The sequence below is a fragment of the Euleptes europaea genome, chromosome 3 (assembly GCF_029931775.1).
Source record: "Euleptes europaea isolate rEulEur1 chromosome 3, rEulEur1.hap1, whole genome shotgun sequence".
NCBI classification, from domain to species: Eukaryota; Metazoa; Chordata; class Lepidosauria; order Squamata; family Sphaerodactylidae; genus Euleptes; species Euleptes europaea.
The window spans coordinates 64,181,595-64,325,773 of NC_079314.1; positions in this window are offsets into that span (position 1 = coordinate 64,181,595).

The following is a 144,179-nucleotide window of genomic DNA, read 5'->3' on the forward strand; positions in this document are numbered from 1 at the left end:
GAGGAACCTGGAAACCCTAATCCTTAGACTGGTGGTGGATAGTGCCATTGTCCCAGCTGATTTATGGTGACCCTATAGCGTTTTCAAAGCAAGAGACATTCAGAGGTGGTTTGCCATTGCCTGCCTTCTTGTGAGCTGAGAGAGTTCTGAGAGGAACTTTTACTAGCCCAAGATCACTCAGCAGGCTTCTTGTGGAGGAATGGGGAATCAAACCTGGTTCTCCAGATTAGACTCTGCCACTCTTAACCACTACACACCATGCTGGTTCACTGTCCATACTCTTAACCACTACACACCATGCTGGTTCACTATTCATACACTACTTATGCCTTTTATATTTAGGGTGGTTTTGTAATCAAGTAATGGTTCAGAATTGAAATGAAAGCCTGAAAAATAAGCCTAATGCAGTAGATTTCCAATGTTTCCAGGATCCTCAGCAACAAAATGTATTTGGCTCCTAGAAACATGGATGGAAACCTAAAAGCAGAGAAACATTTCGTTTTTATTCCAATTTCTCAAGGGGAAAATCTAGGTACTGTGACCATTTTTCAACAGATATTTTAGTTTCTTAAACATGACTATGCCTGTTATTGCAACAGACTGATGTTATTCTTGCTCCTGTATTGGAAAAATCTGAACCTTTGAATTCACAAGGTGATGCCTTGTAAGATTTGGTAGGTAGTTTGCTCTAATCAGGTTGTAATTCTTCTTTGAAGGTTGTAGATATATGTCCACCTGAAGCTGACTTTCTTGATATTTTCTCAGAGCAATTATTAGAAAAACTCAAAACTTATCCAAGGTAAGAGATGTATTAGATGAATAACAACAGTACCAGTCTTCTGGGTGCTTGTACAGCCCAAATTGAGCAAATGTATGAAATAATCAAGATAACAATAAATTAACCTGATTCTCTAAGTTGAGGGCTGGGTCCCATCTGTGACCCAATACTGCCCAGATGAAGTGAGCCATGGACAACCAGGAGCTTAATTTACTCCATCTTGGAGAACTGGGGAAAAGAGATGGTCAGTACCCAGGCAGCGGGCTCTGACCTGGTAGCGGCATCTGAGGGGAGCCAGGAAGAGTAGAAGACAGAGGCCATGGCATTCGAGGCTGGGAAAAGGAGAGTCTCTAGAAAGAGGTTTGAAAAAATTAACTAATGTCTGCAAGAGCTGTGGATCAACAGTGTATTCTGTTCGGCAGTGAATAAAATCAGAACACACCAAAATACAATTGGTAGGGGCAATCAAAATCCCCGGAATCATTCAAGCTACCTTAGCTCTTGCTATAGTGAAGCTTCAGGCTGTTGACAATAACTCCACTATAAGGAGAATCGGCCATGGTAAATCTCTTTGGAATATGGCACTTCCCACCTGCTTCATAGGTAATAAATACTTCATTTGAAGAGGATAATCTCCTCCCTGTTCTCCTTTTTTTTCTGGAGGAACAAAGGAGGTGGGGAGCAGATAATCCCTTTAGAATAAAGCACTCTACACTGGCCAGGTAGGTAATAAATGCTGCCTTCTAAAGGATTAGCATCATTCAGCCTGCATGGTGCAGAATGGAATGAAATATTTCAACATGCAGAAAGACAGAAGTAGAGAATGAAGGCCCCATATTTGTGTAAAAAGAATGTATAACTTGGTTGTTATATTTACCAAATATCAGCTATGCTTAGATGTTTGGGGGCAATCACACACTCTTCCTTTGGGGGGGAAGCAATACTTCAGCATATATTTCATCACATTATATCTGTTTGAATAGGGAAAGTGCCATGACTTGGTGGCCATGCTTTGCATACAGAAGGTCCTGGAAGCTCCAATTGAGATATCAGGTGGGAGGTTTTGGGAGGGATCATTTTTTGCCTGAGATCCCATGGAAATACTTCTAATTAGAGGTGACTAGTCCATGGTTTGACTTGATATGTGGTAAGTCTCATGTGCTCAAATTCTTCTACATTGCCCACAGCCAGAACTCGTTAGGTATAAATCCACAATTGCACGTAATTCAAAGTATACTTGAACTATTAAAAAATTATCCTTAAGAGAAAATTCAAAATTAATACTAGCCTGGAAAAGCTAAATCAGTTAAGAATGCAAAGAACAGTAAAAAATTTAAAAACAAAACTTGTAAAGGCAGATTCATAATCCATATCAAAATATTGTGATATCAATAATGCCTGTCATTTATATCAAAATGATAATCATGAATGTACATTAACAGATTGTTATAAACCAAGGAACACACAAAGCAAAAGTGTGACATGAATGCATCACTGCCTAAATACAGTAACACTAGGTAACAGGTGGGGAGCAGATGTGGAGTCAGAACAAGCTATAAATCAAACATTTTGATAAGAATTGATCCCTAGACTTAAACCTCCTACTGAACCTCCTCCTAACTGAACTTCAATAAGAGGTGTCTGTGAATCAAGTTATATAAAATGTCCAGCCTCTTGCCACACAGTCTCCATGATAAAAAGAAGGAAAAATGTTGTACAGACACTTCATTGTTTGTACACTGCAACCAATTTGGCTTGCTTGTTCCCTACTGATAACTCCCGAGGCCTACTCAGAAAGGATGAGAATGACTGCACTTGTTTTTAAATAGATGCTCAAGAAAAAACCGAGCCTAAGAAGAACATTTAATGATGGGGGGAAAGGAGAAAGTAGCCTGGAGATCTAAAAGCTAGTGAGTTAGCTCCCTGGGTAAAGAATGACAGTGAACAACCAAGCTCTGAAAAGAAGCATTATATTAGATATTTCTGCCATTATTAGTGATTTCACTCAGAGTGGCGATAGGGATGAAGGAAGATTTTTCAAGACAGGGACAAACAGAATGAGAAGAAATAATGAAAACACAAAAAGACAGATGGAAGGAAAAGAGGAAGTTAGAAGAAAATGTGAAGGGACTGTGATGATTTGGGTAACTGCTGTAAGGGAAGAGGGTCATTATTTTAATAACATTTTTGATAAAGAGCTTGAGGTTTCTAGCACATAGCTGTCAGCATTACAAAATATTGATATTGATGAAGTAAATAATGTAAATAATGTAGCGTTTGGAGGACATTGATTCATAGGGTCGCCATGAGTCGGAAACGACTTGACGGCACTTAACACACACACACACACACACACACACACACACACACAAATGTAGGGTTGCCAGATGCATGCTTGGAACCCCCAGAAGACAATGGGGGGTGGGGCATAGTGGAAAGGAGGTCAGTGATGCACAGATGTCACTTGCGGCTAAAACCTGAAAGTGGCGTCACTGATGAAAGAATACAGTTTGGCAAAATGCTAGAGGGTTTGTGATGTCACTTTTACATTTTAGCTGGAAGTGACATCACTGCATCAACAGTGTCCCCCCCCCCCATTTTCTCCCACAGCTCATTTGAGTAGTCTGTAGTCATATTAGGGAAACTCTGATTACCCGCATAATTACCCTCCATCCCTGGTAAAAATAGAAGGACTCTTCTCTCAGTTATGCTAGCAGATGGGAATAAAGAGATCACTTTCAAAGTCGCCAAATTTGGATGGATCGCCTATAAGTAGGAAAACTTGGGTAAGCCATATATAGGCTTTTTAGCTATGATTTTTAAACATATTGTATAATTCTGTGAATTTATAATTTTTAAATGTTTCTTTTCTCAAAAGTTATTTGATACTGGAAGTCTGAATTATTATATGGATTTTATGTCATTGGTCTTCGACTGTATTAAATAAATTTACTTGTTTATTTACTGGTGGGGAATAGGGGTGCTTGGGTGGGGGTTTGCCTGCCGAAAGTGAGCAAAGGGGACCCCTAAAATAATGTAACACAATTATATAATATTAAAGGCAGGTAGACAGTATGATTTCTACAGATGATGTCAGGCTTTTGCCAACCCAACTGTCATTCTCCAGAGAAACACTGTTGCAGATAAATAAGTTGTCATGCACATCAGGGTCCTGATTCACACACGTGTAACTTCCCAGTGCTGTAAATAACACTCCCTGGGGCCATTTTATGTTGGGGAACAGGACAAGAGGGAAGGCTGATCCAAATGCCCTTAGCTTCCTGCAGCTGCCATGTATCTTAGGAGAATAAGAGTCAAACGGGGCAAATCTGACCTCACTCAGGGAAAAACATATTATCTAGTTTGACCCTTATTCACAAGACTAATTTTCACTACTTATCATGCTCATCTTTATACCTGGAAATTCTAACTTCATTTAAAATAATCACAAAACATATTTCGTGTTGATGTCCTGCTTTCATACCTCCATGGTAGGCATTTGACAAATCAGGCAGTTGACCAATAGTGCATGCTCAGATTTTTTTTATTTTAAGTCCTACTCAATCTAAGCAAGACCCTATTCTGTCTTCCTTATATCAAAACTGATTTGAGCTTGCTTTGTTTTTTAATGCATGAAATTTGCAGAATGATGGCCTGGTTCCATCTGGAGTCCAGCAATCTATTAATGTAATTGTCATGGAAGCCCACATCAAAGACATAGCATCCCTCATGTAACTGACCTTTACAAATGAAAATGCATGAGGGATGGGGAGAAGCTGTTTGACAAAACCTTTCCTCTTAAACAACCAGACAACCAATTTAAAATCTGGCCAAACACACCAAGTAATCAGCAATTTGGTATTCTATCAAAGGCAATTACAAGCAGCTCCCACAATCCCCACTTCTACTTGAAACTTACACTGCTACATAGTGTCAGTTTCCTTTTCCCCTTTAGAATGAGGACTCAGAAAGGTGGTGGATGCCTGTCTTGTAACTAGGGTTGCCAATATCCAGGTACTAGCTGGAGATCTCCTGCTATTACAACTGATCTCCAGCCAATTGGTATCAGTTCACCTGGAGAAAATGGCCGCTTTGGCAGTTGGACTCTATGGCTTTGAAGTCCCTCCCCAAACCCCACCCTCCTCAGGCTCTGCTTCCAAAACCTCCTGCCGGTGGTGGAGAGGGACCTGGCAACCCTACTCAGAACAACTGCATTTAGTGGGGGGTCAGCAGCTCTTTCTATGGAAGGCAAGGAGGCCACCAATGCCCAGCACAACAATGCCACCAGATCACATGGAGATAGATCACGGTGGGTGTTAGTCTTCTTGGAGCAGTAGAAAAGAGCAAGAGTCCAGTAGCACCTTAAAGACTAAGAAAACTTCTGGCAAGGTATGAGCTTTCGTGAGTCACAGTTCACTTCAGGTATCTGAAGGTAAGCTGTGACTCACGAAGCTCATATCCTGCCAGAAATTTTCTTAGTCTTTAAGGTGCTACTGGACTCTTGCTCTTTCCTACCAGATCACATGAAAACATACATGAAGCTGCCTTATACAGAGTCAGATCATTGATCTATCAGGGACAGTATTATTTACTATGACTGGCTGCAGCATTCCAGGGTCTCAGGCAGGGGTCTTTCATAGCCCCTACTTACTGATCTGTTTAGTTGGTGATGACAGAGATTGAACCTGGGCCCATCTGCATGCAAAGCAGATGTTCTACCTCTGAGCTATGGACTATCCCTCCTCCTCCATGAGTCATGTTTCCATGTACTACAATTTCCAAGCAGCACAGTGAGAATGCATATGCACCAAAACCTTGCAAGCCAATGCAGAACTCTCAGAAAGTGAGTCTTATTTTCAGTCATTCAAATAAAAGTTCCAAATACAGTTTAAGCAGAAGAATTTGCCCATCAGTAATTCTCATACAACACTGAAGAGTGTTGCTGTTTCTGGGAAAGAGGCAAATGAGTATAATTCATGATTATTATTTTTTTGCAAGTCTATCCTAATTATATTTTAGAAATCATGTTTATATAAAGTTTTTTTTTAACTTATTACACTAGTTTAGGACAGGCAGATGGAAGTCACTGGGCTGGGCAGAAAACAAAATGGGAATGGGCCAGCTTGAATGAAGAAAATCATAGTAATGTGAAAGAAGGTGGGAGGTGGAAAGAAAGGGAATCATCAGAGTAAAACTGGAGATAACAGAAAATTGTACTTGAAAGAGCCCATTTTACAGATATTTAGCAGCACCTCCAAGGCAGCTGCTCTCATAACCATTTAAAAACAGAGAATCAATCCAGGAAAGGCTAGTCACAATTTTAAAGGACTTAAGAATAATATTTTCTGTGTTACATCCAAAGTTCTTTATTTGGCCACCTGGCTAATTCTGTAAAACAGGTAGAAATCAAAGCCAGATTTTATTCTTTGTCTTTTCTGGACAATGTCTGCAACAGCAGTAGAAGTCCATCTGTGTGGCTAGTATAGTATGTAATACTGCAGAATGTGGATGTTATAGCCTCCATGTGACAGCTACTCCATAAAGCAATGTCGAGGTATTTGATGTGTACTGCTTTGGTATTCAGAGTGGCCCATAGTTTCTTTCAAGGCACAACATGATATATATTTCTAAATTCTGAACCAGGCCCTAGAGTGTGGTTCAAAAAATCCACATAACAGGGCCGGGAAGGAAATTAGATTTTTTAAAAAGTTGTAAAGTGCTGAGATTTCACAATATTTTGGTAATCCAAAATGGCTGTTGCAGTTTCACTCTGAAACAAGACAAAAAAAAAAGGAGTTTAAAGTCAGAATCATAGAGTTGTAAGGGACCACCAGGGCCATCAAGTCCAACCCCCCTCACAATGCAGGAAATTCACAACTACCTCCCCCCTCTACACCCCTAGTGACCAGAAGATGGCCAAGATGCCCTCCCTCTCATCATCTGCCTAAGGTCACAGAATCAGCATTGCTGACAGATGGCCATCTAACCTCTTCTTAAAAACCTCCAGGGAAGGAGAGCTTACCACCTCCTGAGGAAGCCTGTTCCACTGAGGAACTGCTCTAACTGTTAGAAAATTCTTCCTAATGTCTAGACGGAAACTCTTTTGATTTAATTTCAACCCGTTGGTTCTGGTCCGAACTTCTTGAGCAACAGACAACAACTCTGCACCCTCCTCTATATGACAGCCCTTCAAGTACATGATCATGGTTATCATATCCCCTCTCAGTCTTCTCCTCTTAAGGCTAAACATACCCAGCTCCTTCAACCTTTCCTCATAGGACTTGGTCTCCAGACCCCTCACCATCTTTGTTGCCCTTCTCTGGACCCATTCCAGCTTGTCTACATCTTTCTTAAATTGTGGTGCCCAAAACTGAACACAGTACTCTAGTTGAGGTCTAACCAGAGCAGAGTAAAGCGATACCATCACTTTGCGTGATCTGGACACTATACTTTTGTTAATGCAGCCCAAGACTGCATTTGCCTTTTGAGTTACAGCATCACACTGCTGACTCATGTTCAGTGTTTGGTCTACTAAGACCCCAAGATCCTTTTCACACACACTACTGTTCAAACAAGTCTCCCCCATCCTATAATTATGCATTTGATTTTTCCTACCTAAATTCAGAACTTTACATTTGTCTTTGTTGAAGTGCATTTTATTAGTTCTAGCCCATTTCTCCAGCCTGTCAAGATCATCCTGCATCTTGGCTCTGTCTTCTACCATATTTGCTACCCCTCCCAATTTAGTATCATCTGCAAATTTAATAAGCATCCCCTCTATTCCTTCATCCAAATCATTTATAAAGATGTTGAACAACACAGGGCCCAGCACAGATCCCTGAGGAACTCCACTAGTCACTTCTTTCCAAGTGGACGAGGAACCATTAATTAGCACTCTTTGGGTACGATCTGTCAACCAGTTGCAGATCCACCTAACAATAATAGGATCTAACCCACATTTTCCCAATTTGTCAACTCGAATACTATGTGGAACCTTATCAAAAGCCTTACTAAAATCTAGATAAACTATGTCTACAGCATTCCCCTGATCAAGCAAGGTAGTAACTTTCTCAAAAAAGGAGATAAGATTAGTCTGATGTGACTTATTCGTGAGAAACCCATGCTGGCTCTTAGTGATCAGATCCATCCTTTCTAAATGCTCAAGGACAGACTGTTTGATGATTTGTTCGAACACTTTTCCTGGTATAGAAGTCAAGCTGATGGGTCGGTAGTTACCTGGATCCTCCTTTTTCCCCTTCTTGAAGATGAGGACAACATTTGCCCGCCTCCAATCGTCTGGCACCTCACCTGTTTGCCAAGACTTTTCAAAAATAAATGGACAGAGGTTCCAAAATTACATCTGCAAGTTCTTTGAGTACCTTGGGTGCAATTCGTCTGGCCCAGAGGATTTTGTTTCATTTAAAGAAACCAGGTGTTTGTGCACTACCCCAATGCCAATTCTAGGCTGCAAATCCCTTCCCTCATCACATGTTCTGTTTATGCCATGTTGAGCACCACTTCCCTCACGAGAAAAAACTGAGGAAAAGTAGGAATTGAGGAGTTCTGCCCTCTCTTCATCTCCTGCTACAATTTCACTTTCCGGTCCACGCAATGGGCTTATCTTGTCCTTGTTCTTACTCTTACTCTGTACATAGGAAAAGAACCCTTTTTTGTTGTGTTTAGCATCTCTTCCTAGCCTAACTTCATACTGAGCTTTAGCTTTCCTAACACTCTCCCTACAAGCACTAGTTATTTGCTTATATTCCTCTTTGATTATAAGGCCCTCCTTCCACTTCCTAAATGAGTCTTTTTTATTTCTCAACTCTTTAAAAAGCTGTTTATGGAGCCACCCTGGCCTCTTTAGGCTCCTCCCATTTTTCCTTCTCATAGGAATGGTTTGGGATTGCGCCTTCAGTATTTTATTTTTAAGAAATGCCCACCCTACTTGAACTCCCTTCTCCTTAAGTATTTCTGACCATGGGATTCTACCTAGCATAAGTTTAAGTTTGTTAAAATTTGCTCTTTTGAAGTCCAACCTACATGTCTGACTACATACAGGTTTTCCTCTCCCCAAGATTGTAAATTCCAAGAGTATGTGGTCACTACTACCCAGGGTGCCTACTACTTTAACCTCATCGACCAGTTCTTCCCTGTTGGTGAGAATCAAGTCTAAGATAGCAGACCCCCTTGTTTCCCTGTTCACCTTCTGGAATAGGAAGTTGTCAGCAAGACAAGTCAAGAATTTATTGGATTTTGCATTTTTAGCAGCGTTGGACTTCCAACAGATATCCGAGTAATTAAAATCTCCCATGACTATCATGTCCCGTCTCTTTGAGAACTTTGTGATCTGGTCTAGGAGTATCCCATCCAAGTCCTCTGCCTGGTTTGGTGGTCGATAGCAGACCCCCACGAGAATATCATGATTATTTCTTATTCCTTTTATGTTTACCCATAGAGTCTCGACTGCACTACCATGCTCAGATTCATGTACTTCTTCACAAGTGTACACATCTTTGACATACAGTGCTACTTCTCCCCTCTTCCTTATCAATCTATCTCTTTTAAACAAGTTGTACCCCTCAATCTTAATATTCCAATCATGAGTGACATCCCACCAAGTTTCAGAAATGCCTATTAGGTCAAACTCCCCTTCCTGTATTAGGGCTTCGAGTTCTTCCTGCTTGTTTCCATCCTCTGCGCATTAGTGTACAGACATCTGAATCTGTGGTTTATGTGCCCCATGGTTTTCGTTTCTGTACTTACCTGTGAGTTTATGTTTCCTTGGATTCATGCCACTCCCTGCAAATCTTTATTGTTCTCATGACACTGGGGTAGAGAAAGGGAGGAAAGAAAAACTGAACAAATATGAGAGATGAACTGGCGGGCAAGAAGGAAGTCAGGAAAGAAGCTGTGAAGGGGAAGGGATGAAGGGCTGGACAGAAAGTAGCAGATAATGGGAAAACTGAAAAGGGAAGAAAGGAAGCAAGGAAAGGGGAGAAGCAGCAGGGGCTGTCAGGGGGATGGAAAAAGGGAAAGTGGAGATAGCATAAGGAGTAGGACCAACCAGTAGGGAATGAAATTTCCTCCCCACAAATTCTTGCAGGTTCCCTGCTTGTACATTCTTAATGGTGGCTTACAGCAGCATGGAATCAAAGTATGCAGTGGAGCCAAGTCCATAAGGTGAACTGGTACGCACAAAATTTGGCTAGACCAGGGATGACAAATCTCTCCTTGGATGAGATTATACTCCCTTTGAAAAGTCAGGTTCACAGCATGGGAATGCTGCTGGACATAGCAGTCACCTTAAAAATCGAAGTGGCTACGGTTGTCTGGAGTGAGCTGCACCCATTCCTGGTTCAGTCAGACCTAGCCATAGTGATGCATGTTTTAGTTACATCTAGACTGGACTATTGCAATGCACTGTACTTGGGGCTACCCTTGAAGAGTGTTTGGAGGCTGCAGCTAGTGCAGAACACTGCAGCTAGACTGCTGGTTGGGGCCAGCTGTCAGGAGGATGTGACCCCTATATTACCGCATTTACACTACCTACTGATCTGCTCCCAAGTCCAATTCAAGGTGTGGGTTTTGACCGTTAAAGCCCTACATGGCTTTAACCAGAGTATCTGAAGGATTGATTTTTCCTATATGTTCTTGCCTGGGAATTCAGATCACAGCTCTTCTGACTTCTGACTGTACCATCAATCAAAGAATCTCATTAAGTGGGTTCATGAAAGAAGGCCTTTTCAGTGGCAGCCCCACGATTATGGAACAACCTCCCCAGGGAAATGCGCCTGGCCACCTCACTTTCAATTTTAGGAGACAATTGAAAACGGTTTTATTTAGGACTGCATGTGATTAAAGCAGTCCTAAACTGTGATTTTAAATTTTGATTTTATGTTTTTTATGTAATTATTTTATATCATCTATATATTCAATAGCAAAGTCTGGCCATCATCCATGGATATCTAAATCCATGTGTTGGGTAGGAAGTAGAGACGGAAGCAGGAAAAGGGAGACACTATAGGGGCTTTTCAGGGTAGGGAAAGAGGAAATAGTAGGGGAGGGGGAAATGAGATGCCCCTTGCAACTCCTTGTGGGTTTTTGTTTGTATTTTATTAATATTGTAAGCTGCCTTGAGCACCATAAAGAAGAAAGGGAGCGAATAAATATTTAAAATAAATAAATTTTTGTCCCATTAGTAGATTCATTAACCATAATTCTCTATTAACCATAATATTCTAGGATAAATACATTGCAGACTGAAACTATTTTCTTTCCTTTTTTTTCCTGAAAGAGAAAGTCTGACATGTGAACTATTTTCCTTACAGTTTTGTATGCCCTATATATGAAAGAATCAACAAATTATGACAGTTGTCATTTTTTCCCTTCTAAGTTGAATAAACTCGTTACATTTTTCTGTTCTGTGCATTATTATAGATGACAGGGGATGTCCTCTGTGGCTATGACTAATAACTGAGTAGGCAACCAGGAACTGAAATAGGATGAAGAAATAATTGTGACCTTGTAAGAGCAAGTAAACAAGATCAAAATGTTATTCTTTCTCCTGTCAACTGAAATTTTCAGACACAGAATTCTCATTGAGTGTGCGAAAGCTTCTCATTCTTCTCTTCCCCTTCCCCCAACAATATAGCTTAGGTTGCACCACAATGCTGACAACAGGTTCAATAATCTTCCTAGTGAATAGGAACTTGAAAACCAACTGACACCTCATACGAGCTGTCGATGGCAGAGCTACATTCGAATCATACACATTCCTCTCTTATTAACTTGTACCCTGAGAGGCTGAATAGGGAAACTCCATTTATTTATTTATTTGTTTAGTTTACTTATAGGCTGCCTTTCTCTCTGAGACTCAGGGCAGATTGAAGATCACAGAACAAGAAAAAATGAACAATGCAATAGGACTAGGTGTACAAATATGAATGCCAATACAAGTGTACTAGGACTAGGAATATAAGATTAAAAGAATGTTAACAGCAGACTGCCCAGGCTGGTACAGTGTGAGCAAAGTAGAGTGTGGGACTACAAAGGTATAAACAATGCAGTATCCACGCCCCACACCCATGTGAAGGACCATTCTTCTGGACCATTCTGTCCCACTATAGATCAATTCCATTATAAGAAAGTCCTCTTGAACATTTCTGTTCTGCTCATTTTGCAGAATGATAGCACCGTGGGAGCTTTCTAACCTTCTCAGGCATGCCATTCCATTTAGGTGGTTTACATACATTCAGTCACAAGCATTCTTCAAGAACAATCTTCCAAAGAGCAGTCTCTGAGGAACAATTTATATTAAAAAAATTTCCCTTTGAAAAGAAAGCAGAATTTGACAAAAAAAAGTTTGTGGGTGAGCACGCTTACCAAAAATTTGATAAAGTGGATCTAGATCAAGACAAAAGTCAGGAGGAGTGTCTGAATGGGACTAGGACTGAGGAAAAGGAAGGCAGTATCATTAGTATCACAAATAGGCCATCCGCTCTGAATAGATGTGCCCTTTCCTAAAAGCTGAGGTCTCATCTTGCAAATGAAACATGATTAATATCCCAAGACTGGATGATGTGTTGGTGCACAATGAATTGTCTAGTAGGAGACAGAATGACAGCCAGGAGGAAGACAGACATTTGGCAATCTTACAGAGTTTAAATTTTTTCTCCAGTGAGATGGTCCATCACTCACAAACTATTGCAACAAAAAGAGCTAACAAAGAAGCCGATCAAGCTGTTGAGATATCAACAGAAAGATTAAGAATACCTGAACATACTTATTGAGAGGAGGTTCCTAGCATGTAATAAGAGAAAGATCAATTTCAGTAAGCCCCCATCCAAAAAAATAAACCTCTAACACAGGGGTGTTTAGGAGGGCCGAATATGACATAAATGTCACTTGGTCGGGCTGGGCCATGTGCACATAAATAAGGGAGGGAAAGAAAGAAAGAAAGAAAGAAAGAAAGAAAGAAAGAAAGAAAGAAAGAAAGAAAGAAAGAAAGAAAGAAAGAAAGAAAGAAAGAAAGAAGAAGAGAGGGAAGGAGGGAGGGAGGGAGGGAGGGAGGGAGGGAGAGAGAAAGAAAGAAAGAAAGAAAGAAAGAAAGAAAGAAAGAAAGAAAGAAAGAAAGAAAGAAAGAAAGAAAGAAAGAAAGAAAGAAAGAAAGGGAGAAAGAAAGGGAGAAAGAAAGGGAGAGAGGGACAGAAAATGAGGAATAAAAAAGAAAAGCCTCCCAGCAAACCCATGGCCCAGCACGGCCACGTCAAAATCCCCTCCACCCCCAGTGGCCCCACGCGGCTGCGGCAAATCTCCCCCGGCTTTCCCAGCAGCCCCACGCGGCCATGGCAAAGTCCCCCCACCCCCAGCTTCCCCAGCAGCCCCACGCAGCCATGGCAAATCTCCCCCCGCTTCCCCAGTGGCCCCACTTGGCCGTGGCAAATCCCCCCCACCCCCGGCTTCCCCAGTGGCCGCAGCAAATCTTCCCCTTCCCCAGAAGCCCCGCAGCCAAGTGCGGCTGCAGCAAAGCCTCCCTACTTCCTCCCTGGCCACGCACGGATCCCGGGAAGCCCAGAAAAAGCCAGGGGAGGGGGGGAAGGGGGACTGGATGCCTTGGCTCTGCAGGCCAGTTAAAAGCCCTCCGGGGGCCGGATCTGGCCCACGGGCCATATGTTTGACACCCCTGCTCTAACATCTTTCTCATTGTCTGAAAGGAGCCTTGCTCATTTAATGCACAGATAATGTTAGATGTATGAAAGCAGACAGGAAAATCATACTATATCTCATAACTTCCTGTGCAAGTGGATACAATGCCAACCTTTCCTCTATATTGGCAAATGAATTCTTACTGGTACCACTGAATTTAACAGAAATGAACGGTAATGCTTCCAGGGTAAACTCAGAAGCGACGTCATCATGCCATGCACCCCATACACATGCAGATCACCCCCCTTAAGCTGGCCTTCTTCCACCCACCGGCCAGCTGAGGGACGGTGGGCAGCCCCATTAATTGATGGGCAATTGCCCACCATAACCGGGCATTTGGCATCCCTACCAGCAACCCATGCTCCAAATACTTAAAATGTAGTATTTGCTGGTGGCTTTAGCAGTGCAAAAAGCATGACATCTACATTAGAAGCTCATTGCAAAAAATATTTTGCATTAGTCAGGAAGTCAGGCAACAACAATGTCACTATTAAAACCTAGTTTTACTGCTGGCTCATTTCTGCATAATTTCAAACTGTAGCTCAAGTGTGGGATATTCAAGCAGAGAAAGCTTGTCCAAATTCACAACACTGAGGAGAAACTGCCATTTCAACAAGATTTGTTAGAAACAAGCACGCATTTCATGCTGTCACTGGTACTGATAACCAACTCCTGCCTGGCAGAGCATAGCAAGAAATCATGCTTGAAAGTTTGCCAGAAGCTCCACATCTCCTGAAATGCTTAGGTGAAGGTGACCTGGCAAACCAAACTGCTAAGGGTGCAGAACTGTTCATCAGTGTGGTCTACAATGTATGAAACAAAAACACTGTGAATTATCATGTTTGCCAAATCCTAAGTACCGTAGATGCCTGTTCCATCCACAAGTGATTCATCCTCATCAAATGTTTACATTGATATAGCAGTGCGTTTATTGTGTGGCAGTGAGAGCCAAACTACAAGTGATGGCAGCCACAGGTCCATCCCATAGCCACTCCATTTTAGAAGCATTTGTAATTCTTTAAAAAATTGCCACAAGGCCACAATCTGGATCAAGCATGTGGTGTGGCAGACCCAGGAGCTCTTGCTCCCCCCATACCTTTTCAGGTGAAGAAACAGCTGTTTGGGCACTTGAAAAGGCACAGGAGGGGACCAAGATCTTCTGAGGCCAGTGCACCACATGCCTAATCCAGATCAGGGTTTCATGGCACTTTTGAAAGAACTACAGATGTTTTTAAAATGGTGTTGGTGGCCACAGGGTGGACAATTTAAGATTGATAATTTTCTGCAAGCTGGGGAAACAGAACTACTGTGCATGGCAGCCTACCTACACTCAGCAACTGGTGATGAAGTACTGGGTATCTAGATGTTGCTTGCAAATGGAAATATATTTTGCTATGCCTGCACAATATAGCACAGTTCTTCATCTTCTATTACACTGAAAATATTTCTATTTGCAAGCAACATACCTCATATACAATAGTTTAGGGAGCTGTTGTGCATTTTTATTGTAATAAAATATCTCACCTCTTGAATGGATGTATCTAACACATCTTTCTGACTGCAGCTCTCTTTGGATACCTTATGCAGTGATATACTTCCCTAAGAATCCAATTTCCATGGCAGCTGGATTCCACAAACCAAAGTCCTTTAGAAAACAGTATCCAACAATGTTATCTTCAGCACAGTTGCATCTTCCTATGTCCTTTAACTTCAACTTTGCTTAGGATGACAGTGCAAAGAGTTTACAATAAAAGTAGATTCTCCAGTTTGAATTGTGACTGTTTGGTTTTTGGGGGCATGTGAAGAGTTAATCATTAAAGATACAGCTTGTCAAATACCAGAAAAATCCTTTTGACTAATTGAGCTATTTCTTTTTCATTTGTAAAAAGGGAGGCAGAAATGTTGCTTGTTCTGTTTTTAAAATGCTAGAGAGGAACTCTGACATTACTACAATCTGACCATCTTAAGAAACTTCACAGAGAAAGATGATGAAATATTGTACAATCAATAAAAGTCCTAATTTTAAAAAAGGTCTGGAAAAATAAACCCTATACTTCAGCATCTGAGTTGTTGTAACTCAAATCAGGAGGTATGACTGCCTCCTTTTTTAAGTTTTCCAACAGTAAAAAAGTCCCCTCTTTGTTCTATGCATTTATAGCTGAGGGCCTTTAAATTCAATGACAGGGGTTGGTACTTTTGGGGATGGTGGTCCCTCCTGCTGGTCACTAAGGGTTACAGATTCATTACAATTGCTAGAAAAAAGAAACAAGGGGTGAAAACTAGGGCTGTTGAAAAAAAATTCGGTAAAGTTTGGCTTCAGCAAAATTTGGCCCTTTTAAATTTGGGACGTGACGAAGTCCAAACTCCCCCGCTTCAGATCCGCGAAATTCGGCACGAGATCCGGAGTTCGGGGGAAATTCAGGGGGGGAAAGAGCCCCCCGCGCGCTTTCAGGGAAGCCCCGTGAAGGCGCGCGGGGGGCTCTTTAAACAGATCTGCGCCTAACAGCTGTTAGGCGCAGATCTGTTTAAAGGGCCCCCCGTGTGCCTTCAGGGAAGCCCCATGAAGGTGCGGGGGGGGGAGCCTGGAGAAGGGGTGGGGGTGGTAAGTAACTGATGGTTATGCTGCTGCGCCGAAACCCAAATTTGATGAATTTATTTGCCAAACACCCCGAAGTCGGGGAATTCGACTCCCCCGTTTCCCACCTTTTTTTGAATTCGGTTCGTCCCGAACCGGAAACCGCCAACTTGGGGGAAATTCGGCAGTTTTTCGGTTCGGGACCAACCGAATCGACAGCCCTAGTGAAAACGCATGGTCACTTAACCCAGTTCCAGCCCCGTTCCAGCCCAGTTCCCTCCCAGTTTCACCCAGGATCAAATCTTCGCAAACGGACGATACCTTATTTACTCTTCTTTCAGCCCTGTATCGAAGCGAAATGAACCCGCCCTTTTCCATTCCTCTTCTGGGAGAAACAGAAACCGGTAAAACACAGATGATTGCCATCTCTCACAGCCAATCGCAAAGCAGTGTTTGAGGTGGCAGAGATTCAACTGTTTCCTGCCTGCTGCTACTTCGGAGAAAAAGAAAAAGAAAGTCTTTTTTAAAACGAGGCTTGAATTCCCCCCCCCTTCTTTCAGGTAGCTCCGTTTTTTGTTTTTTAGTTCTTAAAATGCTTTTAAAATTACAAGCGGGAGGGGGGAGCCTCCATTAGTCAATTCAAAAGGACCAATCACCAGGAGCTGGGGTGGCGGGGGAGGGCTTACTCAGCAGGAACCCGCATTTTCTGTTTATATGGATCCATTTGCACACAGTTTAGTCCCTGCTCATTCCAGGTAATGCGGGTTCATTTGATCCTGGGTGGAACGGGGCTGGAACTGGGCTGGAACTGGGCTAAGTGACCATGCGTTTTTGCCCAAGATCTTTAAAAAAATCTTTACAAATTGCAGCATCATTTTGTATTGTTTGTAACAACAGGAGCTCTTTGGTGTTTTTGATATATTTCTTGTGGCCCTTTCATTTTTAGCTATGGGTGTGCATATCAATTTACCAAAATAAAATAAAAAACTGAAAAAATATATTTTTGAAATTTTTTTTTGGGGGGGGGGGCTTACCGATATAAAATTTGGCAGTAATAAAGGGAGCCGAAAAAAGCAGGACAAGAATAATGCCGGAGAAGGCCAGCAGGGCAAATCTAAAAGATTGGGGGGGGGGTGGTATTTTTTGGCTTCATTAACCTGTACAGCCCTAATTTCAGCTCTGCTTCTGGGTGCTGGTAAAATCAGAGGGCTAATATTAAGATATTCAAAAGCATTGAAAGAAGACATGATAAAGCAGTGTCCATTTGGGAGTCAGTCATTTCTCAGATCACACGGCAGGGACAGACTGCAATATTAAATTATATAAGCTAAAGTTTTCACACAAAAGAAAAAATGACAGTCAATTTCTCTCTGCACAGTGGCCCCTCTATGAAGTTTACATTTCAAAGGACAAATCATACACTGAAAGTTCATTGTGCTTAGAGCTATCCTTGGCACTCAACACTCAACATTTCTAGTATATTTCCAAATTCATCTTTTGATGGAAGATGTAGGGAGTATTTAAAAAAAAAAACACATGCACAATTTGATCTACCCTTTTGACAGTGGTTTCTTATGAACACACCTGGCATATAACCCAAACTACAGAATAAAAGAGAGAATACATTTGTACTACTGAACAGTGATTGCAATTGAAACACATGCCTTCTCCACTCCCGGCTTCGCAGTGCAATGCCATCTAGAGCATATATGCCCGTATATATGCATCACACACACTCTTCTTCTGCAGAGATCATGTATGGTACAAAGAACTGAAAGCATCTCTCCCATGCTGTTCATTTATTGTTCTGGACTTCTGCTCTGTGCTGTGTGCTACTCATCTTTAATTCTGGTTTAACTAGGAGAATTTCTAATATTACTTCTGGGACTGAAGCATGTACAGCTTTGCTAGAGTTTTCAATTTCTTCAGTTTATTTGCATCTTCCCCCTTCTTTGTCACTAGTAAGAATGTGTGAATTAATGAAACAGTGCAAAAAAAAATCAGTGATAATTAGCACTCCAATGCTCGAATTATAATTTGATTGCAAATTGTGAGCAACATTCTCGAACACTGAAAAATGCTCACTTTTTTAGTGTTTAAAATTGTTCTAAAGTGAATTGGAAATACTTTACACAGATGCATTCTCACAATAGCAGTCTAGAGATGGTTTAGGGTCCTTTTGTTGTCTGTTTTGTTACACAGGTGTCAACTATCCTCAACAGTCTGTGGTCCTGGAATATACTCTTTTCTCAGTGGATGTTTCAGTGGGGTTGTTTTTTATATTTGTTTGTTTGTTTCATAACCCGGCCCCTCTCCAGCATTGCCGGGCTTGGGGCAGCTCACAACAACATAGTACACAATTTTAAAACATATAATTCCAATAAAAATTCTTTAACACCTTAAAATGTCTAATGATGCCCTTAATCATTCCAGTGGCAGGTGCCAGCCAAGTAGGGGTAAGAACGATCTCAACAAGGAAGGGATCAAGGTTAGGATAGGCATGACTGTTAATATAACTAGAGAGGCAGGGTAGGAAAAGGATAGGGAAGGGGGAAGGGAGGCCAGCCAATATGGAAAACTGTTGCTGTCCTCAACCCTAGGCCTAGTGGAACATCTCAGTCTTGCTGGTCCTGCAGAATTGCATTAAATCCCTCAGGGCCCTTGTCTAATTTGAAAAAGAGTCCCACCAGGCCAGGGCCAGAGCCAAAAAGGCTCTGGCTGTGGTCAAGGACTGCCAGACACTCTTTTGGCTGGGGACCACCAGCAAAGTTCTTTCCTGTTGAATGTAATGTTCTCGGGGGGGGGTATTTTGGGAGAGATGGTCCCGCAGATACAATGGCCCCAGACTTCATTTATAATATCATTTTTAGGCATATCTGGTGGGTAGGCAGAGAACCATACCTTGTGTGGGGATGACTTGGTTCTGCTGCTTCCATGATTAATTATAGTATTAAATGCTAAATAAACACACATATTGTGCTGGTGACACATAAACTGCAAAGTAGCAAATTACCTCACTGGTTAGGGAAGAAAATGGAACAAAGGAAAAAGTTTAAAAATGGTTCAGTGATATGGACTCTCTCTTCCTCTTCATTGTAGTCATTTATATGCACAGATCAAAAACTACAGAGTCTCGCGAAGATGAGTTCTTATTTGATTTTGTTTAAAAGAAACACTTGCAATAAGATTTGAAAAAGGAACTATATTTTTGGGGGGCAGGATCTGAATAAAGAGAAATTATAACAAAATGAAAGAAGTACATTAATATTACATTGCATTTAGTAATACTTGGACTTGATGAAATTTCTATATGAATTCATTTATTATCTTTAGCCTTCTGTTGGCACAACAGATTGCAGAACAAAACAGAAGTTTTATGCCCTCATTGTAGACATCATGATCTGCTGCACATACAAGTGTTTTTGGAAAATATGGGTGACATTCATTCTCCATTCATTTTGAAGAACTGGTTCATAGAAGCATTTCCCATCACCAACTGAAATGAATGGAGACCTAGTTATGAACAATTAAACAGTGCACACATCTCTCACAGCGCACATTGGAGCCATGCCTTCATTGATGGCAGTATAATTTAATTTCAGATCACAGAACTTAATCCCTCATGTTTCTTTTTAAAATACTGGGCATGAAAAAATACAACAAGAGCCAAGCTGAAATGGGGAAGCGCTTTGCATCAAACATTTCACCCCATAAAAAAGGTGCACCTTTTGGTGATTTTTCAGAGAAGCCCATACAAAACAGTTAAAGTATTTCCCCAATGTGTGGAGTGCATGAGGAAGGGAGCACAAATCCACATTTCAGAGTCAATCCTAGATCCCCTTACCCTGCTGCCAGTACCATAGCATTGCCAACCTCCAGGTACTAGCTGGAGATCTCTTGCTAATGTTATGACTGTGAAATGGTTTGATGAACCAAATGACCATAACACAGGAAGAGGTTGATAATTTAGAACAGTTTGTTTATTAAGCTTAATAATACATACCGGGTGGGAGCTTCCCAAAAGCGGAGGACAGCTCGCACACCAGAACAAAGGATTGCCACAACATATATAACCTCTGGTCAGGGGTGTTACAAAATACGTAGACTTACTAGACATTGGTTATCTATCTTACTTTAATTAACATAGTGTATAGAGATTGGTAGAAGCTGTCTCTAAGCAAACACTTGGTCTTGTGATTCACATTCCTAACAGTGAAGGTAAGACACTGTTTGTCTCTACAGGGGAAAGCCTGTACCAGGCAACGTGTTCTATTGGCCTCTTATAGTTATGGATGCCAACGTTCCCAAAGTTTCCATGTGTGCGGTATGAATACACAGTATTCCAAACCTGCTTTTACACTTTAGGCCTAGCTTTTCCAGAAGAGCAATTATGCAAACTGAACACATAAGCATACGATAATGATTACAGACATTACATTCCCCTCTTTTACTTGTTACCTTTAAATTCTTTTAAAGTGCGGGAGTGTGAGGGGGCTAGGGGTCCAGAAGGCGCACAAGCTCCTTTGGGACAGCAGGTTAAACTGAACAATTTGTGCTGAGAGCAACTGTAGGCATGAGAGTTTGAGCTAGAGTGTTAGTCTATGTAGAACCTGAGGGGAGGTGATGTAGGTAGTAGCAGACAATAAAACAAAAAGGATTAACAAGCAACCTGTTATACAGACATATTAAGAACTTTTCATAAATTTTTAGCTTGTACTTGGCATACATTATGACAGACTTGCATTTGTAATATTATTTATTGTCCCTTTAGAGTATTAACTGAATGTCACGGGCAAAATGTCTTTTAAGTCCACATTTGTCCTGGTTACGATGAGTAGAGAACTTCATGCCGTTGATATTTCCACAATTTCTTTAGTGCATCTGTGTTGATGGGTTTAAGTCAATAGTTAGTTTTTGTTACCACAGGGTTGACCGGCATAGGACTTTGTCATGTATATAGTTAATGTCTTGATGTATAGTCTGAAAGATGAAGATGTTAGGCGAATAATCATATTAAAAGCAAACACGATTGTTGTTGTGGTTTCACAAACCTGTTGAACATTAAAACTGGATCCCTTTGTAACTGTTGGAGTCAGTGTCGATTGATTTTTGCAGGAAACGATGGTTTTAGGGCCTGAGATGCTTATTGTTGATTCCACATCAGGCATCTGGGGTACTTTTTCCAGTGATTAGCATGTGTTTACGCCATCTTTTCTGGACTTTTGACCGCTGTAAAAGGTAATTGAGCAGTACTGGACACATGTGCTTTACCTCCATTGCTGGCCATTAGCTCCACAGAATTTTGGATAAGTATCCATCTGCCTGGAAGGACATCACATCTGGCAAAGGCCCTCAAGTGTTTGTTTAGGCGTTGTAATTACTTGACCTATATTAAGAGAGATAGTCCAAAGAAACATTTTTGTTCAACGGTAAGAAATTTCAAGCCTTACTTTGAAAGGGAGTCCGTCGCTGTGAATGCTGGACAAAAGTCAGAGCAATAATGAAGAGGCTGGAGAGAGAGAGAGTCAGGGCTGGAAACCACGTTTTCTGACTTAGGAAAAACATCTTTTCACAGGGTCTTTGATGGAGATCCTGCAATAAACTTAAAAGTACCTGGATGTCATACTTCTGGCATTCAAGGTTAGATGAAGGTTATTTTAAGCCGGTGTTATTTAGTCCACTTGTGGGGGTTAATGTCCAAAAAACAAACTTGCTTTTCTGTCTTCTGTCCACGAGTTATTCTTCTTCCTAGAAATAAAAATCTTCCAACAACTTAAAAACTGTAGCAGTGAGTAATTGTCTAATTGCTCACGTGTTAAACCCAGACAGAGATTGTAACGAAATAATGAGCTTAATGCCGGTATTTGTGACTTATTGCAGTTAGAGAAATGTGTGGTGCTTTATGCAGACTTAAGTGAATAGAATTAAATAGAAAGGGAGAAGGAGGGGATGTTTTTGACACGCATTTATGTACATGGGTGTCGCATTTAAAAAAGGATTTTTGGCCTCTGCTTATATACACAGAGCCAGTGTATGGTGCCACAGGTAAAGGACCTTTCTTCCCCCCCTTTTTTTTTTGTTAATTGACATTCTTGTCAAGGTTAGGGTGATTTTTGGAGATTTTTGGAGATTCCAGGAGATTCCTGGAGATTCCAGGAGATTCCTGGAGATTCCCAAAAACTGCTTTATTAAGAGTCCAAAAGGTGGACAAACTGAGGAGAGACAGTTGGAAGAAGCACAGACGAAACAGGCAATGCAGATAAACAAGAAACATTAATAAAATAACATATACAGGTCATAAGACATGATAGCACAAACAATTTAGAAATTACAGATGTTAAAAAAGAACTTGTTGCACATTGCCTTGTTAAACACTGTATTATCTTAAAAAAAACAAAAAACAAAAAAACAAAACTGAGAATAAAAAAAAAACCATAGTGCTAACTGGGAATAGGAATATGTAAAACTACATTGTTTAAAGTATTAACCTGTAAACCATGATTGCAGAAATAAAAAGAAGGATGTGCCTTGCTCCCCACCCCTTTGTGTGGAAGAAAGGGAGAGGCAAGTACAGTTTTGTTTTGAGGGAGTTTGAGTTAAAATAGTGTGTTTAAAGAAAATGGAAAACAAATACACACCAAAAATTAAGACTTTGAACAAACACATATAAAAATAACAATATAACACGGTTTATAAAGTGCTGGAGTTACAATACCATGTGCAAAACTTTGAGGCATTTGAAGTGCTCAACTTTAAAAAATAAAACACAGTATAGAATATATTACCAAAGAAAGAAGTATGGATTGCAGCTTTAAAGGATACAGGACATAATTGGTGCCATTATTATAATATTTGAAATAACACACCTATTAAAACAGAGTGTTGCGTTATTAAAAAATGAAGAGGTCATTTTACATATGGTAACCCTACAAAATTAAAGGAGGGAAACAAAGAATTAATGACTGTTGGTTGAAAACAGCAAAAGGTTAGGGAATAGGAGAGCTGTAACATCATAGACAACAAAATGCAGAAGGAATACAGAGCAGCAATTATTAAAAAAAAACATACATGGAAGTTTGGAGAAATTAAAAAATAGCCAAGATTACCAGTTGTATACAATGTTGGAATGAAGATGGCTTTTAAAATTTGTAGGCAGTTTGATTTTCAACTGAAATAATATTATGGGTACCTGCTTGAAAGACTGAAGACACCATTTTTAGTAGAACTGTTAACATGAACATGACTATGAGAACAATGGGAATATTTTGGCGTCACTATATATAAGAACATTGAAATAAGTTTAACACTAACATTGCATTGTGCCAGGCTGAGTCTTGTGTAACGCAAACAAACATTTTGCCAAAACTTTCTTTTGACAGTCTTTATACAATATACAACTTGCCTGTTAACTTTTTGATTTCCTTTGTTGTTATATTGCTACACTTTTTGAATATTATTTTCAATAAATATATTTTTCATATTGTCTTGTACCCCAAAACACCTTTATTTAGCAACCAGCCTATTTTTTTTCGTCATCACATACAGAATTCCTTCATGAGCTTCACATCACTGCACCAAGGCAATCAATTACTTACACCACCTTTTTTAAACACTTATCAAACCAAGATCCATCAATTACAACAGTCTGTCATGAATACATCCTTAACTCTTGTCATATACACATACAGCCACCTTTTTAAAACTTTACTTGTAACATTCTTGTATTTCATCTTTTTTTTTTCCTCTCACTGCACACATTTTAAACATAAATAGGCTTTTTCTGTTTAGCATCAGAACAGAAGCGCTTCGAAGCAGCTTAAAACTGACACCTTTGAAAACTTCAGCTTGTTATTAGAAGCCTGCGTTCTTTTATTTATTTATTGAAGCAGTTACTTAATTGAAGCTCCCCTGTGAAGGCGAACTGTTAGCAAAAGACAATAACAAGACACACACCCACTCACACACACAACAATTAACAGAAAAGGACAGGACAACACTAAACAATTGTATTTACCCCAAAGCAGAAAGATTATCAGGTTTCCGGACAAAGAAGAAAGGGGAAGGGGGGGGAGAAAGATGGAGGCTGTGTAATACGATTTTTGGAGAAACAGAACTTTATTTGAAAACACACAGCCATGTACAGGAGGGAAAGAGGTTTAAGTGGCAAGTAGATAAGAAGGAAAAAATTTATGAGGAGGGAAGTTCTTCCTTCAGGAGTTTACAATGGGCTTAATTGGCCCTGCAATAAACATTACACACACACACCAAAAAAAACCAAAACCTAGGAGCTTGTAAAAACTCCTCTGCAACCTTAGAGACTTTTTTAAAGTGATACATATACATTTCAATGGATCGGAGAGCACTCTCCTTGCTTTAACTAAAGGGGCTCGTCAGCCGTGCATGAGTCACCTCTCTTTTATCCCTTGAAAGAGCAGAACATGCTTGCCTTATTCTTGTTAAAGCTTCCTTTTACGGGGGGGGGGGGGGGTTTGGAGGCAGTGCACTCACACAAAACAGAAGGGGGGAAAAAAGGAATGAGAAGTGGGCTTTTTATCCCAGTCAAAGGGGAGTTTCAAACAGCACTTTCTGTTTTTCACATACACACACTGCCTTTCCCATACAACATGCACACATACTCACACCCATGCAGAGGTGCTTTTCTCTGGTAGCCAGCGCGTCTCAACCTCTTTTACGAGCGTTCGTGATAGGCTTTTCAGAGTCTCCCGTCCCCAGGGAAGCAAGCTGAACCTCCTCCCACCACAATGGGGGGGGGGTGCGCACTAAGGATGTTCAGACGCTCCAGGGGAAAGTTTTCTCTGTGCCCACTGCCGAAGGCCAGGATATGCTAAATGCGCATTTCCTTTTACACCTGTTGGTGTTTTTTTAAAAAATATATAGCCTTTCGGCTTCGCCCCACGTTGGGCGCCAAATGTTATGACTGTGAAATGGTTTGATGAACCAAATGACCATAACACAGGAAGAGGTTGATAATTTAGAACAGTTTGTTTATTAAGCTTAATAATACATACCGGGTGGGAGCTTCCCAAAAGCGGAGGACAGCTCGCACACCAGAACAAAGGATTGCCACAACATATATAACCTCTGGTCAGGGGTGTTACAAAATACGTAGACTTACTAGACATTGGTTATCTATCTTACTTTAATTAACATAGTGTATAGAGATTGGTAGAAGCTGTCTCTAAGCAAACACTTGGTCTTGTGATTCACATTCCTAACAGTGAAGGTAAGACACTGTTTGTCTCTACAGGGGAAAGCCTGTACCAGGCAACGTGTTCTATTGGCCTCTTATAGTTATGGATGCCAACGTTCCCAAAGTTTCCATGTGTGCGGTATGAATACACAGTATTCCAAACCTGCTTTTACACTTTAGGCCTAGCTTTTCCAGAAGAGCAATTATGCAAACTGAACACATAAGCATACGATAATGATTACAGACATTACACTATTACAACTGATCTCCAGCTGATAGAGATCAGTTCACCTGGAGAAAATGGTAGTTGACAATTGGACTCTATGGCATTGAAGTCCCTCCCCTCCCCAAACCCTGCCCTTCTCAGGCTCCACCCCAAAAAACTCCAGGTATTTTCCAACTCAGAGCTGGCAACCTATGCAGTACCAGCATACCATGGAGTGGGGGGAGGAGTTGTTTTGCCATTTTCAATAGGGAACATGTCCTTATATTTTCAATATGTTTGTGGTGTTTGTGATATCTCTGTTCCTTTAATTCAGGCCAGTGTTTTACACTGTTGTAGTCCACTCCAGCACTTAGTTTGTGCAGGAATACAGAAAAAGGAAGTTATTGTTATTGCTGCTCCACCCAGGGAAAGTAGCTTGTGTTATTAAACTGTTCTCCCATTTAAAACTATGCTGCTTCTGATGCCTAGCATTAAGGACACAATACATTCAGGAATAATAATAACTGCTGATTCAGAAATAATGATGATGATGATGATAATAATAATAATAATATCACTGGTTATTCAGGAATAATAATAAAAAACCCATCAACATTCTTGCTTACATCGATTGCATGTTAGTGTAATCATTCCAAGTTCTGCAGCAGCCAGTTTGAAAATTTTCTATCCTAACAGCTTCACTCAGGGCTACTGAAAATCTTTCCACTACTATCTGGAAAAAAAATTCAAAAAAGAAGAGCTCCCCCCCACCATTCTACTGCTCTTCAAGTAGCAATTATGTTTTTAATATCTTCCCACATTTCTTGAATTTCCAGTCCATGAGTCTAATAGTACATTGGAGCCCAGATGGGAGCATTGCCTTGAAAGGTTGAAAAATGTATTTCTTGCAATAAAAGAAGATGACAGTACCACCAAAAGGGCAATGTTATTACATTTTGCAGGAGGTGAAGTACACCAGATTTTCAAAACATTACCCAATATAGGAGACAGCAATGATGATAAAAAAGCAGAATTCTTGCTTAATAATTTAAATCTCAAAAAGTACAGACTTTGAACAATATTTTTTGACAAGCACACCAAAAAGGAGAGAGTACAGCTAAGTATTACACCAGGTTACGTCACCTTGCTCATTCATATGAATTTGCAAACACTGGCCATGAGATAAAGCAAAGTAGAAAGAAAAATAGGGCTACACCAAGCGACTTGCCAGCAAGCCAAAAAAGGAAAAGAGGGGCTAGGTGACAGCTTTATTTTTATTTTACAAAGGTTCTGCATATTTCTTTGTTAAACCTTCATTGGGGGGATATATAAAAACATTAGATACAAATAATAGAAGGATCCCACAATAAAATTATTACATATTATTAAAATTATTATTGAATTAAAAAGACAGGATAAAATTAAATCCCAAAGCAGACATTAATTAGAATACGGAATTAAATGTATAGTTTATACATTGGACATGAACCAAGCCAACACAAACATATAAATACAAGTGGGAACCTGCTAGGACTTGTAGGAGGATTCTCATTTCCCCCTTCCCCACTATCTCCTCTTTTCCTTTCGTGAAAGCCCCCATAGTTTCTCTCCTTTTCCTGCTTCCTTCTCTTCTTCTATGGTTGCCAACCTCCTGGTGGGGCCTGGAGATCTCCTGGAATCACAACAAATCTCCCAACTACAAAGATCTGTTGCCCCTTAGGGTTGCCAGGGAAATTCCTGGAGATTTGGGAGTGGAGCTTTGGGAGGGCAAGGTTTGGGGAGGAGATGACTTCATCAGGGTATAATGCCATAGAGTCCACCCTTCAAAGCAGCCATTTTCTTCAGGGAAAATGATCTTATCTAGAAAGCAGTTGTAATTTCTTGTGATCTCCAGATACCACATGGAGGTTGGCAACCCATGTTTTCCTGGAGGAAATGGCTGCTTTGAAGGGTGGAGTCTATGGCATTATACCCCTCTGAGGTCCTCCCCTCAAACCCCATCCATTCCAGGGGGTAAACCCCCCCCCCAGATCATAGGGTATTTCCTAACCTGGAGTTGGCAATCCTACCTCCTCCCCACCCAACACCCAACCCACCTTTATCTGCCCCTCTGTCTACAGCTTTCCCTCTCCTCCCTCTTCTTGGCAGCCTCTACCTAGGAAAACAGTGGCCCAGTTGTGTGGTGCCATCTGTTCTGCCAGGCCCACTTGCAGGGTAGGGAACCCTGAAGGACTTGGGCGTGGCACCTCACATTGCCCTCTATCCCCCTCCCACCACTATTTCCTTTTTCCGCCCTCCTAGCCACCACCATATCCTCTCCCCTTTCCCTGCCTCATTCTCTCCTTCTCGGCCATTCACCAACCTACCTTTGAGCCAAACTTTTCAGTGGGGAACAGAGAAATAGGAAGCAGTTATTAGTGCAGCTCCATGCAGGGAAAGAAACTGAGTTATGAAACTGTTCTCCTGTTTAAAACTTGCTGCCTCCTTATTCTGATGCCCAGCATTAAGGACACAACAGCATTGTCAGCTAACAAGCAGTGTCTTGCAGCACTGTACTGTAAAAGCAACAAAAGAAACTGCCTTGTAATGCAATGTGAGAAGACAGGGAACATTTCCCTGATCCCTCAGCAAAATGGAGGATGTATTCTTGGCCCCTTGTTCCAGTGAGGGCACTGTTGCTTTGGGACACTTGGTGGCATCGCCACTAAACAAATCTCTGGTTATGTAGTACAAAGGTGGCATTACACTCATTTTGTGGCCTGTGATTGACAGGGATCATGTAGTGAGTGAGTGAAACAGAAGAAAATAGTTCTAGATAAACAAGACATAAGACAACCAAGCAACCATGAAAAAGTGATCAAAAGGAAGTGATCAAAAGGAATCATTTGCAGGACACCGCTCCTTCAAAAAATGTTATCAGACCTTTTTCATAGTGTTTCACCAACTGCAATTAATGTCAGAATATGTTTTATCTTTCAATGGGGACAAAGAAACAACACTGGCCTTCCAAAATGAAGTAGCAATTATGTGATGATTTCCTGGCACAAGGGCCATCAAACTTCAATGGACAAAACATACTAAAGTGCCAAACAAGAAAGCATAATAAGATCCCCACAGTGATCACAAGCCAGTGATTAAATTGAATAAAATATGTGCTAGGTTATACTCAAATCTTTAAAACCAGTACAGCAAGCCCAACAATCAAACAGTTAAAATTGTCACAACAGGAGGAGCAGACAGCCGTCCTACAACACCAAGCTATTGACCGTGAACTGTGTACACAGAGTTATTCCAGTCTGAACCCAGTGAAATCAGTGGGTGTAGACTAGAGTAACAGTCCAGGGTTGGAGTGGAAGTCATGAAGAAAAGAGGGCTCTTCTGTGGTGCTTGTAACAACCATGCCAGAAACCCCAGAAAAAGATTTTCAGTGACCCCTCCACACAAGCCAGGCATAACTCAAACATTGTAGAAAAACAAATCACATGACTGGCTCATGAGCACCGATGGTGCCCTGCTGGCAATCCTGCCTATCTTTATCAAAGCATCATAAGATATTATCATGCCATTTCATGTGCATATTAATTTGAAGATCAGACAGCAGCAGAGAGAGAAGCCATCAACAAAGATCTATCAGCTTTCCGAGTCAAGCGGTTGATAGGTACAAAAATACTATCAACAAATGCAATAGTAAAAGATGCATAAGGTTGAACCTATCATCCACTTCCACTATGTTGTGGCTACACTGGACTCCCTTAAATGAGCTCATTCTTCCTTTGACAGAGGAAGAATTCCTCCAATAGACAAAGGTTTTCCTTAATTAATCCTAATGAAAAAAGCCTTTCTTCATTGGATGAAGATGGTGGAAGGAAGGGTCCTACTTAGATCTAACCCTTTAGCAACAAACCCAGAAACAAACCCAGATTGGTTTTCACATTGCTGTACTTCTGGAAGCAAAGCTATCTTTTGCGTTATTTATTGCCCTTGCATAGGAACTTGTGGTGACAAGTACAATTTGAAAATGCCAGAGCTGTGTGAAAAAGCATCTGCAACCTGAAAATTAGGAATTAATGAGGGTTTTGAGAGTTAAAGCTCTCTGATGAAGGGGTCTGACAGAGGGAACTTTGACTTGCAAAAGCTTATACCATGAAAATCTTGTTGGTTTCTAAAGTAATACTGGACTTCAGTGTAGTTGGTTAGTGGAGGTGCTTTCCTCCAAAGAAAGAAGCCTTCCCCTGATGCAAAAGGTGCTTCCATCAGCAGAAAAACCTCATGTATCAGGGAAAAGCTGCTTCCATCTGAGGAAATCAACTCTTCTAGCAAAATGGGTCTGTGGGATCTAGCCCCATAGATAGCAGCTCTGATTCAGTTACAGTTGCGGGCAAGTATTAGGAATTAGGATTTTGAATGTGGATCCCATTGCATCATAATATACAACCAATTCCAAAGTGTCTGGGTAAGCACTGTGATGCAGTTGCCAATGTGCACACAGATACACAACCAAGTCTGCACTGATAATTGTAGAGTCAGGACATTTTACTTCATTCAAAATACAGGTGCCAATAATATCTAGCATAATTAAGGGGATGTAAAAATACACATTAGGGTATTGATAGAAATTAAGGTACTGATAACTGTGTGAGTCTACAGGTTTTAACATAAAAATGTGGGAAGAAATAATAAAGAAAGGGGATATGACAGCAAAAAGGTAAAGGTAAAGGTCCCCTGTGCAAGCACCGGGCCATTCCTGACCCATGGGGTGACATCACATCCTGACATTTCCAAGGCAGACTTTGTTTATGGGGTGGTTTGCCAGTGCCTTCCCCAGTCATCTTTCCCTTTACCCCCAGCAAGCTGGGTACTCATTTGACCGACCTCGGAAGGATGGAAGGCTGAGTCAACCTTGAGCCGGCTACCTGAAACTGACTTCCGTCGGGATCGAACTCAGGTCGTGAGCAGAGCTTTTGCCTGCAGTACTGCATCTTAACACTCTGCGCCACGGGGCTCCTTATGACAGCAAACATATTTTTAAATGTTCTGGCTTTGATTTAATGTGTCCTATGGAGGTGAACACTGATGAAATATGTTTATTTTTACAGCATCACAGATAGATATTTTAACATCCCTAAGATTCCTATAATTTTCATGTTAATAGATTCCATGACAAAGTTTTGCCTTCCATTATTTAATGAAGAGTTTTTGCAGTCCTACAGGAAATTAATTTCTCATGATCTATACACCTTTTGTATCTGCAACTAGTACTTAGGGTTGCCATCCTTTGGCTGGCCACCCCTGGGAGCAATGTGGGGAAGGGACTGTAAAAAACAGCATCAGGTGACACCGTGACATCAGTTCCAGTTTTATACCCAGAAATGATGTCACTGCATCGGGAGACACTCTAGGACTTTCCCACATCTTTATGGTTTTTATCTTAGGAATTTGAGGGATCTCTAAAGCGTCATCCAATGCCATAGTGTCACTTGCAGTTGCTTCACAGCTATGCCCAATGCTAGTTTCCCCCATCCCATAATAGGCAACCTGGCAAGCCTACTGGTACTACATTGCAGTTTATGATCTGAGGACCAACTCTAAGCATTCAGTTTAAAAATTCTGCATCTCAAACCAATAACAGTTGCTTCTGAGGATAGTAGTTATTTTCCTTTTTTAAAAAAAAAATGCACAATTTGCTCCTCCTTTACTGTGCTTTCAGCAGTTGTTTTCTGGCAATGTTTGCTTTCTGGCAGCAGTTGCTTTCTAGCAGCAATTTGCAACACTGCAAATCAGCAGATACACATTAGTTGAAGACTGAAATTAAAAGGAATTTGCTACAATCCTTTGCTGTACTTAGGAGTGTGTTTCTATGCCCCAAATCAAGCTGGACATTGGTAATTGTGTTATACATTCTAAGTTTTGTCTGGTTCTTTTTATACCTAACCATAGAAATGTCTGTTGTTGAGCTGTCCTTTACTTTGCATGCTAACATATCTATTTCAGCTATGTCCAGGGTTGCTAAACTCCAGGTAGTACTGGTGGAGAAAAGAGGCACTTGGTACTAATGGAATTGGGAGAAAATAAGTACCAACACAACGTATATGCAACCTAAGTTTAGTACAGTGAAAAAGTGCACAGTGAACAAACAACAAACATTACAAGCAGAAAAAATACATGGCTCTCAAAGAGTCTCACGGAATCTTCAACAATCTTCACTGAAGTTCTTACACAAGTCCAAAAGGCTTCAACTAACAAAGTCCATAAGAAGGACGGTGGAAAAAACGGATTGTGTGAAACGCAGTCCGGATTAACTTTAACGTTTTCACCGCCGCACAAGCGGCTTCATCAGCACACCGTTCTAATATCGGGAGACAAGGCTCCTAGATAAATACAACAATAATCATATATAAAATCTTCCAGATACATTTTAAATACATTTTAAATTATAAATATTTTAAATACATTTAAATATTTTTTATCATTATTTTTTATATAATTTAAATTGATTGTTACTGTTGCTAAAATACATATTTGCTATTAAAACAATGACCTGACATACCTTTATAATAGGGTTTACAAAAATCTCAGGACAATTTAACAGCGCTGCAAAGCTGCTCCGTTCGAAGTCGGATACTGAGGTTACAGGTGAAGTTAATTTATACAATGCTCCACAGTAGAAACGTTATTAAAGGAGACAGCCAACTAAAGACAATTATAAGAAGTTTATAAGAAGTTATAAAAAACAAGACAAGTCCATTTCATTATTGAGCCCATACGGAAAATAAGATTTGAATAAATATGTAAAACGCATTTCTTGCTGTAATAAAATTTTTTGTCTATAAAGTGCATAGTGAGATAAACAATAAGACAATAAACACAGCGAGAATGATATCCGGTTTTTTGTTATTTGGACTTATAAGGGTAATTTATTTGATCTTGAAAATGTACAAAAATTTTATTACAGCAAGAAATGCGTTTTATATATTTATTCAAATCTTATTTTCCGTATGGGCTCAATAATGAAATGGACTTGTCTTGTTTTTTATAACTTCTTATAAACTTCTTATAATTGTCTTTAGTTGGCTGTCTCCTTTAATAACGTTTCTACTGTGGAGCATTGTATAAATTAACTTCACCTGTAACCTCAGTATCCGACTTCGAACGGAGCAGCTTTGCAACGCTGTTAAATTGTCCTGAGATTTTTGTAAACCCTATTATAAAGGTATGTCAGGTCATTGTTTTAATAGCAAATATGTATTTTAGCAACAGTAACAATCAATTTAAATTATATAAAAAATAATGATAAAAATATTTAAATGTATTTAAAATTTAAAATGTATTTAAAATGTATCTGGAAGATTTTATATATGATTATTGTTGTATTTATCTAGGAGCCTTGTCTCCCGATATTAGAATGGTGTGCTGATGAAGCCGCTTGCGCGGCGGTGAAAACGTTAAAGTTAATCCGGACTGCGTTTCACACAATCCGTTTTTTCCACCGTCCTTCTTATGGACTTTGTTAGTTGAAGCCTTTTGGACTTGAGTAAGAACTTCAGTGAAGATTGTTGAAGATTCCGTGAGACTCTTTGAGAGCCATGTATTTTTTCTGCTTGTAATGTTTGTTGTTTGTTCACTGTGCACTTTTTCACTGTACTAAACTTAGGTTCCAAACTCCAGGTAGTGGCTGGAGATCTCCCACTATCACAACTGATCTCCAGGCAGCAAAGATCATTTCATTTGGAGAAAGGTCACAATTTAAAAACTCCAATTAGGATTTCCAATAAATGCAGTCAAATGTAGTCCTAAATAAAACTGTTGTCATCTGCTTCCTGAAAATTAACAGTGAGAAGGCCATTCACACCTCCCTTGTTCCATATAATCATGGGGCTGCCACTAAAACAACTCTCTCGTGTGCCCACCAAACGAGATTCTTTGATTGGCTGGACAGTCAGAAGGATGTTTCCCTGAGATCTTAATTCTGAGGCGCGAATGTATAGGAGAAGGTGGTCCTTCAGATACCCCAGTCCCAAGCCATGTAGTGCTTTAAAGGCCAAACCAACACCATGAATTGGGCTCAGGAGCAGATCGGTAACTAGAGTAATTGCTGTAGTACTGCTGACCCCGACCAGTAGCCTAGCTACAGCACTCTGCACTAGCTGCAGCTTCCAAACAATCTTCAAGGGTAGCCCCAAGTAGAACACATTGAGACAGTTCAATCTAGATGTAACTTAGGCATTTGTTCACTCCTCCCTTCCCATTCCTGATATTTTCTTTATTGACTCTGCCTCTCTCCTCTGTCTTTATGGGGCTCTCTCTCTCTTTCCCCACTCCTACACAAGAAGCCAGCTGGGTGACCTTGGGCTAGTCACAGTTCTATTAAGAGCTCTCTCAGCCCCACCTATCTCACAGGGTGCCTGTTGTGGGAGGGGAAGGGAAGGTGATTGTAAAATGGTTTGATTCTCCCTTAAGTGGTGGAGAAAGTCGGCATATAAAAACAAACTGTTCTTCTTCTTGCTGCTCACATAAATTGATTGTGGTACAATTGCCATCAGTCATAAATGCTGTTACAATGGTGGCTGCAAATGGGATCAGTAACCATCCACAGCTCTCCCATTCTATCCCTGTGACACTACCAATTTTTAAAGGTGCCAATGTGTGTTGTGATTTCCCCCCTATAGTTGTGGAATAGAAATGCAATTTCTGTGCTTTGGATGCTTCTGTGCCAGTTGATGGTACATGTTCATAGCACTTCCTGCCCTGTTACCTGTAACTTCTGAGCAAGTAGCAACAGCTGCCACAGTTGCCTTTTTTGAAGGAAAAAAATATCAGATCTATAACACCATTTCTCAGCATGTGGTTTCCAAAGGAAAAATACAAATCTGAGAGTGAGAGTTTGTTTCTAAAAGTAGCTGGAACTTGGATGTAGACTAATGGGAGGGGTGCTCCTTGGGTACTGTTTGCAGAGTTAATGTATTTGCTGCATAACAGCAGAGTGGGGACAGGGGAATAGAGCTATGGTGCCATAAAATAACAGCACAAATCAACTCTCATTTCTAAGAGAAAAATAGGCGGTGGAGGAGTATCTGGCTTGATGTCTATGAACACCAGGAGGTGGCAGAGTTATGATGAGAACAGAACCACTCCTGTGAAGGAAAAATCAGGAAGGTGAATTATTTCAGTGATACAATACCCATTGAGGTGTGGTTCTTTCATAATAATTCCACATGTAGCTAATGCCAGAACAGCATCAACTGGTTTGCAGAAAATAGACCCAGTACTGAAGGTGTCTGTCTCTCATGCACTGTTTGTCTCTGGTGTTCCTTTCCCTGTCCTCCAGTTTATTCGCATGCTCTTTGTGATGAGGCTCTTCAGCCACAAGCACAATACAATGCACAATGCACATGGTTTTTGGGGACTTGCCATTATTTGGGGAAGGCTTTTCTCAAACTTCTGAATTCATGCAGTTATTTGCAATGGGTTTTTCACAAAGCACACTCCACATACTCCTAGTAATTGCTCCATTTTTATTTACTCTGTTGGAAATAGCTCTATAGAGGAAAAGCCCACTCAGTTTTAACTTATTTCCTTATGGAGACAAGGCGCACACCGACAGTACATTTCAGTGAAATGTGTCAAAATGGGCACTGTCAACAAATTAGAGTTCTGGCGGAAAGACAAACTTCTCTATCAAGCAAACAAGGAAATGCACCCCTAGTTCATACGACTGTGGTTTTGATCAGCTAATGTCAGTGATGTAAGAAATGAATAATGTCATGCAAAAAAAGAAGAAATCAGTAAATTTTAGGGTTCGGGTTTATTGGGCCCAATTTTTTTTTTGTAAACCCTGAATAAGCTGAATGCCCATACTGATATTGGGTATTCCGGTTTTATATCTGGGTTTACTGGAAAAATTTGAGTCCATTATAGTCTATGGGGATTTTTTTCGAAGCTCCTGGGGGGCATTTTTGGAGTTAGAGTCATCAAATTTGCAGCATAGCTGCAAGGGACTCTCCTTGGATGGACACCGAAGTTTGGTGAATGTTGGGACAGGGGGCTCAATTTTATGGGCTCACAAAGGGGTTGCCAGCATCCTCCATACATTTGTGAGCTGAGCTCACCATCGGTTTTTAGGTTCAGAAGTTCAGCGTTGCCGAGGACTGGTGGAAAGAGGTGACTGGCAGGCTGGTGCTTCAAAGTCTGGGGGCTCCCTTCATATCTGGGGAGCATAGCATGGTGTCCATGCAGATTAGGTTCCAAACTGAGGAAAATGGCTTTAATGCAAGAAAAATAAGGCATGGAAAATATTTCTTTTGCTGGCAAATGACTTCCTTTGAACTGTCCTTTATTATAGTCATCAAAAATCTGATTTCAAGAGATGTTCACAGTGCGGGGAAATGAAGCCTCTACTTGGGGTGACTTTAAGTTTTAGAGCAGGTTTTTTTGGGGGGAGGGGTGATACTGGAGCCAGCCGAAGTGATGACCAAGGCAGCTCTTGTGAAGGAGATTGCTCATCTGCATGGGTGAGCAAATCTTCTTTAGAACGAAGCCTGTTCAGCAGCTGTTGAAGCTGGTGCTTTTTAGTTGGAGGGGGTATATCCCTCTGGATGGGACTGGGTGAGCCTCGTCTTCTAAATAACTCTTTTGCAGACTACCTTGATCCAGATTAACCCACTGAATAGTGATGGATAGTTTAGTCAGACCAACTAGGCTCCAATTACACAACCCCTACCTCAAAAGGGCCCCAACTATGGGGGCCTAACAAAACCAGTCAAAGATAGAAAAATGGGAGAAAGCACAGAGCTGTGCATCTGAGCAAAGGCAAATAGCCGAAACCCAAAAAAGCTGAATATCTATTCGGCTTTTTCGGGAATCACCTGTTCAGCTTCAGACGGATTCCCAGATTTTGGTATTTGGTCAACCCAATACCCGAATATTGCTGAAACAGCTAATTTCAGGTTTATTTTTGGTTCAGGTATATCGATATGCACAACCCTATAAATGAATAACTCAGACCTTTTAGGGTTCGTTGGTGCAACTACTCTTATGTAGAAGTAGGTTTGCCAGCTCCTGGAGATTTTGGGGGTGCAGCCTGAGGAGGATGGGGTTTGGGGGGGGGAATTCAATACCATAGAATCCAATTGCCAAAGTGGCCATTTTCTCCAGGGGAACTTATCTCTGTCGTCTGGAGATTAGTTGTAATAGTGGGAGATCTTAGCCATCACCTGGAGGCTGGCAACCCTATGAAGAAGGTTATCAGGAAATGTACAAATATGTTCTTTTTTGCATCTTTTTTTGTGCATGCTGTCTGTGTGAGCCTTTTTGTTTAATCCGTTATTGATGTTGATATTTTTGAAGCTGGTGGAGGAATTGTTTAACTGTTTTTTAGCTATTTTTCCCTCATAAAGTTCTACACTGTTTTTACCTGTGGGGGGAAGTAATGGGGACCTTGCCTGCAAAAAAGCAGAAGTTTTGGAATTGGGGTTTTGAGTGGGAATACAAATAGTGTGGAAAATATAAGGCACCCCTTTTCCTGTCCACATTCCACTCAAGATTACAGTTTCTCATGGCTGCCTTTTGTTTAAAAAGAAAAGAAGCAAACACGCAATTGCCTGTATTGCCTAGTTTGGCCCACAAAAGTATTCTGTCAATAACATTTCAGTAGATTTTCATCATTGTTCAAAATAATTTTTTCCTCTGGTCGCACAAAAACAGCAAAGGAAGCAGAAAATTCTGAGATCTCTTGATTCTTATCCTGTTTTCTTTAACAAGATTATTTGTTAATCTATTGTTTGCAAGCCATTTCAACCTTACTTATGTTTGTGTCTTGTTCTTATTGATTTGGCCTTAGAACATACCCGTTGCTGAGCTATTGCATTTAGAATGGATTATGAATTGCTTTTCATTGATTTACTTTGTGAGGAATATGTTGGACATCAAACATGGCAATTTAACATTCTGTCATGCAGCTACAAACATTGTATTTTATTTTTGAGTGTGAGATTATTTCCTGATGGACTTCTGAGTACAAGAGCTGCAAGTTCAGTGATCTGCAAAAAATTTAGTTTCATACTTTCAATGCATCATCTGCCAGGTTATTGCCTGATGGTGCATAACACAGCAGTCTTACTGAAGCTAAGCAGAAGTGGGTATGCATGGTCAATGCCTAGACAGGAGATCTCATGAGAATCTTATGCAAACTGCTTTAAGTGCCATAATGGAAGAATATAAAATGTAATAAAATAATTTGATAGCCAATTATGTAAATCATTAACTTCACTTCTACTACTCCAAAAAGGGATCTCTTAAAAAAACTGTACCATTCTAGACCTTACAAATATATAACTAGAAGGCAAACAAACAACAACAACAATAATAATCCAAGGATGACTGCTCATGTAGCCTTGAACCTCAGCAGTCAGAGCAATTATGGTGGTAGATTGTTGGAGATCATGGGTGAGTGAGCAGGACGTTTCTCCTCTAGCCCCAGAACTAAGCAGTGTGGATGAGGAGGTGGAATAGATGGTGCTCAATGCTCCTCCCTCTCTGAGACCTTCAGTCCAATTGGACCCTGCTGCATAACAGCCATTGCCTGAGACCTGATAACAATTTGTTTGGTTGTTCATTGCATTTGTTCATTCCATAGAATGGTAGCATCCTCAGCAGACTGAAAACTGGTCCTAAATCCAAACCTAGTCCTTAGGCATATCCAATTAACACAGCCAGTATCTGATGGGATTCCAGTTTGTGACTGCAGAGGATCAACCCAAAGACCCAGGTCAGAATGCAACAGCAGATGGAAGTGATCTATAATGTCTTGACCTACACAAGAACTCAGAGCAACATATTTACAGCATAGAATGTACATTTTTGGTGATTAGGGATAGGGCTGTCGATTCGGTTCGTCCCGAACCGAAAAACAGCCAAATTTTCTCTGATTCGGCGGTTTTCAGTTCAAATGGAACAGAATTCAAACAAGGCGGGAAAATGACGAGCCAAATTCGGCAAGTTTGGGGTGATAGCTGAATTAATTTGGCAAATTTGGGGGCTCCGAATCAGCAGCATAACTGTCAGTTAGTAAGAAACTAGCAGCATTCTTCCACGGCCAATGGTGGCCAAGCCGGGTCTTCTTCTGGCCAATCAGTTGCGGTTGAGTGCATGAGCCCAGCTGCTGTGCGGCCCGGGAAGAGAAAGAGAGAGTGTCTGTTTGTGTGAGAGAGAGATCCCCGTGGGGGTGGGGTTTGCGTGTGCACATTCGTGCCTTTCTGCGGCTCTGAGGGGCATGTTTGGAGGTAGAGGTCCCAAACATTCAGTGTAGCTTGAGGGGACCCTTATTGCAAGAACCCCCAACTTTTGTAAAGATTGGGTCAGGGGGTCCCGAGATATGGGGCCCTGAAGGGTTCCCCCCATCTGCCTATTGCAATAAAGCCATTAAAAACATATTTGTGGCTTTCCGCGGCTCCGGGGGGGGGGCATTTTTGGAGGTAGAGGTCCCAAACTTTCAGTGTAGCTTGATGGGACCCTTCTTGCAAGAACTCCCATGTTTTGTGAAGATTGGATCAGGGGGTCCCGAGTTATGGGGCCCAGAAGGGGTCCCCCATCTGCTCATTGGAATACAGCCTTTAAAAACACATTCGCGTTGGGCCGTACCATTACCCCGGCCCGGGGGTCTGGTTGCCTCGGCAGTTGGGCCGTACCATTACCCCGGCCCGGGGGTCTGACTAAAAGGCAATTAATCCAAGCTATGGGGTTCCCCCCATCCACCCATTGGAATGAATGGGAGCAGGCAATCCTTAATGTGCATCTAGAGAGCAGCAAATCCAAGGCAAAACCTCCCATGCATAAATGGCCAGAGAGTATGTGTGGTTGAGTCTGCTAGAATCGTATTGGATTACTCCTGAGTCCTGACTCCCAGTCCCTGCTCCTGATGGAAGATAAGAGAAGAAGACATCCACAGTAAGACCCATTTGGGGGCTTTTCTCTATAATTCTCTATAATTTTTTTCCTGTGTGTGTGTATGTGTGTGTGTGGGGGGGGAGATTCTGTGTGTGTGTGTGAGGGGGGAAGCCAAAGGGGGGTGGGCTTACCTGTTCTGCTGGGGGGTGGGCTTGATAGCTTCTGTGGGACTGTGCTTTCTACTGTTTTCACCGGTTGCCAACTTCGTGTGGAGTTAACTATGGGTCAGTGAGTCTCTCTCTGGCTGGTTCCTATTGTTTCCAATGGGCTGTGCAGCCGCTCCTGTTGTTTCAAATGGGCTAGGCTGTCATTTGTTTTAGTACTTCCCCTGTAATGTATTTCAGTGGAGTCTATGCAAGTCAACCGACATTCCCCTCTCCCATTATCTTCAATGGGCTGGGCAGCCTCTCCCATTGCTTCCAATGGGCTGACTTGTCATTCGTTTTAGTACATCCCTTTTAATGGCTTTATTCCAATGGGCAGATGGGGGGACCCCTTCCGGGCCCCATATCTCGGGGGCCCGTGACCCAATCTTCACAAAACATGGGGGTTCTTGCAAGAAGAGTCCCCTCAAGCTACACTGAAAGCGTGGGACCTCTACCTCCAAAAATGCCCCCCAGAGCCATAGAAAGCCGCGAATGTGTTTGTAGTGGCTTCATTGCAATGGGCAGATTGGGGGGACCCCTTCTGGGCCCCATATCTCAAGGCCCCCATGACCCAATCTTAACAAAACTTGGGGTTCTTGCAGGAAGAGTCCCCTAAAGCTACACTGAAAGTGTGGGACCTCTACCTCCAAAAATGCCCCCCCCGGGTCCGCGGAAAGCCACGAATGCGTTTGTAATGGCTTTATTGCAATGGGCAGATGGGGGGACCCCCTTCCGGGCCCCATAACTTGGGACCCCCTGACCCAATCTTTACCAAACTTGGGGGTTCTTGCAAGAAGAATCCTCTCAAGCTACACTGAAAGTTTGGGACCTCTACCTCCAAAAATGCCCCCCCCAAGCCGCGGAAAAGCCCAAATGTGTTTTTAATGGCTTTATTCGGCCAAATTTTTTCCCGAACTTTGAACTTGGTGCTGAATTCCACGAATCATTTCCTGAATCAAAAAGGACCGAATTTTGCCGAATCTGAATTTTACCAAATTTCTTTTTCCAACAGCCCTAATTAGGGGATATAGGCTTCTGGTGCTGTACTAAACACCCAGATTCATATTTTCCTTATATGTATACTTGACATTTACAAGTCATTTTCCAGAAACCTTAAGTGAATTAATGTTGGTAGATTGGTGGTAATAATCTGTCCTGATTATATAATAACAATGAAATGACTCTGAAATTTAGATATAATTTAGCATTGTAAAAAAAATGAAAAGTTTGTGTGACAGTGCTAAAAAACACTGTGTGTGAGTAAAGTGCCATCAAGTCACAGCCAACTTATGGCGACCCCATAGTGTTTTCAAGGCAAGAGACATTCAAAGATGGTTTGCCATTGCTTGCCTCTGCATGGGCTGAGAGAGTTCTGAGAGATCTTTGACTAGCCCAAGGTCACCCAGCAGGCTTCATGTAGACGAGTGGGGAATTGAACCCATTCTCCAGATTAGAGTCCTGCCACTCTTAACCAAGACACCATGCTGGCTCTCTTAAAAACACCATACCCTGGATTTAATGGCTTTGCTATAAATTTTCATATAAGTGAGAAAACATGGTGCACAATCCAGATCCAGCCTCCTAGAAACAATGTGCCAAAAGCCTTGCATGTTGGTTTTATTTTATTTTTTAAAGCTAGTGGTCTGAAGTTGTTTCAGGAAAAAATGACTCTTATTTTCTGAGAGCTGTCTGAAAACATCTTGTCGAGAAGGTTCAGATGACTAGCTGAGAGATGGATGTGTGAACTCTAGTCTCTGGAAGAAGCAACACTCTATGGTTCCATGTTTTGTCTCCCAGCTAGAAATCTGCATTAACCAACTTGACAAGATGTTTACAAAGATAGGACTGACATAATGTGCCTGGATCTTAATGTGAAATGTAGAAAGCATTCTTTGGCCATACTGACATTTAAATAGACAAATTTTTAAAGGCTGGGATACTGAAACATCATATTTGTATCTTGGTCATAAGTCAAATGACTACTGATTGGCAATGACAAATTGATGTGATTAGTGCTGCTGAAACCTAAGGCATTCAGAGAAAAAGGCATCCTTGGAAAAGGTCCATACACTGATTCCTTGGCTTCCTTAGCTGAGGAGCTTACCCTGCACTTCCTGAATGTATTCCTGCCTCATAGCATTGTGAAGAGAAATTCTCTTAATTTCTTTTTACCCAGTTTCTCCTTGAAATCCAACAATCTGTTTCTTTCCCACTTTTTGGAGGAATTTGGAGAAATTTTTAGTTGGTTTCTAATAGTTCCATTTTGATCAAAGACAAATTCAAAGAGATGATGGACAGGAATGGGGAGGGTCTGCAAAATATCAGAATTCTACTCTCTAGAGGCTCAGACACAGGCAAGGTCTTTCCAAAACTCTCTATATCCTCCTGGTAGAGCGCCACCCTGTAGTGTGTAACAGAAAACAACTTCAAGGGCTGAAGTTACAAAAGGATGCATTGATTTTTCTACACAGAGAAGTCAAGGAGAAATGAAAGAGAATGTCCCTTTTAGAAATAAGATAAATCAATAGCTATAGCTAAAAAAGTGAATTTTGGAAATATTTCCCCTTCCCACAACAAAGATACTTTCTCAGCAGTGGCCTTCACCTGCCTTGCTGGCACCCTGATGACACCCTAATTAATTTCTCTACACCTTGTATGACTTCAGTTTCAAGGTAAGTTAACCTGCCACATTCAGGACTCCTGTATAGTACAGGTTTATGTACTGGTAGCATAGAAACACTGGTTCTGCAGGGCCATATTAGCTAATGATAAATGTACAAGATGGGCAAAATAAGCATTGGAGGAAACCCAGGGCAGTAGGAGAACAATGTTCTGCCTAGCCAACACACTGGTTTACTGGGAAGTTAAAATGCAGAAGAGACAAGAATAATAGAATCATAGAGTTGGAAGGGGCCATACAGGCCATCTAGTCCAACCCCCAATGTTTGCCATCCTAAGCTCCTTGGTGGAAGGGCAGATTCAGGAGAGATAGACACAGACAGACCTACTGCATTCAGGTAGTTAGAATAAATGGTAACCTAGATGGTTAAATCAGTTTAAGGGGTAATCATTCTAAAAGTCACTGTCAGCCAGGGTAGATATGGGCTTCCCCAATGGGGCAAATAGCACCTCCACCGTCCATTTCAGGTTGGGATAATGAAACTAGGGTGAGGGAGAAGCCCTTTCTCCCTGCACACCATAGTCCCAATCTGAATTGGGCACTGCATGTGTGGGACCTAATAGGAACCCACAAAAACTGAAACACAGAAAGGGGAACCAAAACACTACCGGAGTAAACTAGTTTGGTGTCTAAAGTCCATCTAGTTGGCCAGCCCAAATGGCCTTTCTCCGCAAATCTCAGGAATCGTCTTTCAAAACTTTTTGTGGGTATTTTGCCTTTCCTCTAACTCAGTTTCAGCAAATCAACAGAACAGGAGAGCACATTTTTATTTAACTTGCAGTGCAATCCTAAAGAAAGTTACACCCATCGGTGGTCTTAGGAGGGTGTAAATCCACATAGGATTGCCTTGTGGGATCCACAAGTAGCTCACAGCAATCCATAAAAACAAGCCCCACTGAAAACACTTATATAACCTGTTAGAAACACAGGCCTGCTGAATCTGCTGCTTCCTGTCACAAAGATTGGCTCTGGTTACAACAGAGAGTGACTTTTTATCTCTGAAACTATTGTGCAATTGCTGTATAGAATAAATATGAAATTAGTCATGGCAGATAGCCCTGGCCTCTCTCCTGGAGGGTAGATTTCCACTCCCACCAACATTTTAGACAAATAACCACCTGAAAGGTCACTGCAATCAACATGAGGGAGCAAAGTAGCTGCCGCGTTCCACTCCCGGGGTTACAGTGCTTAAGTGACTATGCTTCAGTGACTGCACATTGGCCAAGGTGTGCAGTGCAGGAAAGCACCTGGGAAGCTTAGAGTGTATGCAATTATGAATGGCATATTTCTCACCTTTATATGAAATATGCCATCAGAAAATAGTCATGTCTCCCTTTCATTTTGGTGTAAGTCACATTCAGGCTGAATATTTTGCTTCTCTTCTATTTATAGCCTTGTTGACAGTAAATTGTTGGTGTTACAGTAATCCAGATACCTTGTTTACATCAATACAGTTTCAGTATGATAAGATCATTTTGCATTTGCTAGGTTCTGTGCCAGAAAGATGTCACCATCTGCATAAGAAGGTAAGGTTTGCTTCTTCCCTGGAGACCAATTAACACTTCACTTTTTTATTATTGTTACAATATTGGAGGGCATCTCAATGGTGGTGTACAGCATATATTATAACAATTCACAAATAAAAAAAGTATACTTATGTTCTTGTAAAATTTAGTAGTTAGTGTCAGACTAGGACCTTGGGAATCCAGCTCAAATCCCCCTTCCATCATTCTGCTCAATGAGTAATCTTGGGCCGGTCACTCTCTCAATATAACCTACCCCACAGGGTTGTTGTAAGGATAAAATAAGAAAAGGCTACCATGTATGCTGCTCTGAGCTCCTTAGAAGAGTTGTTGGATAAAGGATACACATACTTGGTAGATACTAAGCAATCAGCTTCTAACAGCACATTCCTGAGTTCTCAGGTCAAAAGTCCTCAGGAGGCCAGGAAGGGGCTGTGCTGGCGTTGGGGGCCCCCATGCGGGTATCCAGGCTACTTACGCCACTGTAAGTGGCCCCAACACCAGTGAGGAGGCCCGGATGTCAGTCTCTCTGTGCTGCCACACCCCAGGACACCTATGAGGCCTTCTGCCTGCATCCTACCGGCATAAAGTCCTGCCCTGGCATTCCCGGGGGCATTCCCCGGGAAGAGAAGCTGCCTTTAGGCAGCTCCCTGTCCCCTTTCAGCCCAGCACACCAGCAGCGAGAATGGCAGTGCTGCAGGTGCAGCCTTGCTGTTCTCTATGGGGCGAAAAGCCCCATTTAAAATTTAAAAAGCCTTTAAAAGGCTTTTTTCGAGCTTACGGCACCCGGGAAATGGGGTAGGAGGTGCCGCAGCAGCACTTCCACTCCATTGTCCCCGGCCACAGATAGCTCAGGAATGGGCTGTAAGTCTCTCTTTTCTGTCTTTTATATACACAGTTATATTGGGGATGGACTGTGGTCCAGTGGTAGAGAGCATGCAGAAGAACCCAGATTCAGTTCCTGGCATCTTCAGTTAAAAGGATCAAGTGATGTAAAAGACCTTTACCTGACACCCTGGAGACCCGCTGCAAGTCAGTGTAGATATTGTTGACTTTTATAGCTCAAACGTCTGACTCATTTTATTTATTCCATGTGTACCCCACCTTTCTCCCCAATGGGGACCCAAAGCTGCTTACATCATTCTCCTTTCCTTCATTTTATCCTCACAACAACTCTGTGAGATAGGTTAGGCTAAGAGAATGTGACTGGCCCAAAGTCACAGTGAGCTTCCATGGCATGAGGGGGATTCAAACCTGGGTCTCCCAAATCCTAGTTCCACACTCTTAACCACCACACCACACACTGCACTGGCTATCCACACTCTACCACATTCTCTGTCATGTGTTCAATGCATGATATATTACTGAAGGCTGGAATTTTTTTTTAAAAAAAAAACACTTCACAGCTACATACATGTCTCCTAGAGTGTCATGCTCACAGAAAGGCAGAATGTAAAGCAAAGAAAGAAATAACATGCACAAGAGTACTTTGGACTTTGTTGTGTTTCCTCCATAGCACCCTGCCCCATGACTAAACCCTTTTGAAACTAACCAGAAAGAAAGATGTGCAATGACATGGAGGTCTTTTCCTACTGTACATGTTGATGAAGTTATGATTTGTTTCCAGCTATAAAGGTTGTTTCCACTGTGCTTTCAGCAAAGTATTTTAACTTAGATACGTTTTCCCACTGATACTAACCCAACTACCTGAAACAGATTACGAGTTTGATATTTATGAGTTAGTAATTCATTTTCTTATGGGAACAAACGATGGGTCATCTTTGGATTTGAGTATACAAATAGATGGGAAATAGCCATAGTAATTTCTGAATATATTAAATGGCTCAGCTAGAGGGTTTTCTTATTGTGTGATATATTAACTTGAAGATTTCTTCTACTTTTCCCTAGCATTATTGAATTGTTATATATGCTTTTTAGGACACAAAAACAAGATTTATCTTCTTTGAGTTATAGAAGTGTGACAGTATGAATAATTGAATAACTAACTGACATCAATAAAATATATAAAAAATGTGAGAGTTTTTACAGTCAAGTCAAATATTTCCAGTTAAATTAATAGTTTGTATGTCTGAAGAGTTAAATTGACTCATATGCAAATGTTCTGTAGTGGTATCCTGAAATTATAAAGAATGTATTGGCTACTTCACTTGGTTTATATTCATTCCAGCTATTTACAAACAGTAACTTGTCCAAGACTTGTATTGATAGGTAGAATTGTGGTGTAGTTTGCATGGTTTTTTTTGTATGTTTTATATTGTGTTGAAAAATTAAAAAATCAAAATTACAGGGGGAAAAGATTATTTAGGCAAATGCTTTTCTTCACAACTTGATTAAGGTGTGGTACTAGGCAGTGTCTCCAAATATACAAATGTACATTATTCCAAGAGTCCTTTTTACTTTAAACCATTTCAAAGGGTTTTCAAAAAGAGTCAGACACATCTTATTGGGGCTATAGGTAGCTGCAGGCAATGTGCTTCATGTGGGCATCAGGAAGAGACTTACTTGAGAAAGAGAGAACTGAAGTTGCTCACTGTTAAGTCATAGTTTTTATAGGGAAGGTTATAGGCAAAGTGTTGGGTATTAGAGAGCGAGCTTTGTTACATGTCAGACAGTTAAAGGGTTAATATTGTAACTGACCATTTGGTCAATGTAGTGGCCATTGCAGTCGTGCCCCGAGGGTCACGTATACAACTACTTTGCATGTTCAACTGCTTTCGATTTCTTTGTTAGAAGAGAAAGTAGTTGATCACTTTCTCCTTGCTTGACTGCTGAACAGGCAGGATGGAGAGAGGCTCTCCTTTTGCTAAGGGTGCCTACTCGTAAGTAAGCTTAGTGCCTTGCCAAAGGCTTTTGGCAAGTATAGGAAACATAGAATGTAGACAGATATTATTTGTTTTGTATCCCAGTGACTTTTTCCCTACCCTGAGTTAGAGTAAAGATTGTTTTACTTCAAGACAAATGCGTCTTGCCTCTTTTGTGCGTGTGTGTGATCTCAATTCTCATAGTTCAAGAGGAACGATCCATTCCCTCTGATTTGGTAGCAGATAAATTAAAGATCGGGGTTCCCTTTACAGGAACTGGGGCCCCGATCCCCCAATAAGTGGTAGCTGAGTACGCTTGGTTTTTATTTTGGCTACTGAGATAGGATCACACCGCACACCTTTTTTTTTGCTTTTGGGATCTTCACTGGAGACGAAAGGATTTACAAACGCCCAGAGGGAATTTTTCCTGTGACGGAGCCAGCAGCCTGGTCTGCAAAGGACGGCAGGAAACTTAACCCCGCGCGCCGCGCTTGAATCCTGTGAGGAAGAAAGCAGCCCTGAGCCGCTGGAATGAGCAACGACAAGGGAAGTATGAATTCAAAACCCCAATCCGTTTCTGTTCCCCATATCACCCAAGCCTCCTTTCCAGTATGGAAGAGAATGGTGGAAAATGCTTTAACAGCAATTGGGGTGAATCACGTTTTGAATGAAGACCCGCCAGCTGACACAGATAGAGAAGCCCTAAAGAAATTTAAGATTGCAGATGCCCAGGCAATGAATTTGATTGCCAACTCAATTAATCCGGAAGAAACTGCGATAATTTTGAATAATGATAGCACCAGGAAAATGCTAAATGCACTCAATGAGAAATTTGGAACTGTGTCAAAAACCCAGAAAATGATTTTAAAAACTAGACTGTATGCAAATAAAATGTCTGGAGATATGACCCTCTTGCAACACCTTAAGAAAATGCAAGATATGGAATCAGAGTTGAAGGCTGTAGGAGGGGAAATCGGTGAAGAAGAGTTTCTTGTACTATTTCTGGGAAGTTTGCATTTTAATTATAACGCTGAAAAAAGGAATCTTTTGGGTAGGGAGGACTTAACCCTTACTAAGCTGGTGACTGCACTTAAACAGTTTGAAGCAGACAGGAGCCAAGAGAGGGAATTGTCTCGTGGAGTGTCTGTACTGCGTGTAAATGACAAATCCACAATCAGATGCTTCTTGTGTGGAAGGCATGGTCACCGGTCGTTTCAATGTGAGAGACGTGAAACAAAGGGAGAAATTCCCCCCCCCTCTCGCCAGGAAGAAAAGCCCGCCAAATCCTCACAAAGGGAGAGGGATGGAAATGGGAGGCAACAGCCCCAATCGTCCACAAGAGGGAGCCCAAGTACAAGCCAAGGGAAGCCCAGATGGCACAGTCACCCAAAGGCTTATCTAGTCTCGAATACAGCTTCAACCAAAGATTATTTAAGGTGTGTAAATACATTTGTTCTGGACAGTGGTGCAGATGTACATGTGTCTGGCTTGAGATCAGCTTTTGACTTTCTAGAGCCTTGTGATGAAACATTAGTTATGGCTTGTGGAGAAAGATTTCTATGCACTCAGAAAGGAGAAGTTTCTATTGCAATTCAAAGCTATTGTGGAAATGTAATGCATTTGACCTTACAAGACGTATTCCTAATGCCTAATTCAGATGAAAATTTACTGTCCGTGAATAAATTAGTGGATGCAGACTTTGAAGTGTCTATAAAAAGAGACAAATGTCGCTTATTTGATTCTAAAGGAAGAGAATACCCAGTGCTATCAGTAGGCTCGCACTATTGCCTGGAGAATGTTGCAAGTCAATTGGAGGAATATGCTTGTAGTGATTTTGAGAGCAATGTTGATTCTGATGAAAGTGATTTTGATGGAAATGAAGATAATGTTGAGGAAGAGTCAAAGTGCCTAGTTGCTTTTAATAAAGGATTGACAGAGCAGAAGGCTGCAGATTGTAACCACAAGGACTGTTTGTACCAATGGCACGTGAAACTAGCTCATAAAAACTTTAAGTCAGTGAAGCAACTGCTGATTGATTGCGGAATGCCAGTTAAGGAATGCTTTAAGGACAAAGAACGTTGTGAAGTGTGTCTCAGAGGAAAGGGAACAGCGCCTAAGCACGTGCAGAGGCCAAGCAGTGTTAAGGCAGAAATTTTGGAAGAAGTGCACTCAGACTTGATTGGCCCACTCAAGGCTTCAGCAGGAGGGGCAAAATATGTTCTGCATTTCATAGACAGCGCCTCAAGATTTGCATATGTGTATTTGTTGAAATCAAAGACTGAAGTAGCTGAAAAGTTTAAAGCTTATGTTGCCCTGATGAAGAATAAACATGACAGAGGTATACAGTTATTGTTCACTGACAATGGAAGTGAGTACCTTAATAAAGAAATGAAAGAAATTCTTGAATCTGAAGGAATAGAGCATGCAACCTCAGTTGCATATACCCCTAGGAACAATGGGTTGTCAGAAAGGTTTAACAGAACTCTGATGGAAAGTGCAAGATGTTTAATGCTACAGGCAGGCTTGCCTTACCCCTGCTGGGGAGAATGTGTAAATACAGCAGCTTACCTTTACAACAGGACAATTTCAAGTGCTATCAACATGACTCCATATGAAAGATGGAATGGCAGGAAGCCTAGTCTGAAACACTTGAAAGCATTTGGATCTCGTGTGTTTGCATACATCCCAAAGGAGAAAAGGGGAAAAATGGATCCTACTACAGAACTTGGAATTCTTGTGGGATACCATCCTTTCTCAAAAGGATACAGGATAATGGACATTAAGACATACAATTTACAAATATTGAATGCAGTATATATAGATGAAAGAAATGTTATTAATAATCAACAAATTAATAACTTTGATGATCCAGAGGTTTGTGAAGAGGAAACCATAGAGATTCCATTTACAGCATGGGATTGCAATCCACCTGCTCCTGCGGAACAGCAAGAGACTGCAGATTCAAAAAGGGTTGATCCCGGTGCTGATGGAACAGCGGAACCCTCTCAGACCTTAAGGAGATCTACAAGGACTACAAAAGGAATACCAGCAGAGAAACTGAGTCTTTTCACTAGAATTGACAGCCACGTGGAACCCTCAAGTTGGGACGAACTACAAAAGTTGCCCGATGGGGAGCGGTCGAGATGGCTGAAGGCAATTCAAGAAGAATTAGACTCACTGCAGAAGAATAATACCTGGAAACTAACCAAACTCCCACCAAACAAAAGGACTGTGGGGTGTAGATGGGTGTTCAAGGTCAAGAAAAATTCGGATGGAACTGTTGACAAATACAAAGCAAGACTAGTTGCAAAAGGATTTACCCAGAAGTATGGAACTGACTACACAGAAACCTACGCACCTGTGATTAGTCACACGGCTATAAGGACTTTGCTGAGTATAGCCGCCTCCAGGAATAAAGTGGTACTGCAACTCGACGTCAAAACAGCTTTCCTGAATGGAGACTTATCAGAAGAAATATACATGGAACTTCCACCAGGATTAAAGGACTGTGATACTAAAAATCAAGTTTGTAAACTTGAAAAGACTTTATATGGGCTCAAACAGTCAGCAAGAGCATGGAACCACAAACTAACCTCATTATTGAAAGCTCAAGGCTTTGAACAAGGAAATATAGAGAAATGCTTATTCAGAAGGAAGAAGGATGATGGATGGGACTTTGTTTTGGCCTTTGCAGACGATCTTCTGATTTGTTCTGACACTGAAGAAGCTGCAAAAGAAATTGCAAACAAACTGAATGAATCAGTAGAAGTGAAACTACTTGGAGAAGTAAAGAACTATCTTGGAATGGAGATTGAAAGAAACCAAGACAATGGATTTTCAATCAATCAAAGGAGCAAGATACTGGAATTTCTACAATTCATGAATATGAAGGAGTGCAAGACCAAGAACACTCCACTTGACCCTTCATATATGGATCTAGACGGAGGTGAACTATTGCCTAACAATCACAAGTACAGAGAAGCTATTGGAAAACTTCTATACTTGAGCAACGTTAGTAGACCGGATATAAGTGCAGCAGTTGGAATCCTAAGTAGAAGGACCAGCACACCTGCAGAACATGATTGGAATGCAATCAAACACCTCACACAATACTTAAAGAAAACTATTGATTTGAAGTTGAAGATAACTCCAAATACTGAGCTGAAACTGATAGGATACATGGACGCTAGTCTGGGTGGTACTAGAACAGACAGCAAATCTACAAGTGGATATCTGTTCTACTTTGGAGAAAACCTGATCTCCTGGACCAGCCAGAAACAGCAAGTTGTGTCAACATCTTCAACTGAAGCAGAATGCATAGCAGCCAAGTGCGCATGTACAGAGCTGGAAGAGATAATTGAACTGCTACGCGACTTTGGACTAGATGAACTGACACCTGCTACAATGTTTGAGGACAATCAATCGTGTATAGCACTACTGAATGGCGAGAACTCTAAGAAAGGGAAGAGACTTCTTCGACTCAAAATGGACTCAGTAAAGGACAAACAAGAAAGAGGTCTCGTAGTAGTGAAGTACTGTGAAAGTAAAGAGATGGTGGCCGACATCCTGACGAAGCCACTGCCTAGACAACAGTTTGAATACTTACGTGATGCATTGTGTTTATATGTCTGAATGTAACTAAACCTCGAAAAGGGGATTGTTGGGTATTAGAGAGCGAGCTTTGTTACATGTCAGACAGTTAAAGGGTTAATATTGTAACTGACCATTTGGTCAATGTAGTGGCCATTGCAGTCGTGCCCCGAGGGTCACGTATACAACTACTTTGCATGTTCAACTGCTTTCGATTTCTTTGTTAGAAGAGAAAGTAGTTGATCACTTTCTCCTTGCTTGACTGCTGAACAGGCAGGATGGAGAGAGGCTCTCCTTTTGCTAAGGGTGCCTACTCGTAAGTAAGCTTAGTGCCTTGCCAAAGGCTTTTGGCAAGTATAGGAAACATAGAATGTAGACAGATATTATTTGTTTTGTATCCCAGTGACTTTTTCCCTACCCTGAGTTAGAGTAAAGATTGTTTTACTTCAAGACAAATGCGTCTTGCCTCTTTTGTGCGTGTGTGTGATCTCAATTCTCATAGTTCAAGAGGAACGATCCATTCCCTCTGATTTGGTAGCAGATAAATTAAAGATCGGGGTTCCCTTTACAGGAACTGGGGCCCCGATCCCCCAATACAAAGGATGTCCAATCTCCTGCTGACATAGACCAATAAACAGCTTACAAGTCTTCAAACAAGGAATTGTTTGTTTAAATCTAGCTAGGATTGGATAAATCATCACTGATATCATGGAGCACAGCAAAGTCAGGCCAGTGCTGATCAGGCACAAAAGGTGAAAAATGAAACTTATCTACCAATGCAGCCACAGTCAGAGTTCAAGTTAAGCAGCAAATGGTAACAATGGGATGAACTGATTCAAGCTTGACTCACATGTAGAGTCGCTCAATGTGGTCTATTTGCTTGGCAATCATGTTCACTGTGAAGTTCTCAGCACACATCAAATCCATCTATTGAGCTTCATGGCAGAGCAGAAACTTAAACCCAAGTGGTCCACATCTAATTCTCTCTCTACAACACAGCAAAGCTGATCTGGTGCCATCATCATAGATTTAATGTGGTATGAAATTCTTCAGTTTAAAATGCACTCATTCCAGGCATGATAGGCTAATGCCAATAGAAAAAGACAAGAAGAGAGAAATTACATAGAGCTAATCAGATCAGGGAGTTGTAAAACTTAAGGGCAGTTGAAAGCCCCTCAGGCATAAGCCTGTGTTTAAGGAAAGCAAAGGAAGCCATTTAGGATTATAATTCCAGTTATGGTAGCAGAATTGACCTAAACACCCCCACACAGAATAATTCTGCCCATGCAAGCAATTGCATAGAATAGCTTTCTTTATGAGGTTGCATGTTAGCTACCACAAGCTTCATGAGCTGAAACATAGTGTTGGATGTGCCAAAATGAAGAAAAAGTCAGTGATGCTCAGACAGAGAGCTACTACTCAAAACTGAACCTGGACAATGTCCACTCTTAAATATAAGAAAGATTCTGAAACTAAACAGAATAGTTTTGATATGCAGGAAAGGGGATTTTTTTCCTCCCAGATCTGGTAGTTATTCTAGCAGCTTGTGCCTTGATATCAGGCTTTGATTTCCCCGGCAGTGGGAAAGGTTGAAGTGTCTTATCTGAACAGTAGAAACACACCAAACTGAGATGTAAGAAGGAAAATGTCTCTTCCCTCTGTGTGACAGAACCACTGATTCAGGATCTGAAACATCTCAATATTTATAATTTCATGTTAAATAACCAGTAGTATAATCCTAAACAGAGTTACCTCCTCCTAAATCCTTAGAAATCAATGGGCTTAGAAGGGTTTATCTCTATTTAGGATTGCACTGTAAGTAGCCATGGGCTTTCCCTGATATAAATACTCCTACCCCAGATACTATTAGGCCTTGGGGGGGTGGGGGAGTCAGATCATTTCTCCCATTTCTGTGAAAATAAAGCAGGGGGGTCTATTGTTAAAACAACACCAGAGCACTCTGGTCAGGGTAAGAGGATCAGGCCCTTTGTTAAGTCTTATTTTAATTCACATGATTCACTTGCCATGTAGGTATCACAAAGGATGTATCAGTGGGAGAAATTTAGTGAAGGTGAACTGAATTAATCCCAGCCATATGAAAATATGTCTCGTTTTTTAGCTGTGAATAACTCCTCACTATATTTTATCAACCAGCTTAGCCATCAAGACCTATTGACAACTTCTAAGTGTAATGAAGATGCCTTAAAACAGAACAAATGTAAAAAGTATGTCTCTCTCTGAAGATTTGTGTTCATGGGTAAATTTTTGTCATTTCACTTAGCGAATATTGAATAAACTATGTTGGCTGCAATTGCTAGGAGTTTGTTTCATCAACTGAATATTCTAATAATATTTTCATTAAATATTTAAATGAACAATCAAACCCTGAAAATGAAGCACATATCCCTTGACATTCAAGATGGTTTCCAGGCTTATATCAGCAATTTCTAATGTTCATAAGGCTCATTTGCCATAGCTGTGAATGATATTTCCCATTAGCTTGGACGATTTTGATTCTGACCTTCCATTCCATGTTATTCATCATATGACTTCAGGTTTTCCTATTTCACTCCCTCTGAGGACATTAAAATTGTGCACATTGAACACAGAATATCACATTAATTAACATCTTTTTATGCTGAAAGTCTCAAACTTTGTGGGGATTTTTTAAATCAATTGACATATCTTATTAAAAATATGAATGGCACTATTTCATTTGATATGCCTGCAAATATCCTTAGCATTAAATATAAAACTTTACCTTAATAAAAATTTAATCTACATTATTAATTAAAAAGTCCCCTTAAGAATGCAATGTATTATTGGAAATGCATAATTATAAAGGTGAAATATAGGTAGCTACTCCTATGCAATTTACTTGAGAGTAAGTCTCCGTTTTGTGGCCTCTGTGCTTTCTTCTTCCATCTTGACACCAAGACCATCTGTACTCTATCAGTTATGAGGCCCTGACTATGAATTTTATGCCATCTATAATAGAAAGATTGAGTGGAAGCAGAAAGGGCAGTTCATGTGTAATTCTACATAAGCACATCACACTCACTGACAGCCTCCAAGAGAAACCAGGACCCCCTTTGCTTAGCCCCAGACTATTAATCAGGCATCTAATTATTTAATTAGGGTTGATTTAATTACTTAACCTTCCTGCCAACACACACCTGCACTCACATTAGAATATTCAACTCAGGGATTTACCTTTCACTCTGACCCAATTCTGGCTTGCCCCCCTCCTGCCAAGTCTGAGCTCAACAAGATAACTGCATCTAGCACACTTCCCTTCCTGCTACCAGCTCCTTTCCTTATTTGGAAATATTCTCAGGACTTCAAAACTCCCTTCTTCTCACCTCTCACCAATGAGGACACATACTGGTTAGCTGACCAGTATCCTCCCCCCACCCTTCTCGAAATCTGGTAAATGTTTGTTTTCCTTCAAGCATTGCAGGTTAAGTAGTCTGCAATTTTTCTTGATGTACTCCTGCTCAGCTCTCCCTGTATACCCTGAAACATGGCGGAGTGCTTGCTTTGGAGTCACATGGTTTGTCTACATCCTGCACAGATAGAGCGCTAAAAGCTCCTATTTCACCCACTTGCTCTACCACTTCTGGCATTTTGTCTTCCATCTGCAGTGTGTGTGTCTTGAATATTTCCATTCTAGTACAGGGCTTCTTAAACATTTTCCACTCCCAACCCCTTTTCGCCTGAGAAATTTTTACACAACCCCAGGTATATAGATATATAAAACCAAGATTGTTCACCTCGCTAGCGTTGCCATGTCCCTCTTCGCCACTGGCGGGAGGTTTTTGGGGTGGAGCCTGAGGAGGGCAGGGTTTGGGAAGGGACTTCAATGCCATAGAGTCCAATTGCCAAAGTGGCCATTTTCTCCAGGTGAACTGATCTGTATCGGCTGGAAATCAGTTGTAATAGCAGGAGATCTCCAGCTAGAACCTGGAGGTTGGCAACCCTAGACCCCACCCACTGTTTTTCATTACATGTGGGCATTTCAGACTATATTTACTTACCCACTTCTTAAAAGATGGTAGATCACCTTTAGTATTTCATGGCTTTCAGCCCTGGCTACTTTATTTAAAATTACAGAGCAAGGTTGTTTTTGTTGCTACAATGCAAACCTCTGCTTAAAACTTCCCCTGTCGATGCCCTGAAAAGCATATTAAAATTTTTATGTTAGAAACAATCCCACTCATAAGTAAATATTTATATCCAGACCCTATCAGGGGAAAATAATCATGCATAAGACCATTGCTCGAGAGTTTGGCATGATGATTAGTCAGTAGCTCAAGCCGGTTTTATTTTGAGTTCAATATTATCAAGAGTATGTTGTGTAAGTGTGCCCAAAGTAGCTTAAAGCAGTAAATGCATTTCCTGCTGTGTTGCATTTCTCTGTACTTCTTCAACTAATTACCATAAGTCCTAAGGAACTGTATGGGGCTTCTTAAATAGTTTATAGCTAATCCTACTTCTTCCTCAGGCTCTTGCAGACCTTGCTGTTCTCATACATACATTTACACAAGCCCCTTTTCCAAGCATCCTTGCCCATCAAGATTTATAATATTAAAGCTTTGCCCCTATAATGGTGTCAGCTATTTTCATTCACCTCAAAGGCACATTTATCCACATAACTATGATCTGAAATTTCGCTGCCTCCTGACTCATCCCAATACATCTTTCTTCCTTCCTTGTCATTTTCAATCAGAGCCTTGAAACTTTGTCCTGTCACTCAGCTTTCTCTTCCAATTTGCCACAATATTTATCATTTATTGATCGGATTTTTTTGACAAATTACCTTTTGGTTAGGAGGAGCTCTGCAATTCCATCAGTGCTCATGCAAAATGATAAAGACAATCACACATAGCCAAATGAGTCAAAGCAAATTTCATTCCAATGTTTTAGGACCATCTGCCAATTTCATGGTATTTCATGTAGACCATCAAACTCACGGTGCAATCCTAAGGACACTTTCCTGGGAGTAAGCCCCATTCAGTAGACTGGAGAAGGATTCTGAGTTGACCTGCTTAGGATTGCTCTCTTTGAGCAAAAGCAGAAGATGAAATAGAAGAATATCAAAAGAGATTACGTACATCCATTCCAGATATTCACTTAGATGGCCTTTTATGCATGGCTGTTTCCCCTCTTCACCCCTCTTATGACTTTGGGGTTTTGTTTTGATTATGCATGTTGTTTCCAACTGTCAGAGGTTGTCTTGCTCTCCTCCTACATTTCCTTGCGTTTTGCCTGTGTTTTCAAATTCAAGATAAAACAGGTCCCTGAAAATGCGGGCAAAACATGGGGAAATGCAGGGGGAGAGCAAGGTGACCTCTGATGGTCAGAAATGGCATGCACAATTAAAACAAAGACCTGAAGTCATTGGAGCGGTGATGGCGAGGGAAACAGCCATGCATAAAAGGCCTATGACTCTCCTGTTATGGTCAAGTTTGGCTTATGGCTTCAGATCAGTTCTCTGCCAGCAGACCAGATCAGCACTGCAATTGCCAGTCATTCTTCTCAGAGCACCCTTAAAATCAGTGAATCAGTTAGGATTTGGATAGCTGACCACCAAAGAAATGCAGGGTTACTATACAGTCAATGGCAAACCACCACTGAGCATATAGGGTGCCATAAGTCAACTGTGACTTGATGGTACTTTCCAACACCAGTGTCTGTGGCACAGTTAGTTTGCATGTTTGGCTATTAACCAAACAGTTGCTGATTCAAGCTAACCTAGGGATGGGTCTCTTATGGGAGGGATTGTAGCTCAGTGGTAAATCATCTTCTTTGCATACAGAATATCCTAGATTCACACACACACCCAGCACATATATTTAAAAGGATCATGGGTGATATGAAAGACCTCTGTCTGAGATCCTGAAGACTCACTGCCATAGTTAAGACTAGAGGTCTCCAATATCATTGAGCCAGTGGGAATTTTGGGAATATTGAGAATGGTCAGGGAATAACTTCACAAAATGGCAACAATGAGGGCTGAAGCCAATCACAAAATTGCTGCCATGGGATTCTGGGGAAATATTGACAGGATGAAAAAAACTCCTCTGTTTTGGATGAGTGCTCCCTGGATACACAGAGTCGCTGCCTTCTGGGTTCTTCTAAAGTACCTTCTGCTCCAAACAGGTGGAGGAAAACCAGAAATGGATGCTTTGGGGAAGAAAATGACCAGCAGGAAACCTATTAGTGAGTAGCATGATGTCCACAGATAACATTTTGGAGATCACTGGATTATACAATATTGACCTTGACTATTGGTCTGATTCAATGTAAGGCAGCTTCATGTATAAGGTAGCTTCCACAATAAGAATATCCCACAATTCAATATTGATATATGTAGATCACATTCAATATTTATACATGTAGATCATAATCCCCTAGCAATAGCGACTATAGAAAAATAGGGTTGTATTGGTTCACAGAAATAGAATTAAATTCCTGAATGGTCAAGTTTCCCTTCCAATACAGTCATTCCTAGGGTTGCCAGATCCCCCCTCCTGGCCACTGGCAGGGGATGGAGGAATAGGTTTTCCAGATTCAAGTTGGCAAATTCTTAGAGTTTTGTGGATTGAGCCTGGGGAGGACAAGAACCTCAGTGGACTAATAGTGCCATAGAGCCCACCCTCCAATGCATCCATTTTCTCCAGGGGAACTAATCTCCACAGTCTGGAGATGAGCTGTAATTATGGGGGATCCCCAGTTCCCATCTGGAGGTTGGCATCTCTAGTCAATCCCTACTGAAGTAATTTTGAAAATAAACCATAACAATTTAATCTAAGTAATTTCCCTGAAATTTTTATGCATTAAATGAATTAATAGATCAAATAAATCAATGAATAGATGACACATCTAGGCTGCAATCCTCAGAAAACCTTCCTGGGAGGAAGCCCTTTTGAATAAAATGGGACTTATATCTGAGTAGACCTGCTTAGGATTGCCTTTTATGCATGTCTGTTTCCCTGTTTAGCCAACATCCAGAAAATGTGCGGAAAATACACAGAGAAAGCAAGGCGACCTCTGATAGTCGGAAAATGCATGCATAATTAAAACCAAGCCCCAAAGTAGTTGGCGGGGGTGACTGCAAGGAAACTGTCATGCATAAAAAGCCTAAGATTATTTTTTAAGCATCAAGATATAACATGAAGTCTAAAAACATATTTTCCATATTGCCAGGAGTGATACACTACCCAATATTAATTTTGTGCAAAAGAATTAAAAACAAATTGTTATTTATGCATTGCCTTACTCACACTTTCCCATATTCTTATTTTGTACTTCATTTAATTTTAGGCTTTGTTTGGTCAATTTCATCTCTCCTTATAAAGAGACTTCATTAAGCTGTACAAAAAGGCAAATTCTCCATTTTTTTCTTGGCCTAAAGACATTGTAAATGAATTATAAAAATCTGTTTGTAAAAAGGAAACTCCCTCTGATGTGTATAAATACATCTGTCTCAACAGAACAGGAAACCATCAGGGAGGACAAAACAAGAAAACCTACACCCTGCAGTGATTTATATGACTTGCTCCAAACATGCTCTTTCAGTTGTAATTACAATTACATGTGACAAAGTACAAATCTTGTACTTCAATGAAAAAGTGTGTTTTTTGACAGAACATTATTATACCTGAATATGTTTCTCTAATGAAAATTCAGTAACAGCAAGAAAACATATGTTTCTGAGTACTTGGAGGGGGAATTTTAATGGATTTTTTCCCCAATAGGTTCAATTCAGTAACTAATATTCTAATAGTGAAGTTGGCCAATTGTTTGGATACTTAAATGCAGTGCCAAGAGCTGTGAATGGGCAAGACAGATCCTTCTGCAAACCTGAAAAACGCCCCAGGCTTGCAGAAAAATTTGAAATCTAAAAAAAAACAAAAAAAATGGTGGGTTTAAAAAATGTGAAATTATGGGAGCACTGTAGCAATGGATTGTCTCAGTGGCTGTTGCTAGGCAACCCCAGCATTCCAGGTTTCATTTTCTTTGAGTAAAAGGCAAGGGGGGGGGCAGGACCCTTTCTGGGCCTATCTTGGCCTTTGAGGGAGGGCACCTTGGGGCCAGGCCTGTAGGATTGCCAGCTCCAGGTTGAGAAATTCCTGGGTTTGAGATGGGCTGGGTTTGAGATGGGAGAGGCTTCAGATGAATATAATGCCATCGTCATTTTCTCCAGGGGGACAGATCTCTGTCATCTGGCATTCAGTTGTAATTCTGGGAGATCCCAAGGTCCCACCTGGTGTTTGGCAACTCTAGGCCTGGCAGCAGCCTCTGAGTGACTTGATACCAACCAACTTCCATGACTCAACTAGGCCTGACTGCTTGATAGTATTTAAGAGCATCAACCCTATGAAAGCCACCCTGTATATAGTTTTAAGTTGGGGAGTTTTTTCCTTTGGTTATACTTTTAAAAGATTTTCATGTTTGGAGATGCTTCTCGGCTTTATCGGCTCAGCACATGTGACTTTCAGGCTAGATGCCCATCATTTTGAGAAGCTCAGGCAGTGGCCATTTTGTGGGTTTGGGTGTTGCTGTAGTTTGATGTCCCTCCCCCATTATCAGCTTAGTAAAATAAAAGAGAGAAACTGATTGGATCATTTAATTGTGGGATAGTGTTTGATTTGTTAGATGATGGATCCGGGTAAGCTTTTAGAATAGTAAAAAGGGTTTTTTTTGAACAAAGCTAATAATTAAATATTTAATTAAAACACTAATGATAGTTCAAGTTTTAAAAAAGGGTTTTAGAGTGAATTTCAGGTTTTGGTTATTGCCTCTTGGCTGCGGTAGGAGGGCTGAGGGTTTACCATCCATCTCAGCAATTTAACTTGATTTGTGCATTTGTGGCTTATTGTCTTTTTTCTTTGAACAGAAGGGAGCTCTTGCCTGGTTTCTGTGTTGGGTTTTTCTCATCTGCTTGTTTTCTGACTATTATCTAGTGCTCTGTAGGCATGGCTCCTAAGAAGATGCAGCAGACGTGTGGTGGTCTTTCCAAGTGCCCACCCCAAGGAGGGCACCAGCACAGTCATCTGACAAAAAGGAGGAGATTAATGTGACAGAACTTGTGCATGGAAGCTTTGGAGAGAGCATCTCAGCGCCCAAGGGTGTTGGTTGGTATGGAGGCCAGTGTGGCCCTGAGGCCATGTAAAACATTTTGGGCAGCTGCTGGTTTTATTTCTTCTCAGCTGGTAGCTAGGGTGATGGCTAGGGTTACCAACCTCCAGGTACTAGCTGAACATCTCCTGCTATTACAACTAATCTCCAGTCAATAGAGATCAGTTCACCTGGAGAAAATGGCCACATTGGCCATTGGACTCTATGGCATTGAAGTCCCTCCCCTCCCCAAACCCTGCTCTCCTCAGGCTGTGCCACAAAAACCTCCTGCCAGTGATGAAGAGGGACCGGGTAACCCTAGTGATGGCCTTGGAAAGTGGTGCAGTGGCTGCTGAAGTGAGTGCAGTGGAAGCTGAAGCAACAGAGATCATGAGCATGTCATCTGGAGGTGGGCCTCCCAGGACTGCAGTGAAGGAGAGTTACATTCATTGTAGCAACAGAGTGATTGGGTCAGCAGAGACGGCAGGCTTTAGGTGAGTGCAGTGCATCTGATGCATCACTTTATGACACTGAATGGGGCTACAAAGGGTTAGTGCTATTGGGGCTGAGTGGGTAGCACTTGGGGTGATTATGGCCCTTGCCCTCCATGGAATCAGAATCCATGGTTTAAAGATCAATATATGGGTTAAAGGTTAGCACATGCCTGGTTTAGGTAATGCCATTTCTGATGCTTTGTCTTGATTTCAGGAGTGGCATTTTCAAGAATTGGCACCCATTCTGTAGGGTTCTGGCTCCCTCCAAGACATGCTACTTCAGGCAAAGCCCATAAGACAGACAAATTCACAAATGCCAAGTTCATAATCATTTTCAAGTTCACATATACCTATGAGGTTTTTGCTGCCTCCTTCCAGATTAGATGTTCAACCTACCACATATTACCTGTGAGGTTTTTGCTGTCTCCTTCCAGATTAGATGCTCAACCTACCACATATTAATAGTCCCAAAATATTTGCCAATGGTAATACCCTGGTGATGTAGTACTTACATAGTTGGACTGGGATCTGAGATTCGAATCCCCATTCAAGAAAAGCTTGCTGGAAGACCTTAGGTCAGTCACTCTTTCATTCTAATACGCCTCACAGGGATGTGATGATAAAACAGAGGAGGGAGAAATGATGTTGTAAGCTATTTAAGGTCCCCATTGTGGAAAAAAGCAGGGCACAAATATCAAAACAAATAAATTTCAAGGAATATAGTTAAACTGGTATGAAATTTCTCTACCCCATTATCCAGTCATCTACTGGACTATCTGATATGCTTTCACTTGTTCTGTTACTTCCTGTTTCCAAGGCCCATAACATTTTGTTTCCTGCTTGTATTTGGTAAGCTTAGTCTCCTATCCCTGTTGCCTCCTTAGAATATTTTCCCTCTCTTTTTTCCTTTGCTTCTCTCTGCCTTCCTTATTTTGTTTACCCAATCACACTTGTCTGCTTACTCTGGCTTTTAAAGAACCAAGTGCTCATGTAGCAGATTCCCTAAAGAATTTCACTTCCCCACTTCAACACTAGACTGACTCTTCATGTTGAATTCTTGTCACTAAGGATGCATCTGTTCGAAGGCAAAATGTTGAAGGACTAGATGTTGAACAACTTAAGGCAGAGGTGAACATTAGTCTGATTTGTCAGACACTGGGGTTACAACTGGAGGACTCCTGGGATTCCTTCTGTATGTGAAATACATTGCACTCTTTGGAAAAATATCCATGTATTAAAATTTGGAAAGAACAGGCTTCCCTTTTTCCTTTGGTGTCACAATACATTACTAGCCACTTTTTAAATGTGGTGGGAAGGCATTTGTCACCAAGCACCTAGAAAACAACATGTATCAACATTTAATACTAACAACAGTTAAGGTATACACAACATGCGTACAGGTCAGTACGCAAAGAGTGGGAGCAAGTCTGAATATGCTGGCCCTGTATTCTGAGATACAGAGTTCTGGCCTTGTATCTACTTACATGAAGTTAGGGATACATAAACCTGTAAATGTTCTGTTCTTGTGTAGTTCTTGTGTAGTTTTTAATGCCCAATAAACTCTGCTTTTCCCTCTCTGAGGGTATCTTTTTGGTCAAATATCAAATCTAAATTATGTTTATTTTGCATATGTCATATGTACAGGACTAAACTGCAGAGTTTAATGATCACAGAACCAGACATGTATGCAGTTCACTTATATCCGAATATTTCCTAAAGTGATACCTAGGGCGAAAACGCATGGTCTCTTTAGCCTCCTTTATTCCGTTTCAGCCAGGATTCAGCCAGGATCGAATGCATGCATTTCGCCAAACGTGCGTTCGATCCTGGCTGAATCCTGGCTGAAACAGGGAATAAAGGAGGCTAAAGCGACCATGCGTTTTTGCCCCTAGAGTATCAAATGACAAAGTTAAACCTATTTTGGAAGATTTCATATCAGATTTTTTAAAAATTAATTGTTATTGATCCTTACCAAGAAGAATCAAGACATTCAAATTAATGAGCCTGCGTGGTGTAGTGGTTAAGAGCGGTGGACTCTAATCTGGTGAACCAGGTTGGTTTCCCCACTCCTAAACATGAAGCCAGCTGGGTGACCTTGGGCTAGTCACAGTTCTCTGAACTCTCTCAGCCCCATCTATCTCGCAAGATGTCTGTTGTGGGGAGAGGAAAGATGGTAAGCTGGCTTGATTCTCCTTAAAAAAAAATGGCAGAGAAAGTCAGCATATAAAAACAAACTCTTCTTCTTCTTCTTAAATAGTATATAACCATATTGCCCTGACCTGAATGGCCCAGGCTAGCCCAATCTCATCAGATCTTAGAAGCTAAGCAGGATCAGTCCAAGTTAGTATTTGGACGGGAGACCCCTAAGGAATACCAGGGTCGCTATGCAAAGGAAGGCAATGGCAAACCACCTTTGTAAGTCTGTTACCTTGAAAACCCTAAGGGGTGGCCTTAAGCCAGCTATGACTAGATGGGACTTACACACACATGTGAACACATACACATTATTGAAATACATACCAATATTCCCACCATAAAATTTAGAATTCCAGGATATAATAAAAAAGACATTTTTTCAACTCATTTATCTGTAGTACTGTCCATTCTGATCCAACTTAACAAAATAAGTTAACTTTGTCATTAAAGCTATCTTCCAGATCTTCTTAAATTTCCGGATCTGAAATTATTGGACCCCCCCACCCATCAGCTGTGATGCACAATGCAGCAGCTATAACTATATTAATAATCATTTCTAGATCTATTTCCTGCACCAAACCCCAAATTACTTTGGATTTAATATTGTTCTTTTTAACCTACCAAAACATTTCTTTTTTCTATGATCAGAAAATTTGAACATACAAATATGTATGTTCAAAATATGTGCATGTAATCTGCCTTGGCAGATCCACTGGCACTTTATGTATCTGATATAGCCCGTATGATGTAAAATTATACTGATATAGAAATTTGATGAAATTTTATTATAAAACAGCAGAAATTAATGTAAGTAACACTATTCCAGATACATTCCAAATTTTCTTGTAGGATATGATTGTCCAACATTATCAGTTATCTCCAACATGGTACTTATGGGTACCAGGGACCCTGATGATGGGCTTCCAGATATCCATTTGCGTCTTCCACAAAACAGCTCTTCCCTGAAGAAAACAGCCATTCCTAGCTTTCCTCCATCTCATCAGAGCAGGAGGCACTTCAAAAGAACCCAGGACATCCAGGACTTCCTGTTTCCAGGAAGCAACCAGTTCATAAATGGCTGCCTCTGTTGCAGTAGGATGCTTGACTTGCAACCTCCCATAATTTTCTGATTACCCCCAGTACCCTAGGGCAGCCATTTTGTGGTTGGCCCTAGCTTCATAGAAGCCATTTTTGTCATTGTTCTCACTCCTCATTCTCAAAATTCCTGAAGTACTCACAGTCTCAATGAGATTGGAGACTGATGTCTTCACCCTCTTGACTCACTACTTTCTACAGTTATTTCAATCTGAGTTTTCCTTCCAAGCCCATTATATTTTGACAAGAGGGCAATGAAGTTACTAAAAGTATTACAAAAATAGGAGGTTTTTAAAGTTTTCGTGAATTTTAAACCTGCCAGACTCAGGAATCAAAGAAGATTATTGTTGTAAAAAGGTATATTTGAGCCCTTGGCACAAAAACAAAAGCCCAGTATGGCTATAAACAAGTATGTGCATGTTCTGCAACTGAATCAGAGGACAGAACTCTGTAATGTTCTGCAACAGAACCACAGATAGCATTATTCTCAGCACTGAGACCAACACTCCATCTAACACATGAATACATTTGTACAGAAATTGCACTGAATTTAAAATGCCATTTTGTCTCTGGGGCAAAATCTGGTCCATAAGCAGCAAATAAATCTCTTGCTTAATATGTGCTCTGTATCATCCCTCTAACTGTAGACATCTGGGCGCAGGAAATTCATTTGAGTGCCATAAAGAAGTGACCAACTACAAGGACAGAGAGCATCTGGGTCTACAGGAACATAAAGTAAACTCAGATTAGGCAGGTGCTCACATAAATGTGTGTATTCTGGAGAGACTTGTATTTTAGCACGTAAACAGAGCCAAGAATTCCATGTCTGTACAAGTTTTAGATAATAAACGATAAATAGAGAGAAAATTATGCATGATGTTAGATAATCTGTGATATTGGCATAATGCCAGCATGATAATAAAATGTGGCTTGGGACACATTTTGTTGGAAACTTCTCCTGTGTGCAAGAAAATCAACATCAATAGGAACTTTGCAAAAGTAGGGAACTTCTAGGCAGACTCTGCATTCCAGAACATCTGCATGTTATTCATAGTTTAATTAAAAGGGTTTTAAAAAAATCCTAAATAAAAACCCACAAATCCCTCTAAACTGATACCAATATTTATTTTCTGACTCCTGGCAACCGAGCAATCTACTAGCTCGCTAACTTGCTATTGTCAGAGGAATTTGAACAGAAGGTAAGGATTATGTTTCCTGTGTACATTTTTCAGTGTTGAAAACAAAGTTATTTGATCAGTCACTAACCACCCAGGAAGAAGTCATTTGGAAAACAGTTCTCTCTTCTTCCTAGCAGCCCCAAAGAGATAAATCCATAGCTACTCTGAAAAATTATTTCAGAGTAAAATGAAACACTGCTGCAGTCTCTAGTGCATTGCTGAGTTCACTAGAAGCATTTTGGAACAAGCATGTTGTGACCTGAAGATACATTGCACATTAAGCTCAGTTATGATGTTGATAGCTTTTGAAAAAACAAAATACAAAGTTCTGAGCACTTAAATTTCAGTGGTCTATTTTGGCCAATAACTGCAATACTGATGGTGATACACAGGTTGGTTGGACTGCTTCAGTCATCTGTAAAAAGCAAAGTGCTCTTCATTCTCCATTAATACATCTTCCCCTCCCCAAGTGTGACTCATTCCTCATGGAAATGTGAGAAGTGTATGTGGCTCTAAAGCATTCTACAGTTTTGGTTTTTTTAGGGCAAAGTAATCAATATATATATATATATATATATATATATATATATATATATATATATATATATATATATATATATATATATATATATATATATATATATATATATATATTAAAGCAGACAGTGCTACACTGAGTGGATTACTTTGCTTCAAAAAACACACTGCAGCAAAGGAGTTTTTGTCAAGATTAAATCACATAAGAATTATTAATTCAATGTTTTCTCCATGTAATCACTGCGGAACACAACCATGGTAAGGGAGAGAGGATTTTACTTGAGCTATACAAACAGCCCTCATAGTGCTGCCATGTCCCTCTTCGCCACCGGCGGGAGGTTTTTGGGGTACAGCCTGAGGAGGGCGGGGAGGAACCTCAATGCCATAGATTCCAGTTGCCAATAGCAAGAGGGACCTGACAACCCTACCCTCAAATCAGTTTTGCTAACAATAGGAGCAGTGTTGTCATGTCCCTCTTCGCCACCGGCAGGAGGTTTTGGGGTGGAGCCTGAGGAAGGTGGGGTTTGGGGAAGGGAGGGACTTCAATGCCATAGAGTCCAATTGCCAAAGCAGCCATTTTCTCCAGGTGAACTGATCTCTGTCACCTGGAGATCAGTTGAAATAGGAGATCTCCTGCTACTACCTGGAGGTTGGCAACCCTAAGCCCTCACCTGGATAGTCCAGGCTACCCTGATCCAAGAAGCTAAGCTGGGTCAGCCCTGGTTAGTATTTGGGTGGGAAACTACCAAGGAATACCAGGGTCACTGTATATAAACAGCATTCAGCTTTACAAAGAGGAAATGGGAGGGAAATCAAATTATAATTGCATATCAAGCAATTGGTTTGCTTTCGAGACATACAAGGAAAGTTTCAATCCATTCCATGCTTTCCATTTCTTAAAGAGTTTGCTGATAATTGCATATCCAGATTTTTTGTTGTCATCCTGTGAAGTTTTCTAATACAACCCAAAAGAGAGCTCCAGTCAATGCTGGTATTCAGAGACTCAAACCCTTTTGCAAAAAAAATGCAATTAATCTTGGACTAAATTTCCAGAACAGGCTGCTGCACTAGTAATTGGAAAGGGATAATGTGATATAGCCCTGACTTGGATGGCCCATGCTAGCCAGATCTTGTCAGATCTTAGAAGCTAAGCAGAGTTGGCCTAGTTAGAATTTGGGTGGAAGACCTCCAAGGAAGTCCAGGGTCACTACGCAGAGGCAGGCAATGGCAAACCACCTCTGAATGTCTCTTGCCTTGAAAACCCCACAGGGTTGCCCTAAGCTGGCTGTGACTTGATTGCACTTTCCACCACCAATGTGATATAGGAAGGGAGCATTGTAAAACAGAAGGCAAATTTTAGTTTTCACTTCAAACACCAACCTCAAATTAAAACAAAACAAAACACAGAAGATGTTGAAGTGGATGAAATTTGGCAGGCCATCATTAATGATATTAAATAACATGACATAATTTTCAGCAGCTAATTCCTTCAGGCAAGGTTATTATCCATCCACTCAAAGCTGGATGAACAGCACTGCCCTCATTTTCCCAGTAGAGAATCCCAAGGTTTCATCAACTGTACGTTTGATAGAAATGGTCCATGGAATTTGAATTCTTGCTGTCAACTACAAGCATGGTTGAAGCCTCATCAGTGTCCTAAAGGAAATTAACATTACCTTGGTAGCAGGGACCCTCTTCCCAGGTGTGTGTTGTCTGCCCTGATTCCATCTGGGCTACATTCACTTTGGCATCCATTGCAGGAGCTAGCAAGTCCATGCTTTGGAGAAGGTGAGGCCAAGGCTATCGTCAGTCTGTTAACGAATGTCCAGAAATTTGGGTGGGAGACTGATTCACTGATGGGGCATCTTCATCACTACCCATTGCCATGGAGGTTTGCAAAGCCAGGCACCCACCTAGACCTATCAATGTAATTTCATCAGAAAGGGCAAGGCTTTCTGAGCACAAAATCCAATTACAATCAAGCAGCCAGGTGGGCTTGATTATTTTTACTGACCTTGTCTGAATGTCTCCTCCCAACCTGTTTCAGGCATGGGTGAAGCCTCCACCCGGCCAGCCTTTTGTCCACTCTGCCTAGATGCAATCACCTTTTATTACTCTCCTGAGAAGCCCCCCTTTCCAACTCAATCAAATTCAGGAAACCCACCATTTCTCACCCTGGACCCACTCTGCATTCCTAGGCTTTACAGTTTTTTCTTTGATATTCTATTGTGCTGGCCCCTAAAACTATCACTGTTCTGCCAGCCAAAATTGTTCAGCCTCACCCCTCCACTGACTCAGAGACTGCCAGCTCTGCTTTTCTTTGTCTGAGACCTTGGGACATTGTATTGCCACACAACAGCATCTCTCTACTACATTGAATCTCTGTATTATCTATTCAGACAACATACTCTATCCAGCTCAGCAGACTGAGGATAGGTAAACTCATTTTCTCTTAGAAACTCCCCTTTCCCCCTTCTTCAAATCCCCCCTTTCTCACACATCTTCTTTTGGCCATTCCCTGGTGCAGAAGTGCCACTCAACCAGAAGTTTGGCTCCCTTTTACTTTCCCTCCTCCTCTGTAACTCTTCATGTGCATGTCCTTCTGAATGCAGCAGTCGTGCTGTTCTTATGTTTGAGTACCCTTTCAATTCCGATACCCCTATATTTCCCTCAATAAAGTGTAAATCCTGCTTTGTAAAAGATCTGGTTGTTTCATCGTTACTGGTAGCCTATTAGAGGCACTATGAGCTTGCTTGCCCACTATCCATGTAAAGATCCCTAAATCACATATTCTGCTCCTCCCTAATTGGTGAGTGTGTCAGTTTTCCATGCTAGCCAGGCTGTGGAAATGGGAAGAGGTTTCCTCCTGCCATTGAGCTTAATTCCCTCACACTGGTTCTAGATGAGCATCCCAAACACAAGTCCACATGTGCTCCCTTTCATGTGTATTGACACATATGGTAACCACCTGCTCTGTAGAAAAGACAAAAACATAGGGCATATTATTGTCGAAGGCTTTCACGGTCAGAGTTTATTGGTTCTTGTAGGTTATCCAGGCTGTGTGACCGTGGTCTTGGTATTTTCTTTCGCCAGCAGCTGTGGCAGGCATCTTCAGAGGAGTAACACTGAAGGACAGTGTCTCTCAGTGTCAAGTGTGTAGGAAGAGTAATATATAGTCAGAAAGGGGTTGGGTTTGAGCTGAATCATTGTCCTGCAAAAAGTATCAAAGGTAATCTGCTAATCATTGTCCTGTAAGTATCAAGATAATGTGCTAATGAGGGTGTGGTATGTTAATATGGAACTATTGTATCCTGAAGTGATCTGTTAATGTGTGAAATCCAAAGCTAATCCGCATGGCTATTGTGGACTGTATAGGGCATATTGCTTCTGGTTAGCAGCAGCTACTGCTTTGTACCAACCTAAACATGTTTTAAGGAATCAGTGTAGTACAATGGTTAGAGTTTCAGACTAGAACTTGAGATCTCTGAGTTCAAATGCTCACTAGGACGTTTGCTGGGTGACTAGCCAGTCATGCTAGCTCACAGGGTTGTTGTGAGAATAACTGGGGAAAGAGAGAGACATTTAGAGCATCCTCAGCTCCTTGGCAGAAATGATAGAAAGGACCTAGATAGAAGGCTATTTTTACATGCTCTTTGCACAAAAATTGTGATAATTATCTATTTTTGACAGACTAATTGAAGCAGATGTAGAAGGTGAGGAATTGGTGGTGGGAGTACACATAGTATTACAGAGTTAGCTAAGGGAAAGACTTTCTAGGCTTGCTGCAAAATAGCATGTGCACTGCTTGTTGCTGGTATGTGTTACCTTCATGCTGAACTTCACTCATTTGTGATACACTGAACTAAAATGTTTACAATCAAAACTGGTTCAGAAAGTTAATGTTCATCAGACATTTATGATAGCCAAACCACTTAGCATTAGATAAAGTAACATGGTTAAACCAAACCCATTATCTTAAGTCTGATCATCAGGTTTCAGCAGGTCCAGGCATGTATAAATTTTCTGTTCCATTCCCCCCCCTCTTTTTGGCAATGAACATGGCACTGCAAAATCACATTTAAAATTAGTACGAACAAACTAGTTTAAAAGGAGTGACTTGGAAATCACTCTCTTCCACACAAGTACTAGGATATTTGAACTGTAGCCATTTTTCCCCATACTGGTATTTAATCAGTTTCCCGACTGTTCAAAAGAACCCTTTTATAGTATTGCTTCAGCATTTCCTAGCTGTATTTCAAAAAAGGAGCAATTATTTCAGATTATGCAAGTCTGTACAAAGGGTAGTGGCATATTGTACTGTTACAGGCAAGACGCTGATGATTTCTGACCTTCTAGCATTCGAAACTGTCAGATATTTTCAAAGTGACCTTTTATGTGGCAATTTATTTGCCATTTGGTGTCAATCTCAGATTATCCTGGCTCTCACAGAACTGCTGCTAATGTTAACTTCCCCACCTGAGTAAGTGACTTGGGATATCATTTTAATGCTTACAAGACATTAAACATGCATCAGCTTGAATTCAGTAGGGAAAATATAACACCCTTTTAGCCTTTCACATGCAGGATTTCTGAATTTTATAAGGCACTCTTGAGTTGGAACTAGTGTGTTGATACAGTGAAATAGCAATATTGGGAGTTGCTCCATGCAAGTATAAGGTGGGGATAACTGATGTGGGTATTTAGGCAAATAAGGTCTATCCATTAACACATTTCTTCCTACTGAGAAAGATGAATACTAACAGACAAATGGTAGACATCCAGCACATTTTAATTGCGGCTGACTGAAAACACCTATATATGTTTCCTGGGAAGTAAACTCCACTGATTTCAGTAAGACTTACTTCTGAGTTAGTGTGTATAGGACTGCAGGCACTGATAGGAAAATGAAATTCACAACATTAAGACCCCTGTGTGATAAATACTTTTAGAGGTGGATTAATTTTTGTAGAGAATCCATTTTTGCCAACATTCCAAAAGGCAAAGTTCCATGTGCTTCAGTCCTGTGATAGTGGACAAGATCAAGAAGGCCCTTTTCATGGAAGCCTGAAAAAAACTATAAGGTCACTCCAGCTCCAACACTAACAATTCTACTGAATCGAAACCTAATGATGTGGCTACTATAAATGAGAACTATTGTGTGGGTTATTTTTGTTAAAACAGGTACACACATTTTATGTAACAAAAACAGACTAGCTCTTTCAAAACAAAGCTGGCATCATAATGAATTTCTTCTAAAGATGACTCAGAGGGCAGGATAGGCTAGTTGCAATACAATGTGATAGGATGGTTACCAAAAAGACAGTTTTCTGCAACTGAATTGCCTGTACAGGAATAGCCCACAAATTAGCTCCATCCACTTTTTTTTTTTTTTGTAAATCACATATTTTTAGAGAACACTATGACATGAATTTTTTACAATTTATTATCATAAACACTGGACTGTACAGATAATTCTCTTTTTAGGACTACAAAAGAAAAACAACAAACATTGTTTTCTCTTGGACACCTCCAGATCCTCAAAGGCTGTGAATATTTAGGAGAATAAGGGAGCAATCTCACATATTTTTTGTCCTGAAGATGCAAGTGATCTCCTAAATGAATTGTGTAGGATCTGCAAAATCCTCATTTCTTTTGTGTGGGAGTTCAATAGTCTCAGTACAGTTTTAGTGAACATCAAGAGAATTTCAGTGTTCATAAAGACATTTCTGCAGCTGGCAGACACCCACAAATAACTGTTCAAGGAAACAGCCTATTCACATGCAGCTAACTGGAAGAGCACATTTCAGTAGGGCTGTTGATTTGGTAAAAACCAAACTGAAAAAATACCAAATAAATGCCATTTCGGTAAATTTCTGGTTCGGATTTACCAAATCAGCAAAATCCAGGAGGATGGCAAAGCCGAATTGGCCATTCCCGAAAATCCAGCTTTATCAGGAATGTTTTTCCATGGCTCCTGCAAGGCATTTTTGCAGGTAGAGGGTGAGAAAAAAACTTGTCAGCTAATTGCAATGACCCAGATCTCACGCTTGGGTGTTAAGAGAAGGAGGAAATGCTAATGAGTTTTTTCACACCATTGATAAGTAATAGGATTTTTTTTCAAAGCTCCTGGGGGGGCATTTTTGCATGTAGAGGCCCCAAACTTTCAGGGTAGCAGGAAGGAACTCTCCTTGCAAGAATCCCAAGTTTGGTGAAGATTGGGTGAGGGATGCCGAAGTTATGGGGTCTGGAAGGGGGTGGTTTCTATTAATTCCTATGGGGGAAGGGGGCGACCCCTTCAAGACCCCATAATCTCGGCATCCTCACCCAATCTTAACCAGACCTGGGGGTTATTGCAAGGAGAGTCCCCTGCACAACCACCAGACCAGACAACATCACAACCTAGCTACCTACCTAGAAGCAGAATAACCTAGCAGCATGACAAACTACATGGAGAAGTCTATGGAGCTGAGACCCTAACACAACACACCACAACAAAATAAAAAGTGGGGGCCCTTTTGCCCTCCCCTACTAAACCTACACTATGTGCTGAGTGGAGGCTGGACACAGCCCCCAGGCACGCTCTGGCGACCCCCCCCCCCCCGCAAAACCCACAACCAGCCACATGACGCCAGGTAGCTGGAGGTTCCCCCCACCAAAATACGCACTCAATCAAAGCAGCTGTGTGAGTTTGTGAGCCAAACTCAGCCTTGCTTGGAGCCAGCCAACCAAAACCAGAGTCCCCCCGCCCCAAACCACTGGCCTCTTGGGATATAAAGCCCCCTGCAGACTGAAACCAGAGCAGAGATCAATCCCAGTCATACCAGAGCAGACAATCCAGTGAAGCCAGAGCAGACATTGATCCCAACAATGCCAAACCACATGGAGCTTAATCAAAGCAGAGTGAAACACAGAGAGAGAGAGAGACTCACCCCAACCTGGAGCTTGAAGCCCCAAAGAAAATGGCCACACCAAGCAAAAACTGCTTTCCCCCCACATACACACACAGAAACCCAACAGGAATCAAGTTCACAAGCCCCAAATAAAATCAAATAAAACCAGAATGCCCCACCAGAATACACTGAAACCAGAGCAGATATTGATCCCAACAATGCCAAACCTCTTGGAGCTTAATCAAAGCAGAGTGAAACCCATCCCCACAGAGACTCACCCCAGCCTGGAGCTTGAAGCCCCAAAGAAAATGGCCATACCAAGCAGAAACTGCTTACACAGAGAGAGGGGGGGGGGGAGAGAGAGGGAGAGAGAGAAACCCAACAGGAATCAAGTTCACAAGCCCCAAATAAAATAAAAAGGTAGGGTCAAACTGTTGGATGTCTTCTCCTCCACCGGGTAGCAGGCAGGGAATAATCCAATTGATCCAGCAGGCACAGGTCAGCTCAGGATCTCAGCAGCAGAGCAGCAGCAAAATCCAAAGTGCATGGACTCATCTCAGGGAGTACTAGTCCTTCTGGCCAACTCAGAGAAGTTCAAATGGGAGAATCCCTTTGTGAGAGTTCCCAACCGAACTGTGCAAACTTCATAAAATCACTTGCTCAGACGTTGATGCAGAAAACAAGGAGTTTATTGAAGGCTTCAGACAGTATAGGCCAAACACGAGTAAAAGTTGCAAGTGAGCAAGACTCCAAAGCTACAGAATTATATCCCCTACAGGGTACCAAAGTTCACACCTATGTTATGGGAAGCTACAAGATAGATGGGTACAATACAGACATCAATCGACCCCAGAGGGCTTGTTAGGGCTATCTGGTCTCCAAGGCCGAATCTGGCAAGAGGGAGTGAATCAAAGCACAGCAGGGGAGGCATCTGTTAGAGGGGAGGCATTCCAGCCAGGGCCTGACAGATATGGCGCCTGAACCCAGGAAATGCCAAACGGTGTGAACTGCTTTTACGAGTTCAGAGGGAGGGGGGAAACTGGGACCAGCAGACAGAGACATGCAGACCCTCACACCCTTCTCTGATTGGCCAAAAGACCCAGCTCTGGCCACCTATGGCCACTGGAACTGCTCCCTGCTGTTTGGTTGTCTCCCCGAAGGCAAGGTAGGTTGCCCTCGAGGAGAGCTTTGTCCTCGCAAGGCCGGGAAAAGCTTAAAGCTGAAGCGCCTAAATTCGGCTTTGGGATTTCCCCACCTTTTTTTGCTTCAGTCAATCCCGAACCGGATAAAGCCGAATCAGCATTTATTTGGCCTTTTTCCATTCGGGATTGACCAAATCGACAGCCCTACTTTTGCAGCCCGCTTCCATGCTTCTTGTTGCTAACAGTGAGGCTGCCCCACTGCTGCAGCTGACAGTCTGGCAGCTGCTCGAGGCTGATGGAAAATGAGCAGTTAAGAAGACAGGTGGCCCTCGCTATCAAGCACAGGGGATCACCTGGCGAGCCTAACTGTGGTGCAGTTCATGGCATTCCTAATTGAAACCCAGGCAAATGTCAGAAAAACATGATAATGACCTCAAACACATGACATAACTATAAAGAACCAAAATAACTTTTTTTTACTAACAAAATGAGCTAAAGCAGAATCTAAATAAAATTCCTGATATGCATAAGCATGACTACAGAACAACTGTAACAGCAGATGGGAAATGATTACTTTTCTGGATTGGGAGAACCACCCATAATCCTTTTTTTATTTTCAAGGAACACTGTGCCAAATTAGTTACTGAGCTCTCATTAAATAGCCTGATGCTCTATCCATTCCCTAGTTCCCTTTGGCTTTAAGGGCGGTGACCTAAGGTCTCCTTTTTAAATTTATCATTTATTTCCTTAAAATCATAGGTCATCACAATTAGTCTGAGGTGGAATATCCTGGGGACCTAGAATCCTATTTTCCTCAATGGTCCCTGAGTTCTGCCACTTGTAGCCATTTAATTTTGTACCATATATACAGCTCACCTCTTTTTTTCTTAGTTTACTTCTACATTGAAATGTCCACTATGGAACTGGGAAGCCCGAGGAAAAGTTCAAAAGCTGCTGAAATTAAAAAACCTTAGAAGCTGAAAGTTGAAACCCTGGAAAGAAAGAATTGCTGCACAATGCCCTGGATATATTTATGATGATGCCCCAGGGATAGGCAGGTAGATATGCTACAGCTACTCGACAGTCGCAATCCCAAATTCATTATTTCCAGTTTTGCAGTGGGAATTACATGAGACAGATGCACTCCTTTCACTGTAGGTTTTGCAGTCTTTGGATTGTAGCCTACCACCCTGGCTAAATTCAGATCCTTCCTCTGTCAGAAAGAACCTCCCCATGGAGGCAATGGATCTTCTGCCATGTACCTGAGCAGAATGGTGTGATACAAGTGACTGGCATGGGTCCAAACTAATATTTCCAAAGGCGGAAGGACTTCTGCCTGCAAAGCAAAATTTTCTTGTCTTCCCCTCCCATGGAAACCTGAAATATTGCCCAAAATCTTGTTTCTGGGCACTCAGTTTCACCCAGAAACAAGATTTCAGGGAACATTTCCAGCTTCCTGAGAGTGGGGTGGCAGGAAAATCGGAGACCACACAGCTAAGTCCTTCCACCCACGAAAATTTTAGTCTGGATCCCATCCATTATTCCCAGATTTAAGATACACATGCATTTATTACTGGAAAGATCCGTGCCTAGAGTTTTGAGGGGTTTGAAAGATTCTGTGGTACATGAAGGACTGTTTCCATTCTCTTTTAGGTACTGCCTGGGGATTCTCTACTGCATGAAGCTTTCACTGAAAAATAAAGAAGTGAGCATCATCAGCGCCTATGGAATTCTGTGCATGCTAGAATATTTGGATGTACTTTGTAGTTGCTACATAATGATAACAATCTTCTTTCTAATCATTTGCTCCTTTTTTGAGATATCCTCCTTTTTCTCAAATCTTTTGAGATACAAAAATACAAATCTATTCCATAAACAAGTTGGGGAGATTCTTGGCTATTGTTGGGTTTTTTTTTTAAAATTGTTTTTATTGTTTGTTTAAAATGAGTTACTTATTCATTTTGTTCTTTGTGCAGAAAATCTGTCCAAAAAAAACTAGCAGGAAACTTCCTGGAACTGAAGAGTTTTCATTAGTTCCAGTAAGTAAAATTTATAAATAAATACAGTTGTTTATAGCTTTTAAAAAAATCAAAATGTAAGCCATAGAACTTTATCACAGTATCCCCGGGCTATGTAGAAGGTGGAGGGGAAAATTTCTTAACTATATTAAGCTTTTTTATTAAAAAAACAAAACAAAACCTTCATTTCTTGGATATTGATGGAATTTGCAAACATTAAGATCCTCATATCACAAGCAATTTGCATTCAGATAAAAACGTGCCTTAACCAGTCTGCAATTATTCTATGCCTCATGAATTCAAGTTGGTCCTTGTGCATTAATTCGTCTATAAATCTTTAGGCTTTGTCACTAAAATCTGGGTATATCTCTTTGCAGCACGTTTAATTATTTAAATGGGACTATAATTTTCAAGAGCATTATCTCTACCTCCCCCTCCCCCCTTGAATGGCTAATTACAGCATTTCTCACTCTGTGACATTCCTATCCTTCATGCGCTCTGGTTAGAGAAAAGGAGAACACCAGTGCACAAGTGGCTGTCACAAGCACTTTGTGTTATGACATATATGGTACTGACCCCGTTGTTCCATGTGATACTTTGCACTATGGGAAACAAATCTCACGTAATCTATAATATCTTTGTGTACAAGGGGAGTCACAGAGAACTGTTGCACACCCTCCACTGATCTGAACAGTAAGAAATTCCAGGAGCAGCACTTCCTAAGCTAGCTGCTTTCGGAGGAGACAGCACTGCAAACTTATGGCAATTTTTGTAATACAGTTCAAAGGTGGAGACAAACAGGCACTCCTACTTGGTAGCATATCCACTGTTCCAAATCAGATCCAGAGAGAGAGACCATGCACCCCAAGGTGCTTTAGTCAACTCACAGATGTCTCTCTCTACTTCTCTTTCTTTCCAACTCAGAAGAGCTGCCCCTCCCCTCATTTTGATGGGATCACCTTCTCCAAGATCTAATGCATACATAACAGAGCTTTTAGCAGACTCTCAACAATTAACACATATTGAGGAAACATTGGCCTCTCTGTTCAGCTATATATGGAGCTTTCCTGTGGCAGAAGAAGAGTTGGTTTTTATACCCCCAAAATGACTGGAATGACTGTTGCCTTTATTCCCTGCTGATGGAATCCCCTGAGGCATGTGGCTGGTTAGCTAGCTTGGGAAATAAGACATTGGACTAGAGCAAGGGTCCCCAGCGTGGTGCCTATGGGCACCATGGCGCCCCCAACTGCTTTCCCGGCACCTGCCAAGTGGTTTTTGGATGTGGGCGGGGTTTCTGATTGGCTGTGCAGATTTTTAAAAACATTGCTTCAGCAGCAGCTGCCATCACGGCACAAGAATCTTCACTGAGTGACTGCAGGTAAGCTGTGTGTATGCAATATTTTTTTGTAAACAATATGTTCATTTTAAAAGGCATCCTGTTAAACAGAACTCCTGCCTGAAAGATGAATTGTGTGTGTGTAAAGTTCCGTCAAGTCGCAGCCCACTCATGGTAACCCCATAGAGTTTTCAAGGCAAGAGATGTTCAGAGGTGGTTTGCCATAGCCTGCCTCTGTGTGGACTGAGAGAGTTCTGAAAGAACTGTGACTGGCCCAAGGTCACCCAGCAGGCTTAATATGAAGGCTTGGGAAATCAAACCTGATTCTCCAGATTAGAGCCCCACTGCTCTTAACTACTGTACCACACTTGCTCTCTCAAAAGCACCATATCCTGGAGCATAAAAAAGAAATTAAACAGGAATCATACTTTTCATTAATTTTGGCAATAGCCAACACCAAAAAAAATGGGGCTACCTTAGCCTTAAACACTTGGATAGCAGCTGGTATATAATTGCTTCCTGCGGTTTGAAAAAAAATCTCAGGAGGGCTGCTGAGTTTACAGATGCTAGCCTCATGGAAGCAGTCATATGGCCTGTCCAGGACATGTTATAATAAAAAGAACGCCCAAATAGCAAAATTTATGAACCTGCTCAATTAAGTGGCCATCCATATTCCATGAAAAAATGATGAGATGGAACACCTTTACCAAATACTACAGCCTTAATCTTTTGATAATTTATATTTAAGGACTCTTGAGAACAATAAAATGCAAATACATTTAGTAGACGTCTTAAACCCACACGAGACCGTGAAATCAACATGGCATCATCTGCATAGTTGTACACTCATAAATATAATTTATCATGTACAAACATTATGACTACCTATATATATATACTGACTAAAATACATCCAAGATTACAATTCACCATAATTCTACTGGCATAAAATCAAGAGTCCTGTTGCAGTTTGTTCTTCCATATGTAGTGGATATTTCCTCAACTATGCAACACCAGTAGATCAGTTATTTTAAAAAAATGTAAATAATCTCTTCAGTATCGGTACCGATACTGTCCCTCAGCCACATACTTTTGTATTTTGAGGTTTAATTTCAGTGTTGTTGTGGCATAGCTACTGTTTTGTCTAGATCATCTGGCAAGGGAGGCCTCACCACCAGCACTGGTTCACCAAATTGGACCCCTGGACCCAATCTTAACCAAACATCAGGGTTTATGCAAGGAGAGTCCCTTGAAGCTACCCTGAAAATTTGGGAACACTACCTCCAAAAATGCTCCTACAGGAGTTTCAAAAAATCCCCATAGACTTAAATGATGTTGAATTTTTTCAGTAAACCCAGAAATAAATCCAAATACCCCTTTACCAGTGTGGGTATTCAACTTATTTAGGATTTACCCCCCCCAAAAAAAAAAACCAGCCCCAATAAACCTCAAAATTAAGCAATTTTTTTGTACATTCCTACTTAAGAACCCTCAGTGCTGCTGTAAGACCTAAAGTAGTCATCTAGATAGCTTTGTTGATTTATGAGCTAACACTGCCACTGAACTATATGCCTTGTTTTAATATCATTCTTAAATTTCTTCGGGACAGTCTTCTTTTGTTTAATGGTGTGTGTTACTCAGGGAGTTACTGAAACCAAGCCCAGGTGAAAGTTAGTTACATTACTGCACCAAGGCAGGGTTAGCCTTGACACTAGGGCTGTGCATATTGGTAAATCCGAACTGAAAATAAACCCAAAATTAGCCTTTCCGGCAATATTTGGGTTTAATTCCAGCCTATTATGCTTGAATTCATTTTCTATTACATCAGTACAGAGATCTGAAATTTTGTAGGTTGAAAGTATGCTGAAGTTTTTAATTACATTGAGGAAACTCAGCATCACAGTTTCTAACTTCAGGCTATTTTGATTCATTATTTCGCCCTGTCTCCCACCAATTTTCACTTTTCATAGTTGATTTCTTCAAAGAGGGCCATATGCATACTATTAAACAGATTGAAAATTTTTGTTATCTGTTACCTGTTAAAGTAGTCGATATAGTCTACATTTAAATGTATTTGTAGTAAATCTGAAACATTTTTGTGTGATATACCACCACTTGACTTAATTATTTAGAAGTATAAGCATAGCAGTTCTGTACAAGCACAAAATAGGCTGCTCTCCACTGTACTAAATGGCCCCCTTAACAAACAAAAAATGCCCCCTAACAAAAAAATCTCTGGCTAAGGCCTTGACTGAAATAATTCCTCCAATTTATCATCTGCATTTATATTTACATGAAAACCTGCATTTATATTTACATGAAAACCTGAATAAATTATCATTCCAAAATGTGAGATAAGTTCACTTTTCAAAGCAACTGGAAGTTTAATGAAACCTATTTTTACACAATGTTTCCCAAAGAGAAGTGGTTTCCTTTTACATGGCTCTGATAATAATTATAATTTTAAGCTGCTTTAAAACTGTTTGGATGAGAGATGGTCTACGAAAAAATTGTCACCCTATTAGACAAAGTTCACAGTTTGTATCACAATCTTCATTAATTAATGTACAAATATCTTCATAATTATTGCAGTCCATAATATATTACTCCTTATGGGCAGCCAAATATAATCCATGAGAAATGGCTTTTTGACAAAAATGGTAATTATATGGCCGCTTAGCATGCGTTAATGAAAACGATTACATCCTTTATAAATGCTTTACATTAATGGTACTCTTAAGGCTGTATCATTAGTAAATGCAAATTAGCCTCAAAGATGCAGCTTATACTTGTTTTCATGGATATTCAAATAAAGCAACATATTTTAAAACCAGAGTTATATGAATTAATGGTCAGATTACGGGAAGGAGGATCTTTCCTATTCCTTGCCTTTGGCATCCCATAACTTTGCTCTGCCTTCTGTCCCCCCCTCCCCCAGATTTGAGCTTAACTAGGAAATTTTCTAAAACTGATTTCAGAATATGTGCAGTTTTCTACAAATTTCAGTTTCTTCTGGTTATCAATCACCCTCAAACTTTACCAATGTGAACATACAGCAGCAACATGCCTGGTGTGGATTCCCACAAATGAGGGGAGGGGTGACCTTAGCAGAATCTGTCAGGAGGAAGCAATGGAAATATCAAGATTATAGCTATAGCACCATGCATACCGGCCAGCTGGTACAAGCAAAACATTTACCATGGTCACCTCAGGGCATGCATACTGCATTTTTCTGGAAAGGACTAATCCTGAGCCTCAGCCTTGAATCCCTTGCAATCTATGTGTCAAGCCAGAGTGCCAATGTTACAAGCAAAGCTGATGCTATAAGAAAAAAGCTCATGCAAACAGGACCAGGGAATATATAGAATTAGAAAGACTCCCTGTGTTGGACACGTGAGGTTCCACCAGTCCTCAAGAGCAACCAGTGAGAGCTGACGGAATGTTAGTGAGAGAGCCAGTTGGGAAACAGCAGTTAAGAGAGGGCAGTTGGAGGGTGGAGAGTATGTCTGGCTGAGTGAAGCTGGGGCAAAGAGCAGCCTAAAGTTAACTGAAAAGAAACAAAGAGCCCAAATACTGGAGTAGAGACATAGTTCAAAAGTTCAATGGAAAAGAAACTTTGTAACGCCTACCTTACTCTGAACACACATGAAGCCATTTTCTACGGAATCAGACCCTTGGTCCATCAAAACCAGTATTGTCTACTCAGACCAGCAGCAGCTCTCCAGGGTCTCAGGCTGAGGTCTTCCACATCACGACTTGCCTAGTCCCTTTAACTGGAGATGCCGGGGATTGAACCTGGGACCTTCTGCATGCCAATGAGATGCTCTGCCACTGAGCCATGGCCCCTCCCCTAACATTTTCTGCAGTGTTATATTCAAACCATAAATGAAAGTTAACTTCATGTTTGTTTAACCCTGTGGGTTGGTTGTCTCAAGGAAAGAAACACACATAAACTAAGATCTCAGTCTATGAACTCATGAACACATGAAGCTGCCTTATACTGAATCAGACCCTTGGTCCATCAGTATTGTCTACTCAGACCGGCAGCGGCTATACATATTTAAGGATATGAACAAATGGTGACAGAGTGTATATGGAACAGTGTTTGAGTCCCCAGCCCTGATAACTCTGTGCAGTGTTTGAGTGAGCGGAAATTATTAGAGGGGTCTGGGATACACTATCTGATGATGTCTCTTTGAATGAGAGAATAAGGACCTGTGAGATGAAATGGGTATGGCTCTCTATATATTTTGAAAGAGGCAAGAAGGGTAGTAATATGTGATTGCCTGAAATACTTGTATCCTGAACCTGAGATAAACAGGTTGTGGAGGATGGTAGGCACTGTGTGAGTGAGAAAGGCATGTCACACCTTCCCCAAGCCAGTACAATAATTTCATTTTAAAGACAACAGAAGCATTATGCACAAAACCACCAGTCCTGTTTGATGAGAATATTGGTGATATTTCTGGTTGGGCAACACCACTGTCAAGAACAAATCTGGTGAGTCACTCTCTTTCATTTGTTAATGGCAAAAATTACTGCGGTCACATTAATTATATTAGCTATAGTAAAAATTGGAGTTATTGTGTTATATTTCCCATTCATTATTATTTGAATGCATATCTCTATTATATGCTTGTTTTCCGTAACAAAAGTCATTCTTGTAAAGTCATTCTTATAAAGTCATTCTTTTTTTATTCTTTTTTTTTTTAATAATTTTTATTTATATAATTGAAGGGGTACAGGGAAAAAAGGGGAAAGGGGTGAGCATTGTAAATATAAAAACAGTAAATATAGATATTATATAAAAAGTAAGCTCAGTAATATATTGTAAATTGTATATTATAAAACATTTTCTATACCAAATAATAGTAATAATAATAAAGAGAAGAAATGTAATACTGTGTGTCATTAGATTACTCTATATATAATACTATTCTATAGTATAAGAGTTTATTAGCTTAACTATTTAAAACAGAGTTCTATAATACAGTGCCAGCATATTTCAGTTAATTAGTTGCAGGTCATATAAGTATAAAATAGCACCCACTTATCGTCAAATTGCTCTATAGATTCGCTGGATTTTAAATTTATCTCGTGAGTCATCTTGGCCATGCTGGCATATTCCAACAATTTTTCTTTCCAAGTTTCTATTTCGGGAATATGATTTTGTTTCCAGGTTCTTGCCAAAACCGTTCTAGCTGCGGTTGTTGCATACTTAAAAACATCGTGGTATTTTAAAGGCAAGTTTTGTGGCGTTATGCTGAGTAAATAAAATTTTGGGTCAAATGTAAACTTGATATTTAACATCAACTGCAATTCTTGATGAATTCTTTTCCAATAAGTTTGTATCTTTGGACATGTCCACCAAACATGAAAATAGGAACCGTCCGTGTCCTGACATTTCCAGCAGGCGCCCCTTTTGCCAGTTTTGCCAGGAGTGATCATCTGGGAGAGCATATTAGGAGTCAGATACCATCTATAAAATGTTTTATACCAGTTTTCTTTCACTTCTTGCGACACAGTATATTTCAGTTCATGAGTACAGAGTTTTTCCCATATATCCATATTAATCATTTCTCCGAAATTTTGCATCCATTTTATCATATTAGTTTTCACTTGTTCCTCTTCTGTTTCATATTTCAAAAGAAGTCTATAGATTTTACCTAATAAATGTGAATCATCTTTAGATATTATCTGCTCAAATTCTGTTAGTTCACGAAATGGCTGAGGATAAAAACAGTCTTTATGTAAATTAGACCTCAGTTGTAGATAGGTCAGCCAATTCAATTTTTGGAATTTTTCTTGGAGTTTGGTCAAAGTCTTAATTTCTCTGGTAGGCTCTATCATTTGATTGTAAGTAAAAAGGACACCCGGTTTTAGTTTGACGTTATCATGGTAAGCCTCAACTGGGGACATTATAGATGGTGGAGAAGGACTTATTCTCTTTTGATATTTTTTCCATATTTTCATAAGCGCTATTTTGATATCGCAATCTTCTGGTATTTTATCCTTTTGAATTTTTGTTGTAGAGTCCCACAAGACTTTGTGGAAACCTTGTCTAAGATCCGCTCGTTCTAGAATAACATGCCTAGCATCGGGGTATTTTATCCATTCTGTAATCCAAGTTAGACAAGCAGCATGATAATATAATTTGAGATTAGGTAACGCCAGTCCTCCTCTTTTCTTTTCGTCTTGTAGCACCTTAAATCTGATTCTAGGTTTTTTCCCATTCCAAACAAATCGGTTGATTTGTTTTTGCCAACTTTCTATTGTTCTGTCTGGAATATCAATCGGCAAGAATTGAAATAAAAAATTTAGTCTGGGAAGTACGTTCATCTTTATCGCCGAGATCCTTCCCAGCCATGAGATGTTCATTTTAGACCATAAAATCAAATCCCTTTCGATTTTTTTCCAGATTTTCAAATAGTTTGACCTTAGAAGAGTCTTATTTTGGGGAGATATGTGTACACCTAAGTATTTGACAGAGTCTTTAACAATTTGACATCCAAAAACTTCTTTAATATACTTGTCTTCATCTATTGTGGTGTTGAAGGTCATAATTTTCGTCTTTGTCTTGTTCAGTTTATAGCCAGAGTATTTTGCGTATTCCATAATGTGGTTGTAAACCTGTGGTATTGTTTGTCTGGGGTTTTGACAGATTAAAACAACATCATCTGCGTAGCTTTTAATTTTATGTTCTTCATTTGCTATTGTGAAGCCTTGAATTTTTGGATCATTTCTTATGTAGTTCGAAAGAACTTCCATTGATAAATCAAAGAGGAGTGGAGATAATGGACAACCTTGCCTTGTTCCTTTCATAATAGCGAATTCTGATGACAGTGAACCATTAATCAAAAGGCGTGCTTTCTGAGCAGAATAAATTGCACTAAAAATCGTTAAAAGAGTGTTTCCACAGTTCATTTGTTGTAACGTTTTAGAAATGAAGTGCCAAGAGACATTATCAAAGGCTTTCTCTGCATCTAAGAAAATCATTGCGGTCTTCAATGATTTTGACTTTGTATATTTAATTGCGCTGAGGATCAGCCGTACGTTATCTCTCATAAGTCTCTTCGGGATAAAGCCATTTTGGTCTGGATGTACCAATTTACCAATAAATTTTTGAAATCTTTTGATAATTATAGAAACAAAAATTTTGTAGTCAATATTTAACAATGAAATTGGCCTATAAGCTTGTGGGAGATGTTGATCTGTACCTTCTTTAGGAATCAAAGAAATGTGTGCTTCTTGCCAAGACGAAGGAATCTTTCCGTGTTGAAATACTTCACTGTAAAGAGAAAGTAAGACCGGAGTCAGTTGTTGTTCTAGCAGCTTGTAAAATTGTGGTGTTATACCGTCTGGGCCGGGTGCCTTGTCTGATTTTAGGTTATGAATAGCATCCACAATTTCTTGTGTTGTTATCTTTTGATTAAGACTCTCTTGGTCTTCTTTTGGTAACTTGGGTAATTGTGCATCTGATAAATAGGTTTCTAGTTCAACTTCATTCAGATCATCCTTTGCATACAGTTGCTTATAATAATCCACGAATATTCTTTCAATTTCTTCTTGTTTGTTATAGATTTTGCCGTTAACTTTGGCGCCAATTATCTTTCTTGCCTTCTCTTGTTGTCGAAGTTGATTAGCTAAGAAACGACCAGGTTTGTTTGCTCTTTCAAAAAGTCTTTGCTTAGCATATCTAATTTTTGTTTGGATTTCCTCTGTTTCTATCACCTCAATTTGATGTTTGGTCATCTTGATAGCATGTAGGGTATTTTTGTCTGGCTTAATTTGAGCTTTTTTTTTCAATTTTCTTAGTTGATCTTGGAGATCTTTGAGTTTTTTCTGTTTGTCTTTTTTAATTTTAGAGTTCAAGGCAATCATTTTCCCTCTGATAAAAGCTTTGCTTGCATCCCATATAACAAAATCCGACATTCCTGCGGTCTTATTTAGTATAAAAAATTCCTCCACATCGCGTTTACATTGTTCAAGTATTTGTTTTCTGCGCAGTATTTGGTCATTTAAACGCCATCTTCTAATCCCTAGTCTGCCTTTTAACAGAGTCAATTCAATCGGATTGTGATCTGACAGTATTCTAGGTGCAATCTGTATCTTTTCCACATTTGTTATCATTGATCTGGAGATCCAACACATATCAATTCTTGAGTGTGATCAGTGACGATTTGAGTAGAATGTGAAATCTTTTGTTCTTGGGTTCTTCATTCTCCAAATATCGATTAAATTAAATTCTTTCATTAATTAAAAAACATTCTTAGGCAATTTTCCTGAGATGCTATTATGAGTTTTGTCCATCATTGGATTTGCCACTGCATTAAAATCTCCTAGAATTATAATTTGTCCTTGGTGGTGTTCTGCAAGATTCTTAAACAGTGTTTCATAGAAGGCTTCTTTAGCAGCATTTGGAGCATAAATGTGTACTAATGTGAAACAAATTCCATCTGGCCCATAAAGGATCAAAATTTGATAACGTCCATCTGGATCTGCTATGTGGGTCTTGACTGTCAAAATTTTTTCATTAATATAAGTAGCTAGGCCCCTTTTCTTTTCTTGAGCCGATGCAAGATAGGGAGTTCCAAGGTGATTTGTCTGTAAAAAAATTTCGTGTCCTTGTTTGATATGAGTTTCTTGCAAACAAACAATGTCTTTCTTTTGTTTTTTTAAACTATGGAAAACTCTCTTTCTTTTGTTTGGAGAGTTGAGACCGTTAATATTCAATGATACAATCTGTAAGTAATTCATGGTAAGATTATAGATCAAGTCTACAATGCTGCTGCTTGGTCTAATTTGTCACCTTCAGGAACCTTTTTATGTTTTCTTAGTTCTCTTTTTTCAAGTGGTTGTCTTCTGTCTTTTTGAGATGGTTGTGAAGTACTGGGAACTGCTTCCAAAGTATCTTCAGATTCTTTTGAAGGGGAGTCTTCTGATGATTTTAGTTCTTCAAGTAGATCTTTTGCTTGAGTTAAGTTGTGAATTGTTCTCTTCCCTTGTGGTAGTGAAATCTCTAGAGAGTACGGAATGAGCCAACGAAACCTGATTTGTCGCTTGGCCAATTCTTGTTTTGACTCGTTGTACTCTTTTCTTTTGGATAAAACACTTCCTGGCAGGTCAGACAAAATCTGTATTGTGCTTCCTTCCCAGATCAATGGGTCATCTCTTTGTGTTCTCAGCAGCAGGTCTCTGGTTCTTTTGTGAACAAACCTCACCAATATATCTCTTGGTTTGTTGTATTTAGTAGCATAAAATGAATTTATTCTGTAGCAAAATTCCAGGGAGGTGTCATCTTCGTCAAACTCATAATTGTCATGAAGTAGTGCCCTTATATCTGCCTCCAAGCTATCTTTGCTGAAAGTTTCCGGAATCCCACGAAATTTAATATTTTTATCCCTAAGCTTCACTTCATGTGCATCAGCTTTGATTGAAAGATCTTGAATTATTTTTGATTGTTCCAAAAGCTCTGTAGTATGCTGCGTTACTGAAGTCTCTATATCTTCTTGTTTCTGTTTAATTTTAATAATTTCTTGGGAGTTAGATTCGAGCTTTTCTTCAACCTTAGCAATGCTTTGAAGCACCTTCTGTTCTGAGTCTTGGATTGACTTCTGTAAGGAAGTTTTCATATCCAGTATCATTTCTTGAGTACGTAAAAAAAAATCCTTGTTTTCTGTTGCCATCACCGGGGTTTTTGTCTGTAACTTCTCTGCTTTAGATTTAAATTTCGCGACGTCAACCTCTTGTTCTTCTTCTTCTGACTCCTCAAATTCTTCTAGGAACTTCTTTTGTTGTTTACCTTTCAATTTTTGTGATTGTCGATGCGCAAAGCTAGTGAATCTTTTCCTCATAATAATTAAAAGCCTAAAAATATATCAATACAAATCTCATACATTTACAATTACATTTGTAGTTATTGCTTTCTTCACCTGCCCAACTGCACAAAATTAAAAAAAAAGGAGTAAGGGGATATGTTAAATTATAACAATTATTTCCTAGTAATCAAAACAGTACTGATTAGAGTCAATTAGTGAATCAATCAACACAATCAATTAGTGTGCCTTATATATTGGAGTCAGTGGTATTAAAAAATTCAAAAGATGATTTAAAATGTAGTGTAAAAATATATATTTAGTCCTAGTAATAGTTTGTTTCACTGATTACCACTGTTATGTCTTATTTTAAGAATAATAATTGCCAATAAAACTTTTCCAGTTGATTTCTTATTATATACAGGCAGCCAGGAACCTCAGTTTTAATATGGGATGGAAGAGCAACACAAGTTGAGGAAGAAAAGGCAAAAAAAGGGGGGGGGGAGGAAAAACAGCTACAATTAATCCGAAAGCCACCGGGGGGCAGCAGAGCGTTTGTATGTCTCTCAAAATGTAAAAACGAAAGTAGTTGTTAGCAAGTCGACTCCATTTTATTAGGCTCCGTTTGAAGTTATATGATGTTTAAAAATAGAAAAAAAAGAAATGCAGAAAGGGGAACGGAGCTAATCCAAATGAAAAACAAGGAACTTCAGGGGGGGAATGGAGGAAAAGAAGCATACGACCGAGGTCCACGTTGTTGGAGGCTGTCTGGTGCCCGTCGTTGCCGCCGCGCCGCCGCCGTCACAATCCTGGCTCCTACAGCCCGCACTGAGCCTGCCAGCCCGCCCGCTCCCGGGTGAGCCAGCAGCCCAGGGCAGCTGCACAGAGCCCGACGATGTTTCGTGCCGCACGGGTGATCAGTGTAGTGGACTCCGCCGCACCCAGCCCAGGAAGCTCAGCCGCAGTGAAGCAATTTCCCCCCCCTTCTTCACTCTCTCCCTAAGATCTTCACTCACACGCAGCCCCTCAGCTCATATGTGAGGCTTATTTTACTAGTATGGTAAGTTAAGTTTGTTATAGCTTACAATTTATTGTTATCGCCTGCAGTTTGTTTTTATAGAAGTTAAAGTGAGTTCTTAAAAAAAACGGAAGTGGGGGGGAGGAAAAAGTTTAGACGGAGGGCCGCCATGTCTCAGTAGACTCACCCCCGGCTGCTTCCTTCATCACCAGACGCAGTAATCGGCGTTTTGCTGGCAGTTGGACCCCCGAAAAAAAAGACGGGGGGGGGCTTTATGGAGAATTTCTCCTTCTTGGCCGGCTCCCCCCAGGCCTGGGGGGGTCTCCACGGAAGCAGTTGGGAACCCACGAAAAAAATCGTGTCTGGAAAGCTCAAGCTCCGCCCGGAAGGATCTTATAAAGTCATTCTTGTAATTGCATTTTCTATAAAGAAAGTATCAGGATATATGGTGGATGGATCAAAAGAACGAGTTTGGTGTTTAGTAATTTATGCAATTAAAGACCACGTCTATATATACATACCTAACTTTTTTTTTGCTGTCAAGTCACATCTGACTTATGGTGACCCCTGGTGGGATTTTCAAGGCAAGAGACATTCAGAGGTTGCTTGCCATTGCTTGTCTCTGTGTCATGACCCTAACATTTTTTGGAGATCTCCCATCCAAATACTTGCCAAGCTCAACCTTGCTTAGCTTCTGAGCTCTGACAAGATCAGGCTAGCCTGGGCTATCCAGGTCAGGGCTATATACCTAACTACATGTACTTAAATAATATTCAGTCAGCACCTGGGAAGGAGGAAAAATCTTGGAGTATGAAGATGAAAAATGTTTTAGAACATGGTTTAACAAATTATACATTTGGGCTATGTTGCAAGGAGCTTTGATCCAGCTTCCATTTACACATGATTAAAAAGAGTATCCTTTGTGGCACTGCAAGATGGGATATTGCAACCTTTGTGGGAGTAGCATTGGTTTTGGGGTTTCAAAGAGAACCAGATGAGCAGAAAGCGAGCATCTTGACAGGAAGAGAAGGACCTAGTAGAGGTTTGGCTGGAGCCCATGGCCCCCTTCTCAGCTGGGGAACAGGAAGAGGCTCCAGCAGCTGCTCCAGGCTCCTCCTTTCTTGTTCCCAGCTCTCCTCCCAGTGAATCCATCAAGCCACATTTACTTGGCTACCCATCCCTGCAGCAGGCCAGTGTCTCTCAACCTCTTAGAATCATAGAGTTGGAAGGGACCACCAGGGTCATCAAGTCCAACCCCCTGCACAATGCAGGAAATTCACAACTACCCCCCACACACCCCAACTTAATACTCAGAAGATGGCCAAGATGCCCTCCCTCTCATCATCTGCCTAAGGTCACAGAATCAACATTGCTGACAGATGGCCATCTAACCTCTTCTTAAAAACCTCTATGGAAGGAGAGCTTACCACCTCCTGAGGAAGCCTGTTCCACCGAGGAACCGCTCTGTTAGAAAATTCTTTTTAATGTCTAGAGGGAAACTTTTGATTTAATTTCAACCCATTGTATATTTTCCAGCCTTCTTGGGCAACAGAAAACAACTCAGCACCATCCTCTATATGACAGCCCCTCAAATACTTGAACCTGGTTATCATAGCCCCTTTCAGTCTTCTCTTCAGGCCAAACATACCCAGCTCCTTCAACCTTTCCTCATAGGACTTGGTCTCCAGACCCCTCATCATCTTTGTTGCCCTCCTCTGGACACATTCCAGCTTGTCTACATCTTTTTTAAATTGTGGTGCCCAAAACTGAACACAGTACTCTAGTTGAGGTCTAACAAGAGCGGAGTAAAGCAATACCATCACTTCGTGTGATCTGGACACTATACTTCTGTTGATGCAGCCTAAGACTGCATTTGCCTTTTTAGCTACCGCATCACACTGCTGACTCATGTTCAGTGTTTGGTCTACTAAGACCCCAAGATCCTTTTCACACACACTACTGCTCAAACAAGTCTCCCCCATCCTATAATTATGCATTTGATTTTTCCTACCTAAATGCAGAACTTTACATTTGTCTTTGTTGAAGTGCATTTTATTAGCTCTAGCCCACTTCTCCAGTCTGTCAAGATCATCCTGCATCTTGGCTCTGTCTTCTACCGTATTTGCTACCCCTCCCAAATTAGTATCATCTGCAAATTTAATAAGCATCCCCTCTATTCCTTCATCCAAATCATTTATAAAGATGTTGAACAACACAGGGCCCAGCACAGATCCCTGAGGAACTCCACTAGTCACTTCTCTCCAAGTGGACGAGGAACCATTAACTAGCACTCTTTGGGTACGATCTGTCAACCAGTTGCAGATCCACCTAACAATAATAGGATCTAACCCACATTTTCCCAATTTGTCAACTAGAATACTATGCGGAACCTTATCAAAAACCTTACTGAAATCTAGATAAACTATGTCTACAGCATTCCCCTGATCCAGCAAGGTAGTAACTTTCTCAAAAAAGGAGATAAGATTAATCTGACATGACTTATTCTTGAGAAACCCGTGCTGGCTCTTAGTGATCAGATCCATCCTTTCTAAATGCTCAAGGACAAACTGTTTGATGATTTGTTCGAACACTTTTCCTGGTATAGAAATCAAGCTGATGGGTCTGTAGTTACCCGGATCCTCCTTTTCCCCCTTCTTGAAGATGGGGACAACATTTGCCCACCTCCAATCTCCTGGCACCTCACCTGTTTGCCAAGACTTTTCAAAAATAAATGGACAGAGGTTCCAAAATTACATCTGCAAGTTCTTTGAGTACCTTGGGTGCAATTCGTCTGGCCCAGAGGATTTTGTTTCATTTAAAGAAACCAGGTGTTTGTGCACTACCCCAATGCCAATTCTAGGCTGCAAATCCCTTTCCTCATCACATGTTCTGTTTATGCCATGTTGAGCACCACTTCCCTCATGAGAAAAAACTGAGGAAAAGTAGGAATTGAGGAGTTCTGCCCTCTCTTCATCTCCTGCTACAATTTCACTTTCCGGTCCATGCAATGGGCTTATCTTGTCCTTGTTCTTACTCTTACTCTGTACATAGGAAAAGAACCCTTTTTTGTTGCGTTTAGCATCTCTCCCTAGCCTAACTTCATACTGAGCTTTAGCTTTCCTAACACTCTCCCTACAAGCACTAGTTATTTGCTTATATTCCTCTTTGGGTATAAGGCCCTCCTTCCACTTCCTAAATGAGTCTTTTTTATTTCTCAACTCTTTAAAAAGCTGTTTATGGAGCCACCTTGGCCTCTTTAGGCTCCTCCCCACACCCATCTAACTATTCTGTCAGAAATGGCTTTTTAATTTGTACACATCGTATTTGCCTCCACATTTACAACTGCTGCTGCAAAAGGTGAGTTTCTCTCTATATGGGGTAAGCTGCATGTTCATGCAAACTAGTCATATCAATTTTATTTTGTGTGCAATGGCCCTGAGTTCTAATCTAAGTGCCTGCAAAACCCCTTCCGTACAGAAATACTTAGTTTGAAGAGACTGAAAGAGATTGTGAAAGAGACTGCATTGCTTCATCTGCTGTCTCTCCATTACTTACAATCATTTTTCCACATTCAGGAACATTTGTCTTTTACATTATACTTCCTACAATTTTAATATGATTTCCTTATGATAAAATATAAAGGGAGCACCAAGAATGTGTATAAAATTATACATATGTATGGTTCAATATTGATTTCTAGATTAGCCAGGAGCTGACACTGAACATCATTTTTTGAGATAAGAGAATTTTCATTATCACATATCTACTATATAAAAAGGGAATTATTTCTCTATTTTCCCCACAGGCTATAAGAATCATACCATTTGTCAGATAAGGATCCCTTGCAATCATTTGCAAATTAGGCTATGAATAATTTAAAGGTATTTTCAAGTGGCTAAGTTCTTTTGGGAAATAGTATGGAATTTCTTAAATCATCTACAGCAAAGGCAGGCACACTCTCTATATGTGCTATGTAAATATTGAAGTCTCCAGTGAGTCAGGAGCGCCTTTGCACAGCATGGCACAAAAACCCAGGGAGTCACTGCTAGGCAAATCACAGACTTTGGATCTACTTAAGGCTTAAGTCTTGTAAATCCTTATATTGCATCTAATGCATTGTAGAAGAGTGGAGCACTGCTTCAGGAGAATGCTGTGCTTTATAAGGAATATGCACTTAAGTGCAATGGTACAGAATCACCCAAGGTGTGGTCATTTTGTTTGTTTTTGCATTTCTCTTTTTTTTCCACACAAAACATTAGGCAAGGAAACGTACAATGTTGTATGATATTTTGTAATTTTTTTCAAAGATCCTTAGAACTGTTCTGGTACCCGATGTGATGAAATTCACCAGGTAGGGCAAGGCCATGGCTCAGTACATATGAAAGTTGCAAGTTACCCAATTTGGCGTCCACTGACTTTGTACCTTGTGCATCAACTTAAATTAAGCTCCAGCATTCAAAAGTCCTCCCCTGTAGTTAAGATTGTTCTGCTGAGCTCCTATGTATTGCCCTTGATTCTGCTGAGCTTGCAAAACTGACCTATGCTTAAGATTGTTCTGCTGGGCTTCTGTGTATTGCCTGTGGTTCTTCTGGGTTTGTAAAAGTGCTCCCCCCCCCCCGCCACTTAAGATTGTTGTGTTGGGCTTCTGTGTATTGCCCTTGGTTGTAAAAACAAAAACCTGCTGTAATTCTCTGGTTTGACATTGGTTCTGTTGGGCTTGCACTGGCTCATTGGTCCTGGGTTCTCCTGGGCTTCTCTGTTATTCATTGGTTCTGCTGGCCTTGTAAAAGTACCTTCTTGCTTGATTTTGTTCTTCTGAGAGTCTCTGGTTTGACATTGGTTCTGTTGGACTTTCCACATTGGCTTGTGTTTCTGCTAGAATTCCTGGGCTTTATTTTGTTTCTGCTGGGCTTGTGTTGATTCTCGGCATGGGAGGTTGCTGCAGGCATGCCTCATTGCTTTTGCTCTGGAGGAAAAAAAGGCTGTTCTTTGGGGGCCCATAGAATTGGAACCCTAGACTCAATTTACTTCAAACTTAGGAGTTCTTCTGTGAACAGGTACCAGCAGCTCTGCTGCAAATTTGGTGCCTCTACCTTAAAAACAGCTCCCCAGACCCCTGGATAACTTTTGTTATAGACTATAATGGGGCAAAACCCATTTTTTAAAACCTGAACTCAAATCTCATACCCAGTGTGGAATTTGGGGATATCCGGAACACTGATATATTTTTTGCTCCAATCTACCCAAATCCAAAAAATACTATTTTTAATGCATAATATTTAATTTTTTTTATTTAATTTAAATAAAGCATTTTTAAGCATTACCATGAGACAGCACTTGGCAGCCCTTTAGCAACTTCCAAAGGCAGGCTTCATTTGCTCCTTGCCTTGAATAGGCAAACTATCTCCACTCTGAGCTTGAGCCCTCCTTTGACCAAAGACCCCAATTCCAGTGGCTGTCATTTAGCATTAACTCATGGTTCAGTTTACACTATCCGCTTGCAAAGAGCACCTTTCAAAAACTTTCCACAAGTGCAGATGGAATTTGGCTGCCCGAATCCCTTTAATCTACCCAAGCACCCTAGGTCTCCTTATGTCTCTTCTGGTTCTTCTCCACACATTCCTACCCATATCCAGCTCTGAATTAGCAATAGGCATGAATTTTGTCAAGTTTCCTCTTCTTGTCACACCACCAGATAGATAAGGAAGCTCAACATTGAAAGGATAGCACATAGTTGGAGTCTGGCTGAAGCAATGTTTAAGCCACAGTAGACAAATTCTCATGGCATTTTTTTTGTTCCCTAATTATATATTGAGGCTCTAGAACAGTGGCATGCTCATGGAGAGCCACATTCACAATTACCATCAACCAAAAAAGCCACATGATGACGGTGCCTAGGGTTGCCAACCTCCAGGTATTAGCTGGAGATCTCCCGCTTTTACAATTGATCTCCAGCCTACAGAGGTCAGTTCACCTGGAGAAAATGGCTGCTTCAGCAATTGGACTCTATGACATTGAAGCCCCTCCCCTTCCCAAACCCCACCCTCCTCAGGTTCCACCCCAAAAATGTCCTGCCTGTGGTGAAGAGGGACCTGTCAACCTTTACTGTGCCCTGTACACCACCCCTACACACACTATATTATAAGATACAGGTATTAACATTAGCTATACATATACAACCTTTTAGATTACAGAGTACCTCTAAGCAGGTAGAGTTGTCTCTCTTCACCATTGCTGAGTCTTTGCCGGCATTTGTGTATCTGAAGTGAGGAGAAGGGCTTCCCTCCCTTTCTTCTTGCTCTCTCCTCAGCACAAGACACAGCTGATGGCCAAGGTGTCCAGCAAGCTGGCTGTGGAGAAAGGGAAATCACCACCACTACCCTGTGGCCAGTTTACTCTTTTTCGAAGTGTCTGCCATAGTTGTGGTTTTACTCTTTCTCCTTTGTGGCCACTACTGTCCTCCTGAAAGCTGCCAAAGTGCTGGGTTTAGAGTACAGAGGCTGCTGAGCGGGAAGGGGGGCACTGTTAGAGAGGATGAGTCCTTTACATCCACCCTTGGCACAAGGCCCGCACCTCAGGAATGTTTGCAACTTGCCCACCCCCCTTCAGCATTCCCACTGCAAGCAGTGGGAAAGGGGTTTGCCCATTGTCCTAGAATATGGGCCAGGTGTCACATTGGTGTCACAGTGCTCAGAAGAGCCACAGGTGTCATGTCAAAGTGCCATGTGTGGCTCTTGAGACGTTGAGTATCACTGCTGTAGAAGAACATTAGAACCAGTCTTTTCTGACACATGTTCAAGCTTCTTTCTTTGATCACGCCCTCCACATTTATAGTGCAATCCTAAACACAGTTAAATCCCTGACTTCAATGTACTTAGATGGGTGTAACTCTCCTTATGGTAACATTGTTCCTATTTTAAAATAAGTCTGGGGTTTCTTCCCCTTCACTATTGTCAGATTTTAGTTCTTGACCCCATCCTCTGGCAAGTTACGCAGATGCCTTCAAAGACGCAGACTGCTTAGTTATGATAAGTTTTCACTCATGATTTGTAGAAATGCTATTGTTATTGTGACTGATGCATAACATCTATACAAGAATGCAATCACGCTCCGCTGATTAATTTCAGGCTTTGGGGATCAAGTGAATGTGTGTGCATGCTCATTATTTTTTACTTCTTCACACTTATATTTCCGAATACAACAAAACAACATAAAAATCCTGACGCTGTCACTACTGAAATCGCAGTGGTATGGAAGAACCAAAAAGTGTTCCACAACATCAAAAATGTTTCAAAGAGGACATCCCATAAGGAATATAAACAGATTTATTTGTGCTATTGTTGCTTTAATGGTTCATTATTATTATTGTTATTCAGCCTACATTTGGGTATGCTCAATTTCACAATACACATTCAAGTAATATATTGAACTTGCATAACTGAGAATGTTATTAAATTTTCCGAAAATTATCCAGCCCTCTTAATACACATTCACAATGTGTGTGTTTCTCTCTTGAAAGAAACAATTACTAATCACTGTTGTGATTGTTTCTACCCCAATTTATTTTCATTGAATTCTGTGTCAGAGTTTCCCTGTAATACTAAAAAAATATAATTAGATTAAACTGGTTTTTAGAGACATATGGTTGCTCAGGCAAAAAAAGAAATAATTAACCGCAAGCAAAATTGCAAGTGGCTGAGAAATTAGGAATAATTATCTGAATTGTAGATTTTGATTTGACAAAAGTAGCATGATAATCAATTAACTCAATCCTGATTGTGTTTAATGAGTCCCACTACATTCAATAAGATTCATTTCCTGGTAAACAAGTCATATTTCCAGCTAAAGTCTGAATTGCTTCCTGACATAAGTTTTGACCTAATACAGTTATTTTTAAAAAAAAGAAGAAGGGGGAAAGTCCTATACAGTAGTTAGAGCATGGTCCCTTGTGTGAGCATCAGTGAGTTGGCAGGATTGCAGTGGTTTCTATTTTTCTGGCTCAATATTGACAATGTTGTTTCAATACTGAAATTACATCTCCTTGGGAGAACAAACTGAGCCATCTAGTGATAAGCTTGTTTCCAGGAGTACCTAATGGATCCTTTCCATGTAAAAAATTGCCATTCCACTTGCAATATTATTGTTTCAATGAATCATAATTAAGATGGATACCCTTGACTTGAGCAATAGCTTGCTGTCAAGTTAGAAACAGTTCTCTGCACAAGGGAAATCTTATTAGATTCTCCTATTCTAAACCACTGTCTTTTTTTCTTTTTTCCAGTCACATTCTAATATACCATTGCACATAACATAGCTGCAAAAATCCTGAAACCTGTGTGTTAAATTATTATAAAAAGGCACGAAGTCATCAGCTCCACATGGGAGGTATAGACTGAGGAGTTCTTAATTCCCTAACATGTTATATTGTGGGAGCAAAAAAGGATATCACTAATATATTTCATGGCTTGCTTTATTTGTGAGAATTAATCCAGGAAAGTAGAATGGGCAAACTCAGTTCAGAGTTTTTACAATACAGGTCAGCCTGACATTGGCTGTGCTTAGTATTCCACTCTTGCTGGCCTGGATCCATCAATGATTTCTACAAATGCATTTTCATCCACAAACTAGAGTTGCCAGGTCCTCCCTGACCACCAGAGGGAACTGGGAAGAGGTAGGGTTGCCAGCTCCAGGTTAGGAAACTCCTGGAGATTTGGGGATAGAGCCTGGGGAGGACAGGGACCTCAGTAGGGTACAATGCCATAGAGTCCACCCTCCAAAGCATCCATTTTCTCCAGGTCAACTGATATCTGTAGTATGGTAATTTTGGGGGATCCCAGGTCCCACATGGAGGCTGGCATCCCTACAACAGACCCTGACTCCCCTGATTCTGATTGCAGCACAAAATGCCACTCAAATGCTGCTCCTAGAGAAAAGTGGACAGTAATAGCATGAGAGGAGAGTCAGAGGTCTACAGTGAAAGAGGCAATCAGCAAAAATACTCCGACCTCTCATCTGTGGAAATTCTCATGGTTCTAAGCCCATCTTCAATTTTTTGTAAGGAATTTCTATAATAATTGCAAAATTATCATATGTACTATTCAATCTTGCTGCAGCTTCCATTCCTTCCATTTGCTTATTTGTTTCCACCTGTTGTATTTCATGATTTCCATCTGCACTGTAGTGCTTGACTAGTCCTTATTTAAAAGAAAGGGGTCTTGATTTCAGTTCACTCCAGAGTTGGAACAAGTAAATTAGTATACGCCCTATAAACAAGTACAAGAGACATTTCTGGTTTTGAAAATAAAGCAAGAGTTAAGTCCCCCATAATACTGAATGCAGTTGCATGTAGTCCTCAGAGTGTTGTTCATTTGATTTATTTTAAATGAGCTGTCTTGTGTGTTAAATTTATTGTAACCCACCCAAACCCACCTTAATCCTGCTCTTGTTTTTATCAATCTCAGTTTAATGATGATCCCTGGTGATGATGTGAAGAGATTTTTCTGCCACCAGGCCATGACTTTGGAAACCCAAGGAGAAACTAAAAAGCTGTCAGGTCAGGTTAGTCTAGTGCTCTGGATGAGATGCTTTTCCCTGCATGATCAAGAATGTATTGCAAAAATATGGTATAGCCCTCTGTGAAGTGATAATACCTCAGTTGATGAGTAGAAAAGAGCAAGAGTCCAGTAGCACCTTAAAGACTAACAAAATTTCTGGCAAGGTATGAGCCTTCGTGAATCACAGCTGAAGGAGTGAGCTGACTCACAAAAGCTCATACATACCCTGCCAGAAATTTTGTTAATCTTTAAGGTGCTACTGGATTTTTGCTCTTTTCTACTGCTACAGACAGACTAACATGGTTACCCATCATGATGTATCTCAGTTGATGAGTTGTTTCTCACATTTATTTAAAAGTACCAGTTACATATGAAATCTATTTATGTATTTTATTAAACAGTATTTATGCAAGGCAAATGCCATTCAACACTCCGTCAACCAGATCTACCTGTAACATATCATTTTAATGTAAGCTATAATCAATATGACACTTCCCTTAAACAAATCTTTTGAGTTATTAGTATTCTAAAAGCACATAGAGTTACTCTTCATAAAAAAAGAAAGAAATCTTGATGCTGAAATATTTTTGCTCCATTATATTGAACTTGTCAGTCTGGTTTTAATTTTGGATTTAAACACATTAATGCAAAGTACATTAAAACTGCTCCACTTGAAGATTAGGATGACACCAAAATTAGTTGAATGTCTCCTTTGAAGCAAAGGTAAACACTAATCAAATATGTTTTGCAATAATCTGAATGGTAATGTTGAATATTTATGAGATTTGCTATTTCATGGCTTATAGAGCAAAGGAGAAAGAAGCAGCCAAAAGGTCAACATCAGAAAATACTCTTTCTTGTTTGAAATGTGAGAACATTATTATTAAATTATGCACACAAAAGTGTGAACTTAACATTATTTCTTTTAAAAAAATTACCAACCTGAACTTCACTTTATATGAATATACAAAACAGCAATTAGGAGCGATCTGTTGTATTTACATGAAGAATTACATTATTTTGGACACAGTCCTAGTTTGGGTGCCACTTTCCATACAATAAATAGAGGTGGCTGTGATCCTAAGAACATTCAGAGTAAGCCCATTTAAATAAAAGCGGACTTATTCCAAATATACCTGCTTATATGCCACAATTCCTACTTCCAGTTTCATCTTCTTTTGTAACAGTAATGTGGAAGACTGTAATATCTTTAGAAATCCCATGTGTTTTCACTGGCTTCCTGAAGTCTTGTCTGCTCATACCTCACATTAAAAGAATTGGTTACCCATACCAAATGTGGAATATGTCCTTCCATAGTGGGAAACATATGAAAAATAATAGGCAGTCCCTTGGGTAGAGTCTTGAGTTTGGATATGGGACATCCAAGTTCAAATCACTTGCATGTTTTATTATATTCTTTATCAGTTTCTATTGGTTTCAACTGGAAATGGAATTCTCACTACAGATTCTCATTTTATCCAGCTGGGACAAAGCTGTTAGGGTTAGCACTGGGGGAATCTTCCCCATCAAATTTCAAGCAAGATTGGAGAAACCCTTACCATTTTATAGACAATTAACATTCTCTCATATAAGCAGGCACAGTCATGATAATGTTGGTGTGTGAGCTTTTCTTGTTTTGTCAGCGTCAAGCAGAATGGTTGGGAACATTTTCTTTAATAGTTCACCAGAACAAGAGGAGTAAATCCTTCACATACTCCACCACCACCTTATATCTACAGTCAATTTCAACTTAGTACTCCCAGCTCAGCAGAGTTAGTATCAGCCAAGCAAGGAGAAAATGCTGAAATTAATAAATCAAGTGAAAACAGGTAAGGGTCAGAACCAGTGAGGATTTATCTTTTCTGGTCCATGCATTCTGCTTTGGTTTAACAACAGTTTTTGCACACCCAGCCTACTTCCTTTAACCTTGAAGAGGAAAGCACATGCATAAATACCCTAAGGATTTTTCTTTTTGCTTCTGAACAAAAAGGCAGCCTGTATTCACTCACCACAACTCTAATTCATGTTGATACCCCATGGCTGCTTTGAAATAAAAGTAAAGGCATCAAGAAATTTTGCACATTTGATCCTTATTGTTTAAATTTTATATAAAGAAGACTCAGATCTTTGGTCTTATGTCTCATTTGATTTAGCCTATGCTTTCATTAGGGCACAAACATTTGCCTCTATTCCCCTTGCCCATACATGCATAGGAGCCTGCCTGTCTTCCAGAAGGTACAAACTACATATATGTATACAAACACACACACACACACACACACATATATATATATACACACACACGTATGTGTGTTAAGTGCCGTCAAGTCGCTTCCGACTCATGGCGACCCTATGAATGAAAGTCCTCCAAAATGTCCTATCTTTGACAGCCTTGCTCAGATCTTGCAAATTGAAGGCTGTGGCTTCCTTTATTGAGTCAATCCATCTCTTGTTGGGTCTTCCTCTTTTCCTGCTGCCCTCAACTTTTCCTAGCATGACTGTCTTTTCCAGTGACTCTTATATATATATATATCCTTTGCAGATGTGCTCCCCGTTATGGAGATGAGTCAGGAATTAGCCTTTGCATCTATCCCCCTCCTGCCAAATTTTTAGCATTTGTACCCAAAAATATATGCAAAACATTTGCCCTGGGCAGATAAACCAGGAAACAGAATGAAATAGCAAGCAAACAGGAACAAATTCTGTTTATATAGAGCCAAGGAAGTTAATAGGGATAATATAGTGATTAGCGGACAGTGCAGTGACTAGAAGAAAATGGAAATACTGTGCACAGAAATGCTTATAGGGACAATCCTACTTAGCAAGAGTGTCTGCTAACTCTTCTGGGCGAAAGATACCTCTACATGATTTGGATGGCCTGTTGAGTTTGTCTCCTCTTTTGACATGGGGCAGCCTGCTGGGACTTCCTCAGATGAAGAGGACCTCGAAACAGCAAGCAGTGGAGAGGAGGAACAGAAGCAGGCTGAGCAGTCACACAGATGTGTTCCCTCCATGCCTACAACCGCCTAGAGCAGGGGACTCACCTGTGTCAGAGGGCCAGCCACAGGCAAGGTTACCAGAGAGCCCAAAGCCACTGCAGCAGAGGCACAAAAGGTTCACTACACAAGCATAGAAGGAGTAATAGACTACAGGCCCAGAGAAGGGCACACCCTGCTGACAATAATAAGGTTAATGAGCTGCAGCCAGCAGGGAATGCTGAGTCAGAGGAACAAGCAACAGCTGGTTCACCTGGGCCTATTTAAGCAAGCACTCGCACTCAGGCCAGTGTGGGAACAACTTGTGCTATCACCAACTATATCTGTTTCCAAGCTCTAGATGCCTATGACCCTAGACTGGATTCTGACTATTCTTTTGGATTATGCTTTGCTACCTGTTTCTGAACTCTGTGTGTTTATGATCCTGGATTGAACTCTGACTATTCTCTTGGACTTTGTTTACTACTTGAGACCAAACTCTGCAGGTAACCTGGTTTTGACTTTGGATCGCTCTTGACCCTGCCTCCCTGCCTGGGCCCTGACATCTTCTAATTACTGCACCTATTGTCCTCTCCTCAGCAACTGTAAAAAACAGACAATGAGGAACCACCATCATTTCATTTGTGAAGATTACCAAATATTATTTTTAGAAATTGGATACAGTGTATTAAATAATAGGATTGGATTCAGACTTTTATGCATGGCTGTTGTCGAATTTGTCTGCCCCTGTCCCGTCTCATGTTTTATGACCCTGTGTTCAAAAAACTGAATGCCTGGGGCTGTAGCTGGGTACCTGAGGCTGGGTGAGAGGAAAATTTATGTAAGTCTATGTAAAATATTGCAAGTATAATTTATTAGAAGCGCTATACAAAATTTTAAATTCTTTAAAAGCATTAAAATAGCACAATGGCAAATCTTGAGGTTGATATCTGTAACCACAAACCAAACGCGTTTCGGCCTCTAGGGCCTTCATCAGTGGTTAGTTAAAACCTTTTCTTAAGTCTGCACACATATACAGAAATACAATGATGTAAACAAATGCAGACTGCTTCACCAGGTTGATACCTGCACACAAAATATACAAGAGACTTATACTAACCAGTATTCCAACAAGAACCCAATATACCAGTTGTTTGAATAATTCAGAATAAACTTTACAACATATTCACTTGCCTGGTTGGGTTTTAAACTATTTGTATTTGCATTTGTTTACATCAGGATTTCTGTAACCTTATATTCTGAATGAAGGTGCATTGCACTAAGGATACTTTATGAGTATATTCTGACTAAAATACTCCTTTATGGAGGCATAGAGAATGTGAATGATTACTTGCTACATAAACATGTTTAAGACTAATGATGTCTATCCTTATATGATATTTTAAGGCTTTGCAACCAAAAAGCATATATTATATAATGTAAATAAATGTGTTTTTTATATACTTCTACTCTTGTCCATTATTATAAATTTATTGGCGTGTTCAAGAGATGTCCTAGGAGCAATAACAAGTTTCTAGGAACCGTTGATTCCGGTCTAGTGGTGTCTCGCTGAATAAGATAACATATCCCTTCTCAGGAAGGGGTCCTTTCTAAGAGTGTAGGCACTTAACGGCCCCAGCGCCCCTCCCAAACACCAGCCGGTGTTTCAAGCCCACCTCAGAGCAGCCTTCAGCCTGCTGCTGGAACCCTGCCATCAGAGGTGAAACGGTGGCAGCTCCTTCCGGCGCCTGGGCTGCCCGCTTCAAGCTGCCGCAAACCTCCACCCGGCAACCTTTTGTCGTCTTTTCATGATATGTGGAATTAATATCTCATCTAGGTGTTGCAATGAGTGTAGAGGTTCAACTTCTCAGTCACTGTACATTGTTCCAAAAAATGACAGTCCCACACTGTCTGTGCTTTTATTTCCACTACTGATGGAGATAATTAAGCACATATAGACTGAATTTTAAACAGAGCAGTGCCCATGAAATATACATATACTTCTTTCTGTAGCCCACTATTTCTGACTCAATTCTAAATTCCCTGTGATTGGTTTTAAGATCTATAGTCCAAATTCAAACGTCCCACCTACGTTCACAAAATATTTCAAAATGTTATTTTCTTAAACTCTTTCAAATAGAATTACTTTTTCTAGTCACAGATACACGTGGCTCACTGAAAACTGGCAAAGTCAATGAAGAAAACCAATATGAAATTAGCACGACATTATCCAACAAAGTAATACCACACAAGGTATTTATTTGTTAATTTTATAAATTACTGTATGATTGCTATATTGTAGCCCAGTGCTAATTTTCATAAACACATACCACTTATAACCAAGGAAGTAAGAATTCCCACTGCTGTTCCAGAGACAGCATCTGTTGACTTAAAAAATGAGACAGGAAGATATGCAACAAGAATGATTGTGGTGCAAGAGGGCAGAACGATAGCCTGTTGCTGAACTAGAGCAGGGGCAGTGTTTCTGAGATAAGGTATCAGGCATGCCCATAATAAAGATAAGGAACTCTTCCTCTGGACTAGGGGTTGACAAATCTGTTCTTAAAGAACTAAAAAACACTGACATTAGAAATACAATTATCCATCAACTGCACAGAAATGGCACATGTAGCCATTCAAAATGATTAAGAGGAATACCAGCCTGTCTTAGGTATCATCAGCACTAGGGCTGTTGAAAAAAAAAATTCTGTATAGTTCGGATTTGGCAAAATTCGGCCCGTTTTGATTTGGGCCGTGCCGAAGTCCGAACTCCCCCGCTTTGGATCCCTAAAATTCGGGTGAGATCCGGAGTTTGGGTGAAAATTCGGGGCCCCCGCGCGCCTTCAGGGGGCTTCCCTGAAGATGCGGGGGGGAGGTAGAACAGATCTGTGCCTCCCGGCCGGAAGGCACACATCTATTCCATGCCCCCCGCGCGCCTTCAGGGGACTCCCCTGAAGGCGCACGGGGGGCCCTTTAAATAGATATGTGCCTCCCGGCTGGGAGTCCCCTGAAGGCGCGCGGGGGGGGGCTTGGAATAGATATGTGCCTCCTGGCTAGGAGGCGCAGATCTATTTAAAGGGCCCCCGTGCGCCTTCAGGGAACCCCGTGAAGGCACGGGGGGGCAGAGGGGTTTAAAGACCCCCACCCCTCTTCCCGGGACTCCCGGGAAGAGGGGGGATGAGTTATCAAGCCCCTCTGTGCTGTCTGCGCAGGCAGGGCAGAGGGGTTTAAAGACCCCCCCCCGCCCCTCTTCACGGGACTCCCGGGAAGAGGGGGGATGGGTTGTCAAGCCCCTCTGCGCTGTCTGCGCAGGCAGGGCAGAGGGGTTTAAAGACCCCCTGCCACTCTTCCCGGGCGGGTGGAATGGATCTGTGCCTCCCGGCTGGGAGGCACAGATCTATTTAAAGGGCCCCCCGAGCGCCTTCAGGGGAGCTCCCTGAAGGCATGTGGGGGGGGGGGAGGACAGATCTGCGCCTTCCAGCTGGAAGGTGCAGATCTGTTTAAAGGGCCCAAATTCACCAAATTTATTCGGGAACACCCCGAACTCGCCAAATTCAGATCCCCGTTTCCCCCCTTTTTTGAGTTTGGTTCAATCCGAACTGAAAAACTGCCGAATCGGGGGCCAAACCGAATCGACTGCCCTAATGAGCACATCGTTGGATATCACACTCTCAACGCACTATAGCAATCATTTTCAACTGGGTTTTCCTGTGTGGGCAAAATCTGTTTGTACACAGATGTTTTGCTTTGCCTTACCACAGGGCAGGCTTCAAAAGCATTTGCAAGATATATTTTTGGTCCTGTTTCCATGTTTCCCACCACTTTTCTGCAATATTTCCAAAATCTGGTATATATTATCTTCTTGGAAAGATTGCAGACAGAGCCTTTGGACACTTTGTGGGTGGAAAGATGTGTAATTTTTTTGAGGTCCCACACACATTGGTACCATTTTCCTCACCTCAGTGGTTACCTCCCGTACACTAGAGGGCTTTTTTTTAGGATTTCAAAAATTGGAAATAGCTATATTACTGTAGCTTTATAAGATTATCATTTTCTATTGCAATAATGTACTAGTTTGGGAGTTTCATTTTTTTTTAGTCTCCAGCCCTTTTTGTGATTTAAATCGCTGCCTAAAATTGCTCTGATTAAAAAAAAAAACTCATCCCACTCTTAACTAGATCACAATTAGGTACATTTGCAAGAATTACATTTCTAAAGGCCCACTGAAAATTCAATGGATATATTCAACTTAGAATATTAATAAGATTAATATTCAATAGCAGAATTTCACACATATTTCAGTACACTGAACTGCATACAGATTGTTTTACCGTATATACCCATGTATAAGCCGACCCGCGTATAAGCCGAGGGTCGGCTTATAACCCCTCCCCCCCCACAGGCTTACCTGACAGGGCTCCCAGGAAGGCGGTGGTGGCGGCGGCGGGCCCCCCACAGGAGGCTTCCAGGGCGGGCGGGCGGGGGAGCCAGGCGCGCTCGGCAGCCAGCTTTTCCCACCCCTTCCAGGGCGGAGGGAGCCAGGCGCGCTCGGCAGCCGGCTTCCCCCACCCCTTCCAGGGCGGGGGGGAGCCAGGCACGCTCGGCAGCCGGCTTCCCCCTGCCCTTCCAGGGCGGAGGGAGCCAGGCACGCTCGGCAGCCGGCTTCCCCCACCCCTTCCAGGGCGGAGGGAGCCAGGTGCGCTCGGCAGCCGGCTTCCCCCACCCCTTCCAGGGCGGAGGGAGCCAGGCGCACTCGGCAGCCGGCTTCCCCCAGCCCTTCCAGGGCGGAGGGAGCCAGGCGCGCTCGGCAGCCGGCTTCCCCCACCCCTTCCAGGGCGGAGGGAGCCAGGCGCGCTCGGCAGCCGGCTTCCCCCAGCTCTTCCAGGGCGGAGGGAGCCAGGCGCGCTCGGCAGCCGGCTTCCCCCAGCCTTTCCAGGGCGGAGGGAGCCAGGTGCGCTCGGCAGCTGGCTTCCCCCACCCCTTCCAGGGCGGAGGGAGCCAGGCGCGCTTGGCAGCCGGCTTCCCCCACCCCTTCCAGGGGGGGGGGAGCCAGGTGCGATCGGTGGCGGCGGCCACGCGGCTTTGCAGCGGCTGCAGGAGGCCCTCACAGGGTGCTCCTGGCCAGGGGAAGCTGCATGGGCCCGGCAGCGGTGGCGGCGGCGATGGCGGCGGTAGTAAGTTGCTCCCTCCCTCCTCCCCCCTTCCCTACCGTATTGACCCGCGTATAAGCCGAGGCCGGCTTTTTCAGCCCTTTTTTTGGGCTGAAAAACTCGGCTTATACGCGAGTATATACGGTATATGGCCCCTTTTCAAGATGATATATACAGAAACACACGTTATTAAGTTATTTACTTCTCTACAGAGACTGCAATATAAGAAGCAGTTTATATTAATTAGGCTTTTAATAGCTTTCCAGCACCTTAAAGGTAGGGCCATGTTATTTTCTTTGGGAATATTGAATGAAAGCACGTGCATGTCAGCAAAGCATTTTGTAGGATGGCACAATAAGGCATATCAGATGTATCTGTATCAGATGTATCTGTAGGGGGTAAATTGTCCTTGAAATATATAAAGGCAAAATAAAGGAGAATGTCTAATGTCTCTCTTGGGTTTGACAATATTAATTTATCTCAGCCCATTTGGAAGTCTTGGCCACACTGACACTTTCCTAGGTGCATTCTAATGTGGGCGCCACCATCTCATTAAGCTAAACAGCATTCAGCATTGAAGAAGACAATAATTCAGAAGCAATTGTTATGGAATGTTAAGGTGATCCCACATTAATCAATAGTAGCCATATGTACAGAATTAAAGCAGAATAGATATAGGCTTTAAACAAACCACAATACGTTCCAAGCAGAACATGTTTTACAATGAATCACTGCGCTCTTTGGAAAATAGTCTGAATGCATTCATACACAAAAACACAGTTACATGCATGCTAATATTTTCCTACCTCCTTTTCACCTGCAATTATCTGATATAAATTTTAGTGGCTGTTAAATTGTTGAGGCAGAAATACTCCTTCAGCCCATTCCCAGCTCAAATGTACCACACATTTTTGTGACTGTTGAATTGTTCTGTCCATGCGTAAACTAAATTAATGTTGGTTCTTCGGGATTTTCAGAGAAACAGATATCCCTTTATCTTGATCCCTTTAAATGCTCTGTGTGTGCCTATCACCATACAAATTAGCCCAGTCTCAGAGGTCCATTTCATTTTATGTAGTGGATGAATTCAATTTCTGTGGCAGTCATGGAGCCCATACAACTATTTAGAAACACAAGGTCTGAGCAACACACACATTTCATAAGCAGAGAGACACTTCTAGTGCAATCCTAAACAGAATTGCACACTTATAAAACAGGTTTATGATGGTGCAACTCAGCTTAGGACAAGATGGCTCTTGGTACTACTGAACAACAGAAGGCAGTAATTTCACAGCAACCTCCCACACCACTTTTACACCATTCCTTAGGTTCCTCCAATCCTCCCAAGCAGCTTTGGTGGAGCCAGGGAATGCAAGAAAGGAGAGAAAGCAAAGATTCAATCCATGAAGTTCTCTGGATCCAAGCTATTGTTGATAAAATATACTATTTTACACTTGTTTTGGTGCATGTGTATGAATGAATGCCTGTCATTCTTAGCATTTTGCACCATTCCAGTTAAGAAGAAGAGTTGGTTTTTACATGCCAACTTTCTCTACCACTTAAGGAAGAATCAAACCGGCTTACAATCACATTCCCTTCCGCTCCCCACAACAGACACCCTATGAGGTAGGTGAGGCTGAGAGCTCTAAGAGAGCTGTGAATAGCCCAAAGTCACCCAGCTGGCTTCATGTGTAGAAGTGGGGAAACAAATCCAGTTCACCAGATTAGCCTCCGCCGCTCATGTGGAGGAGTGGGGAATCAGACCCGGTTCTCCAGATCAGAGTCCACCACTCTAGACTACTGCTCTTAACCACTACCCCCATGCTGTTTTCTAATGTTTTCTAATGTGTAAATTACATCAATTACTGTATAATTAATGATTAAATCCTTCGGGAGAGGGAATGGAAGTGAGAAATGACTGCAACATGCTTTCCTTTAAAACCAGCATTTTGAACTGGGGCCGTGGATTCTGGAGGTCTTACCTATCTTTTAACCAGAGCTTAAACATTGGCCAATCATGACTGATCAATTGATGTATTACATTTTTATTCCATCCTTCCTCTAACAAGCTGAGGGCTGTATGCATAGTCCTCTCTTCTCTATTCTACCCTCAAAACAGCACTATAAGTAGATGAGGCTCAGAGACAGCAACTGGCCCAAGATTACACAGTGAGCTTCATGCAAGAGTGTCACATGAACACATGAAGCTGCCATTTACTGAGTCAGACCCTTGGTCCATTAAAGTCAGTATTGCCTACTCAGACTGGCAGCGGCTCTCCAGGGTCCCAGGCAGGGTCTTTTACATCACCTACCTCCCTGGACCCTTTAATTGGAGGTGCCGGGGACTGAACCTGGGACCTCCTGCATGCCAAGCAGATGCTCTACCATTGAGCCACAGCCCCTCCCCTCTGGACACACTAATCACTGCAACACACTGAATCCTCAGAATAACAAAAGAATTAACATGAGCCAGCAGGACTACCATTGATCTACCAAGGGGCAGGTTAAAAAGCTACTTTTTAAATCTACATGCTTACTGCCTATTCAAAGAATTAGAGAAGAGTCCACTCAAATCATTAAAGTTTGAATAGAACCAAAGAACATAAGAACACTGCCCCTCAACTAGCTTAGATTCTCTACAGTTCCATTAGTAATGTTTTCAAGAATTGCTTACTACACATTTCCAGCCCCTTTGCCCTGTCCCATCTCTGATCTTCTAGGAGTCAAGCTAAACAATACAAAGAACGCGGGTTGGGGTGGGGCTCACAATTTAAAGCTAGCATGGTGTAGTGGTTAAGAGTGGTGGTTTGGAGCGGTGGACTCTAATCTGGTGAACCAGGTTGGTATTTCCTATCTGTTCCCTTGGACCTCTTAATTCTGTACAGCATATGGTTCTTAATGAAGCTACTGACAATCTTGCATAGCTTGGGTAACTCAACATTCTCTCTCTGAATCAGATACAGTGAGGGGAATGAAGAATCAGATCCTTCAGTGAGAGACATTCTCTCTTGTCATCAACCAACCCAATTATTTACAGGCGTGCCTATTCATATGAAAGGCAAAATGCTCAGGCAAGGAGAGGAAAGTCGCACACCAAACCACAACACCTGGCTGAATAGAGTATTTGACTGTTGGAAGGTTTTATTTGTCATCCCAGTGAGGATTTTAATTACTGCTAGAACATGGATGATAAATCCCACCTCTGAAATCTGTGTGGTAGAATCCCTTGGATTAGTAGTACAACTCCTTATAATTTCATTCCAATTGACTGAGATATTTTTATAAACTTGTATATGGGTATGCATTTCAATGCAAAGTTCACCCAAATACAATTACAACTCTGCAACCCATGCTATTATCATTTTGCAAAATGTGCAAACCAGAAATGTTCAGGAGGGCATTTCCATAAAGGAATTAGAACTGTGGTATAATGGAACACCTCAGGAGATCACTTTTATAAGGGAATAGGATTGGTAGTCTATTGCAATGTTTATTGTATGTACCGCTGCATTGTCTTCAACCTTTGCAAATTACTTGCTGCATTATGGCATTGATAAGTTAGATAATTTTCCATTTGTGTTTTTGGTGTTGTTGTGTGGGTCCCACTGCATAGTTTATTGGAGAGCCTTGCTGTCTGATCAAGTTGTTGTAAAAATTTTGTAGTCCACCTTGGCGCTGATCTGAATAGCCTGGGCTAGCCCAATCTTGTCGGATCTTGACAGCTAAGCAGGGTCGGCCCTGGTTAGTTCTTTGATAGGAGATCACCAAGAAAGTCCAGGGTTACTATGCAGAGCCAGGCAATGGCAAATCACCTCTGTTTATCTCTTGCTTTGTGAACCTTGCAAGGTTGCCAAAAATCAGCTGCAACCTGACAGCCCTTTTCACCACCAATCCACGGTGAGTCTTATCAAGAAAGGTGAGCTGTAAATGAAGTAAATAAAATAACTCTGCATAATGATATTAAAGACCCCTAACAATTTTTACAGGAACTAAATGAGCCAAAACTGAATCCAAATAAAGCTTCTGTGCATATTCTGATTCAGACTAGCGATCTTTCCTCTCACTGCAAATTGTTGACTGTATATGTGATACAATGACTACAATTCTCAGATAATAGATCAGGTTGCTATGTAGCGAATAAACCCTCCCTGAGTCCCATGGATGCCAATAAAATTGATACCCAACAAGTGTGTGTGTAAAATTGTCTACTAGGTTGTGCCAATATTATTAATTTGGTTCAACCTTTATCTAAACTGCCACTATTTTGCTAATAGTTTTCATGATATAGGAAGTCAAGATATTGTTGTTTCTAGGACAACAGAAATGTGAATGTTGTGTGTATTTTTCAGCTTAAATATAAATAGCAGTCTTTTATTGTCTGAGATAATATTTTAAATGACCCTTGCAGTCTATAAATGTCATCCATTAACAAATGGATGCCTTGGGTGACAGCAACGGTACAAGCTGAAATATCTATCAGCCGAAATGCCAGAAAGGCCTCCACCTAGTATTGTTACTAATCTATTACCTGAAACAGTTTTTATCACTCTGCTGGGAGTGCAGCGAAATTGCCAACAATATGCATGCTTTATTTGCTAAGTGAACTGCCATAAAGTATAAAGCAACAAAGCTGAACTCCACAATAAATCAGAAGATAATGGATTCCTGTATTTATTATCACTGTAAAACCCAGCAAATATGTTTGGCTCCAAACAGCCTCATAATTTGGTGAAACTGAAGATAACTGTCACTTAAGTAAAGCAGAATGCAGCTGAGAAAAGAGAAGCCACATACACTCATAGGTCACAATTGTGTGAATATTTAGGACAAAATGATCTTAGTTCCAACCAAAGCTTGCTTTCTGAGCCTGAAGCTTGTTTTCGAAATTGCTTTAGATTCAAGTATGCTACGTTAAGTAATTTTTGAAAACTGGAAATAAATTACATGTTATTGCATTCTTAAGGATTTTAATGGAGAATAGTCCCATTAAAGCTAAAGAAACTACTCTGGAGTAAACAGCTTGCTTATTACTGCTTTAAGCTTTTTCCAAAATGGCCCATATGCTCTGCAACTCCTACACAATTGCATCCAGAAGGACAAGGCATTGCCAATGCCAATGAAATTTCCTGCAGAGATTTCATGGAAGCATGGATGGTATGAATTGGTGCTTCCATTAACAGCCACTAAGATTTGCAAAACTCCAAAACACAAATTCCTACCGGCCTGGAGGCATTGGCCTGGTGGCTGCCAAGATAGCTTCTCTGCTAATTTTCTATGCTTATGAAAGACATGGACTGCATTTCTAAAATGTATACTTGTATTTATTAATTAGGTTATTTGGCACACATAAAAAATAACTTCTGACAGTAACAATTAGGGTTGGAATGTTCACACAAAAATATTGGTGGTGCAAATATAGTGCTTGGATTATGCAAATGGTTATGCAAATAGTCCCCCATACCCAAAGAGCCACCCTGAGGTTCTGCCCAAAGAGCCACCCTGAGACTGCCCAAAGAGCCACCCTGAGGTTCTTTTCTACAAAAGGGGGCTCACATATTCCTTATGTAGGGTTGCTAACCTCCAGGTGGTAAGCAAACAAGTAAAGCACTAATACTAAATAGACTAGCTGTGTCAAACAATAGTACTCGGCCCTCAAAATATTAAGCAAAAAGTGCACGTATATATTATATACAAATACAATAGCCAACAGTGACGAAAATACAACAATATATGTACAAGTGATTAGATATAGAATAAGAAGGTGTAGCGGTTCCTGAAAGACACATAAAAAAGACATTGTACTTACTTTGAATGTACATTTTGTTGAAACTTACCATCTTAAGTGGTAGCTTGACAGCTACACCTTCTTATTCTATATTTAATCACTTGTATATATATTGTTGTATTTTCGTCACTGTTGGCTATTGTATTTGTATATAATATATACGTGCACTTTTTGCTTAATATTTTGAGGGCCGAGTACTATTGTTTGACACAACCTCCAGGTAGTGGCTGATCTCCAGGTGACAGAGATCAGTTCACTTGGAGAAGATGGCCACTTTGAAAGTTCGACTCTATGGCATTATACCACCCCATTGAAGCCCCTCTCTTCCCCAAACCCTTGCTTCCTCAGCCTCCACCCCAAAAACTGCCAGGTATTCCCAACCTGGAGCTGACAAGCCTATTCTTATATGATCAAAGTCTTCTGGGGCAAGGTGATTCCCCAGTTCTTGTATGGGTTACAGCTATGTTTATATAAAGATTTCCATTCCCTGGATGCAATACTATCTACATATCACAGATCCATACATGGAGTCCCACACTGTGTGCCCAATGCCTTAGAGTCTTATATTAGAGTCAGGGATGGTGCCATTTGAAACACGAGGTTGGTATCAAGCAATTAGGGCTGTCAATTCGGTTCATCCGAACCGAAAAAACAGCCAAATTTTCCGCAATTCGGGGGGTTTCAGTTCGGATGGAACAGAACTGAAAAAAGGCGGGAAAACGACGCCCCGAATTCAGCAAATTCTTAAGGATTTTAATGGAGAATAGCTGGTTTTCCAGATGGAAGGCGCAGCTCTGTTTAAAGAGCCCCCCCGCGCGCCTTCATGGAAGCCCCGTGAAGGCCCGCGGGAGGGCTCTTTAAAGACCCCCGCCCCCTTCCCGATTCTCGGCCGAATTTTCCCCTGAACTCCAGATCTCACGCCGAATTTCGCGGATCCGAAGCATGGGAGTTCGGACTTCGGCATGTCCCGAATTAAAAAGGGTCGAATTTTGCCGAAGCCAAACTTTACTGAATTTTTTTTTCAACAGCCCTACAAGCAATAAGCTTTTGGCTCAGATTAAATTTTAGCCCTTCTGGATTAACTTCATTAATTCTTTCAGATAATTCCTGCTCAGGCTGGGTGAGAGCTATTGAGAAGAAGTTATATTCTTGTGGGTTTACACCCCTGACCTATGCCATCTCAGATTTATGGGAGCCAAAGATATAATTAAACAGTGAATCTGGGATGTAGCCCCTTGTGTAGACAGATAGAGCATTGGCACAGTCTTATCTGGTGATAGGGGACTATGGTAAAACTTTGCTCCAGCAGACTATATGTTTTAGAATTCTCTAAGTACCAAAGAGACTTTACCTTGGCCCACTTTAAAGTTTTACCATGAGCCATTTCAGAAGGGAGATCACACACACACACACACGTGCGTGTGTTAAGTGCCGTCAAGTCGCTTCTGACTCATGGCGACCCTATGAATGAAAGTCCTCCAAAATGTCCTATCTTTGACAGCCTTGCTCAGATCTTGCAAATTGAGGGCTGTGGCTTCCTTTATTTAGTCAGTCCATCTCTTGTTGGGTCTTCCTCTTTTCCTGCTGCCCTCAATTTTTCCTAGCATGACTGTCTTTTCCAGTGACTCTTGTCGTCTCATGATGTGACCAAAATACAATAGCCTCATTTTAGTCATTTTAGCTTCTCTAGGGTCAGTTCAGGCTTGATTTAATCTATAACCCACTGATTTGTTTTTTTGGCAGTCCATGGCATCCGTAACACTCTCCTCCAACACAACATTTCAAAGAAATCTATTTTCTTACTATCAGCTTTCTTCACTGTCCAGCTTTCAAACCCATACATAGTAATAGGAAATACGATGGCATGAATTAATCTAGTCTTGGTGGCCAGTGACACATCCTTACAGTTCAAAATCTTTTCTAGCTCCTTCATGGCTGCCCTACCTAGTCTCAATTGCCTTCTGATTTCTTGGCTGCAGTCTCCCTTTTGGTTGATGGTGGAGCCAAGGAATAGAAAGTCTTGAACAATTTAAATTTCCTCATTGTCAACCTTATAATTGAGTAATTCTCCTGTAGTCATTACTTTTGTTTTCTTGATGTTCAGCTGTAGTCCTGCTTTGGCACTTTCTCTTTTAACTTTCAGCAGTAGTCGTTTCAAATCTTCACTATTTTCTGCCAATAATGTGGTGTCAATTTTCACTCTACCTTCATCTAAATCTAATCCAGCTTTCCTAATTAAGTGTTCTGCATATAGATTGAAGAGATAGGGAGATAAAATACATTCTTGTCTGACACCGTTGCCAATTGGAAACCATTCCGTTTCTCCATATTCTGTTCTAACTGATAACACACATATCCTTTCTATATGCTTGGCCATCTCTACAATTGGACATGGTCAAAACAGTCAAAAATGTGCTGTTATCTGTATAGCGACATAGGCAGTGCAGTCCTGAGCGGGGGGTAGTTGCAGGGCACCCAGGGACTAGGCAGCCATGCTGCCTCCTGAGTGATTTACTGGCCTGACACTGCAAGCTGAAAATGTAATTTTCCCCAAACCCCGTAAAACTGCTCTATGCAGTTCCAAAAAGGCTGTGCCACCATTTTTATAGGTGTAAGTTTGCACCAGCAAAAAGGGGCATTCCTGGGGTGAAAGAGCTCAGGGAGCTGACTAAAGTCAGTCCTGCCCCTGGGAATAAGGTTGTCGATTCGGTTCCATCCAAACTCAAAACAGCCAAATTTGCCCTGATTCGGCGGTTTCTAGTTTGGATAGAACCAAAGTCAAAAAAGGCAGGAAAACGATGAGCCGAACTCGGCGAGTCTGGGTGGACACCGGACAAATTCGTACAACTTCGGTGCCCCCGAATCAGCATTCTCCTGCGGCCAATAGGTGGCGAAGCTGGGTCTTCTTCTGGCCAATCAGTCACGGATGAGTGCATCAGCCCGGCCGCTGCGCGTCCCGGGGAGAGAAAGAGAGTGTGTCTGTGTGTGAGAGAGAGAGATCCCCAAGGGGGAGTGCTTGTGTGTGGTCCCGGGTTGCTGTGCAGCCTGGGGGGGGATAGAGGGGCCATTTATGCACAGGAGGTTTTGCCTTGGATTTGCTGCTCTCTAGATGCACGTTTTCCCCATCTGAATTCTCAAAACTCAACAGTGAGCTCCCATGCAGAGTTTTGAGAATCTGGACGGGGAAAATGTGCATCTAGAGGGCGGCAAATCCAAGGCAAAACCTCCCGTGCATAAATGGCCAGAGAGTCTGTGTGTGAGTCTGTATTCCTTGCATTGCTGCTGCTCCTGTGCTGATTGTGAGAGATCCTGAGCTGAGGTGACCTGCTGCTGCTTGCTGGAATCAGATTGGATTACTCCTCCTGACCCCTGCTTCTGCTGGAAGAGAAGACATCAGTGTGGGTTGGTGAGTCTCTCTCTCTGGCTGCCCCGTTGTTCTCCTTTGTTTGGGATTTGTGTCTTCTTCTCGAGTGGGGGGCTGTTCTGCTTGGGGGGAGTTGATTGCCTCTGCACTAGTGTTTTTTTGCTATTTTAACTGGTTGCCACCTTCACCTGGAGGTCAGTGTGGGTCGGCGAGTCTCTCTCTCTGGCTGCCCTGTTGTTCTCCTTCACTTGGAATTTGTGTCTTCTTGTCGCGGGGGGGGGCTGTTCTGCTTGGGGGGGTGATTGTCTCTGTGGGCCGTGTCCATAGAATCTGAGCTTTTGCCTTCTTTTGCATGATGGGGGAGGGAATGGTGTGTAGCGGGCGTGCATGTGTGCATGCGCCAGTGGTGTCGTGTGCCGTACAATGCAGCATCCTGCTTATTCCCCCTCCCCGGCCCCCCGCGGGTGTCCCTGCTCAGGATTTCTCCTTTCCCCTGACAGTGACAGCTCGGCCACGTTGTCTCCTCTCTCAACTCCCCCCACCCCAGTCTTCATTGTTTTTGGGTGCCCCTGGGGCTGAGGAAGCGGTGACAGGAGGAAGCAAAATGTAGAGGAAAGGGTGGGCAGTCCTGATCCTCCAGCCTGCTTACTCGGAGGTAAGAGCTGCGGTGGGGCTTTGCTCCCAAGGTAAAGCAGAGTGAATTGTAAACAATGCCGTCTTTTATCAGTCCGCAATAATGGGAGGTTTTGCCTTGGATTTGCCGCTCTCTAGATGCACATTCCCCCCATCCAAATTTCCAAATCTCAACAATAAGCCCCCCTGCAGAGTTTTGAGAATTCAGATAGGGGAAATGTGCATCTAGAGAGCAGCAAATCCAAGGCAAAACCTCCCATGCATAAATAGCTAACAAGAAACAATGGGAGGTTTTACCTTGGATTTGCTGCTCTCGAGATGCACATTAAGGATTGCCTGTTCCCATTCATTCCAATGGGCCGATGGGGGGACCCCTTCCAGACCCCATAACTCAGGACCCCCTGACCCAATCTTTACCAAACTTGGGGGTTCTTGCAAGTAGGGTCCCTCCAAGCTACCCTGAAAGTTTGGGACCTCTACCTCAAAAAATGCCCCCCCAGAGCCACAGAAAACTGTGAATGTGCTTTAAATGGCTTTATTCGGCCATTTATTTGGGAATGCCGAATTTCACAGATCCAAATAGGGGAGTTCGGACTTCGGCATTTCCAAAATAAAAATGGGCTGAATTTTGCTGAATCCAAATTTTACCAAAAAAAAAAATTCAACAGCCCTACCTGGGAATGCCCCGTTTGGCACCAGTGCGAGGCTCTGTGCTGAAGAAATGCTGCCACCGAGGCTGTGCCAGGGCTCCTGCCTTGCGCTTCTGCATGCTCCCTGGGCTGGCAAAAGTGGCCCTGTGGTGGCATAAATGCCCATTTGCACAGCACAAGTGGTATCTACACTGGCACAGGGGACACACCAGTTTCTAAGGCCATTCCCCCCCCCCCACTTTAGGACTGTACTGTCAGTCTCTTTACACAACTCCAATCTTATCAATTTTTCCAGGCAGACCTGATGAATTTTATATTTCCCCCACCTTTTAGATTTTTCTAACAAGAACATCTTTGAGGTGGCCAAATATTGCACCTCAGCCTGTTTAACAAGGAAGCAGCTGGTTAAGTCTTTTTATTAATAATGTCGGTACTGTTGTGTGGCTTTGACATTTTATTGTAAGTAGATGTGCAGTGGCACAGAGGATGCCAGCAGTTTTTCTTTAAAAAAAATTCTGCCACCGCTCATAGCAGCAGGCAACAAAACAGTGGCAGGCACTGAAAACAGAAGACCCCAGTGGGTTTTGAAAAAATTTCCTGCCACCTCTCAGAACAGCAGCAGGCAATGAAAACAATAGCAGGAGGCCTGGCAACCCTAGTGCATAAATCCTTCTCCTATTTTTTTTCCAAAGGATGGTTCAAATCATGAAATAACAGCACCCTCATGGCTTGTCAGGCAATTGCAAAATTTCTTCAAGAAAAATATCCAAGATAGTACATATTTTCAACGAAGCCTAATTTGTCATAAAATTAGAAATTACAACTTTACAATCACCAGTACAATGGAGACACAAGTAGTATGAATATAGCAACCTTTGCAAATACTGGATCTTTATTACCCTTCAGGAAGGGTTCTCTGAACACAGAAAATCCTACCAGGTGATACCCAGCAAAGCAAAGCAGAAGCGCCGCAGTGTGATGGGACAATTTACCACTCAAATGGGGTTGTGAGTGATAAGTCATTCCCTTGTGCTGCGGCGCTTCTGGAAGTAAACCAGAAGTGACGGGACTGTGTCACTCGCTGCTGCGTGTGTGCGATGCTCACCCCCAGTGTCTCCTGCCAGAGGAGAGGGGGGACCTGGCAAGACTACTGGCTGCCTCAAGACACAGCACATGCAGGGCAGTATGCAATGAAGCCTGAAGCCTTCTTGGCCTGGATGAGACAACTTCTTGGGTCCTTGTCCTCTAGTACATAATGCAGTAGGGGAGGGCAACAGGAAGAATGCATGCTTCCTCAAGAACTCCTAGGCTGTCAGTGATGTTATGGCATAGCCTAAAACCCCTTTGGACTACATTCTAGAAGTAGGATTGACCTAGAGTTCCCAGTCTCCCACCACTGCTCCTGCAGCTGGTGGAAGAATTTTTTTTAAAAGGCCGTTGTTGATGGCATGTCACTTCTGGGGAAAACCCAGAAGTTATGTCAATCTACTCTAGGAATCACTAGAGACTCTATGGTTTTACCACAGACTTTCTGGTGACTCCTTGAAAAGTGTGATGTCACTTCTGGGTTTCCCTTGCATGTGACATCATGTCATAGCCCAATGGCACCCCCAATGTGCCCACTTCTGCTAGTGGCAACCTGCCATGCCTGGTAACCCTTGATTAATCCAATGAAAGTCAGCCTAACAGAATGTTCAAAAAATAACATACAAAATCAGACAATAAGAATTCAGCCAATCAATTCATGACTGAAGAGTACACATACTATATCTTTAGGATAAGTACATCAACCTGTTATTTAGATGGATAATGCCCCTAGTCAGCAATTTGGCCCCATCTCCAGCCCTTAACCCTTCCCCTAAAAATGACTGCTAGCAAGTCCTTTCTGAAAAACCACTACTTCCCCACACACTTTTCTTGTCCCTGAGCTAGTAACAAGAGGCCATCCAGCATTAGTGCACTTCAGAGGGCTGGATTTACTCTAACTGCTGGTCCCCAATATCCTTTTGAAGCAGAATCTCATCAGATAGTAAACTTACAATATGGCTGAATAACAAGGGATATGTATAAATTATTAATGATATGAATCCTCAGTTTCAGAGGAGAGGGAAGATGTACTGTCCAACAAATTATTTGTCCAAATAGGTATTTTGGAACATCTGCATGGGTTTCCACATCTGAAATGAAGATGCATACCAGTAGTGCACATCTTGCAGCTTTCTTTCCAGTTAATATATTGGGGCCAAAATAATGGGTTCAGGAGACTCAATGCACATAGGATCATATAGATCCTATGCATAACCTTATGCATAACCCTCTTGTTGTGGACCCCTATGCTATGAATTCAAATTCGAAGAGTATTACTATTTCCTTCAAAGCCAGAGGGAGAGAATAAAGTGTAAAATGAAAATTTCTTACTGGATCTTTAATGTAATTGTTTGATTTCCTTCCTTTTGTAATACCAATATGCATAGATTTCCAATTTGCAGCCGGCAATTGAAGGAATGACTGTTATTTGAAAACCAGCAGGATACTGAAGCGTAGAAAGCTAAAGAAAAGAAAGCAGAAAATACTGCTCCTCTTTCAGTAATACATAAAGTGATAAAGAGAATGATCCTATCCTATCTTTGTACTGAGGGACATAGGATGACTCCTAAAGAAAGACCTTTAGGGTAGCAAAGCAATGCTATGCCAGCATGAAAACATGCTGCCATGGTGAGACCCACGCACCTGGTGCAAACTCTCTCAGGCTAATCTTTTCATAGGTGGGCTTTTCTACCATGAGAAAAAAGGCAGAAACTAGACAGCATTGCAGGTACAGTGAAGGATGAGCAGGACTTAACTGGAATCATATATCCAGTGGGGAGGCAATCCTGCCTCAGAGCTCAAATGGGTCTTATAGGATATGTAGTCCAACCAACTGATCAGCACAGAAACTCCAAAGCAAGAGCAGATGTCTCCCAACAGATGGCTATGCAGTTTCTAGCAACAGCATTATATTACACCTACAAAAATCTGTACTGGATGGGGCAATATTACATGGTTGCTCAGTTATCATTGTACATTGGTGAGTGCCATACATGGTTAATGTGGGAACATCATTGATGTATTACAGTGGGGCAGCAGAGTTTCCAGGGATTACTGGGTAATTTTCTGCTAGCACTACAGTTCTAACTTTTGTTTCTACAGTTATTGTGCAGCTAATTAAACAAAATATTACAGCTGCATTACACCGACCCACTGACCACATAGATGGTTAGAGTTCTCAGCAAGCAGGAGTCGGGGGTGGGGAAACCCAGAAGTGACATCATGCCTCTCTAACAATCATCAAAAACTCTATGGTAAAACCATACCATACTCTGGGAATTGCTGGAAATGCTGAGAGGCATGATGTCAGTTCCAGATTTTCCCCAGAACTGACATAACATTGTTGCACTGACAATGATGGTCAATGAGTCCTTTTTCAAAAGCTAAAATAGTCCTGGAAAGGGCCCTGTCCCCTCCCACTGCCTTTTACCCACAGAAACTGAAGGCTGGAATGCTGTGGTCGCTTAGCAACAGCCACTGAGGGAACCGGTTGCTTAAAACTACACGTGTTTCTTTTATCATATTTGGGTGGGGTTTTTTGGGGGGGAGGGGGTTAAACCCATATATATTTTTTCAGAATTCACATTTTTTTGCAAACCAGGGGCACTTTTCAGATTTGTAGAAATATCTGTCTTGCCTCTTTACAGCACCAGTCACCAGATTTAAATATCCTTAGATTAGTATATAGATTGTCCTGCCCTTCCACCAATAACCTCCAAGGTGCAATATACATATGTTTACCCTTTTCTATTTTATCTTCACAACAGTCCTGTGAAATAAATTATGTTGTGAGTGACTGTGCTCAAGTCACTCAGCGAACTTAATGGCAGACTTACAGTTTAATGTTATATCTCTTATGGAGATATAAACATATGTATATAGATACAGATGAATTATCTCAAGACCAGATTTATTTTGAAGTTCCTGTTCAGCATACCGTGTTATGAATAGTTTTGAAATATTAAATCCATGAAGCCACTTCAAAGACTCCATTGTCTCTATGGCCATGTGAAAAATTGCTACAATACTTTTTAAAAAGGCTAAAGGCCACAAACTGTGTTAATCGTTTTAGGCTTATTAATTCAGTGGGCAGCTTTGGATGTATTTTAGTGACATGAATTCTCTCTACATAAGGCCACATCCTACCTATGTAAAGCCAGATTATTCTTGTGTAAACTGAGGTTTATTGTGTGAAATATAAAATGAGGTTTCCTTCTCATTTCTGATGGTAGAGTAATTTTCTTTTGAATTAATTAGGACAATTTAATCACTACAGCTCAATTCAACAGACTATTGTAATTTATTTTAAGGATTATTCTGGTTAATGTATTCTTTACCACAGTGAATAACCCTGGTGGATTGGTTTTCAAAGTTCCAAATGTCAAAAGGCTTTCAGCTGTTCTAATATGCCACTTCTAAAGTTTGACAATATTCCTCCAACTCCCTTTGCTCTTCTTGCCACCTTGCAAATGCCACTAAAAGAAAGGTTTAAAAAGAGACATATTCACCAAATGCAAGGCCACAGAAATTTCTAATTAACTTTCAAACCTGTGGCTCAGAGACTTCCCCAGCCAAAAGCCATTTATTTAAATAAAAATGAATAAACATGTGCTGTTTGTCCCTGAGTTTCAGTTCCAAGTGCCAAGTGAGATTTCTTTTTAAAGAGATTATTCCAGATAAAGATCCTCAAAAGAACTTCTTAAAAGATAAAAAAGAATAACATTATAGCCTTCCTCATAAAACAAGGGCACAATGCTTTGGTTAATATTCTCAAGCATCTGAATATTGAAAGAGTCTAGGCAATTAGGGAAAAGTTAAGCCCTTTACTTTGATAAAATGAATGTTAGATGACAGGAACACTTTTCAGGTGATGTTTAGGTTGTGCAATTGGATATTGCCAATCCTACAAGTCGCCCGATTTACCCAGCGGATTGGCTATATCCAACTCAGCGAAAAGCTTCCAGAATCAGATCAGGAGGCTTATTCTCAGTTGTCTGCCTCCAATTTGTTTGTGTTTCCTGCAAAACAGGATGAGAGGCAGGTTTCCCAGGCCATCTGATCCAGGGAGGGATTAGCAGAGCTCTCAGTCAATCACACTATCCTGTGTGACCATTTCTCTCCAAGCGGGATGTCGTGTTCTTCTGGCTGTCAAGAGAATATGGGCAAAGCTAAGCAATGGGAAGGTGAACTGCGGCTCTAGAAAACAGGGTGGGGAGGGGAGGCTGCAAGTTAAAAGGAGTGGTGGTACTTGTCAACAGGGATGTGAGAAATAAAACTTGAACCACCCAAAAGGTATCGCAGCTTTCATTTAGTTGCATCCGCAACACCCTTCTCTGCCTTATGTACAGTTATACAAATCAGGACCACTCACTCTGACAAGTTTTCAGCATCCGGAAACACATTCCACAAAAAATGCATATTTAAACTTATTTGAAGAGCTGTAAGCTATTGTGAATATTTTTGCGGAAAGCTAATAAAACCTCTTTGGCAACTAAAAAAAAAAAGTGTCATATTTACTTTGGAGGTCTCTGCCTGGTCCTTGCTCAACGTAAGCAAACCCTGGCCCGGACCTTGGACTCCCATTCAGATCCATGCCAGGACTATAGACTGGTTTGTTTTGTTTTGATTAATAGTGATAGCTAGCTCCCCGCCCCCCATAGGGATAAAGGTGGCTGGGGCCACCTTCTTGGGGTGTGTGAAATCATCCCCCTTTGTCCAGTTCTCTTCAAACTTGAGTGGGGTGAGAGGGATGATTCACACAATAACAATGTGGTATAGGCCCATGAACATGAGCATGAAATAGCACATGAACATGAAATATCCCCACAATACTAAATAAAGCTCCTTAGGTTCTCCATTGCAGAAGGACACTGTGTGTGTTGGCAGGATTGGATACACTTTCAACGTCCTTCTATGCACTAGCTAGGCAAATGCATGCTCTACACTGGCAGCAAGCTCATGAAAGAAGGGATAGATGGAAATAACTTCCTCCTAAATCCTGCAATGGCTGTGCGTACTTTTGCAAGGAGCAAAGATAATATATACATATATATATCCTTTAAAAGCCCTTTATTTGCTTTCTAAAAACAAAGACCGCTCTCAGATATTTTAAAATACTCATATTTAACTTTCTACAATTTCATATAAATGGGATCTTAATTTTTACATCAGTTATTAAAACAGACATTCATTTATTTCTATTGATGACATACAGTGCAGTCCAAACACACTAGTTGGTTGTGTCACCAAAATATGTTGTAACGTTTCAGCAATATTCCAGAAATATAATTAAAGCCTTTCTGAAAGATTTGATTAGAATTAATCCTGAGTCCACTAACATAGTAATAACATTTAGTGTCAATCATTTTAAAAAGGTTCTGCATCATAAGGGAGGAAAGCTATTATCAGGTCTCAGAATTGGCAGTAGTGTCAAGCAAGTAAATAGCCCGTCACACTGCTGTTAATACTGATTAAGCTTTAAGGCATCTGCCCTTTCATAAATGAAAGAGAAGAAGAGCAATGAGCTAAACTGGGGAAATAGTTATCCCATCCTTGACAAACACAAGGACACCAAGTCCCAGTTTGCCTTTGAAACTGTTATCACAAAAACCACTCCCCTGCGTTGCACACTTACACCACACCATTGCATGAGCATTACACATTATATGGATCATCCAGACCATTTGGAGACATCCAATTGCTACACCAAAAAGCTCAACAGATTTACAGTTTTGGCATATGAAGTTACCATATACTTATTGGTCCTTCAAAATCAGTACTGGCTACTCTGACTGGCAGCAGCTCTCCAGGGTCTCAGACAGATCTTTCATATCACCTCTTACTAGGGTTGCCAGCTCTGGGTTGGAAAATACCTGGAGATTTTAGGAGTAAGGAGAGTGGGGTTTGGAGAGGGGTAGAACTTCTCTGGGCTATAATGCCATAGCGTCCACCTTCCAAAATGGCCATTTTCTCCAGGTGAACTGATCCCCGTCACCTGGAGATCAGTTATAATAGTGGGAAATCTTCAGCCACCACCTGGAGGTTAGGAACAAAATAAAGTACCAAACAACAAACTGGAATGCAAACACAAATTTAGTGCAAGTGAGACATCAGTGCAGAAAGTGAAACAATGACAAACATCACAATACAATTCTAGAATGCATTGCTCCCAACGGAGTCTTCAATGAGAACGTCTAAGACTCTTTGCAAAAGTCCCAAGGACTTCATATAAGAAGCAAAAAGCAGAACAGGTCAGGTTGGCAATCCTACCTTTTACCTTGTAATTTTAAGTGGTGATGCCAGGGCTTGAACCTGGGACCTTCTAGCAGATGCTGTACCACCGAGCCACAGCCCAGCCCCAACAGTAGATTACATGTAGTTTGGATGATCCACATGGTATGTTAATATATTTCATTAAAATGTGTATATCCTGCCTTTACACAATTCCCAAAACAGCTTACAAAATATAAATATTCATGGTTAAAAACATAGTTGAAATATGTAAAATAATGTACATCAAGTTAAAACTGCAACTCCTTTTACCAAGTAATATAGAAACAACCAGTGTAATTCAGTGGTTAGAGTGCTGGTTGAGCATCTGGAGGACCAAGCTTCAAATCCCACCTCACTAGATGATTTTGGGCCTGTTACACACACCCTCAACCTAACCTTCTTCACAGGGTTGTTGTGAACCTAAAATGAGGAAGGCAGAAACAAGTGTGTCACTCTGAACTACTTGGTGAAAAAATGGGCAAAAACGTACTTTATAGATTGATTATGGAACTTAACTTGGAACATGGCTGCAAAGAGCCATCACAGGCCCAACAAACAAAACTTCCCTGTGTGGTCTCCCAGGCAGCACCCAAAACCACCCCAAAATCATGTGAAAACCAATCATAGGTGTCACTCAGGTGGCCTCAGACCCAGGCTTTCCCCATGGCAAGAGCAGGGGTCACCCTTATGTGTTCCTCTTTGGTAACCTTTACGATTTTCACCGATAGGTATACACCCCATCCCCTTTTAAACCTCAGTCCCATCCAACAATGTTCCCATTATGGCTGCTAAGTCACCTCAACTGGAGTCCTTTCTCTTTGGCTTTGTGACTTGTGGGCTTTTGCCTTGTCCCATAGAGTTCAGGCCCCTAGTGTCAGCTTCCCAATTCACCTCCTCCAGATCTACCCATAAGTTCTCTCTGGACACTTTCACTAGTCTCTTCTTAGAAGTACTTGTAGCCTCGCCTTTGATACATCTCTAATGAGCAGCCTTTCTGTCTGTCCTCTCTACTAATACCACACCTAGTTGCTTTGTCCCTTGCTCCCTGGGCATAGGGTTGCCAACCTCCAGGTACTAGCTGGAGATCTCCAGGTACTAGTTGGCGATCTCATGCTATTACAACTGATCTCCAGCCAATAGTGATCAGTTCACCTGAATAAAATGGCCGCTTTGGCAATTAGACTCTATGGCATTGAAGTCCCTCCCCTCCCCAAACCCCGCCCTCATCAGGCTCTGCCCCCAAAACCTCCCACTGGTGGTGAAGAGTGGCCTAGCAACCCTACCTGGGCATGAGTTTGTCATGCGGCGCTGGCTCTGCCACCTCCGCAACTGTCACGTTACTGTTCCCATTCCTGACAGTGCTCTCAGCTCTGGTGCGCTCCACACCAGCTGCTTCCGTCTCACCGTCTCGCTGGCCCGTGGTCTTTCAGCAGCCACCACTACACCCTCCGTCCGCCCTCCTTTTGTAGTCCTCTGCTTTCTCAGCCCCCCTTTCACCTGTCTTCGCATCGGCTTTTAAAGAACCCTGATGCTCTTCCACCCCAGTATTAGGCCCCCTATCTGTCTCAGCACCCCAGTATGTCATAAGGGCATATGGGACCAAAGCAAACAGGAAAGAGCAAGACACTACTTTCTCAAAATGAACCAAATTTTCCAGGGCTCTGAGAAACCCTTTTGGGACCTGTGAAAAGGCTTTGGTTGCTGTCTGACAGAAGGGGCAATTTGCATTTCCCCTGGCCTCCAAGGTGAAACAGATTACAAGACAATGAGAAGAACCCAGCCTTCCTTGCATAGGTAACAAAGAGCCCCAGAGCCAGCAACTTAGTACTGTCAGCAATCAGAACCTATTCTTCTAATACCAACTAGCCTGTTCTGCATATCCACATCACCCTCTAGCTACATCATACTTGCAAAACTACCTAAACTGTCATCTCCTCCTTTTCCTGGAAGAATTCCTGAAATCTTCTTCTCACATCTAAAAATCTATACTGGTACTTAATCAAACAAATCTGGGTATTTTTTTGTACTGGCCTCTTATCTCCAATTCTTTCATACTAAAACAGTTAAAGTAATCAAGGAGTAAACAAGCCTTTGTCCCTGGCAAAGTTTGGTTGCTGGTGAGGTCATAACGCCTCAGGATACATTTCGGATATAAGTATCTCCCCTCTCATAATGGCAAAGTGTGTCCATTTTTCTGGATCTAAAACATGTACCCCCATGCTGTCAGTGCAGCTTTTCTTGCTTGCTCCCGAGAAACGCTGTTCGTTCCTCAATTCACGTAGCTGCCGTCTTTGGATGTCGCTCATCTGATTAGTAAATATATTTCCCCTGGGAACCTCACATCCTTATGTCCACCCCCTTCTTCCTTTTATTTCCTTGTTCTTGAATGTATAGGGTTTTGTGTGTTTTGCTGTACGCATGCATGCAATTTGAGTATTTTTAATAAAATCCTTAAAATGTACACAACACTTCTTTACTGAGGGTATTTCCACTGGTGTGCTCATCCTCATAAAAATAGGTTCAAAGGTCTGAGCACCAACCTCTCGTAAGGCTCATTTTGTCTCCATAGCTAATTCTCCCAAATTAAAGGAGACCCCTCTGATCGGCATAACACCAGCTGTCCTGTTGGTGGTGGCTAATGTTCCCAACCTCCAGGTGGTGGCTGGCGATATCCTGGGATTACAGGTGATCTCCAGGCGACTGAGATCAGGTCACATGGAGAAAATGGTCACTTTGGAAGGTGGACTCTATGGCATTATACTCCATTGAAGTCCCTCCTCTCCCCAAACCCTCCCTGCTCAGGCTCCCCCACCGCCAAATCTCCAGGTATTTCCCAACCCAGACTGGCAACCCTAGCAGGGATGCACCACTTCTGGCCTGGGCATGTTTGTTTCCTCCCTAGCCGCAAGGTGTTTTCAGCTGCAAGCCAGGTCCTGCGGAGCCAGTCTGCCAGCCACAATAGGACATGCCCAGCTCCGTGGGTCTCCAGGGCAAACAGGAACTGCAGAACGGTGACCCCTAGGTCTGCCATCTGTAGCACTGAACATGGAAGATGGCAACTATATCAGCAACTATGTTGCAAAGGTAACATAAATTGTTCATTTCTGAACCAAGATCTCTGCTTCCAGTTTGGGGATTTGAGCTTACTGGCAGCAATGATGAGTCAGAAGTCAAAACTCTATCTATTTATTGGCATCCAATGGAGAATATCACTGGCTCCCTACACTCCAAGTAATGTTCCAAATGCATCCTTCATTTCTAACACAATTTCCCTTGTTTCCTTTTTAGTTGATTAATTAAAAGCAACAAAAGTTTTGGAGCTGATTACATTTAAAACTTCAACCTCAACTCCTATCAGAGTTCCTTTCTTTGGATGACGATTCACCCTTCATATTTAATTTGGCTTCTACACTGCCAATGCTGAAAAGTCTCTGACTGACAATATGTTGTCTGTCTTGCTTAGGCTGATATGGTAAGAAAGATGATTGGAAAGGCCAGAATGATACCCAGGCACAGCTTGCTCCAAGACAAGCCCAAAGAAAATGACAATAGAACACCTCTGGCGGTCACATACAGCTCACGATTCAAGTCAGTCCAAAGCATTATTAACAACCTACAACAAATGCTGGATTGTGACACTTCTCTCACTAAGGCACTTGGGGGGGAGTCAACCCTTTCTTGTTACAGACAGCTGCTAACCTAAAACAACTTCTCACCCGCAATGATAAACTATTTAATAGTAGCATGGACTCTGGCACCAAGGCCTGCCACAAACCTATGTGCCAACTTTGCTCTCATCTAGATCCTAGCAACACCATTACTGGGCCCAGCAACATCAGCCATACTATCTCAGGTTCATACTCCTGCTAATGTGATTTATGCCATCACATGCCAGCAATGCCCTTCTACCCTCTACATTGGACAAACAGGCCAGTCCCTGCAACAAAGATTAAATGGACATAAGTCTGACATCAGAAACCACAACATTCAAAAATCAGTAGGGGAATATTTTAACGTTCCAGGACATTCAGTTGCTGATTTAAGAGTAGCAATTCTCTCACAAAGCAATTTCAAAGAGAAATTAGAAAGAGAGACTGCTGAATTACAACTAATAATGAAGCTCAAGACAATGCATTCTTCTGGATTGAATAGAAACCTGGGATTCCTGTCTCGTTACCAATGCTGATTTCTCCACGCCTACTACTCCTCTGCATATCCCACCTAATCCAGTCATGCCTGCTGTCATTTACCTGCTATTGATATTTACATGTTATTGCCATTGGGTTTCTGGATTCACTATTCTCTACTTAAGGACAGAAGGACTCACATTCTAGCTGTATCTGAAGAAGTGAGCTGTGACTCACGAAAACTCATACACTGCTAGAAATTTTGTTAGTCTTTAAAGTGCTACTAGACTCTTGCACTTTTCTACTGCTACATGAAATAATGTAATGTATGCTTATAATCAAGATAGATAAAGTGTTTCTAGTCTGGTATTGGAAAAGCAAAACCTAGATCTATTTTTTATGTTTTTGTTTCATTTATTTATTGTTTATCTTATGTTATTTTATTTTTAATAGCAGCAGTGGATATAAAAGAAATCAAAGTAAAGCACTGTTCTAAATTTTCATGCCCCATGAAATAGATCTGACAAGTATTTACACATTTAATCAAAAAGGAACAAGGCAGCACAGTCTCGTAATTCAACAATCTTTGTAGAATGAAATCCCATCAACATTAAGCAGAAGTCAGTGGGGTTCTAGAAGTTCCCTAGATATTTTTGTACTCGGTTTTGAGCAGAGAAGAAACTTTGGGGCTCTATTTTTCACTGGCTGTGTCATGATTCATTTCAGACACAGGGTTTTTACTGCAGGCTACAGATAAAACTAGGATGGGGTAAGTAGGATGTGTTCCCCCCCCCCGTGTTTTTTAATCCTTCCTAAGAACTGTTACAAAAAAGATTTTTTATTTGTGAATGGGGGCTTGTTTTTAGTTAAAATTCTGGTTTTAAAAAATCCCCTTTAGCATCTATCATTGTGAGCACAGCAAAATGTTTACAATGGGTAAGGTAACTTAAAGCAAGGATGGTCATTTTCTTCAGTCTAGAGGCATATATTAGAGCCAGTATGGTGTAGTGGTTAAAAGTGGTGAACTCTAATCTGAAGAACAGGGTTCAATTCTCCACTCCTCCACATTAAGCCTGCTAGGAGACCTTGAGCAAGTCACATTTCTCTCAGAATTTTGGCAGGCCACATGGGCACAGGCAATGGCAAACCACCTCCGAACTCTCTTGCCTTGAAATCCCTATGGGGTCACCATAAGTCAACTGTGACTTGATGGCACGCACACACACAGAAGCACATACCTTCTGGCTAGACTATTTTCCACTGACATGGTGGTTTCTCTGGAAAGTTGCCAGATTTCTTTTCCTTATAATGACAGCTCTGCCAATGGTGATATGGTGTCATCTTAAGAAAATTTCAAAGATGTGTTTGTTGTTGTTGTTGTTGTTGTATTTTGTCCAAGGTTTAATGGAGTTTAAATTGCAGGTATCTTTTTCGGTGAAAGGGGTCATTTTGAGGGTTTTTTTTTTAATCGTGGTGCTTTTAATTATGATGTGTAAGCAGCCTTGGGAGGAAAGGCAGCATGATACAGCCCAGTCTCATCAGCTCTCAGAAATGAAGCAGGATTGGTACTGTTAACCACGCCTTCTAAATTGGCTGATATAAGTGCTAAACCTGGCTTTTGTTTTGGGTGGAATCTCAGAGTCTACACTACATATTTACATTTCTTTTTGAGTAGACCTATGGTACCTGACTTGGATGGCCCAGGCTAGCCTGATCTCATCAGATCTCAGAAGCTAAGCAGGGTCAGCCTTGGTTAGTATTTGGATGTAGGGCTGTTGAATTTTTAAAAATTCGGTATAGTTCGGATTTGGCCGAATTCGGCCCTTTTAGATTCGGGATATGCCGAAGTCCGAACTCCCCCACTTCGGATCCGTTCAATTAGGCGGGAATTCAAAGTTCGGGAAAAAAATTCGGCCGAATAAAGCCAATAAAAACACAATCGTGCCTTTCCGCGGCTCTGGGGGGGGCATTTTTGGGGTTAGAGGTCCCAAACTTTCAGCAGAGCTTCAAAGGACGTTTATTGAAAGACTCCCCAAGTTTTGTAAAGATTGGGTCAGGGGGGGGGCTGAGATATGGGCCCTGAAAGGGGTCCCCCCCATACTTAATGTGCATCTCTCAGCAGAGCTTGCTGCCCACGCACAAAGCTCCCAGCCCCGACAACAGTTTGCAAAGCAACACAACCTTGTAAAACAACAACTTTGCAACAGGGAAAACCAGAAGACACACAACTGAAACCTCTCCCCTCAAACCAGGGAGCGAGAGACTCGAGGGGGAACACACACCCCAGGCAGAACCGACGAAAGCCCCCTTTGGCTTCCCCCCCACCCACAGAAACTGCTCCTTCCCCACACACACACACACTGCTTTCCCACACACACACACACATACACAGGAGAAAAATTATAGATTAAAGCCCCCAAAGGGGTCTTACTGTGGCTGTCTTCTGTTCCATCAGGAGGGGCTGGGGAGGACTTGTAATCCAAGATGATTCCAATTAGGCACGGGACGTTTTGCTCTGGAGAAGATGCACACAGGATCGGCTGATCCATTCATCCCAATAGGGAAAAGGGGAAAGGGGAAAGTCCATATCTCGGGACCACCTGACCCAATGTTCACAAAACTTGGGTGGTCTCTTAAGAACACTGGTCTGAAACTCCGCTCAAAGTTTGGGATCTGCACCCCCAAAAATGCACCCCCTGCAGCCACGGAAAGAGAAAAGGGGGAGCCAATATTTCTGCCCCCACTGAACCCATCTTTACAAAACTTGGGTGGTATCTTAAGAATAATTGTCTGAAGCTATGCTGAAAGATTGGGAGCTATATCCCCAAAAAAGCGCCCCCTGCAGCCACATAAATGGAAAAGGGGGAGGGAAAAGGGAGACCCCCTGACCCAATGTTTACAAAACTTGGGGGTATCTTAAGAAGCTTCATCTGAAGCTCCACTGAAAGTTTGGGGTCTGTACCCCCAAAAATGCACCCCCCCGCAGCCATGGAAAGAAAAAGGGGGGAGCCTATATCTCGGGACTCCCTGACCCAATGTTTACAAAACGTGGGGGGTATCTTAAGAAGCTTCATCTGAAGCTCCACTGAAAGTTTTGTGTCTGTACCCCAAAAAATACGCCCCCTGCAGCCACAGAAAGGCGCAAATGTGCACAAGCACCCCACACACACACACACGAGGATTTCGCTCGCTCGCTCTCTCTCTCCCTGGCCGGGCCGCACATCAGCTGATTCCTCCAGTACTCAATCCTGACTGATTGGCCAGAAGAAGACCCAGCTTGGCCACCTATTGGCGGGGGAGGAGAATGCTGCTTACTGACGGTTATGCTGCTTACTGACGGCCCCGAATTTGCCGGATTTATTCGCGAACTCCCGAACTCGCTGAATTCGGCCCCCCCGGTTGCCCACCAGTTTTGAGTTCGGTTCCTCCCGAACTAAAAACCACCTAATCCGGGGAAATTCGGCTGATTTTCAGTTCGGGCCGAACTGAATCAACAGCCTTATTTGGATGGGAGACCATCAAGGAATACCAGGGTTGCTGTGCAGAAGAAGGCACTGGCAAACCAGCTCTGTTAGTCTCTTGCCATGAAAACTCCAAAAAGCGGTTGCCATAAGTCTGCTGCGACTTGAGGGCACTTTACACACACATGGTACCTTAAAAGCTGGTACATGTTATAAGCTTTTATAACTGAATAGAGACAGAAAAGGCTGATGGATATATTCAGAGGTCCTCCTGAAGAGTGATGGGAAGAGAGATTTCATAACTTTAAAGATTGTCTGGAGTTTGCAGAAGAAAAAACATGTAAGGCATAGGTTCTTGTAGGTTATCCGGGCTGTGTAACCATGGTCTTGGAATTTTCTTTCCTGACGTTTCGCCAGCAACTGTGGCAGGCATCTTCAGAGTAGTAACACTGTCCTTCAGTGTTACTACTCTGAAGATGCCTGCCACAGTTGCTGGCGAAACGTCAGGAAAGAAAATTCCAAGACCACGGTTACACAGCCCGGATAACCTACAAGAACCAATGAACTCTGACCGTGAAAGCCTTCGACAATATTATGTAAGGCATACTTCATATATAGGATAAAAATGAGTTACAAAAAGATAAATTGCAAGAAGAGAATGGAACATTTAAACATCCAGACTGTAAGCATGTCCTCTAATAAAAATGATGTTTAGCTAGTAAATTATTTGATCAGATGTGCCTAAGTCTACTGCATCCTGGATAAATTCAACACTTGGAAGAATAATGATTTTTTTAAATTATTATTATTATTGCAGAAAGTATATTTTACACATAAGGCCAAGTTTGGGAGCTTTGAAGTCCCTTTTAAAAAATATGCCAGTATGCAAAAAGGAGAAAACAGCCGGCTTTGAACAGGAGAAAAAGAAAACTGCTATACTAACACCTTTGTTTTAAAGCAAATACACCCTGATGTGAGCTGGGAGATCTGACCTTGCAGCAGGGTTATGTATAGTCATAGCGAAAACATCTGGAACTTCTCATTGGGCTACTTCTAAAAGAGAGTTTCTTTTAAAAAAAGGATTTTGAAAAACACTTTGCAGTTCACTGGAGAGACTGCAGTTTAAGAATGATAGAGAAATCCTTTGCTCCATTCATGCAAGGAAACCCTGGATCATTCTCCAATGGAAAGTTGACAGAAAACCTTTAAAGGATAATATTTGACAGATGTATGTTTTTAAAGTTGACACTTTGCAGATATCTCTTTTCTCCCAGATGCAGGAAAAGATTGCAAAATAATAATCAATCCAGTTCTTAGGCAGATCAAGCTACTTTGTAAGGTTTTTCAATCAATACTTCTGCTTTTCTCATTTCCCATGCTTTAATCGTTTTCAGATTTAAATAAAGTTCTAGTCCATGGAAATAAAGAAAATACATAAATAAGATAGTTGTGTAAAATATAAAATAACCTACAATTTCTTTAATGCATTTGAGGCACAGCTTAGGACCTTAACCTTTCCAGTTAAAACCAGCCAATTGAATTTTTTCTGAATAAACGTTATTTTTTTGTTTTAATAATTCAGAAAATCCACTGGTTACAGTTGTTTCTAAATTCATTACAAGTCCTGCTGCTGAGTCCAAGGGCTCATTTAGCATTTCTGCCAGCTGAAGAAGCTGCAACTCTTTTTATGGGATGTAATGGTAAATCTCTACTAATGAAACACATTTCTGTCAGTGGAATGGGAGTTGTTCACTGGCACCTCTTGCTGCAGCCCAGAATATTCTCTGTATTGCCCAGGACCTTCAGGCATAAGCATGAAGTGGATCTATGCAGGGGGAGGGAGAAATCAGTGACAATTATACCCCTCCTTCCGTCAGGAGACATAGACCATGGAATCCAAGCCAGAGTAATTAGGGATAACTGAACTCCTAAAGAGTAATCTCTTTAAAAATCTGATCTCTTCTCCTCCAGAACATGTGTCCAAATAGGGTTGCCAGGTCCCTCTTTCCAACTGGGGGCAAGTTTTTGGGGCATAGCCTGAGGAGGGAGGGGTTTGGGGAAGGGAGGGACTTCAATGTCATAGAGTCCAATTGCCAACACAGCCATTTTCTCCAAGTGAACTGATCTCTATTGGCTGGAGATCAGTTGTAATAGCAGGAGATCACCAGCTAGTACCTGGAGGTTGGCAACCCTAGTTCCAAAAGTGATCCAATGAAATTCATGAACTTCAAGTGGAACCTAGGAAGGATGCTCTCCATCTTTTATTTGGAAGTTGCCAACCCTAGTTCTCTTGGAGAAAATGATTGCTTTGGAGTCCATGGCATTATACCCTTTTGAGATCCCTCCCCTCCTCAAACCCCACCCTCCCCAGGCTCCACTTCTCAAATCTCTAGGAATTTCCCAACCTGGAATTGGCAGCCATATCTCCTTCCCCACCCAACAGCCACCCTACCTTTATCTGTCCCTCTGTCTTAAGTTTTCCACCCCCCGCAACCCTTACCTTGAAAAACTACACATTTCTCCACAAAGCATCTTACATTAATTTCCTCTCATCCCTCCTAATCTCCTCACCAACACTGTGAGGTAGATTAGGCTGAAAGTATGTGACTGGTCCAAAATTATCCAGTGAGCTTCCACAGCAAGATGGGGATTTGAACCTGGATCTCACAGACCCTGCTCTGAAACCCTAACTGCTATACCATACCGGATTTCATAGGGTGGCTGCTATTGAACAGAAGCAGCCAGGCCTAGTTGAGTCATGCAAGTTGGGTGATATTAAGTCACCCAGAGGTTGCTTCCAGGCCTAGGGTTGCCAACCCCGAAATGGGACTTGGGAATTACAACTGAATTCCAGATGAGAGAGATCTACCCCTTGGAGAAAATGGCTGCTTTGGAGGTGTTGGATCTAAAACCTAGTCACTTATCACAGCAAATGACCACTTCAGAGGGTGGACTCTATGGCTTTATACTCTGCTGAGGACTCTTCCCTCCCCCAAATCCAGCCCTCCTCAGACTTAACCACAAAATCTCTAGGAATTTCTCAACTTGGAGCTGGAAACCCTAGGCCTGGTCCCAGCAAGTCCTCCCTCAAAGTCCAAAATAGGCTTGTTAAGGGCCCTGCTCCCTCCCCCTGCCTTTTACCCATAGAAACCGAGGCATGGTTTTGGCCGGGAAGGACAGGCTAGAAATATAATAAATAAATAAATAAATAAATACAAAGACAGTAGAAACACAAGCACACAGATCACAAACAGACCCGTTCTGAAATAAATGTACAAAAGCAATGGGGGGGATGGGAACCAACCATACTATTTTTTTCCTGTTGTTAATTAAGCCAATAGTCGTTATGCAGTTAAAACTTAGCAGCTTACTTTTGCTCTCCATCAGTGTCTAGGAAAATGAAATCACCAACTGTGCAAGCCCCTTCTTGTCTTATGCCTCTAGGAGCAAGCATTTCCCTCTATTTCATATTTCCAAAAAATAGTGGTTATTCCTTGCAATCAATCTACAGACAGTCTGTCTTACACACACGGTAGAGTTCAGACATGGTCACCCATTCTGCTAGTTAAAATTCACACAGGGAATAATACCCATGACCTTTTGTCTCAGGAACCCAGATCTCTGCCACATGATCTAACAAAAATATCTCCATTAACTGACAATTTATATTCTCTTTGTAGACAAACTTCTCGTTGGCAGGAAGCATCTCCAAGCTTTATTATACTAAAGCAAAAAGTCATCTTCCGAGTTTCACGGACATTCTCACTTTAAAAGTGTAAAAAGGTGGTGCTAAAATTTTGCAGTCTCCTGTGTTATGATGCTGTTTTACCACATTTTGAAAAATTTAGTTAAGATCTTCCTCAAAATCCCTCTTTTCTGTGTCCCCACTAGGACAGGTGAGGTAAGTGGTAAGCAGAGACAGGGTTTTTCAGTAGCAGCAGCTTGCTTGTGGAATGGCATCCTACTTTAAGTTTGCCTGGTACTAGGATTGCCTGGTTCCCCTGGGCCACTAGGAGGGGATTGGGGAAAGAGTTTCCAGATCCAGGTTGGGAACTCCTGGAGATTTGGGGATGAAGCCTGGGGAGGACAGGGACCTCAGTGGAATACAATGCCATAGAGTCCACCCTCCAATTCATCTACTTTCTCCAGGGGAACTGATCTCTGTAGTCTGGAGATGAACTGTAATTCCTGGGGATCCCCAGGTGTCACCTGGAGGCTAGAATCCCTACCTTGTACCTATCCTGCTCTCTTAGGTACCAGGTCAAAACATTTTTTTACTAAGGTTGCCAAGCCAAGCCTGGCAACTGGATGGAGGGTTCGGGGGCCAGGGCAGGACGTGGAGGCGGTGTTGGCAATAACCACTGGCAATAACCTTTGAGAATTCATGGAGAACAGGAGAGGTTCCAGCAGACTGCAGGTGGGCTTATGTGGTCCCCATCTTTAAAAAGGGGAGGAAAGAAATCCCAAACAATTATCGCCCAGTCAGCCTGACATCAATACCAGGTAAAATACTAAAGCAGATAATTAAACAGACAGTCTGTAAGCACTTAGAAAGAAATACCGTGATCACTGACAGTGAACATGGGTTTCTCAAAACAGGTCATGCCAAACTAATCTCTTTTTTTTTTTTTTGATAGAGTGACAAGTATGGTAGATGAAAGGAAGGCTGTAGATGTAGTGTACCTTGATTTCAGTAAAGCCTTTGATAAAGTCCCCCATGATCTTCTTGAAACAAAGCTAGTAAAATGTGGGCTGGACACTGCTACTGTTAAGTGGATTGGTAATTGGTTGACCAACCGAACCCAAAGGGTGCTCATTAATGGCACAACTTCATCCTGGAGAGGAGTGACTAGTGGGGTACCACAGGGGTCTGTTCTGGGACCGATACTATTTAATATTTTTATAAATGACTTGGATGATGGAATAGAGAGCATGCTAATCAAATTTGCAGATGACACCAAGTTAGGAAGGGTAGTTAATACCCCGGAGGATAGGGTCAGAGTTCAGAATGACCTTGAAGACTGGAGAGCTGGGCCATAAGTAATAAAATGGATTTCAATAGGGAGAAGTGTAAGGTACTTCACCTAGGCAGAAACAACATAAGGCACAGGTACAGGATGGGAGATAGTTGGCTTGACAACAGTACATGTGAAAGAGATCTGAGAGTCTTAGTGGACCACAAACTGAACATGAGTCAACAGTGTGATATGGCGGCTAAGAAGGCCAATGCAATTCTGGGCTGCATCAATAGGAGTATTGTGTCTAGATCAAGGGAAGTAATACTACCACTGTATTCTGCATTGGTCAGACCTCACTTGGAATACTGTGTCCAGTTTTGGGCTCCACAATTTAAGAAGGATGTTGACAAGTTGGCGAGTGTCCAGAGGAGGGCGACCAGAATGGTCAGAGGTCTGGAATCCATGCCCTATGAGGAGAGACTTGGGGTGTTGGGTTTGTTTAATTTAGAGAAGAGAAGGTTGAGGGGAGACATGATAGCCATGTTTAAATATTTGAAGGGATGTCATATTGATGAGTGAACTAGCTTGTTCTCTGTTGCTCCAGAGACTAGGTCACGGAGTAATGGATTTAAACTAATAGAAAAGTGATTCCAATAAACATTAGGAAGAACTTTCTGACAGTGAGGGCTGTTCGATGGTGGAATGCTCTGCCTCGGAGGGTGGTGGAGTCCCCGTCTTTGGAGGTCTTTAAGCACAGGCTAGATGGCCATCTGTCGGGAGTGGTTTGATTGTGGGATCCTGCATGGTGGGGCAAGGGTTGGGGTCACTGGGGATGTGGAGGGGGAGGTAGTTGTTAATTTCCTGCATTGTGCAGGGGGTTGGACTAGATGACCCTGGTGGTCCCTTACAACTCCATGATTCTATGATTCTATTGGCAGTGTGACAACATCACTTCCAGGTTTTCCTGGGTAGCTCTGGAAATTGCCTGGAAATTGCCTGGAAATTAGGGTTAGGAATCTACTGTCCCAACTGGAAGCTTGGTAGACCTATTTTTTTATCCAGGTTTTTAATTTGATCTTTTTGAAATTGCTTTTATAGTCTGCTTCTAGCTTAAGAATGGTTTTATGCTGTTTAAAGCTAATACTGGGTTTTAACAATTTAGTAATTTTTAATTATCTTTATGTTGTTTTCACATCACCTACTGCCTGGTCCTTTTAACTAGAAATGTGGGGGATTGAACCTGGGACCTTTCTCATGCCAAGCACATGCTCTACCACTCAGTCACGGCCCCTCCTCACATGCCAGGAGTTTAACATAGGATGACAGCAAAACCATGATTGCAAGGACGAGTAATACTTCAGCGGGAAGAGGAATACTTCAGCATGATTTGAAAAAGTGACAGAATGCTGACAGAGAAGGTAAAGTGAAGGGTCAATTTGAATAATAAAAAGCCCACGTGGGACCTAAGAAGCAAAGGCAGATGTAGTTCAAGTTGAGAGCTATCAGTGGGAGAATGATTATGAGAAAGAGGGAGGCAAAGAACCCTTGAGAGAAAGAGGGACCCAAGCAGGGAGCAGATACTAATTTAAAATAATCAGTCAAGTATTTTGCTTTAGGTCTCTGCTTAAATTGATGATGACTGTCACCTCACACCTCTCTGCAAGATCCTAATGATGGACTGATTTGTGGTAAAATCAGTGAATGCTGGCACAAATATGATGAATCCTGATGGAGAAGCCTAACTACTGTGGAGGGATTCACACTGGGGCAATGTTTTTGGATGGAGGGGGGACACAACTCTTTCTTCTCACACTGTTTTCTTGATTACTACTCCCTCCCAGCTGCAATTAGCCCTGGGCAGAGAAAAAATTAACCCTGGTAGAACAAAAATGTAGGAAAAAAAATGGTAATTGCAGCCAGGAGAGGGGTTTTTTAAATTGGAATGGGGGAAAGAGTTTTTTTTCACAGATCCTTACATAGCACCACTGCCTCTATCAAAAGTGGGGAGCCCCTTTACTGCTTTTTAGAGTTAAACATCTTGAGATTGCCATAATGTAAAGCTTTGTCTTTGCACTATACCCTGTTCTAAGTTTATTCAGCCCCTCATACTGAGAATGGGACCCGACAGGGAAAGAGAAAAGATAGAAAGGCTCCTACAAGGAGATAATCCCTCAATCACCTCTCAGGTAGCAAAATTTTGTATGGCTGCAATGAAAATTCATTGCCACAGAGTAGTCTCTTAGTCCAAATGGTAGATGTAACTTGGATGTTATTTATTTTATTATTTTTATTTTTTTAAGTGACTTATGACTCGGACTGTAAACCTTTGTCGGTAAGACCATTTTAGTCCATGTATCTTGTTTTATCTGGCCAAGGGTCGCAAATAAACTACCATCTACCATGTAAAGCTTTGTCCTTCGCTAGTCATAGGACTGGAGCCTAAGAACCATGAGCAGAGCTCTGTTCATGGAATGGGTTCTTCCCAGCTGCTCCTGTCTCATGCAATCCCCTCTCACACACACACACACACACACACACACACACACACACACAAACCTCAAAAGGCTTCTCCTGAAGGTCCATGATCCTCAATTACGATGTGATCTGTGGCATTGGTGGGCTGCAACTCGAGTGGAAAATCCATGAAAATCTTAGACACCTCCCCTCTTTACAAGAATGAAATTACCTTCGGTTCAGACCAGGGCACATAGGATCCTACCCATAATATTGTGACAAAGCCATTCCATTGTGAAAAAAATGAATAGCTTCTAAGACTAAGAGTTTAGAGGGCCTATGTACTGCAGGGAATCTATACATAAGGTTTTCTGGAGTTAAGGCAACGGAGGAACAGTTGAAGGCTGAACATCCAGGTGAACAAAACAAAACAAGGTTTTCAGTAGATGATATGTCTCCTTTAGACACATAAAGAAAGGCACCCACCTAAGATTTTTTTGCCTGATGTTGCCTTTAAGAAATATCTTCATTAAAAACACTTCTAATGACCTCTTATGTTGTGCTTGATGGCAAATAGTAGTTAAAATGCTAGAACTATAAAAGATGAAAAGATAAAAAGTCATGATTTCCCTAATGGAATACATCACTTTAGCATTAGACTTCTTCAGGAAAGAAAGAACATTTTCAGAATAGAGGGACACATGATTTAACAGTACTGTATATCCAAGAACAGCAAGTAATAGCTAATGCACCCTTGAACATCCAAAAGAATGTTTAAGGTGACTCTGGTGGGACATAGTATTTAAGAGAATGATCTATGAATAGGGTTGCCAGGTCCCTCTCTGCCACCGGATTTCAATGACATAGAGTCCAATTGCCAAAGCAGCCATTTTATCCAGGTGAACTGATCTCTATCGGCTAGAGATCAGTCGTAACAGTGAGAGATCTCTAGCCACCACCTGGAGGTTAGCAACTCTATCTATGAATCCAAAAGCCAAGAGTTCTAAATTCATTGGGAAGCCTTTGGCAAGTCACTCGCACACTTTCAGCCTCAGTTCCCCAACTGCAGTCGGGAGATAACATTACTCACCCACTTTACAGAGTTGTTGTAGGGATTACAAGGTAATTGTCTAATTGCTCAAGCTTATTAATATTTATTACAATTGAAAATCACTGTGGCCTTAATCACCAGCTGTATATGGTGATAAGGAAATCCAGTCGAACCTAGAACTGGGAAATCCATTAACCTGTGCACAATGGAGCTAAGCTAGTGTTTGCATGTAGGCATTCTGCATGTGGCTGGTGCTTAGGGTTGCCAACCTCCAGGTAATAGCAGAAAATCTCCTGCTATTACAACTGATCTCCAACCGATAGAGATCACTTCACCTGGAGAAAATGGACTCTATGGCATTGAAGTCCCTCCCCTCCCCAAACTCCTCAGGCTCTGCCCCCAAAATCTCCCATCGATGGCGAAGAGGGACCTGGCAACCCTACTGGTGCTAGGATGATGAGGTGGCTCTCCTTGGCTGAGAAAGACAGAGTGTAAATCCTCTATATACAAAAATGTTAAAGGTGACACAGGAACAAGTATAAACAAGAAAAACGTTGAATGGGGTGAAAGAGGATAAAGAGAAGAAGAAAACTTGAAAAGGGGTGCAAAGAAGCTTTAAACAAAGTTGGAAGAGGTTAGAATGTAGGGCATCAGCTAGGCCTCAGGAAAAATGCCAGTGGGGACCATGCTGGGGAATTGCTGAGCAAGTGGTTCACAAAATTCATGTGATTTCTGTAAGTATGTGTTCCTACAGATTATATTATGGATGCACCAAGCCCTTGAACTAGCCCATTGTGTGACAAGTTTTCCACTAAATTATAGCAATTATGTAGAAGTTGTAATTGGGGTGTGAATTGCAACGGCTAGTCAAGTGTCCTACTCACTGAACTAGTGAGATGGGAGATGCAGAGCAGAAGAGCAAGTGACCCTCCCTCTCACCACACTTAAGCATGGTAGCTAAAGCCAGGAACTTTATTAACATAAAAGAAGAATGTGGCTGTCCCAAGGATACATGCAATCATCAGGCTTTGTATACGATTTGCTGTGGCTGAAGCAAAGTAGTTTAAAGTAAACACATATCCCTAGTTAATACAACTGGGATCAATGTACAATTTGAAGAACCCACGACCCTTCAAACTGTAGCTCACTGAGTAAGCACAAACCACTCTGTGTCACAGGCAAAGTTAGCTCGAATTGTGACAATTTTGGGAAACAAACATGAGAAGGGCAAAGTCAGTTGAGCCCAAAGTACTCCCAAGTTGAGTATTCTTAAGAGTACAGCCTTTTAGAACAATCTTCCAAAACATATTTGTATATAGAATTAAATATAAACCAACTCAAAGTAAGCCTGATCAGTTTTGAAATTATTATTAAGAAGCCAATTGATACACACTAAGCAACACTGAGATGTTTTAACCTATATCTCTCTACTTCCCACTTGTAGCTTTTAATTGGTTCTTCAAACAATGATGTAGTAAAAGAAAAGAAAAAGAAAAAGTAGAAGCTTGAGGAAGTACACAAGCAACATACAGCTTTTAAATTGGCATTACAGATCCTATGAGATCATTAATAAAAAAGAGCTCTTCTAAAATATGACAGCAAAATTATCAGTTCCAAGTTACAAATTGAAGCAGGAGTCCCCTATAGTTTCAGTATTCTGCCTAGACTGAACTTACAACTGTTGGTGTAGAAAATAAAACATGGGCCCATTTCTAAAAGTTCTTCGTGTAGTTAAAGCCAAAAACAGAAATCCCAGAAGAAAATCCCAGAAGAAAATAATTGTTCTTTTTTATCCTTCCCTCTTTTTGTGCTCAACATGGCCTCAAAACAGTCAATTCTCCCTCTGTAAATACGTACACATATCTATAGTGATAAGCTTTCCTTTTTATCCTAAGCCAGCTGAGTAATAACAAGTTTGTATAGCAAAAACAACAACAAACTCCCCCAAAAAGCCTTGTTTGCCAGACTTCAAACCATTTTGTAACTGAAGTTTTGCTTCCAAACTTTTAGACAAGAACTGTTAACTCTCAGTGGGGCAAATCTAGTCAAGAAACAGTTCTCTGGCAAGCTTATGTTCAGATGTACACAGCCTCCTGATTAATCCTGCTTCACTTCCTCTTGCAAACAAATGCACCACAATCTGCCTGACACTCAAAGCCCCGTTCACCATGCAATTACTTGAGCACACAATCATGTTTTCAGAAAAGCTGACTAATTCAGCAACAACAGGGCTTTGAAAAGAAAGATTTTCAATGCTCATTATTTTTATCTTGGTCCACCATGGCTGGCTGTTTTTGAGAGCTGCTCCACCCAATGGATAAATACTAATTATTCCATTGATGTTTGCCATGTAACCATCCATTCACAGAAAGTGCCACCCTTAGCCAGGGCCGTAACTAGGGATATGGTTGCCAGGTCCCTCTTCGCTACCATTGGGACGTTTTTGGGGTGGACCCTGAGGAGGGCCATAGAGTCCAATTGCCATAGAGTCCAATTGCCATAGCAGCCATTTTCTCCAGGTGAACTGATCTCTATTGGCTGGAAGCACTGCATTGCTGTGGCCGCATTAGCACTGAACCACCCCCCAAATGCTGGCATTTGGGGGGTTTGAGTGCTAAAGCAGTTATGGCTATGCAGCTCTTCCGGGGGTAAACCCGAAGTGACATAATTGCATCGCGCACAGCCACACACGTGCACAATCCTCGCTTCAGAGCAGCCTGGTGGATTGGCGAGCAATTGCCCGTCAAAACCACCCACCTGGCAACCCTAACTAGAAACCAGGAAAAGAGCAACTTGTGGACCACTAAAAACTTGAATCAGACACTGGAGGAGATTTGTTGAGGCAAAGCCATAAGAGATGCTCTGTAGACTTTCCACTTACATAATCAAACTAAAAGGTCAGGAAAGAACACAGAGATAATTACGCCATTGGCAACTACACTTGATCAATTTAAAAACACCCTTAACCCCCTTCTTTTTATTCCCCATCCAAAGTTCAGTTTGTTTGGTCTGCATACAGACATACACATATATAACAAGAAACAAAGGTATTTTGTCTTCACCTTTTATTAGTAACAACTTCCTTCTCCATCACTCCGAACGAAAAAGGAGGTATTAAGAGGCATTTATTTCTACAGTTTGAACCTCATCTATTGAAACTTCCCAAACAAAATGTTCTCTCTATTTACTATTTACAAAGTAAGCTTTGCAAAACTATTTATTTATTATTTAAACAGTGTCTTACATGTAGGAGTAGTAGATTCACTAACTTGAATTACTGTCACTGTTCTGACAACCATCTGATTATAAGAAAAACTGCAGATCATTCTGTTCAGGTGCATTAGACATACATAAGGCAAATGTCTTAAACAAAACATTTTTCTAGTGATTTTTTTAAAAAGTTTACCACATGAATATGACTTCAACAGCTTCACAGATGATAGCTCCTGGACTTGAAGTAAAGCCAGCATCCAGAAATAAAATGACAGCAGGGATGGTACCTCCAGCTCCAGATGCCAATATTCTTCTTGGTCACATTAATTCTGGCATTTGTGATAAAGGCCTTCATTAACTGATTTATTATGTTATTTAAAAGATATTGTGTATAAGGGTCTTAATGAGATTAAATCATGATTTTAGGAAGTGCCATGCCAAATTCTGCAGAGATAATTAAGGAAGTCAGGAAATTAGCCTAGCTTAGCCACTAGTTTGCCAGCAGTATGGGAAGGTTCTTTGCTCACTTTTTTTGTTCTAAGGGGAATAAAAGCCTTTGATGCGTAGGTATCATTTATCAAAAAGTCAGGATGCAGACTAAGTGTGGACAAATAAGCAAAAAAGTTAAATTTGTCAAAAAAAAGTATATTGTCAGTAATTCCAAAAGATTTTTCCTAATCATATGCAACTAAATTGTAAAACAGTTATTTTACAGCAGAATGATTACATGGAATGATTGGGTTGGATGCAACCAGCTTTTTCACTCATTCAAACCCAATTCCGCTCCTTACTATAGCCCCTGTCTACATGGGATCCCATGATCCCAAGCACAGGGATGGTCATAGGAGATCCTTTTTTATGAGTAGAAAAGCTGCCTGGATCCAATCCAGTGTAATTGGGTTACATGGCTACTTAAACTGGAAAGACTCTTCTGGAATTTTTCAAGCCTTCTTTGAGTTTTGCCATCTTAAATAATTTGATGACATCCAAAACTTGATTACATCAATGTTCTTCCCTCAATGAATGTAGTACGAGACCAAAAGTTTTTTCTTCTATGCATTAAAATGGTTAAAATTATAGTCTTAACAGCAACATTATCGACAAGTTTACTTGTGAAAGATGTTAGGCTGACAGGTTTGTAATATCCCCAATCCCCTCGGGATTCCTTTTAAAAAATTGATGATACACTGGTTACCTTCCAATAATCTAAAATGGTGTTAATTTTTATGATAAATGGTATATTTTTCTTGCTGTTCAGCAATTTAACATATGAGCTCATTAAGAACATCAAGGCAAATGTCAATTGGATCTGGGTTGCATCCAGCCCAATCATTCTACATAATCATTCTTCTGTAAAATAACTGTTTTACAATTTTGTTGCATATGATTGGGAAAGGTCTTTTGGAATAACTGAAGACATACCTTTT